Genomic DNA, 144,179 nt, shown 5'->3' with positions numbered 1-144,179 from the left:
ATTAAAGAGGACTATACACTAGTATACAGAACTATACACTATTATACAGGACTATACACTATTATACAGGACTATACACTATTATACAGGACTATACACAATTATACAGGACTATACACCACTATACAGGACTATACACTATTATACAGGACTATACACTATTATACAGGACTATACACTATTATAGAGGACTATACACTAGTATACAGAACTATACACTACTATACAGGACTATACAGGACTATACACTAGTATACAGGACTATACACTAGTATACAGGACTATACACTATTATACAGGACTATACACCACTATACAGGACTATACACAATTATACAGGACTATACACTATTATACAGGACTATACGCTATTATACAGGACTATACACTATTATACAGGACTATACACAATTATACAGGACTATACACCACTATACAGGACTATACACAATTATACAGGACTATACACTATTATACAGGACTATACACTAGTATACAGGACTATACACCACTATACAGGACTATACACTATTATACAGGACTATACACAATTATACAGGACTATACACCACTATACAGGGCTATACACCACTATACATGACTATACAGGACTATACACTATTATACAGGACTATACACTATTATACAGGACTATACACCACTATACAGGACTATACACAATTATACAGGACTATACACTATTATACAGGACTATACACAATTATACAGGACTATACACTATTATACAGGACTATACACTATTATACAGGACTATACACTATTATACAGGACTCTACACTATTATACAGGACTATACACTAGTATACAGAACTATACACTATTATACAGGACTATACACTATTATACAGGACTATACACTATTATACAGGACTATACACCACTATACAGGACTATACACAATTATACAGGACTATACACAATTATACAGGACTATACACTATTATACAGGACTATACAGGACTATACACTATTATACAGGACTATACACTATTATACAGGACTCTACACTATTATACAGGACTATACACTAGTATACAGAACTATACACTATTATACAGGACTATACACTATTATACAGGACTATACACAATTATACAGGACTATACACTATTATACAGGACTATACACAATTATACAGGACTATACACTATTATACAGGACTATACACTATTATACAGGACTATACACTATTATACAGGACTATACACAATTATACAGGACTATACACTAGTATACAGGACTATACACAATTATACAGGACTATACACTATTATACAGGACTATACACAATTATACAGGACTATACACTATTATACAGGACTATACACTAGTATACAGAACTATACACTACTATACAGGACTATACAGGACTATACACTAGTATACAGGACTATACACCACTATACAGGACTATACACTATTATAGAGGACTATACAGGACATTATAGAAACACGCTGAAAGTTATTGATGTGAATAGCGCACCAGCAAAAGACGCAGGAATGGGAATTGCTCATGTGGGTTGACCTTGCTTAAAAGCCACCGTTCTCTTAAGGATGGATCTAATGACAATGGGAATATTAATACATCTTGAGACATTATCACTCGGACTCAGTGTCAGTCATTTCTCTTCATGACTAAGCTCCATTTATTGTAAAGAACATCTATAAGAAGTGCAGTTTCCATTTTACCCTCTAGATGGCGAAATATGATCAGATTTCATTGATTGCGGCCCATGAAAATGTATCAGCCAAAATAAGATTGTTCTTCCATCAGATAATCAAACAATTACTTTTATTAGTTGGCCTGAGCGCCAAAGAATATTTCTCTCTGCGACTGATCACTATCTGAGCCTCCCCTTTAAGACATGAGATTTTTTGCTTTTATTTTTTATATTCAGACGCGCGGTATGAATTGCGTCTGAGCTCTTTTACCATTTCTTCTGTGACTCTGGAATAGTCTTCATTACACAGAGGGGATTATATGGTCGGACTATCTGCTGATTACAACGATCCCCCGGATGCTTTTTGTCTGCGTTTCGCTCCGTTTTTCGAGCTTGTGATAAAACCTTCATTGTGAATTTCACTTTTGTTTTAAAACACTCTGCAGAGCGCGGTCACCGGCTGAATATCTTCCTCAGAGATATGTACTTGTCAATTATGGATGAACACGCAGACAGGAGCCGCTAATGCATTTTTAAAGCGCGCCTTTCATTTCTGCCAGTGCGGCCTAATCCCATTAGATTAGATGGCGAGGTGGTTTGTGCTCTACATTTACCGCCCGGCACTGATTTATTCCAAATAATCCACTAGGAAAAGGATGTGCATTATTCTACATTATATAAAGCGCATAGGCTGAGTACTCTGACAACGCTGACTACACTGACAACACTGACAACGCTGACTACACTGACAATAGTGACAATGCTGACTACACTGACAACGCTGACAACGCTGACTGCACTGACTGCACTGATTACGCTGACCAGGGGCGTAACTACCAGGGTAGCAGCGGTAGATTTCCACAGGGACCAGGACATTAGAGGCCCGGTGACAGCTGCCACCACTGCGTTTTTTTTTTTCTAACAGTCCGTTACCAGCTAGAGTTACTGGCACTATGATACATAATACTGTGTGCAGGGGTCACTATGGGGGATAATACTGTGTGCAGGGGCCACTATGGGACATAATACTGTGTGCAGGGGCCACTATGGGACATAATACTGTGTGCAGGAGCCACTATGGAGGATAATACTGTGTGCAGGGGCCACTATGGGACATAATACTGTGTGCAGGGGCCACTATGGGGGATAATACTGTGTGCAGGGGCCACTATGGGACATAATACTGTGTGCAGGAGCCACTATGGAGGATAATACTGTGTGCAGGGGCCACTATGGGACATAATACTGTGTGCAGGGGCCACTATGGAGGATAATACTGTGTGCAGGGGCCACTATGGGGGATAATACTGTGTGCAGGGGCCACTATGGAGGATAATACTGTGTGCAGGGACCACTATGGGGGATAATACTGTGTGCAGGGGCCACTATGGAGGATAATACTGTGTGCAGGGACCACTATGGGGGATAATACTGTGTGCAGGGGCCACTATGATACATAATACTGTGTGCAGGGGCCACTATGGAGGATAATACTGTGTGCAGGGACCACTATGGGGGATAATACTGTGTTCAGGGGTCACTATGGGACATAATACTGTGTGCAGGGGCCACTATGGGACATAATACTGTGTGCAGGGGCCACTATGGGACATAATACTGTGTGCAGGGACCACTATGGGGGATAATACTGTGTGCAGGGACCACTATGGAGGATAATACTGTGTGCAGGGACCACTATGGGGGATAATACTGTGTGCAGGGGCCACTATGGGGGATAATACTGTGTGCAGGGGCCACTATGGGACATAATACTGTGTGCAGGGGCCACTATGGAGGATAATACTGTGTGCAGGGGCCACTATGGGGGATAATACTGTGTGCAGGGGCCACTATGGGGACATAATACTGTGTGCAGGAGCCACAATGGGACATAATACTGTGTGCAGGGGCCACTATGGGACATAATACTGTGTGCAGGGGCCACTATGGGACATAATACTGTGTGCAGGGGCCACTATGGGGGATAATACTGTGTGCAGGGGTCACTATGGGGCATAATACTGTGTGCAGGGGTCACTATGGGGGATAATACTGTGTGCAGGGGCCACTATGGGGGATAATACTGTGTACAGGGGCCACTATGGGGCATAATACTGTGTGCAGGGGTCACTATGGGGGATAATACTGTGTGCAGGGGCCACTATGGAGGATAATACTGTGTGCAGGGACCACTATGGGGGATAATACTGTGTGCAGGGGTCACTATGGGGGATAATACTGTGTGCAGGGGCCACTATGGGACATAATACTGTGTGCAGGGGTCACTATGGGGGATAATACTGTGTGCAGGGGCCACTATGGAGGATAATACTGTGTGCAGGGACCACTATGGGGGATAATACTGTGTGCAGGGGCCACTGTGGAGGATAATACTGTGTGCAGGGACCACTATGGGGGATAATACTGTGTGCAGGGGTCACTATGGGGGATAATACTGTGTGCAGGGGCCACTATGATACATAATACTGTGTGCAGGGGCCACTATGGGGGATAATACTGTGTGCAGGGACCACTATGATACATAATACTGTGTGCAGGGGCCACTATGGGGGATAATACTGTGTGCAGGGGCCACTATGGGGACATAATACTGTGTGCAGGAGCCACTATGGGACATAATACTGTGTGCAGGGGCCACTATGGGGCATAATACTGTGTGCAGGCGCCACTATGGGGTATAATACTGTGTGCAGGGACCACTATGATACATAATACTGTGTGCAGGGGCCACTATGGGGGATAATACTGTGTGCAGGGACCACTATGATACATAATACTGTGTGCAGGGGCCACTATGGGGGATAATACTGTGTGCAGGGGCCACTATGGGGACATAATACTGTGTGCAGGGGCCACTATGGGACATAATACTGTGTGCAGGGGCCACTATGATACATAATACTGTGTGCAGGGGCCACTATGGGACATAATACTGTGTGCAGGGGCCACTATGGGGGATAATACTGTGTGCAGGGGCCACTATGGAGGATAATACTGTGTGCAGGGGCCACTATGGGGACATAATACTGTATGCAGGGGCCACTATGGGACATAATACTGTGTGCAGGGGCCACTATGGGGGATAATACTGTGTGCAGGGGCCACTATGGGGGATAATACTGTGTGCAGGGGCCACTATGGGGGATAATACTGTGTGCAGGGGCCACTATGGGGGATAATACTGTGTGCAGGGGCCACTATGGGGGATAATACTGTGTGCAGGAGCCACTATGGGACATAATGCTGTGTGCAGGGGCCACTATGGGACATAATACTGTGTGCAGGGGCCACTATGGGACATAATACTGTGTGCAGGGGCCACTATGGGACATAATACAGTGTGCAGGGGCCACTATGGGACATAATACTGTGTGCAGGGGCCACTATGGGACATAATACAGTGTGCAGGGGCCACTATGGGACATAATACAGTGTGCAGGGGCCACTATGGGGGATAATACTGTGTGCAGGGGCCACTATGGGGGATAATACTGTGTGCAGGGGCCACTATGGGGGATAATACTGTGTGCAGGGGCCACTATGGGGGATAATACTGTGTGCAGGGGCCACTATGGGGGATAATACTGTGTGCAGGAGCCACTATGGGACATAATGCTGTGTGCAGGGGCCACTAAGGGACATAATACTGTGTGCAGGGGCCACTAAGGGACATAATACTGTGTGCAGGGGCCACTATGGGACATAATACTGTGTGCAGGGGCCACTATGGGACATAATACTGTGTGCAGGGGCCACTATGGGACATAATACTGTGTGCAGGGGCCACTATGGGGGATAATACTGTGTGCAGGGGCCACTATGGTGTCTATATTTTGGGGGCTACAGTCCCCACAATACCGAGGGACTTGCACTCATCACCGTCATATTGTATTTTCCTAATGTTGTGCACTGTCCCGCTGCGCAGTGAAGGATCTGGTGTCAGACATGGAGACTGATCCCCTTCTGCTCCCTTTGTACTAGAATTACACCCCAGTAACGTCGGTGACATATTTTCGGACCCGTTCCAGCGCCAGATCTCCGTATAAAGCCAGGCCCATCAGAAATAACAACGAAGAAGCGTCTCGGAGAGTTTTTAGCCGGAGCCCCATAAATTCCCGGTTGGAGTGAGCTGGTTATGTCATATTAGCATTGATAAGGGGACGCTGGAAGGTCTTCATCGTATAACGCGGCGGCGGCGCAGTAACAGCGATGCAGAAACCTTCCCAATAACACAAGAGATGAATGCACATCCCGCAGCCGTGCGGCCGCATAATAAATCACACAGAATCAAATTACTATTACCTGATTTCCAGAAAGAAGTTTAGATAGCATTACCCGGCCTTCGATTTTACCCCCCCCCCCCCCGACCCCCACCCGCATGTCTACAAATGATTTGGCTTGGGACAGAGATTGATGAGGCTGAATGCCCTCCGCAGCTCCCTCTGCTATTGATCGCCACAGACTTATGACTTTCCTACTGAGCCCGCTCCTCGGCTTTTCACTCAAAATCATTTTGTGTTTTTGAGTTTTCCTTGCCCAGGTTTCTCCTTGTTAAACATTCAGACGTCTTTGGGATTTATAGTCGGGCTCAGAGGAAGAGGATCGCCAATCCGATCTTTACCGATCCCGATCGCTCAACCCCACTGGAGAGGTGACAAGTTCCAAAAATAGCAAAGCAAGCGAGTACAAGATGGGGGTCTATTAACCCCTGTTGTGAAGATAGGTGCAGGTCCCTGAGATTCTCTTAGCAGTGTTGTTTTGGACCAAACTTGTTCGGTCCAAACTGGAATTGGGATTATTATCCTGTATCTGTATTACTATGCTGCTGTAACACGCTGAAATTTCCCCAAGGTGGGACTATTAAAGGATTATCTTATCTTATCTTATCTTATTATACTTTGGGGTCTCTTCCAACCACAGACTATAATGAGCGCAGGCACAGGGGGGTGAGTAAACTAGAACCTCTTCTCCATGTTGCTGCGCCTCTCCCGGATTATACTCTGAGCCCTGACTATAATATAATAGGGGTCCGGGGGTGGCGAATCCCAACAATTTCAGACAAAATTTGGGAAACTTCATAACAAACTTGACTGTTGCAAACCAGTTTGTTCATCCCTGATCTATTACCAGGCCCATATCACAACCCAGTGACAAAAAACCAGGCGCTATCTACATAAATTAGTAAAAAAACAAGTTTACTAATATTTTGTTACTAAAACAATGATCTATAGATATGGAATATGGAAAAAATGCCACATGTGGGCCATGGTGTAGCAAGCAGATTATTAGTGGAACTCCGAAATATTTTACATTGACAGATCATAACCTGCCCTATCACCTCCTGCCCTTGCTAGGACATCACCCATCCCACCTGCAGGGGGGCCCGGGGTGAGATACTCCCCTATCCTGGTCCTCTGCTCGGGGGACAAGTCCCTTGTTCCTTCCCATTCAGGTGAAGTGAAGCGGCTCCGGCGAGATCTGTGGCAAGTTAGGCAAGTGAGACATGACTTAACATGTGAGCAATGAGGCCAGTGATTGGCTATAGCAGCCGATTCACATCTACCTGCATGGGATATAATAGGGCAGTGGACAAGCGAATGGGATATTGGGAGTGGATGGGCATTGCTTCCTTTTTTTTTTTTTTTAACTTTTTTAACCCCCGTTTCCCCTTCAAGCTTCCCAGTTTGCCTTAATAAAAGGTTGCCTATTATTTTTGCATTGCATGACAGTTCTTTGGCTGGTGCATGGCATTGTATGGTGCTCATACCTGGAGACCAGGGCCCTGCAGAAGGTATTGCACAGGGCACGATGCAATGTTGACTAGGTAAATATAATATACAATAGGGCTCACAGTGTACGGTGACATATAACAGGGAACGTCTCATGAAGATCTGGCTGCATTGTGTGCTTAGTGCCCAGCAGGCAAACAATCATTCACTATACTTAAAGAAGGTACAAAGGTCAGAGTAACAGACGGGTAACAGAGTCCGCCTCCTGCACGTGGCAAACATTACCAAACTCATAGAAGACGGTTTGCAAATATATTTGTATCCAAGTTAAAAATCTAACAATTTGGGTCAAACCTGGCTCGTGCCAATGCGGTTCACCCAGAAGTAAAATCTGCAAGGTTGTCTGAAAAGACCCCGGAGTATAATAGGGATTGGGGGGTCCAAATCTCCAAAAATTTCAGGCTACATGCAAAATTTTGGGAAAATTCATAACTAACCTGACTGGGATTGAGCCGATCTTGAGATTTCAGGATCGATTTTAAAATCCGATTTCCAATCATTTTCCAGCCGATCCCAATCGTGAAATTTACTCGATCGCCGATCGGAATCCGATCTTTTCTGATTCTAAACCTGACTTGTCACAAACCAGTTTGCTCACCCCCCGTGTTGGGAACTATTGGATCTCTTATAGTGTCCTTACCAGGCCCACATTGCAGGATTTACCCTCGACCCCCAGGACACCAAACTACATAAACTATTCGTAAAACAAAGTTATCAGTATTTTGTGTATTAAAAAAAGACATCGTGAATAACAGACATTTCCTTCCATTTTGTTTATCTGGAAATTAAACAAAAAAAACCCAAAAAATAAAAAACATAAAAAATAAAAGTTAGACAAAATAAAGCAAAAAAAAAAAAAAAAAAAGACGAAAATGATTTAAATGACCAGAATGAAAAAAAGTTAGAGACTCTGAAACTTCCTGCACTAAATGTGTGCGGTGATGAAGGGGTTAATAGTACTTAATTAACGTGACTGTTCAGTGTCGGCCGGGCCCCTGAGCAATAACGTATTTTACACTTGTATTTACACATTCAGGTGTGTCTGCGCTGAGCACAAACAATGGCCTGCGCCATAACAGGTGACAGATGAGTCCGACATGTCATATACAATATCCGGTAATGTAGCCGTCACACTGTATGGTGTATGGCAGGGACGTCCGGATCATTATGGGAATCGCCGAATATTTCAGGACACATTTGATCAGATATTTGGTGAGACGGCTGCATTCATGTGATCTCTGTGACCTCATCACGTCCTCCTCCCCGCATACTCAATTGTCAAAACTGTATGACAGACTCCATTACAGTGATAAATAATATACCCTGGTTATGGAGGTCACTTTTGGAGATTTGGAGAAAGATAACTTGCAAATGAGGCAATTGGTGCACTGGGGGTGGGCATTTGGTGCACTAGGGGTGAGGCAGTTGGCACACTGGGGTGGGACAGTTGGTGCACTGGGGGTGGGCATTTGGTGCACTAGGGGTGGACAGTTGGTGCACCGGGGGTGGGCATTTGGTGCACTAGGGGTGGGCAGTTGGTGCACTAGGGGTGAGGCAGTTGGCACACTGGGGTGGGACAGTTGGTGCACTGGGGGTGGGCATTTGGTGCACTAGGGGTGGACAGTTGATGCACCAGGGGTGGGCATTTGGTGCACTAGGGGTGGGCAGTTGGTGCACTGGGGGTGGGCATTTGTTGCACTAGGGGTGGGCAGTTGGTGCACTAGGGGTGGGGCAATTGGTGCACTGGGGGTAGGCAGTTGGTGCACTGGGGGTGGGCATTTGTTGCACTAGGAGTGGGGAAGTTGGTGCACTGGGGGTGGGGCAGTTGGTGCACTTGGGGTAGGCAGTTGGTGCACTAGGGGTGGGGAAGCTGTTGCACTAGGGGTGGGGCAGTTGGTGGACTGGGGTGGGGCAGTTGGTGCACTAGGGGTGGGCAGTTGGTGCACTAGGGGTGGGCAGTTGGTGCACTAGGGGTGGGGCAGTTGGTGCACTAGGGGTAGGGCAGTTGGTGCACTGGGGGTGGGTCCCATCACTGTTTGTATTATTCACTATGTATAATATCCCTCTATATAACTATCACATTTTCATGTTCTGGACTGACACCAATAGTCGTCATCATACTGGAGCGGGGTCCAGTTTCAGAATTTGCTATGGGGCTCTGTAATTACTTGTTACACTTCTGTTTATCTCTGGATGTTTCGTCTTAATCCCCGTGTCAGAATAGATGCAGAAGGAAAACTGAAATAAATCTGCCTCCCTGCACTTTCGGTGCCACTTCCTGTCAATCCTGCGAATGCCCGTGTTAAAGGTTACAGCTCATTGCCATCGGTCATGCAACATTCACAGTTATAAAGGGATGAATAGTTTCACTTGTCAAAACACATCACAGGCTCTTTAGACTGATCAGAATTGGTTATTTCAAGTATAAAATCTCTTGATGTTTGTGAAATTAGAACATTTTTAACATAAGAAAATATAGAGGGAAGTGCAATGTGGCCTCGAAAGTGAGCGAAACGTAGGATCAAAGGGTTAACATGTCAGTTATAATAGATAGATAGTATCAGTCCCTGGGAACAAGGAACATTTAATATATAAGAATTGTCTATTATGTTGTTGAATCTTGGCTGCAGCCTATAAAGCAGAACTCTGACTGCCTGGGGTATTGCAGAAAGCGGAGACTCTGCTCTCTAACTCTCTCACTCAGTCAGGAGCAGCAGCCCCATTATATAGCACATTATAGAGAATAAACTGATGTGGAGCCAGATAGAAACTTTCTAGTTTGCTTATGTTTCTGAATCTCTCTGATTAGGCCCTTCCTCCTTTTTCCATCTACTTCTATAGGTCACATGTAATTTGATACTTCATTGAGCTCACAGTCTGTCTTGGGAGATCAAGACGGATTCAGCAGAAGATTCACAGTAAGTAAAGAGTTAATTTAGACTGCTAAGTTGTAGATACAAGTGTCTCTGTGATGAGATAGAGTAACAGAGTTTCTTGTTCTGCTTGTTCTACTGATTTATGCAAAGTTTGCAGAAAAGTTCGTGATAATTTAGGACTAGATTATTATTATTATAAGATGTAACATCGGGGTCAGCCAGCGCAAGGCCATACAAAGGAAATATGAAAAGCATTAGAAAATAATATTCACGAGGAATCGCAGAAATCTGCAAGTTCAGTCTGCATGAAGAAGAGAAGCGTCTTGATGGTTTCCTGGATTCTACATGTGTTTGATCAGTCGGCTTTTCTCCGTGACCTCTGATACTTTCCTCCATCTCCGCATAAAACACCAATTACCCCTTCTGGGAAATTTCTCTTTATGAAGATATAATTGGGGCTGTGGCTCATCTCTCTCACTGACTCGCCAATAACGTTGATGTTCTAGACGACGGGATGAAACGCTGCCCAATCCGTCTTGGCCTTGTGATTGCATTAATGTCATTGGATCCCACCAGAGACTGTAGGTCTGTATTGTATAGGAATAGACATGGAGGTGGCAGGTAGGAGGTAGGTAGATGGCAAGTAGGAGGCAGGTAGGTGGCAGGTATGAGGCAGGTAGGTGGAGGGTAGGAGGCAGGTAGGTGGCAAGTAGGAGGCAGGTAGGTGGCAGGTAAGAGACAGGTAGGTGTCAGGTAGGAGGCAGGTAGGTGTCAGGTAGGAGGCAGGTAGGTGGCAGGTAGGAGGCAGGTAGGTGGAGGGTAGGTGAGGAGTAGGAGGCAGGTAGGTGGCAGGTAGGAGGCAGGTAGGTGGAGGGTAGGTGAGGAGTAGGTGGCAGGTAGGTGTCAGGTAAGAGACAGGTAGGTGTCAGGTAGGAGGCAGGTAGGTGGCAAGTAGGAGGCAGGTAGGTGGCAGGTAGGAGGCAGGTAGGTGGCAAGTAGGAGGCAGGTAGGTGGCAGGTAAGAGACAGGTAGGTGTCAGGTAGGAGGCAGGTAGGTGTCAGGTAGGAGACAGATAGGAGGCAGGTAGGTGGCAGGTAGGAGGCAGGTAGGTGGCAGGTAGGAGACAGATAGGAGGCAGGTAGGAGGCAGGTAGGTGTCAGGTAGGAGGCAGGTAGGAGGCAGGTAGGTGGCAGGTAGGAGGCAGGTAGGAGGCAGGTAGGTGGCAGGTAGGTGGCAGGTAAGAGACAGGTAGATGGCAGGTAGGAGGCAGGTAGGTGGAGGGTAGGTGGCAGGTAAGGCACAGGTAGGAGGCAGATAGGAGGCAGGTAGGTGGCAGGTAGGAGGCAGATAGGAGGCAGGTAGGTGGCAGGTAGGAGGCAGGTAGGAGGCCGGTAGGTGACAGGTAGGTGGCAGGTAGGTGGCATATAGGAGGCAGGTAGGAGGCAGGTATGTGGCAGGTAGGATGCAGGTAGGTGGCAGGTAGGAGGCAGGTAGGAGGCCGGTAGGTGACAGGTAGGTGGCAGGTAGGTGGCATATAGGAGGCAGGTAGGAGGCAGGTATGTGGCAGGTAGGATGCAGGTAGGTGGCAGGTAGGTGGCAGGTAGGAGGCAGATATGTGGCAGGTAGGATGCAGGTAGGTGGCAGACAGGACGCAGGTAGGTGGCAGGTAGGTGGCCATCCATAGACACCTCCTATCGGTTCCTTCATATCCACCTATTGGAGGTTGGTTCCCTGGAGTAGTTGGGTTATTACATCCAGTAAGATGAGTCTCGCGCTACAGACATTGGTATAAATAGATAAATAACCGGATAGGACGCCGCCTTACGTCGTTCCATTCCCCCGCCGGTACTCGCCTGAGCATTGTCTGGGCAATTCTTCACCCATCAGCAGTTTCGAAAAGCCAATTGAAGCAAGTCATCATCATTCCATCAAAAGATCAAATGCATTAAGCCTCTTCTCAGGTTTGATTGATGTGTATATATATTAAACGCTTTATGGCTCATTTGCCAATTTCCTGCTGATATCACAGCCGCGGAAACTTTTCTAAAGGAAACTTGGAACAAACAAAAGTGGAAAAGGTGACATATCGGATAGCAAAGACGTATATGACACCTAATATCATCCTTCATGGGCTGATCTGCCCCGGGAACTATACAAGGAAGTCTTACACTATGGTCCCTCAGGTATGAGATGATCTTTAGCTCGACGCCACTACCTCCACCTTCATTTCCGAGATTCATAATTTTTTTGCTGTAAAACCTTTTTTGCAGGTTGGTTGCCTCCAGGGAAGAGTAAAATGAAGTCATTGTACGGTGACTGCAGGAAATGGCGTCCATGTCCAAAAAAAAGCCTATTAATCCCCTTCCCCCTCCTTGCAATGATCAGAACACGCGGCATTGAATCTAAGGCTGGAATACAAATATAGCTATCGGCTAAAGGTCTGCCTATTAGTTATTCTATTATATGTAAAGTGTCTTTATCAGCAAAGATTTGACCCAGAAAGCTATTAGAGATGCCATTAGAGCTCCGAATCTCTTCAAGTTATCCCTGGATGACTAGAAGATTTAATGCAATAAGTGGTTTATGGAAGGAAGCGACATCCAGAATACACTCAGAATAGGTATCCGAAATCTGACACTTGGCGAAGACCAAATGATCTGTCCAAGGAGTGGCCAAGAAAGAAGAATCTTTGATTTGGCCAAGTCAAGGTCAACGTGGATGAGGCCCCATATCAAATGAAGCCTGAGGTTGGGACATGAGACTTGGGCTGTCTTGGTGATTATTAGAGGTGAGCGAACACTATTCGGAACAGCCGTTCCGAATAGCACGCTCCCATAGAAATGAATGGAAGTAGCCGACACACAGAATTTGCCAGCGGCCGGTAGCGTAACCCCCCTTACACTCAGATGTAAGGAAAAGGTAGCGCCGCTGTGTCCTTCACAATGTGTTTTTGAAGATTTGCATGAAAATGGTCTCATTAGGATGGAATAAATATAATAGTTTACATTTTTGGGGGTTTTTTTTGTTGATTTTTAAAAATTTTTACAAGAATTAAGATGATAACAGCGTCTTATAATGCAAATATCCGGATCAGCAAAACACTTCTACAAAGTGACATTAGGTAAATGGAAATAATTGAAATTAAATAAATAAAATGTTTATGAAAAAAATGATTTATAAGTATATGTTATATTTATGTAAGTTTATGTAAAAAGCTAAATTAAATTCATCAAAAATTTTTGTGCCTACAGAAGAGAAACTCATGACTTAGATTCTTCTATTGTCAATTCTTCAAAATCAGGTTTTACTTTATAATTTATGAAGCTTTTACAGGGAGAGATCTCTGTAGGGGCAACTTGGAAAACTTTGAGGCCACACACTGAATATAGCAGCTGTCCCTGCTTCTATCTCAGCGGGAAGTCACAGCAGAATCTAAAGTATCAATCAGCAGCTAAATTTATGAATAGCCAAACAGTCTGATATTTTGTAGCATATTCATCATTAGATGTGTCCTTGTGTATAAAATGTTACATATGAGACAATATATAGTGGAGAGGTAGGGACTCCTAGATAGATAGATAGATAGATAGATAGATAGATAGATAGATGATAGATAGATAGATAGATAGATAGATAGATAGATAGATAGATAGGAGATAGATAGATAGGAGATAGATAGATAGATAGATAGATGATAGATAGTAGATAGATAGATAGATAGATAGATAGATAGGAGATAGATAGATAGATAGATAGATAGATAGGAGATAGATAGATAGGAGATAGATAGATAGATAGATAGATGATAGATAGATAGATAGATAGATAGATAGATAGATAGATAGATAGATAGATAGGAGATAGATAGATAGATAGATGATAGATAGATAGATAGATAGATAGGAGATAGATAGACAGATAGATAGATAGGAGATAGATAGATAGATAGATAGATAGATAGATAGATAGATAGATAGATAAGAGATAGATAGATAGATAGATAGATAGGAGATAGATAGATAGATAGATAAGAGATAGATAGATAGATAGATAGATAGATAGGAGATAGATAGATAGATAGATAGATAGATAGATAGATAAGAGATAGATAGATAGATAGATAGGAGATAGATAGATAGATAGATAGATAGATAGACAGACAGACAGATAGATAGATAGATAGGAGATAGATAGATAGATAGATAGATAGATAGGAGATAGATAGATAGGAGATAGATAGATAGATAGATAGATAGATAGATAGATAGATGATAGATAGATAGATAGATAGATAGATAGATAGATAGGAGATAGATAGATAGATAGATAGATAGATGATAGATAGATAGATAGATAGATAGATAGATAGATAGATAGATAGATAGGAGATAGATAGATAGACAGATAGATAGATAGGAGATAGATAGATAGATAGATAGATAGATAGATAGATAGGAGATAGATAGATAGGAGATAGATAGATAGATAGATAGATAGATAGATAGATGATAGATAGATAGATAGATAGATAGATAGATAGATGATAGATAGATAGATAGATAGATAGATAGATAGGAGATAGATAGATAGATAGATAGATAGATAGATGATAGATAGATAGATAGATAGATAGATAGATAGATAGGAGATAGATAGACAGATAGATAGATAGGAGATAGATAGATAGATAGATAGATAGATAGGAGATAGATAGATAGATAGATAGATAGATAGGAGATAGATAGATAGATAGATAGATAGGAGATAGATAGATAGATAGATAGATAGGAGATAGATAGATAGATAGATAGATAGATAGGAGATAGATAGATAGATAGATAGATAGATAGGAGATAGATAGATAGATAGATAGATAGATAGATAGATAGGAGATAGATAGATAGATAGATAGATAGATAGATAGGAGATCCACCATCCATCTGCATTCACCCCAATATGCTCGCCATGTTGTTTTCATTGCAGTCAATGGGAATGGACACAGAAGGCTCAGTGTGATGATGGGTGACAGCAATGGACATTAATAAGGGCAGTGTGACCATATCTATAGACACACATCATACAATACATACATACATACATACATACATACATAGCCCATACAGGTTTACCAGACTTATAACTAGACTGAATCTGAATCACAAACACAAAAAGGAAAATATTCAGTATCCAATGTAACAAGAACAAGTCCTATGTGCCTGACTGAGATCAGAAATGGATAGACAGAGATGTATCCAGTGAAATTAATGTAATTTATCCAATTATACCCAAAGCCCAAAGAGGAATTCTGCTAAACAGGAATATTCCAGAAATCATTCAATCCTGTCCCTTTAATTTGATATCAGCCGTACATTCTGTCTTATTGATCGCTTTCTGACAACAAATCAATGTCGGACTTGATTCTGCCCGGTATTAGTTAGTGTCAGCTGCTTAAACATCTATCAAGTTGTTTTCTTCAGTTACAGTAATACCAAGTCCGGAGGGAGCGGCTATTCACAGGTCCGGAACGCGCGACTGGCAGCTCGGAAGAGGTTAAATGCAACGTGAACTTAAACATTTCCATCATGAAAAATACATTGGGGCTTCACGCCGAGACTTGTTAGGAAATCCGATAATAAATGTCTGCAGAAATAACAGGACAGGCGCGGTGCACGGACTCCAAAATTCCTAATATTCGCCCCGGTCTACGGTATCTTCTGCGATATTTCACACTCCGTCCTACATAAACCTATTCATATTGGCTCTATCCAACAATAAAGGATATCTCCTGTCATTGACATAGCCATGAGTCAGTGACATGTCCAGCCCTAGGCCTTGGAACATGGATAGGACCTAACCCAAACCAGACACTCATCTAAGACGGAGTGATTGAGGTCCTTGTCTGATGATATAATCTAGAATCTGGTACCCTAGTGCTATTTTGGATCTGTTCGGTGATCTCCTCTAAAAGGCCCAATGTTAAGGATTCAGCTGTTATATTTTTGCATAATATTTTTTGCACTATTTTATACTGTTCTATCACTTTCACTTTCCATCCAGGCACTCAGGAGTTAATCTGCCATTTCTGTGCAAACAGCAGTGACTTCTGCTCTGGGTTTCTAGAAGGAGGTTTAGCCAATACGTTCCATTCTGATCTAGAGAGTCTGTAGTTGGCTATAGATGCGGAGACCAGATTGTGGAAGAGAATCGTCAGCTCTTCGGGCTAGATAGTGGCTGATAGGACTTTCCCATGTCACCGGATCCAAGCCTTCTAGAACCTAGAACCAGTGCAGAAATTTAGGAGTCTGTCCATGACCAAAATGTGTCCTGCATTTGAACAAGAGTGGATGACAAGGAGGACAAGGTCCCGGGAGTTGTCCCACATTACTATGATGGAAAGAGTGAAAGGGCAGAGGACGGGGTGAATAGCAATAACCATTCCTGTCTATGTATGTGCAATGCCGCACTTGTGGAATGTCCTACTGGACGTGGACGTGTCTTCATGTTGTCTTGCAACCGGATGAAACTTTACCAAATAAACTGAGTGGCGAGCGTCCCATGTCTGTCATCCAGTATCCTGCGTCTTCATTCTGGAACGCGGCACGCCACCTCGAAACCCTACAGTATCTTCTCCGTGAAACTTCCTTATCGCTGAGGCCACCATGGCCAGCGTAGCCGCCATCTTAGGATATAACTCCTCCATATCCCCAGTGCTGAGCCCTGGACACTGCAATAGAATGGAAGATAAATGAATCAACCAACTGTGCAGGGGCCCTGGCTTGTGATTCCTGCTCATCGCTCATCATAAGGAGGAAGAATGCACCAATAGTCTAAAAGACTGGACTGGATCCTCTGCTGCCGCCATGTTCTATGATAACAATGGGCTGCAAAAAACTTGGATCTTCTTTTGGAGCCAACCATTTGCCCCTATGGCTTTATTACACATACCCTAGCCCTTATGGCTCACAAATATCCTCTGTGAACATGGAATATACTAAATATACATTGATACTGGATGGGGTGATGTGTCCTCAGCGTACGGGTTCACCCATTGAATGTAACAGTTGTCGGCAGGGACACGTATTATAAGGTAGAATAATGAATGTATACATCGTGCTTCGTGTATTGTGACATTTCATTAGTCTTCTAATATAACTTCTGTATACGTATAGAATCAAGCAGCGCAGTCTGAATACATACCTTGTTCATGAGTCATCTCTGCACAACTTCATAATGCCAATATGACAAACACAATAAATTTGCATTTGTTTTTCTGCTCGTCATTATGTGCAGGAAATATTAAATCTTGTCACGAAAGCTTTTCCTCAAGCTCGGAGAACCTTCACCTACAACCTCACACAGCTCATACAGATCTAGGGCTATATATATGGTGGGTGGACCTCCAACCCCCAAAATAACCCTCTAGGACCCTCGTGTAGTATGATCTGTGCAAACACATAGATCTAAGAAGTTCAAGGTTTGATCCTGACTAGACACAAGATGGCCGTACAGGACTTCACCGATTCCAGTCCCCATTGCTGGGCTTACGGTATATCCGGCTACACAGATATCCCCGGGACTTGCAGGAGGGCCAAATAAACAGGAACTATGGAGCGTGTAACAGCAACACCACCAGGGTAATGCAAAGGAATAGGAACTCACCAAGGAACAAGATGGCGATGATACATAACTGATGATGGAACAATCATGACGGTGACCAGATACAAAGTTATGAGAGGTAGAACATGGTGATACAAAGCTGGTTTAACCAGATTGCTAGTTTACTATACACATCCAGGCGGTATTTTCCAAATTCTGCAAGGACGTACATATAAGAGCAGGGGCAACTGTTACAAGCGCTAGACCTCCTAGAGAGAAGGCAGGGATGGTTTTTTTTTTTTTTTTTACCATCCCTGCCTTCCTAGTTATTGTATACACAATGAGCTACGGGAACCACCATGATGGGACACTCCTTTATCTCTGCAATTCATGTGAGGCTGAATCCAACCATAATCATCTCAGCAAAATGGAAGGAGATCCATCAAACATCTCCATCTAAAGAGGTTTATATTCGACATCCACAAAGACTTCATCAATACAACTCCTTCAGATGTTCTGTCCACCTAAATAACCCATGGGTCAGCCATGATATAAAGTCCTACAGTCTACAGAAGAGACTTGCCCACGACTAGGAGACCTCTCAGGCTGAGTCATTACATCACTCATCACATCACTTGTCCGGGTTTTTTAATGTCCTTATTCATTACATTTTACTTGTTGGAGATGATGTTGGTGTCTGATACGTTCTGTGTTTAGTATCACAATATCTGCTATTTCTGTATCAGGGTTACGAGTAGGGTTGAGCGATCATGTTAAGAAAAGATCGGATTCCGATCGGCAATCGAGAAAATTTCATGATTGCAATTGGAATTCCGAACACGATCTTTTTAGGTGGGATCGAGATCGGTGATTATTTCCCACAATGCTTTGCTACTGGCTAAGCATTGTGGGAAAAGCTATCATGTTATCCTTCACACTGAGTATATGCTCCGCTCATTCTGAGCGGAGTGTATACTCAGCGTGAAGGTTCCTCTACGGTTCCATAGGAATGAATGGAAGCAGCTGGCACACAGCCTTAACCTCCTGCGCGCCGGCTGTGTCCATTCATTCTAATGGGAGACTAGCTAACATCTCTAGTAGCTACTTACCTGCAGAGATGGCTGGTCCAGTGCCTGGTGTTCTCGTTCTTCTTCGCCTTGCTGCCCCCACCTCCCAGGTTAGTGTTAAAGAGCTAGGAAGAAGGCGGGGCTTGTGGCTTCGGAGAGTGTGAGCGGGTACAGGGCGGGGAGATGTGACGTTTCCCCTCCCAGTACCCGCCCACACTCTCCTAACCTGGGAGGCAGGGGGCAGCGAGGCGAAAAAGAACGAGAACACCGGGCACCGGAGCAGCCATCTCTGCAGGTAAGTGGACACCAGGGGGGACTAAGTAGCCAGAGGATTAAAAAAAAAATCATTACACTAAATTACACTACATTAAAGCGTTCAATGGTTAGATTCCATGCTGTATAGTGAATAGGATTGCTTTTAAAATCCAATCTCCAATTAGTAAAAAAAATCCCATTGACTTGCATTGGGATCAAGATCGGGTTCAAATGAAAAATGATCGGAAATCGGATTTCAAAATCGATCTTGAAAAGTCAAGATCGGCTCAACCCTAGTTACGAGCTCTTTCCATGAAAACCAAACATATTGTTAAGGATTTGTATTCAGGATTTGCTATTCTATTTCTTTGGCTCTTCTATTGTATATCATACTGGGATCTCTGCATAGTAACTGTAACTGCATAGTAGCCTCCGCGGTATTCACCCCTAACACCCATACGGTGATCTAGACTTCGCTGTGGGGAGATCACCAGATTGCTACCCGAAGTGATCCTGAGATTAGCCAAGCAGGTCAAGACATGCCGATGTGAAGTACCAGGAGTCAGACAGGAGAGTAGGCCAGGTACAGGGCAAACATCCTAATAAAAAATGGAGTGCCAATATTCAGAGGACAATGTATTCATTCATTTTCAGGACTAATAGCAGAGGAAAGTACAATGTAACGTTCTAAGAAAAGATCCATCAGATATGAAGCGCTAACAGAGTTCCTTGCAGCTTTTTATAGGTGCTATCCTCTTTGGCCCTACTCATTAGAAAGGTCTCCCTAAGATAAGTTCATCACAGCGCCCCCCAGTGATGAATTGCAACATGCAGAGCAATTCAGTAGCACCAGCAAGTATTACATTTCCCTGCAGCGCCTCCACAGGTGAAATAAAGCATTACACAGCTTGTATTGAATTCACTGGCCTGTTCTTGTACAGTTGGGTCCTCCATAGACACGTTTTGTTGTATCTCACCACTTTGGTAAAAAGTGACCAGAGAACCTTTAATTATCCACTCGGTAACAGAAAATCTCTTTTCTAAAGTTGAAAACGTCTTTTAAGGAACAGCAATGTGAATGGCACTAAATTAAAAAATAACGTAATAATAAAAAGTGCAGACGAGGACGAGTAAACAAGATGCTATACTGATATTTATTGTGCAATAAGACCATAGTCCGACATAGAAGCCTAAACAAATTAGCAAGAGGAGAACATCATATTCTGGAAATGACAAATTAATGTCCTGCAGTGAAGACAACAGATGTAGCCGTGCGGGGAAATGTCAGGAGGAAAGAAATTTACAGTCCGGCAGCGATGAAACAAATGCCAGAAGTGAAGCAACAAAATACCCCAAAGACACAAAAAAAAAATGCACAAAAAATCCTAATGGTAAATTCTCTTCTATTATCTGAATGATAATAGGAAAAGACTTAGGGCACGGAGGAATTTGGAAGGGAGATATTAGGGAATTGCTAGGACAGCAATTCCCCAGTAGCTGCTGGAAACCCTGGGAAAGGGGCACAAGAGACAGTGAGCCCTAAGCTGAAACCCCCCACTGTCCCTTCCTGCTCCCCTGGTCCTATCCTACGTAATAGGTGGCAATTGGGTGACGGGCCCTTCCTATCTACATGAAAACACAAAACGAGGACAAGACAAACAACAACAAGGGAGGTCAGCTAACCAGGGGTCAGTAACAGTCGAGCAACGCAGTGTCAAAATTGATATCCAAAAGGGAAAGCCAGAGGTCAAGAATCAGAATACAAGAATAAATAGCAAGAGGAAAGCCAGCACGCACAAGGCAATAGCAAGCACCAATTCTAAGCAAGGAACCAATTTGCACACGCCTCCTGTACTGCACCATGCGAGCAGAGGGTGGCGCAGTGACCCGGACAGGCAGAGACATTACAGGAGATTGATGTGGTCTTCTGCCTCAAATTCCTCTCCAAACACCTCCCTGTCCTCTGTGCTTTTCTGTCCGGCGCAAGTTTACCCTCAGATATAATGGGACTCACCAACGCGTTTCTGGCCCCACATTGCAGAAATGCGGCTTTTTTTTGTTTTAGAGCGTTCTGCAATTTTTTGAGGGGTCAGAGATTATTCCCATCTTTGCAATATTTTTAATATCTATTTCCATAACATCTAAAATGTAAAAATGAAGCTACTTTGCACTCTATATATATCTCCAATCCCAGGCAGATCTAATCGTCTCTATGGTTACAGGATACAAGTTTTCTTTTGGATATCTTGGAGCAGTCAAATACAAATAAAAATAGTTTCCAGAGATTTCTATAAACGTGCATTTACCGTTTCAGCCGGTTGTTGAATTGAAAATTGCAACAAATTCTGACATTTTCCGGATTTTCTCAAAAAAAATTACAACTTTTTTGTCACTTTCCAAATTCAAATCGTGACAATAATCATTTGTGTAAATCTCCAAGGTTTGGGCAGGATCTCCATGTATTTCTCCTCCCAAAAAAATGCAGAAAAGGAAGCAAATTTTGGTGAAAGTCTTCCCCAGTGCATAGCAAGCATAGACATGACTATAAGTAAGTCTGCAGAATTATTACCCGGTGCGTGCCCTTTAATAATCCTGGCACAAATCCTCCGTCGTGCGGGTTACATGAGAATAGATATTAGGTAATTTTTTTTGTACAGTCTCATCCCTGGCAGCAATTATTCTAAAAATGTCCATCAGGCTGAGAATCCACTTGCCAGCAGCGACCACAGGCTGTACTTTCATCAGCTATTGCAGCTTGTCCGCCGGATGACAGTGACTTATGAGCGATTCCTTCTATTTTTTTTCATGTGTTATTATATTTTATTTATAGAGCTCCAGCACATCGCGCAGGACCAAGGAAAAAAAAAAACTATACGGCACATACAAAAGACAAATCACACCTTCTATAAAACCTGACATCTTTTACAACAGCCATTGAAGCCAAAGCGCCAAAGCTCTTTCGCTGAATGTTTGCTGGATGTCAGAAACAAATAATAATAGAACTAAATTCTCCCATTTCCTTCTAATATATATATAAAAATATGTCGACAATTTGTGTTGAAAAGAAGATGCGCCTTGGTGGTTTCCGTCTTCCAGACCAGATATTATGTTGACTTGTGTTTGTCTTGTACATAGTTTGGAATTCTTTATATAATTGGGTCCGAGGAGGATGGATACAATGTAACGGCTGTGTATAATCCATCGCCACTTATAGGCTGCACGGTCCACTATGTCTTAGGGTTCGTACACGCAGCTTAGCCATAGATATGCCATATACTGCAGAGATATTCACCTCTGGATACAAGGCTGGGGTTAGCACACCAGGTATTCACTTACAATCTTCACAAATCCGGGGCTTCTTCTGGCGGGGCCGCGTGCTTGGACAGATATGTAGGCAAGCTGACTTAGATATCGGACATCATTTATGTTAACTCGAGTGATCATAAATCTGATAGGTCGTGATAAAGAAAACTAGCAAGAAAATTTAGAAAATTGTGACTTTACATCCCATGGAATAGTTTCCATGGCACGACATATGTTCCCTAAAGGATTTTGGGGTCATTACTGCCATTAAATGTCATCTGCTTGAACTTGGGTTGATCCAGGGTTTTTATACTGACTGCCAGATTGGAGTCGGGAAGGAATTTTTTCCCCTGAAATGGGGCAATTGGCATAAGCCTCATGGGTTTTTATTTTTTTGCCTTTCCCTGGATGAACACTGTAGGGCATGGGTAGGGAACGTACGGCTCTCCAGCTGTTGCAAGACTGCAACTCTCAGCATGCACACTGTCTCTGCTGTTCTTGGAATCCCCATGGAAGTGAATGGAGCATGCTGGGAGTTGTAGTTTCACAGCAGCTGGAGAGCCCAAGGTAGGGGATTGTAGGGTTATAGGTTGGACTTGATGGACTGATGTCTTCATCCAACCTCATCTACTATGGGAAATTTTTTGTAATGTTTGATAGGAAAGTCCGCACCATATAGAGGAACACTATGTCTCAGAGGGGTCTATGAGTGAGACATTACACACACACACAGTAAAGAGCATACGCACCATAACATGCATCTGCCATAGAGTTCTTAAAGAAAATAGGGTCCCATATGGTTGATCCTATTCTTGGCAGTTTCAGGCCAATCTTATTTGGTCTAAATCAGAACTAGTATTATTGTACTCTGGGAACTCCTCAAATCTCCATAATAACCAGAGGCGTATGGGAGGTGCCACATTGGTCAGGTGCGGTGGCCGATGGTGCTCAGACACAAGAGTTATGATATTGATGTGCCCCATGTGACTGCTTAGGCCAATACACATGCTTGGTAACCTCCTGTCATTCTACAAGATGCAGATGGCCCGAAGAGGATGGAGACCCTCACTGGGCGCCATACTGGAGGTGAGTCCCACTCTTTGTTATGTTGTTTGGAACTGCTCATCCCTAATTGGTCCTAAACCCATTACTTCTGGTTGGCAGGACACCCCTCTTCAGAGCAAGCTATTTTTTGGAGGAAAGAGAGAAGTGACCCAAGAAGAGGTCATGGAGGCAAAGCCCTAACCTGAGGCTCCCACTGACCTTTGTACGAAGCCTCAATACAATCACATGCCTGACACCAATGTTTCCTACGTATGTTCTCAGTAACGCGTGCCGCTGCCATTCTCCCTAAGCTAATGGACACTTTCTACATTTTCATGTGATGCCGGTCACTTGGGATTTCTCCATTATGTTACTTATAAAACCTTCTTTTGAGACTCAGATCCGCAGAGTAATATTTCGGAGCTGTGATTTTTTTATTTAGTTATATTTTCAGAGCTTACAATGTAATTTATTATAACCGCTCAAGGGAAAGGGAAACGGAACTCTTCGGAGGCTCGCAGATAGAATAGAAAGAGTCGCTAGCTTTAGGGGGACTTAGTAATTTTGTTTGGATTGACTAGAAAAAAATGAACATGTGTCTAAATGACCCAGTAGTATAGTTCTACAGGAGAAAAATCCATTCCTCTCTGCCCGGAATATAAATGCTACTCTCCAGCCATTCTGATTCATCTTGCCTTTCTTCCTTCTGAAATCCCGCAGTAGTTCTAAGTGTGAATTGTTATTTCATTTCCTTGGTTTATTGTCACAATTAATGTCCACAAATTGTGCAATGGCTGCTTTCTCTCTATATTATGTCTCACTCCCAGAATATATCGACACTCCGCCGCCGTGATACTTATTAAAGTGAAAATTTGGACAAAACTAACAAATGATGTGTTTTTGGATGAGCGACGGTCAATTGTCTTAATACGTGTTCGGGAATGCTGCAAAGACCTTAAAGGTTCATCTCATGTTCTTGATGTTCAACATGACTTAGTTATTGTATGTTTGTCATTGCGCGGTATCTTGCCCCCACTCAAGACTCCAGACTAGGATTGAGCCGATCTTGAGATTTCAGGATTGAATTTAAAATCCGATTTCTGATCATTTTCCAGCCGATCCCGATCGTAAAATTTGCTCGATCGCCGATCGGGATCCGATCTTTCCCGACTCCGATCACTCAAACCTAGTCAATGCTTCTCTATTGGAAGAGTCACTTTTAGGGTTGAGTCGGTCTTGAGATTTCAAAATCCGATTTCCGATCATTTTCCAGCTGATCCCGATCGTGAAATTTGCCCGATTGCCGATCGGGATCCCATCTTTCCCAATCTCGATCGCTCAAACCTAGTCAATGCTTCTCTATTGGAAAATTCACTTGTAGGGTTGAGCCGATCTTGAAATTTCAAAATCCAATTTCCAATCATTTTCCAGCCGATCCCGATCGTGAAATTTGCCCGATCGCCGATCCCATCTTTTCCGATCTCAATCGCTGAACCCTACTCCAGACAAGACTCCAAGCATTTTTATGTAATGCTGGCAGAATCTTGGAGGTTCTTCTTGGCTCCTCAACGTAGATGGGGATATCCTAATTGTAATTTTGTTATTTCCCATAGTATTGGCCCTGGGTATTCTGCCCCACTCAAGACTGATGTCAGCTCCAGGCAATCCTGGGTAATCCCGTATCATTTTAGTCTATATGGTCGTCCACAATGACCACTTGATCCCACAGACCAAACTAGTTCTTCCAAAAAGGGTCTCTAACCTGTGGGCAGCCCAGTGAACACCCATTTATTGGACCCCCATAGTAAGTTACTTCAACATGCTACAATGATGGACCCTCAATATCTAACCCATCTGGTCATTGGCTTGAAGTAGAGATCAATGACCTTCTAGATCAGGGGTAGGGAACCTTGGGCTCTCCAGCTGCTGTGAAACTACAACTCCCATCATGCTCCATTCACTTCCATGGGAGTTCCAAGAACAGCAGAGCAAGTATGCATGCTGGGAGTTGTAGTCTTGTAACAGCTGGAGAGCCGTACGTTCCCTACCCCTGTTCTAGAATCTAGACACAAGACTATTGAACAATTCTCCTTTATACCTGAAATAATACGGATAAGATTCATTAACCACAACGGCAAACTAAAGACAAAACGTAGAATCTTGCAAAATCTTCTTTCTTCCAATGTTTGTTTCATTGTATTTGACTTCCGAAGCAAACATAGATCATCTGGCCGGGTCTTATGCTGACGGGTGGGGAACGTTGTGTCTTCTGGGAAACGCTGATGGCTTCTGAATTACCAGACTAATAGTCATTATATTTCAAAGAGAAGGATCCAGCAGAGAATAGAATATTAATGTCCATGCAACAAAGGTATCACATCTCGGATTTGTTGGGAAACAGAAAAGATGAGCAAATTGAGCCTCGCTGCAACGAAAAGTAGGTCGTTAATAATTAATAAGTAACGTAAGCCATGTCATTCGCCATAGGAAGGACCTACAAGGATAGTCTTAGGTATAGAGATAAGATGGAATATTATAGGCAGGGACATTATTACGGTACATTATTACGGTACATTAATACAGTCTGGCCTCCGGTGCATACTTTGATGATCGTCTCGGTGATCCTACTTCACCCTCATCTTCACCTATGTACTGCAGGTCTATTAACATCACCATGAGCCCTCCAAGTCCATGTTGATCTCCAGACTCTCTCCAGGGCTGCATATAGACCTTTGGCAGGTCGAAGTCAGTCGTTTGTCTACCCCAACCAGGGTCGGACTGGCTCACCGGGAAACTGGGGAATCCCCCGGTGGGCCCCGAGCATAAGTCCACATGTTCCCAATGCAAATGCATTGGTCACGGGCCCGATCAGGCCCCTAACCATGACGATCTGGCCCCTGAGCAATGCATTTGCATTGGGAACATGAGTACTACAAGTGGTGAATGGCCGGATCGCAGCCCTGAAGGTGCATGAAGATCGACGGCTGCCAGCGTCACGCAGCAGCAGAGAACATGCCTACGTTTTTGTGTCTGCCCCCTATTGGCAAGAGCCAATAGAGTTGCAGCTTGTTGCTGGTAGCGTCACTAGTGTGTTGATGGTGTCCGCGGCGGCAGGATTGAGCAGAGGAGAGCAGCAGTAGGAAGGTAAGTTACAGAGACAAATGCACGCATGCACGCACATACACACACACACTTTTGCCCCCAAATGTTTAAATTTCACTGACCCCTTTGAGAACTACAACCCCCAGCAGCTCCAGATGTTCTGCAAGTTCCGTGAAGAACTGATAGAAGGCAAAGGGCAAAGGTCACACCAAATATTGATGGACTTTACATTTCTTCATTCACTTCATTTTGTTAATTGACAACAATAAACCATTAACCCTTCTATTCCTTTAAGCAGTCTTACTTTGCAGCAGTTTTTCCACACCTGCCCAAAAACTTTTGCACAATAATGTGTGTGTCCTTTGGTAATACATTTACAATGATTTTTCGTTCCGCTGCACCCTCAGCAAGATTTTACTTTTGTAAGAGCCATATTTTCTTGGTGCTGACACCAGGGCACTGCCCCCGTACACATATAAATAGACTCCATGGCAGAAGATACATGGCAGACATGGGTGTGAACGTTGCGTATGTGACCAGAGGTTCCGTCAGGCTCAGAAAGCCTTCTCCTTATTTATTCTGCTGTATATACAAGCAGCACCATCTGACCGCAGTCAGACCACAAGACGGACTAAGAGCACTTAAGCTTTCAGCTCTTAATAAAGATAAATCACAGCTTGAAATAGTGGAAGGATATTAATAATAACCTCACTGAAATCATCTGTATCTAAGATGTAGCCGAGCGCTATCACATGGGCTGGGGGTGGGGGATGAGCAGTCACAGGATGAATTATCCATCTGACCGCCGACCAGTGTGAGCATGTATTTAGTGAGCTAAACGACAAGCAAATATCATGTAAATAAAGATAGTACTGCCTTCATGTATCTACCGGTAAATTATGTAACTACAGATAGTACTAGCTTCCCTTCTCTTCCTGTAAATGATATAGGTACAGATAGTACTGCCTTCTTGTCTCTTCCTGTAAATGATGTAGATACAGATAGTACTGCCTTCTTGTCTCTTCCTGTAAATGATGTAGATACAGATAGTACTGCCTTCCTTTCTCTCCCTGTAAATTATGTAGCTACATATAGTACTGCCTTCCTGTCTCTACCTGTAAATGATGTAGATACAGATAGTACTGCCTTCCTGTTTCTTCCTGTAAATTATGTAGATACAGATAGTACTGCCTTCCTGTCTCTCCCTGTACATGATGTAGATACAGATAGTACTGCCTTCCTGTCTCTCCCTGTAAATGATGTAGATACAGATAGTACTGCCTTCCTGTTTCTTCCTGTAAATGATGTAGATACAGATAGTACTGCCTTCCTGTCTCTCCCTGTACATGATGTAGATACAGATAGTACTGCCTTCCTGTTTCTTCTTGTAAATGATGTAGATACAGATAGTACTGCCTTCCTGTCTCTTCCTGTAAATTATGTAGATACAGATAGTACTGCCTTTCTGTCTCTCCCTTTAAATGATGTAGATACAGATAGTACTGCCTTCCTGTCTCTCCCTGTAAATGATGCAGATACAGATAGTACTGCCTTCCTGTTTCTTCCTGTAAATGATGCAGATACAGATAGTACTGCCTTCCTGTTTCTTCCTGTAAATGATGTAGATACAGATAGTACTGCCTTCCTGTTTCTCCCTGTAAATGATGTAGATACAGATAGTACTGCCTTCTTGTCTCTTCCTGTAAATGATGTAGATACAGATAGTACTGCCTTCCTGTCTCTCCCTGTAAATCATGTAGATACATATAGTGCTGCCTTCTTTTCTCTCCCTGTAAATGATGTAGATACATATAGTGCTGCCTTCCAGTCTCTCCCTGTAAATGATGTAGGTACATATAGTGCTGCCTTCCTTTCTCTCCCTGTAAATGATGTAGATACAGATAGTGCTGCCTTCCTGTCTCTCCCTGTAAATGATTTAGATACAGATAGTACTGCCTTCCTGTCTCTTCCTGTAAATGATGTAGATACAGATAGTACTGCCTTCCTGTCTCTCCCTGTAAATCATGTAGATACATATAGTGCTGCCTTCCTGTCTCTCCCTGTAGATGATGTAGATACAGATAGTACTGCCTTCCTGTCTCTCCCTGTAAATGATGTAGATACAGATAGTACTGCCTTCCTGTCTCTCCCTGTAAATGATTTAGATACAGATAGTACTGCCTTCCTGTCTCTCCCTGTAAATGATGTAGATACAGATAGTGCTGCCTTCCTGTCTCTCCCTGTAGATGATGTAGATACAGATAGTACTGCCTTCCTGTCTCTTCCTGTAAATGATGTAGATACAGATAGTGCTGCCTTCCTGTCTCTCCCTGTAAATGATGTAGATACAGATAGTGCTGCCTTCCTGTCTCTCCCTGTAGATGATGTAGATACAGATAGTACTGCCTTCCTGTCTCTCCCTGTAAATGATGTAGATACAGATAGTACTGCCTTCTTGTCTCTTCCTGTAAATGATGTAGATACAGATAGTACTGCCTTCTTGTCTCTTCCTGTAAATGATGTAGATACAGATAGTGCTGCCTTCCAGTCTCTCCCTGTAAATGATGTAGGTACATATAGTGCTGCCTTCCTGTCTCTCCCTGTAAATGATGTAGATACAGATAGTACTGCCTTCCTGTCTCTCCCTGTAAATGATGTAGATACAGATAGTACTGCCTTCCTGTCTCTCCCTGTAAATGATGTAGATACAGATAGTACTGCCTTCCTGTCTCTCCCTGTAAATGATGTAGATACAGATAGTACTGCCTTCCTGTCTCTTTCTGTACATGATGTCGGTACAAATTGCACTAGGGTGCAGGACATGAGACTGGAATATAAAGAGCACTAAAGAGATTTCCTGACTCCCGCCTGCCCCTTTACATCTTACAGTCTACACCACCATGACCTGCTTTATCTTTGTCCATTTTGATGGTCATAAAGACAGACTTACGAATAGACTCATAGACATTCAAGGGTTTGACGATGGTCATTCAGAAAAATCGGCCACGACATTTACTGTCACATCAACGTCTCCGTGTTATGTCTGTAATAATTGGCACCCTGGTGTGAATAAGGCCAAAGACTGGACACGACCACGTCTGACATAATGATCCGACCAACTGAACAATAAACCATGGAGAGATTTTGGATAATTATTTGCTGTATCTTTTATTGCACTTTTACCACGCTGCAAACAAATCACAAAAACGCTGCAAAATGAAGCTCTCAGCTGCAGAATACAGCCGCTATCCATGTAGGTATATACAGTATTTACAGCAGTATCGTAAAGCAAACATGGGAAGGCAGCTACCTGGCTACAAACGACAAGAAAGGTCCAAGGCAAAACGCTGCAGTCCAATTGTTACCCAATAGTCTCTTCCTGCCCATCAGTCAACACGACGAGAGCCTTCAAGGAAGAGCAAGACGTCGCCAGCCTCCCATCTACACAATAAGGCCCGCCATTTTGTTTCAATGATTACGTAGTTCATCCCAATGCTTAACATTCAAGTAAAGCTTCCACCCTTGCAGATTATCGAATCATCCCGAAACCATCTACACTTAAGACTTTGGATTTGTGACCTCCAGAAATACCGAGCGGCAGGAGATACAGTATGCTCAAGTTAAGGGATTGAAGTGATTTTGAAGGCGTCGATGTGGTATAGTCAAGTCAGCATCGCAGGTAAACAAAACTATACGGTCCCTTTTTGTTTCAAAAAGTGGTAGGTAGGTCATCATTTTGTAATATTATTCCATATATATATATTTATATAAATACAAAATTTTTCATTTCTTTTTTTGTTTTTTTTTTTTAAATAAAGGCCTCCTATCTGTACAAAAAGATTGGGATGTGATTAGAACCCAAAACCGAATCTGTAGGTCTTTGACCGTCGTATGGTCTCACGTTCATCCATATATAATATACTTAGGTAATAGACGCATCATCTGAGCTTTCCTTCCTGGTTTTTTTTTTGTCTACCGTGGGAACAACTTCATCTTAAATCTGAATTCACTGAATTCACGGAGGAGCATTCGCAGTCTTCGGCAAGACTATGTCTTCGTGGTTGGGGTTAGTGATTCCGCGTCACTACCTCTTGGTTGTCTTGTTGTTCAGATCAGAGTCCAAATCGTTTTCGACTACGCTGTCGTAGCTAAGTTTTTCTAAGCAGTCACTGACAGCTTTAAGGACAATCCGCAGCCTTCTGTCCAGAGCCTCCAGGTGCGGCTGGTAGAGGATTGGAGCAATTTTGTCCATTTGCAGAGATTCCTCCATCAGCTTGCTCAGCTTGTATTCCTCCTTGGCCAGGAGTTGCAGTCGCAGGTACGTAGACTTCTTAATCCTGTGGAAGGAAAATGTACAGACTGTATCAATCCGGGAAGAGATACATTGTTACAAAAATTCATCAAATAAAAGGAGAATTTTGGTTCTGGCTACAATATGGTTTGCCAGTTGTAATGGAGAGAATCTTCAGGATTTGGTGTGACCTTTGCCCTTAACATTAACCCTACAGTAACACAGTAAATCAAAGACTTGGGAATCGTGAGGTGCTACCCCTGTATGCGTGTGAGGCTGCAAGCTGAAAGAAGTTTCTAAGAATAGAAGTTGGGAGACGGGACGGGGTTGTGCCAACATCCGGTCCGCGCCTGGATCAACTTCCAACGCCAGTGCTATACAGTGGATGGAGCCAAAAGTAGATGTTGCCTAGTGGTCGACCACTGTTATCCCAGCTCAGGTCCCATTGAAGTCAATGGAAACAAAGTTGCAGTAAAGTGGCCAGCCACTATACAAAGACCATTCCCAATTCCTTGTCTATTCTCTGCAAAGTACAGGCATCAGAAGTGGTTCTGAACAGCAGGTCCATGGGGCCAATGATCAGATATTTATAGCTTGTCCAACAATAAAAAATCCTGGACAACCCCTTTAAGGACGCCTTGTTATATATACCAGGAAATGCCACTAAAGTATATACAGAGGATGTTTTCCTAATATTTGCAACAGTTTGTCATCTGATGGCTTATGTTGATCCAGAGACTTTACTCTTTAAAGTCTCTTCCTTCCACGTGTCATATATAATAATGTTACAGAGGGGCTCAGATGAGGGAGATTAACTAATTCTTTGACTTCATTGACAAAGGGTTAAAGGGCATCACCTTGTAAATTGCTCAAAGTATGGGGGGCACTCATTACAGGCTATGGACACATTGGGTCACTCCTTTGCCATACTTTGAGCTCCTTATAGACTATGGACACATGGGGCAAATACATTGGTTGACTCCTTTGGCTTACGTTGAGCTCCTTATAGTCTATGGACACATGAGGCCAATACATTGGGTCACTCCTTTGCCATGTGTTGGGCTCCTTATAGTCTATGGACACATTGGGCCAATACATTGGGTCACTCCTTTGCCATGTGTTGGGCTCCTTATAGTCTATGGACACATTGGGCCAATGCATTGGTTCACTCCTTTGCCATACGTTGGGCTCCTTATAGTCTATGGACACATTGGGCCAATACATTGGGTCACTCCTTTGCCATGTGTTGGGCTCCTTATAGTCTATGGACACATTGGGCCAATGCATTGGTTCACTCCTTTGCCATACGTTGGGCTCCTTATAGTCTATGGACACATTGGGCCAATACATTGGATGACTCCTTTAACATACGTTGGGCTCCTTATAGTCTATGGACACATTGGGCCAATACATTGGGTCACTCCTTTGCCATACGTTGGGCTCCTTATAGTCTATGGACACATTGGGCCAATGCATTGGTTCACTCCTTTGCCATACGTTGGGCTCCTTATAGTCTATGGACACATTGGGCCAATACATTGGATGACTCCTTTAACATACGTTGGGCTCCTTATAGTCTATGGACACATTGGGCCAATGCATTGGGTCACTCCTTTGCCATACGTTGGGCTCCTTATAGTCTATGGACACATTGGGCCAATACATTGGATGACTCCTTTAACATACGTTGGGCTCCTTATAGTCTATGGACACATTGGGCCAATACATTGGATGACTCCTTTAACATACGTTGGGCTCCTTATAGTCTATGGACACATTGGGCCAATACATTGGTTGACTCCTGCTGGTCATTGCACACATGACCTTTTAGATCTACCCTCGGGACAACCTATGATTGTGTAGATAACAATACCTGCAGCACTGGTTCAGCGGCACCAAGATGGACAGCTCATCATGAGAATATTTTCCGAACCTGTTTAAAGAAAAACAAACTATTCACCAAACGGTTTTGCCATTGCGTGTAAATAACATCAAGCTGTCGGAACGATTCCTGAAACCTCTCATCTGTCAGCTTAATATCCGTCTCGAGTCTATTTTGTAGCAAACAATTTACCATAAAACAGTTATTGTAAGAGAATCTTTTATCTTCTGACAACCAGAATCTCCCTGTGAAGTGCGAGCGATGTTTTATTCCGAGAGTTTAGACCTTTTCATCCTATAAGTTGTGTGAAGACACGCACGGAACTCGGAGGCCCAAGAAACCTCCTCAAGACTCATCTCTAGTATTCTCTTTATAGATTGGATAAGATGGATGAGGAGAAAGTGTAACAATAAATAATCCATTATATCCCATATGATCATCATTGCTATGGATTACACCGTCGACGTCTCAATAACAACCAAGACTTTAGAGGGAATCTGTCGGCTTTTTTGCCCTACCAAACTACCCCAAGTATTTGCTTGAGTCCATATTTACAGCCCCTTTGTTCCCAATGTATGCAAATTGTCTGGCAAGGTTCCTGGTAAACCTTTTGTGCTAGCCTGCCAAACTTGCCCCAGTCCTCCAATCAGGGGTATAACTAAAGTGCAAAAGTTCATTTTAGGACCCCCTGCACATCCTCACAATCACCAGCTGTGTCATATCTTAACATGTCAGCAGCATTCACATATCCATTTCCTTCTGTATCCGGCCCAGACCACCATGATGACTTGTACACAACAGGTCAGTGCACACAGGCTTCCCATCATCCCATCCCCCCATTCCTCCTTTTGTTCCACAACCTCCCCCACTGAATCCCTTCTTAACAATATGCTGCTGACCAGCTGCTATTTTTGACATTAAAGGGTTAATTTCCGCCTTTCTGACAGTGGAAGGCTGTGTATCATAAATCTTCTCACTCCGGTGCACCAGAGGGCAGGGCAATCCATTTACAATGCATAAAATCAGGGGATCCAAGAAGTTTATCCAGCTGTAGTGGGATAAGGGTGATCTGGGGTCCCCTGGCTGGAACCCCCTTTAGTTACGACAGTCCAAGTCCTGATTGACAGCCCTCGCTTGTTCCGATTTCTCAGCACCATCATCACATGCGTCTGCCAATCTTTTGCAGCCCTGCACATGCAGTGTAAGCTCCCTGCGGTGCTCATGGGCTGTGGCCATCTTTCCTACACCTGGCCACGACAATTTTGACATCTGAACACGTTATCAATCAAGGCTTAGTTGGAGAATCTCAGCAGATTTGGTTAGACTAGACCTGGAGCACTTCCAAGAAATGGGACCGCCTCCATTGCACTTGCCAGGTAATTAGCATGAAATATATATATTTTTACAGATATTGGCCAAGGCACTTGTACGTAAGCGCCCAGCAAATGCTTGGGGTATTTCAGTAGGGCAAACGATGGAATGCCCCCATGTATAGACTATCCATTGTTCCTTCCCCGCCATCATCCTTGGCCCTACGTAGCACTGAAAAGACGCCAGCTCTTATAACATTAGATATTTTCAAGGTCAAAATAAATCTTTCTTTATCCGCCGACACAAAGTGGTATTATCCCCATGGTAACCACAGGCACAATATAGCAATAAAAGTAAAAATGTAAGAATACCCCGATGGTGGCGGCGGCGGCGGCGTGCAACGATACAAGGTGACCGGGGGACTCGCAGACTTTATTTACTGTGGAGTTGTTATTATTGCACAATTACATCTGAAGACTTGGCCTCAATAGGAAGGTGACAAGACGCCGGCACGCGTTCATGGAATCAATATGGCATTTCTTACAAGCGTCCAGTCCTTTATATGTAAAATCGGCCGTGTCCGTGTCTTATTATTCAGGGCGCTGAATGGTCGATACAAACAGTAAAGGAATCCGGGATCTAGAGAGCAACATTGGATTCCATATGGGACAATCATTTGGGATCGGTCCAATCCCTTCTGCTTTGTGCTGAGCTGCAATATTATCTTGTGTATACAGTATACAGAAGGGTGCTCAAGAAGCAAAAGTGGTCTCCAAGCTATAGCTCGCAAGGTATCGAGAAACTACAACTCCCAGCATGCCTTTACAACACAAGCTTTGAAATATCCGAGGAATAGTAAAGGTTACCGGAGAAATCTCTGCACTAGATCTAGTCCTAGGCCGTATTAGTTACCTGTGCAGAGGGCGGCTCGGAGGACACAACTCTCGCTCCTCTGCCGCCCCTGCTGTCGCGCTGACTCTCAGTCACGTCACCAACTCCACTCTGCTCAATGGACCTGCAGCCCAAGTAAAGACTCATCCCTGAAGGATTCTCACTACACTACTCCCCTCTCCTCGGGCCGCAGGTCCATTGAGTACACTGGGAGCGTCATCAGAGGAACGAGAGTTCTGGCCTCCGAGCCGCCCTGTGCACAGGTAACTAAAGCTCATCCAATGCAGGGAATGCACCAGTAAGCTTTAGTATTCCCCAGATACCCCCTTTAAGACTACATTAAAGGGCCGTAGCTATGGTTAAGTGTGGCAGGTAGGGGGGTCCTTGTCTGCCTTGCCACCCATAGCTATTACTTTGTCTTGGAGATACCCTCATTTGTATAGGTTCGCTGCCATGTTATGATCTCTCCGGCTGACTCTCTAATACGATGCTTTTGCAATGAGTTTTTTACATATACCGTATATACTCCAGTATATAAGGTACACAATCTATGTTGCTATTACTGTAGCCATATTGATGAATATTTACCCTCGTCCATTATCCAAGTGAATTATAAAGGTTTCGTTTCCAAACTTCTCGAAGGTCTCGTAATGGTGGCGATCCATGTTACCTGTGGGCAAATAATAAGGTTTATGAATAAACGATGTGACGTTTAGAAGTCAAGCACCTCCTGTGTAAGAGCTGGTCTGTTATTGACTCTCTCTTTTCGGCATAAGGATTCCCCTACAATAACCAGAGCCCTAATGATCAGCTGGGGAACTAGGCAGCAAGTGTTCAATTTCTCTGCAGCGCCTCCGCAGGGAGAATTAGGTATGACATAGTGTGTTTAGAGAACAATATTAGATATACATATAGAGGTCATTTGGGGCTGCTTATGGTTTAGTAAATCAGATCAGATGTATAAGGCTTGTTACATGTCTCTTACCCATTAGAAAGTCGAACACGGTCATATCGATGACGTCCAGAAGTCTGGTGCCGCTATCATATGGTGGCGTCTGCTTTACGCCTTCACAGTAGTCGCTGTCAACTTCCCACCTAAAACAGGAACAGGAATTGTGATTAGTCAGTCCATGGCTACCAAAATACACACAACAATAGATGATCTGTGATGGATACAAGCTTTACAGCGACGTCATCATTTATGTTACATTTTGTTACTATGTAACTTTCTCCTATTTTATGGATTTATCTAGACACGTAGCTGCGCCTTCTAGATCGCGATTTCGCCCAGATTACCTGCAGAACACAGACATAGATCTATGCGCTGATCTCTAAGAGCCCGGAGAGCCGTTTCCAGAACATCTAGGCAAATATATCCTCAATTAATTACCCTGACAGCGGATTTATAGGCAAACACTAGGCGGCTTTATTAACCCCCTGGATAAGCGCTTAGCGCTTACGGAAGCAGCGTGAATGAATTTTGCATTAGGGCCTAACCTGGAGCTGCACCCAATTCCTAAATAATGAGACCGTCTGCATTTTATTCCGCTTTCTGATGAGGCTTCTCCATATTATTCGGAAAGGCGTAAGTGCGAGATTCTTTTATTAAGCGCAGAACATTTCCAGCACAAAGGCCTGAGCGACGTGTCCTCTCGTATGGGCGCCGCAGTCACAGACCAAAACAGACTGATCTGATATTTTTATACCAGGAATTCATCTTACCCCACGCTGAGGAAATGCACAGCACAAATACATCTTAGAAAATGCAGAGAACAGGACGTACAAAGAGCGGCCATTATCATTCTTCTCCCTCTCGGTGAATACTACAAATCAGGCCCTTCATACAAATGATGTTCATTAATCCTGTCAGCGTGGGCCCTCGTGTGCTGAGCCGCCACTAACCAGACTAGATTTCGGGATGGCGATATATCCATTGCGGTTTAGTACAGGAGGGAATGCAGGATTGGGATCCTCTACATAAGAATGAATGGGGAAATGGGACACAATAGCAGCCAACACACACAACGGTGCAGGGCCCCACAGATCAGGGGGCCTCCGATACCGGCCAAATATCCTGGACTCTCCTTATGTGTAAGGGCGGTCGTGGGAGATATTTGTTGTATTATAATCGACTGACACCTTCTAGATTATTCCCTGCCAAAATTATAATGGTTTCTCCCTATATGTTGGGCTTAAAGGGGTTTTCCAGGACATTAGATATTGATGACCTATCATCACTATGGTGGGTGTCTTTTGTATAGGGCCAGTGCTTAAAGGGGATTTCCAGGATTTAGATACTGATGACCTATCATCACTATGGGATCATTGGTGTCCATTGTATAGGGCCAGTGCTTAAAGGGGTTTTCCAGGATTTAGACATTGATGACCTATCATTACTATAGGGTTAGTGGGTGTCCATTGTATAGGGCCAGTGCTTAAAGGGATTTTCCAGGATTCATATATTGATGACCTATCATCACTATGAGATCGGTGGGTGTCTATTGTATAGGGCCAGTGCTTAAAGGGGTTTTCCAGGATTTAGACATTGATGACCTATCATTACTATAGGGTTAGTGGGTGTCCATTGTATAGGGCCAGTGCTTAAAGGGGTTTTCCAGGATTTAGACATTGATGACCTATCATTACTATAGGGTTAGTGGGTGTCCATTGTATAGGGCCAGTGCTTAAAGGGGTTTTCCAGGATTTATACATTGATGACCTATCATTAATATAGGGTTAGTGGGTGTCCATTGTATAGAGCCAGTGCTTAAAGGGGATTTCCAGGATTTAGATACTGATGACCTATCATCACTATGGGATCATTGGTGTCCATTGTATAGGGCCAGTGCTTAAAGGGGTTTTCCAGGATTTATACATTGATGACCTATCATCACTATGGGATCGGTGGGTGTCCATTGTACACTCACCGGCCACTTTATTAGGTCCACCTGTCCAACTGCTCGTTAACACTTAATTTCTAATCAGCCAATCACATGGCGGCAACTCAGTGCATTTAGGCATGTAGACATGGTCAAGACAATCTCCTGCAGTTCACACCGAGCATCAGTATGGGGAAGAAAGGTGATTTGAGTGCCTTTGAACGTGGCAGGTTGTTGGTGCCAGAAGGGCTGGTCTGAGTATTTCAGAAACTGCTGATCTACTGGGATTTTCACGCACAACCATCTCTAGGGTTTACAGAGAATGGTCCGAAAAAGAAAAAACATCCAGTGAGCGGCAGTTCTGTGGGCGGAAATGCGTTGTTGATGCCAGAGGTCAGAGGAGAATGGCCAGACTGGTTCGAGCTGATAGAAAGGCAACAGTGACTCAAATAGCCACCCGTTACAACCAAGGTAGCCAGAAGAGCATCTCTGAACGCCGCACAGTACGTCCAACTTTGAGGCTACAGATGGGCTACAGCAGCAGAAGACCACACCGGGTGCCACTCCTTTCAGCTAAGAACAGGAAACTGAGGCTACAATTTGCACAAGCTCATCGAAATTGGACAATTGAAGATTGGAAAAACGTTGCCTGGTCTGATGAGTCTCGATTTCTGCTGCGACATTCGGATGGTAGGGTCAGAATTTGGCGTCAACAACATGAAAGCATGGATCCATCCTGCCTTGTATCGGTAACGGTTCAGGCTGGTGGTGGTGGTGTCATGGTGTGGGGAATATTTTCTTGGCACTCTTTGAGCCCCTTGGTACCAATTGAGCATCGTTGCAACGCCAAAGCCTACCTGAGTATTGTTGCTGACCATGTCCATCCCTTTATGACCACAATGTACCCAACATCTGATGGCTACTTTCAGCAGGATAATGCAATGCCATGTCATAAAGCTGGAATCATCTCAGACTGGTTTCTTGAACATGACAATGAGTTCACTGTACTCCAATGGCCTCCACAGTCACCAGATCTCAATCCAATAGAGGAGCATCTTTGGGATGTGGTGGAACGGGAGATTCGCATCATGGATGTGCAGCCGACAAATCTGCGGCAACTGTGTGATGCCATCATGTCAATATGGACCAAAATCTCTGAGGAATGCTTCCAGCACCTTGTTGTATCTATGCCACGAAGAATTGAGGCAGTTCTGAAGGCAAAAGCGGGTCCAACCCGTTACTAGCATGGTGGACCTAATAAAGTGGCCGGTGAGTGTATAGGGCCAGTGCTTAAAGGGGATTTCCAGGATTTATACATTGATGACCATATGGGATCGTTGGTGTCCATTGTATAGGGCCAGTGTTTGGTATTTCAGCTCAGCTCCATTTACTTAAGAGAGCCCAAGCTGCTGACCAATGAATGTGACATCATCATCAGCGCTTGTGCCATGGCCTCTTCATACAGCTGATCGGCAGGAGTCCTTATCCTGGAGAAATCCTTGTAAGATACAGATATAGTGAATGGACTAGGTTGAAACTGGTAAATCTGACCAATGCCCACCTTCCATAGCTGTTTTAAGCCTCCTTTACTATAGAATCTCATTTTTTGCTTCCATCAATTCGACTGGTTTATAAGAAGTTTCCCAATGGATCCGGATCTGGTGGAATAAATAAAATCCCTGGGCAATAGAGATCCCAAAGAATTCAGCTGCTGACATGAAATTCCCCAAACCCCTGACGTTCCCATAAATGCAATGCGCGGTCTTTGGCCGTTTCCTCTTTATAACCCATGTACCGTATATAATATAGTAAAAGCACTTTCGCTTTCGGCCATCCCTGTAAAGCAGAGACCCGGATTCTGTCTCCCGCTGATCTAGATATTTGTGCCACCGAGCGGCTTCCATTCATCCGTACTATCAGTCAATAAAAGCCACATCTGGGACAGACATCCTTGGCCAGTCCTCGGTGCATTAAAGGCCTGCGTCTGTGGCATTAGATCTCTTGTCATTGTATTATTCATCTGCTGCTTTATTTATTCGGAAGCAAAGTGACTAATGCATGGAAGAATTCTCCGCAGCGTATCGTCCCCTCGGAGTTATTTTTACATTCTGTCTAATTAAGGCAGTGATATTTGTAAGCACGGCGGTCGGTCTGTTCCTTTGTTAACAGTTGCTTAAGCATTAGCAGTGCAGGAAGTCATGGACCATACAGTAAGCCTCATCTAGGTGAGAAAGGGAACAAATTGTGACTTGGCTATGCAAAATTAGCTCTTCTGATTTATTCTTAAAGGAGCAGTGACCCTTAAGATGTCGGCCGATATGGAGGCTCCAAAAGCGACTTGGAAATTCTTAAAACTGCAGAATGTGAGTCGTGTCAATGATGAGGACCAGTGGTAGGCAGAGACAGGAGAGGACAATGGTAGGAACAGCATGCACATGCTTTATAGTCCTACCTGGCCAAGAGTGTCTGCAGAAATAAAGCAAATCTTGTCTCCTTGACTGTAATATTCATAGCCTTAACCTACAGACCCCAGCCATCTACTTAGCTGCCCCCTCTCTTCACTAGAATGATCTACGTCAATGGACGTCCCATCTATCGATCTCCAGCCGAATTGTATAAGCAATAAACAAGGGCAAACAAGTCAGTGATATTTCTCTGGGGCACTACAAGAGCAAGCCGACTCCTCATGGAGTAATACACTCAGGGCTCTATAGCCAAATCTTCACCTGGTGGACGGAGGACACCCAAGTTCTTTTCGGAGATCTGGTGGGTTAGTCTGACCCTGACTTGGCAATCCATTAGGTAAAGGACATGCAGGAGCTTAGACCTAGGCAATGGCACAATAGTAAGCCCCTATATGGTCTTAAATGTCCAATATTTGGATCTCCATTGGATGTGACCTTGAAGCCAATCATAGTCAGCCACACAGTCATATCGGCCAACTACCAATGAACCTGCTGGTCCATGCAAGGGCCACCCGTCGACCACCAACTGATCAGATATTATTGCAAATCCTATGGATAGGCCAAAAGTAATGACATTTCTGGGTAACCCTTTTAATGAGAACTTGTCCTCTACCTATATAAAACAAGAAGACTCTTATTTCTACTTGTATTTCATCCAGTAGATGATAAAGTGGACTGAATCTCCATGATGTCAAAGCGTCCTCCTGACTGTCCCAAACCCATGTACAATTGGCTTGGCCCAATCCTTCTCTTCTCCAAGTCTGCCAATGGGGAGAGTAGTCCGAGCCTCCAAATACCACAGATGGTAGAATACTCTTATCTTGTAAAATCAGAAGGTTCATGAATATCTGATCAGTTGATGGCCGACGGGTGGCCCCTGCATGGATCAGCTGTACAGATTCACTTCCTACCCCCATACTATACACTGCACAGAGCCAGAAACCATTGACTCCGGTCCCCGCCTAGTGGCCAAGCACTGGTACTGCAGCTCCGCTCCCACTGACTGCAATGGGCTGAGCTACAGTATTGGGGCCCATCTGATTGTTGCTCTGTATTTTGTACAGGTATCGGAAGTGGCTCTGTATAGCTGATCCATGCGGCGCTGACTGTCACCCTACGGCCTGAGGATCCCTGGCCAAACCCTTTAAGAAACCTCAGTTGAATGCTGAGTCAAACCCAGACAGGAGTTTATTGTTTTAATATGGTATTGGACCTCCTTCCCTATAGGGGGCAGCACATGTTCACCCTTCCTACAGTGCGATTCTCACAATCCTGCAATTGGCTGCTTAAAGGAGACAACTTATAGTCAACGACAGAGGAAACGTAGATAAGAGACTTTGGCTTAGAGTCTCCTTAACAAGCCGGATTAAGCAGAAAAGGGGTTAATGCTATGCAGAGTAAGGGTAATCAAGCAATAATCTGATGACACATCAGCCCCGCCAACCCACCGCTCGGCTCCGTCCTCCCCTCTAATAAGATCTGAAGGGATAAGTCTTCGGAAATCATATCCACATAGCTGCCAGGAATGATAAATGAGCAGAATACAGATGTGTAATGCAATAGACATGGAGCCCCGGCCTGATAAGCTTTCAGATATCCATAAACACAAGCGCATTAGGTGCAATCTATCCAGAAAGGTGGAAATTTATCAATTTCCTCATGGCCGTATCCGCTGCTAATATAAAGGCTGCGTGTAATATCAAGCATTTTCATGGGTTATGTCGACGCGCTGCCTGCTGTACTTCACTTTAAGGCTGCCCAAAGGATTTGCTTTCCAGAGAGCAAATGGGGCTATAAAATACAATCTACACTGCAAATTTAAGAAGAATATAATACATTATGATGCGGTTTATCGCGGTTACACGCATTTATCGCCGTTTACGTCTGCTAGACATCCGGCTATGGTGAAAAGTGGAGGCGGGAGGACACAAAATAGCAATAAATGTAGTAGTTGTGTATGGTGATGATAAGTGACAGCTCTTATTATGCACAATAGGGAAGTGAAGGGAATGTTATAAATAGTATGAGGAGTTATGACAGTCAGTGGAAGCTCCATATATCACGTGTGTCTGTCACCAGAAGCCTGCAGATAGATAGGTTAGAGTCACCTGAATCATATGATGTTTTCCCCTTGTGAATCGCTGCTTTTATTGGCAAGATATTGCTGGTTTTGTCCATATGCAAATTAGTTCTTTAGACCCTAACCTATCTATCTGCAGGGCTGGGGTGATATGCTGGTTCTGGTGACAGTAACCCATCTATCAGCAGGACTGGGGTGACATGCTGGCTCTGGTGACAGTAACCTATCTATCTGCAGGGCTGGGGTGATATGCTGGTTCTGGTGTTACTAACCTATCTATCTGCAGGGCTGGGGTGATATGCTGGTTCTGGTGACAGTAACCCATCTATCTGCAGGGCTGGGGTGATATGCTGGTTCTGGTGACAGTAACCTATCTATCTGCAGGGCTGGGGTGATATGCTGGTTCTGGTGTTACTAACCTATCTATCTGCAGGGCTGGGGTGATATGCTGGTTCTGGTGACAGTAACCCATCTATCAGCAGGACTGGGGTGATATGCTGGCTCTGGTGACAGTAATCTATCTATCTGCAGGGCTGGGGTGATATGCTGGTTCTGGTGTTACTAACCTATCTATCTGCAGGGCTGGGGTGATATGCTGGTTCTTGTGACAATAACCTATCTATCTGCAGGGCTGGGGTGATATGCTGGGTCTGGTGACAGTAACCTATCTATCTGCAGGGCTGGAGTGATATGGTGGTTCTGGTGACAGTAACCTATCTATCTGCAGGGCTGGGGTGATATGCTGGTCTGGTGACAGTAACCTATCTATCTGCAGGGCTGGGGTGATATGCTGGGTCTGGTGACAGTAACCTATCTATCTGCAGGGCTGGGGTGATATGCTGGTTCTGGTGACAGTAACCTATCTATCTGCAGGACTGGGGTGATATGCTGGTTCTGGTGACAGTAACCTATCTATCTGCAGGACTGGGGTGATATGCTGGTTCTGGTGACAGTAACCTATCTATCTGCAGGGCTGGGGTGATATGCTGGGTCTGGTGACAGTAACCTATCTATCTGCAGGGCGGGGGTGATATGCTGGTTCTGGTGACAGTAACCTATCTATCTGCAGGGCTGGGGTGATATGCTGGGTCTGGTGACAGTAACCTATCTATCTGCAGGGCTGGAGTGATATGCTGGTTCTGGTGACAGTAACTTATCTATCTGCAGGGCTGGGGTGATATGCTGGGTCTGGTGACAGTAACCTATCTATCTGCAGGGCTGGGGTGATATGCTGGGTCTGGTGACAGTAACCTATCTATCTGCAGGGCTGGGGTGATATGCTGGTTCTGGTGACAATAACCTATCTATCTGCAGGGCTGGGGTGATATGCTGGTTCTGGTGACAGTAACCTATCTATCTGCAGGGCTGGGGTGATATGCTGGTTCTGGTGACAGTAACCTATCTATCTGCAGGGCTGGGGTGATATGCTGGGTCTGGTGACAGTAACCTATCTATCTGCAGGGCTGGGGTGATATGCTGGGTCTGGTAACAGTAACCTATCTATCTGCAGGGCTGGGGTGATATGCTAGTTCTGGTGACAGTAACCTATCTATCTGCAGGGCTGGGGTGATATGCTGGTTCTGGTGTCAGTAACCTATCTATCTGCAGGGCTGGGCTGATATGCTGGTTCTGGTGACAGTAACCTATCTATCTGCAGGGCTGGGGTGATATGCTGGGTCTGGTGACAGTAACCTATCTATCTGCAGGGCTGGGGTGATATGCTGGTTCTGGTGACAGTAACCTATCTATCTGCAGGGCTGGGGTGATATGCTGGTTCTGATGACAGTAACCTATCTATCTGCAGGGCTGGGGTGATATGCTGGGTATGGTGACAGTAACCTATCTATCTGCAGGGCTGGGGTGATATGCTGGTTCTGGTGACAGTAACCTATCTATCTGCAGGACTGGGGTGATATGCTGGTTCTGGTGACAGTAACCTATCTATCTGCAGGACTGGGGTGATATGCTGGTTCTGGTGACAGTAACCTATCTATCTGCAGGCTGGGGTGATATGCTGGTTCTGGTGATAGTAACCTATCTATCTGCAGGGCTGGGGTGATATGCTGGGTCTGGTGACAGTAACCTATCTATCTGCAGGGCTGGGGTGATATGCTGGTTCTGATGACAGTAACCTATCTATCTGCAGGGCTGGGGTGATATGCTGGTTCTGGTGACAGTAACCTATCTATCTGCAGGGCTGGGGTGATATGCTGGTTCTGGTGACAGTAACCTATCTATCTGCAGGGCTGGGGTGATATGCTGGGTCTGGTGACAGTAACCTATCTATCTGCAGGGCTGGGGTGATATGCTGGGTCTGGTGACAGTAACCTATCTATCTGCAGGGCTGGGGTGATATGCTGGTTCTGGTGACAGTAACCTATCTATCTGCAGGGCTGGGGTGATATGCTGGTCTGGTGACAGTAACCTATCTATCTGCAGGGCTGGGGTGATATGCTGGGTCTGGTGACAGTAACCTATCTATCTGCAGGGCTGGGGTGATATGCTGGTTCTGGTGACAGTAACCTATCTATCTGCAGGACTGGGGTGATATGCTGGTCTGGTGACAGTAACCTATCTATCTGCAGGACTGGGGTGATATGCTGGTCTGGTGACAGTAACCTATCTATCTGCAGGGCTGGGGTGATATGCTGGTCTGGTGACAGTAACCTATCTATCTGCAGGGCTGGGGTGATATGCTGGTTCTGGTGACAGTAACCTATCTATCTGCAGGGCTGGGGTGATATGCTGGTACTGGTGACAGTAACCTATCTATCTGCAGGGCTGGGGTGATATGCTGGTTCTGGTGACAGTAACCTATCTATCTGCAGGGCTGGGGTGATATGCTGGGTCTGGTGACAGTAACCTATCTATCTGCAGGGCTGGGGTGATATGCTGGTTCTGGTGACAGTAACCTATCTAACTGCAGGGCTGGTGTTATATGCACTGATTCGGGTGACTGTAACCTGTCTGTGAAGATGGGTTGCTATGTTGGGTTCTTGTGACAGACTCCCTATAATATACAGGTCATGACCCTTATAATATAGAAGTATCTCGCACTTACTCAGCTTTTTTGCGTTTATGATATGAGCGTCTCCATGGATTCCTCCAAGTCTTCCGTTTTGCTAAAGACAAGTCTGGGAGGAAAGCGGCCAAGGATCCTTCTATCTGATCTGGCTTTCCGCAGAGGGCATGTTCCGTCGAACAGTAGTAAGAACATTCTCCATAGAAACAAATGTTGTTTGCTGTAAGAAAACAAACGATGATGAGTTAGTTTCGGTCGATTACTCTCCGAACTGGAAACTACCAACAGCAAGAAAAGAGAAGATAAAGGATTTCCATATAAAATCATCACAGTCTTCAGAGTAACGTCCAGGCACAGGTCAAGGACAATGTCATCGATTCAGGTAACCAGGCGTTCAGATCATGTTCTTGCAACTTTTAACAAAATGTATCCAAAAATTTTCATTGACCATCGCCCCATTTTAGAACACCACCACCCTTTTTTGGTATAGGTCACCGCCATGTTTGTGACATGGACATATAATCACACCCGATTTTCGTGATGTGTCCGGCACATAAAGTGCCCAAGTATGAGACATGTTTAGGGCCACAGCAATGTTCTCAGAGTCTGCACCACTCCCTATACGGTCCTTATGGTGCAGTACAAAGCCGGAAGCATGGTCCTATGATGCCTCCATATCGCGCCGTATAGCGTCTTGTTCATCCCCACACCTCACTATTCTGACTCTTATTGCTGCATTCATCACATTTTTTGCAACAATTTGTACAAAAAGTTGATTTCGGCCATGCAAGTAATTCTGAGAAGGTTCCTTCCTCCCATCAATAACGATCCCATCGAGAATTATTTCACATTTGCAAGAAAACAGACACAATAATACAATCTCTCGTGTCTCGAGTCTTCGTTCCGTCCAAATATCAGATATCCATATTGAATTCTCCGCGCGTGATGCCGCTGGCTGCTGGATACGGCTGATAAATCTAATTTTATCATTATTTCTGCTCTCCCTGGTCGATTTACAGACACGACAACATGTTTAATTGCCTCCTAATAAATGGCGCTAGTCAAGTTACTAGTCAAAAGAGAAAAAAAATCCTCCTTAAACTCAGGAGATTGGAGATAAGAGCCCGCCGCGCCTCCGCACTGTCGCTAAACAAATTCCCCCAGTCTACAAAACAGACAAATGGGGACGGGTGAAAATAATCCGCCGTTAACGCAATCAAAATGCTGATGCCTCGGAATTATAGAGGGAAGCGAGTCCCAGATTGAATTTGGTGGAGCCGCCTAACCATCTCCATACAGAACATTACTGAATATTGAATAAAAATATTGACAGATTTCACAGGGAGAACTTTATCAGCCAAGGAGAAGTGTTACAGCCGGCGCCGAAACTAAATTGCAAATTATTAAGGCGTTTTGGCAGCGCAGACTCCGAATACGGGAATAAGAGCGCCCTGTGTCATTTTGCTACAAAATAGTGTGTTATTTTGCTTGGTTTTAGATGGAGACTTACATAGAAGGAGAGGCTTTAAGTGGATTGGACTCTGTTATTGTATCGTCTGTGGCAGGAAAGTAAGTAAAACACATCAGGAGCTATTACAGGAACGAAGAGATGCCAAGTCCCTCAGCAGATACAGACGTCTCCTTCTTTACCCTTCTCACCTGCCCGTGTCCAGATAAACAGCTTTAGGAAACAACAGGATTTTCTGATATTCTGTCACAAGATATCTCTTCTATGTGTGGCCACCTACTGGTTGTGTTGTGAACTGCCGCGTCTCAAGCATTTCTGTACATAGGGAATGTGTTTCTAGGTCGCTGACCCCTGACTCTTTTTGGGTGATGGTTCTGGAGGGTTGCGTACTATGTAGATGTTTTATTTCCACCATGACAGGACCTTTCCTTACAAGCTCTGAAGTGAGTGACCCCCCAACACACATTTTCCCCTTATAAGTATATACTGACAACCCTCAGATGGGTTTATACCTTTATATCATGAGTGTAGCTTCCATTATAGTCTATTGGGTTATAGGTTGGACTTGACGGACTGATGTCTTCATCCAACCTCATCTACAATGTAACTATGTAGTAGTGATAATATTCTAAGTATAATGTAGATATAGAAGTCATAACATTCTAAGAGGAGGTGGGATACATAAAGGCTCCGCCCATGAGGAACAAAAGCACATACTATAAGCAGATGGATGAAGCCCTTCCTCCAAAAACTAGGTATGTGTCTCCGAAATGTCTTTGTCAAACCTACATATTATTAATTTATTGGTTTTCCACTATTTGGATGACGCAGCGTCCTTCATCAGGCCTAACCAGTCATAAAGTGATCTGGACTTCAGTCCCAATAAGTGAAGTAGCGAAGGCTTTGAGTGTCCTTGAGGAACAGACTTGAAGTGAACACAATCTAGACCTCCCCTAAAATCAGTGACTACCTCTATTATTGGCTATATGGATAGCAGCTGTAATGGGGCCCAGAAATGAACGGTCTTGCATTAGGTTAGTGGTCAGGGTCTACATTTGTACCTGACAGTGCTACTTATGTCCACAGGCTCGGTCTGGGAGGAATTAACTGCAATACCAGACCTGACCTGTGGACAAGTGGGGCGCTGTTTCTGGAAATTAATAAAAAATCAGACCTTTATTCTAATTAGATTTACCCCCATTCATTGTAACACAAACCTCTTTGTTAACCCTTTCCTTAAGGGCAATGTTTCCCCCCTATGACCTCTATAGGGTAAGTGTTATTTTACATACTTTAAGCTCAAGCTTTGCAATTAGGGTAAATGCAGGAAATCTCCGTTCTGATATACACTCAGATACCGTCCGGAGCTGCTTCTTTTATAAGAATTCCCAATTCTCAAAAAAAAAAAAAGAAACAAAAAAAAAAATCACAAAAAGACAGATAAAAGCAATTTAAAACCTACTTAATAACCAGCAGGACCATCTGCTTTTAAGGCAGGGCACATTCTCCAGCAGCCTCTTTGCTTGGTGTGATAACAATTTTATTTCATTTTCCCAGCAGTGTCCCTTGTGATAAAAATAAATGATTTATAAGGAAATCTTCTAAGGAGAAGACAAGGGAAGGAGTCTCGCTTCCATCTGATTCACATTCCATCTTCCCAGGAACACAATATATTGCATTTGTTAGCAGAAATCTCACACACTCGGCTACTTGCTTATGTGCTTCAGATGAAATCTTGTGTACTGAGCTTCTATGTGTTGTGATGTCTCAACAAAACAATCTGCCTGCAGTGTATACTTAGAATAATGCTATAGATAATTCTATCCCAAACCGAAAATTACATGCTCCGGCGGGCGGCGGTTCTGCTGCTTCATGTGCCGCTGCCTGTCTGCAAAACAGCAGGGTTACTAAGTATCTGTGCCTGCAAAATCCTACTGGGATCCTGTATACCAGATATATGTGTATATAGACTGTGCACTATGTACTAGGTTATATAGATAGTCAGTGCACAGTATGTACTATGTTATATGTGTATATAGACTGCACACACTATGTACTATGTTATATATATAGTCAGTGCACGGTATCTGCTATGTTATATGTATTGTATATATCAGGTATATATATGTAATAGGTGTAATTCCCAGTATCTACTATGTTATATGTATATATGGTCAGTGCACAGGACTATTTGTCTTATTGTATATACAGGGAGTAACTCACAGTAGCTGCTGATATATCTATATACAGTCAGTGCACAGTATCTACTATGAGATATAGCTATATGGTCAGCACACATTATCTACTATGTTATATGTATTGTATATATAAGGGATTTATATGTAATAAGTGTAATTCCCAGTATCTACTATGTTATATATATAGTCAGTGCACAGTATCTGCTAGGTTATATATATATGGTCAGTGCACAGTATCTACTATGAGATATAGCTATATGGTCAGTACACATTATCTACTATGTTATATGTATATACGGTCTGTGCACAGGACTACTTGTCAGTAGGGCTGTGTTCTTACACACTTCAACATTATTAGCACTGACTGAACAGTGTCAAACAATAGGGGCCTAGTTGTCAATTTATTCATACATTTCTAGGAGAAATTAAATAGGAACAGAATAACACAGAAAATATAATCCGAAATTGTTACATAGAAACTCCGAATTATCCTTATCCAAAACAAGGTTTCCATTTTTTGATGCAGGATAAATAATAAGATTCTGGTTTCCTGCAGCCACCACTAGATGGAGCTGACTCCACTGTACTCAGTTTGTATGCGGTGATCGCCCTCTAGTGGCTGTTACGGCAGCTACACGTAGGCAGAACTATATAAGGCCATTCAGTGAGTCTGTCGAAAGGAATAGCCTGAGCGCTCAGACCTTGGTCCCTCCTGCTGACCACTGGCACTATAGACAAGGAATCTCCGATTTTACCATCCAACCATCCCGGGTAGAGCTAGTTCACCCTTCAGTGTCCCCTCTATTAGCTAAATTTGAGCTCCTGCTATTCAATCCAGTAAAAAGATCAGAAACTCAACAAAAGGCACATTCATTACCCCAATACCCTGTGATCTGTGTACACGCGAGACAAAGGACAATGATCATAACTGTGCGGACTCAATAGGATCTTTCACAGGATATTTATCAGTTCTGCCTTCTTAGACGGTATTACAAAGCTGAGAGAACGAAACCTTAATAGCACTAATTTCATGCAAATTTACACCATAAAATTAAAGGGGTTTCCCCATGAACATAAACCAGATTAAAATGTGTAGACAACTCAAAACTAAACAATTTGGCAAATGGAAATAATTAAACAGTTTGCAGAGTTTTAAAGATTTTCTCATTCTTCAATTTGCAAAGACCAAGAATTCAGGAACTTTCTATGGTTTGGACTGGTCAGAAACGAGCCAGGATGTTCTTATTGTGGTCGGGTTATTACTAGGGACATTACATGTATGAGAAGATATCCCGACCACAATAAGGACATCATGGCTGGTTATCAGGAGGACACTACATGTATGAGAAGATATCCCGACCACAATAAGGACATCATGGCTGGCTATCAGGAGGACACTACATGTATGAGAAGATAACCTGACCACAATAAGGACATCATGGCTGGTTATCAGGAGGACACTACATGTATGAGAAGATATCCCGACCACAATAAGGACATCATTGCTGGTTATCAGGAGGACACTACATGTATGAGAAAACCCGACCACAATAAGGACATCATGGCTGGTTATCAGGAGAACACTACATGTATGAGAAGATAACCTGACCACAATAAGGACATCATGGCTGGTTATCAGGAGGACGCTACATGTATGAGAAGATAACCCGACCACAATAAGGACATCATGGCTGGTTATCAGGAGGACACTACATGTATGAGAAGATAACCCGACCACAATAAGGACATCATGGCTGGTTATCAGGAGGACACTACATGTATGAGAAGATAACCAGCCATGATGTCCTTATTGTGGTCGGGTTATCAGGAGGACACTACATGTATGAGAAGATAACCCGACCACAATAAGGACATCATGGCTGGTTATCAGGAGAGGACACTACATGTATGAGAAGATAACCCGACCACAATAAGGACATCATGGCTGGTTATCAGGAGGACACTACATGTAAGAGAAGATAACCTGACCACAATAAGGACATCATGGCTGGTTATCAGGAGGACACTACATGTAAGAGAAGATAACCTGACCACAATAAGGACATCATGGCTGGTTATCAGGAGAGGACACTACATGTATGAGAAGATAACCCGACCACAATAAGGACATCATGGCTGGTTATCAGGAGGGGACACTACATGTATGAGAAGATAACCCGACCACAATAAGGACATCATGGCTGGTTATCAGGAGGACACTACATGTATGAGAAGATAACCCGACCACAATAAGGACATCATGGCTGGTTATCAGGAGAGGACACTACATGTATGAGAAGATAACCCGACCACAATAAGGACATCATGGCTGGTTATCAGGAGGACACTACATGTAAGAGAAGATAACCTGACCACAATAAGGACATCATGGCTGGTTATCAGGAGAGGACACTACATGTATGAGAAGATAACCCGACCACAATAAGGACATCATGGCTGGTTATCAGGAGGGGACACTACATGTATGAGAAGATAACCCGACCACAATAAGGACATCATGGCTGGTTATCAGGAGGACACTACATGTATGAGAAGATAACCCGACCACAATAAGGACATCATGGCCGGTTATCAGGAGGACACTACATGTAAGAGAAGATAACCTGACCACAATAAGGACATCATGGCTGGTTATCAGGAGGACACTACATGTATGAGAAGATAACCTGACCACAATAAGGACATCATGGCTGGTTATCAGGAGGACACTACATGTATGAGAAGATAACCCGACCACAATAAGGACATCATGGCTGGTTATCAGGAGGACACTACATGTATGAGAAGATAACCTGACCACAATAAGGACATCATGGCTGGTTATCAGGAGGGAGTTTTGCCCATTTTCGTTGCACTTGATGCACTGGCTATAGTGACAGCAGATGGACTCATTCTGGGTGGGGGTTGATGGTTTCTTGGTGGGAAATCTTCGCGGTTTTGCTTTTTATAAATGGAATGGCGGCGTTTTCATAAAAAAAAAAACTGATTTAAAGAAAAAAAAAAGTTGGTTTTCTCGGCAGTAAGATGGCTCTTTGAAACAAAAAACTGTACGTTCACTATGTCGATGTGTCTCTATAAGGGTATACGAGGGTTCAGAAGAGATTTTGGTGTCGGTAGACTCTAATCCGGTGACTTTCTGGGACTCTTTAGGAAGCCGAATGCCCTGCAAACATCATTATGGCTTCCTTGTGGAGCGTCGGTACGTTTCATCTCTGCGGCGGCGGCGGCTCCTCTTGGTCGGCAGGACACCAGAGGCTTCCTTGTGTCTTCCTCCGTCTCCTCTGAAGTCATGCATGTGCAGAAAGGGCCTAATTAAATATATGAGAAATGATGAGACGCCCACCGGTCTATGTACCGAGATAAAAACTTGTTAGGAATGGAGGATTTATAACAAGCCCCACAGGAGGCAGAGCCGGCGCCACTTCTCAAATGTCAAGATTCCTTATTTCTCTGTTCAGTTAGAGGCTGCCGCGCTCGGTCCTGCGCCCGCATTGTTGTGTCGCGCTTTGTGTCCTTTAGACCTCCGCAGGACGGACTCATCTCTAGTATTTACAGCTATGGTCACATTTCACGAGATGTTCTTTGTGATGTGTCCATCAAGTGCCATTGTAAGGGGCTCAGTGACCGCGGCCACGGTATAAGGCTATAGCTATATACAGGTAACAAGCGAACAGCGGGCACACAGGCGGAGCAGCTGCGAGCAACGGGAGGAAACCTGCATTTCCCATCCTTCACCAATTCTTGCATTTTATTTGTGGAACCTGCTAGTCCTCTGCTGTTCCTCCTGGAATGATGGCAGGGTGTTAAAGGGGGTTTCCAGGTTTTCTTAAAAGATGCCATCATCAATGGTCCAAAACCCAAGACCCTGCACTGATCACCTGTGAGAAGTGGTAGTGGTGCAATCTCAGCTATGTTGCTCTGCGATGTCATGTTCTTTGGTCAGATAGACCGTTTGCAGCTCAGTCCCATTCAAGTGAGCTGTGATACCAAGCACAATTGCTGCACAAATCTAAAGCGTTCTGCTTGGTTTTCTGTGAAGAGGCCACAGCGTTCACACAAATACAGCAATAGCTGATCAGTGAGGATCCCGGGCGTTGGAGCCCACCAATCTTCTGTTGGTAGTGAGGAGTTGTGCAGGGGTCCAGGCTGAGCCTCAGAGCCTTTAGTTGTTCCCTGTTCACACCCCTGTCTATAACACCTAGCCGTATTTATAATGAGTGAAGATGTAGTCACGTAGCGAACGGCTCCTTGAAGACACAATGGACGCATTTCGAAGGCTGCAAATTGATAAGTGGTCAAATTAAAGGTCAGGGCGCTGCAGATGAGTGGAGTATAAGCTGAGCATTCATAGAGCGGCAGGGTCTCTGAGGACTCCGACCGCCTCGGGATTTTACTGTCTGAATTACATGTGATTAGATCTTGGGCTAAGACATAGAAACGGAAGAGTGACGCACAAACGACCACGTGGCCCATCCAGTCTGCCGGCCATGTTCCTATTGCTTATTATAACCTGGCATTTTGCTTATTTGCACCATTTTCGGGTTAAGAACTGCAATCATTTAACTCTTTAGCTTGCACTACCTCTCGTCTTGTAGGTGCAGCAGAGCTGAGGTTGTCACTTGATATAACTAATTGCCCCTCTTATTCCTGTGCCCGCCCCCAGTGGGGAGTCAGTGACACCTGACAATTATTGGGACATTGTAGTTTTGCTCGGTGACAATGAACAACCACATAACAAGGTTCGGTCGAGTCTGACAACGTGATTCTGTGCCGTGGTTGTTTCATCTACGACACCGAGAGACTCGTATATAATACTCTGCTTAGTACTGTGTTCACCTCTGTACTGTAATATAGTGTAGCTCCCAGTTGTGCAAAAGTTTCAGGCAGGTGCAAACTAAGAATGCTTCCAGAAATGGAAGGGTTAATAGTTTATTTTGGACACATTACGGGTCTACGATTGCATTATTTGCAGCCGAATTCCCAGGGATAGACTCGCCAGTAATAATCTATATAAACATAAAAGGGGATAATGTATCTAAAATGTATTTCGGAGTAACACAATTTTTCTTTACCAATTTCTCGACTACCAGCTATTAATAGATGAAGCCCCCCTCGGTCCCTGATATTGATTTCCCTAAATGGCGTCTCCAATTACCGCGGGCGCTCCTGAATATACAGTAGCCGTGTTTATAGGATGAAGCATATTGCAGCTGCAGCAGATTATTCTGACGTATCTTTGTGTTTCCAGCACGGCCTTCATTAGTCTCATTGACTGCATCCCCTATAATGAATGGCCCCGTCTTCTGCTATTTAATAGTAAGCCCGTAGACTGCGGGGTCTTAATCCTCATTTAGTCTTGCCGAGTGCACAGCGGCCGCAGACTCCTACACAAAGCAGGTAAACCACAAACACAAACAGAAACCAGAAGCCAAACACAGAATATCGGCTCCGTCTCTGCTGCAATGTGGTCGCCGAGCCTCAGGTCATAGATCGCTCGTAATGGAAAATAAATCTTGTCCCTTAAAGAGGATGTGCCAGTAGAGACCCTATAGAGGTCCTACAGCGATGAGGAGAACAGGGGACCCCACACTCCCCCTGTAAATGCAGCGTCTGCAGCTCAGGAAGTGACATCACATCCACTGGTCACATGGCCGTGCTGCAGCTCAGTCCCATCCACTTGTCATGTGATGTCACTTCCTGAGAAGTTTTATGATCCTGGATTACCCCTTTAATGTTACTAATAAATTTGTAGAATTAAAGGGGCCACATTCTCCCTTGGACGCTGTTCTGTCTAATGTGGTTTTCTGGGACCTAACCTATAAGTCATCAGTATTAGTAAGGATCTGAATATAGTCGCCCCCATGCGGATCAGCTGTGTGGGGCCTGGTCTGAGGACCCTATATACTGTGTGGGGCCTGGGGGCACTATATACTGTGTGGGGCCTGGTCTGGGGGCACTATATACTGTGCGGGGCCTGGCATTGTGGCACTATATACAGTGCAGGGCCTGGCATTGTGGCACTATATACTTGTGGGGCCTGGGGGCACTATATACTGTGTGGGGCCTGGTCTGGGGGCACTATATACTGTGTGGGGTCTGGGGGCACTATATACTGTGCAGGGCCTGGTCTGGGGGCCCTATATACTGTGTGGGGTCTGGGGGCACTATATACTGTGTGGGTCCTGGGGGCACTATATACTGTGCAGGGCCTGGTCTGGGGGCCCTATATACTGTGTGGGGTCTGGGGGCACTATATACTGTGTGGGTCCTGGGGGCACTATATACTGTGCAGGGCCTGGTCTGGGGGCCCTATATACTGTGTGGGGCCTGGGGGCACTATATACTGTGTGGGGCCTGGGGGCACTATATACTGTGTGGGGCCTGGGGACACTATATACTGTGTGCGGCCTGGTCTGGGGGCACTATATACTGTGTGCGGCCTGGTCTGGGGGCACTATATACTGTGTGGGGCCTGGGGGCACTATATACTGTGTGCGGCCTGGTCTGGGGGCACTATATACTGTGTGGGGCCTGGTCTGGGGGCACTATATACTGTGTGCGGCCTGGTCTGGGGGCACTATATACTGTGTGCGGCCTGGTCTGGGGGCACTATATACTGTGTGGGACCTGGGGGCACTATATACTGTGTGCGGCCTGGTCTGGGGGCACTATATACTGTGTGGGACCTGGGGGCACTATATACTGTGTGCGGCCTGGTCTGGGGGCACTATATACTGTGTGGGGCCTGGTCTGGGGGCACTATATACTGTGTGCGGCCTGGTCTGGGGGCACTATATACTGTGTGCGGCCTGGTCTGGGGGCACTATATACTGTGTGGGACCTGGGGGCACTATATACTGTGTGGGGCCTGGAGGCCCTGTATACTGTGTGGGATCTGGGGACACTATATACTGTGTGGGACCTGTGGGCCCTATATACTGTGTTTGACCTTGCAGCATTGTATACTTTGTGCGAGAGGTTGGAATGATATACAATATACTGTGGCGTGGTCCTAACGTGGCATTATAGTATGTGGGCCCCGGGGACATTATACTGCCAGGTCATTACACTGTGGGAGTCTTATATTACATGGGGCACATAATGGACAATATACTGTGTGTGTAGCGGCTCCTGCACTGATATACCGCTCTGTAGGACATGAGAATCGGGAAGCTTCATCCATGTCCAATTATAGTCCCGTCCTTAGATCCAGCCGTCAAACTCCTCTCGCCGCTTCTTCTGACCTCAGCTTTCGACTGATGTAATAGATTTCAGCGTCTCCCTGCCAAAATGATGACACCGGCCCAACATGTGCGGTAAATTATTTATGAATCTGATTCATGGGCCTTGTCATCTTTGTATGTGTCCATGTTTTATGGACTGTGTCTACTTACAGCCCATCAAATCCTGATCGCGTTCCATTTACAGATGAAGCAAATTTCAGGTCCAATAAATAAGCGAGCTCGCTGGGAGCGCAAGGACGGTCGGCTGCATGCTAATGGCGGTATAATTAACAAGTGCTAGGCGAATGCATTACATGTCATTAGTGGCTGCACGCTCAAGAATCAGCGCAGGAGCTCAGGAAAGTGCTTCACCAATACTGTAACATCTTCAATCATTACTCAAGGGGCGAGAATGCTATTAGCCCGCTCCTTCAGTAAGACAATAGCGAGAGGATCTGACCTGCAAACACGGCTCCGGCGTCCCCGGAGTGAACACAGCTCCCAAATGAGTAACTGTGATAAATGGAAGGAATATGCCGCATGCCTGATATTACCGGGCACAAAGAGCCGGCCCTATTATTTATCATACTCAGAAATGGGGCCTCACACGCTCCGGACGTGATTTTCCAGCAGACGTATTATTAACACGATGCTGGATATTAAAGGAGCACTCCAATCCCAAACGTGGAGTCCAAATCAGCTCTGCGCTCCCCGAATGGTAACACTTAGTGCATACCTCCCAACTGTCCCTATTTCCGCGGGACATTCACGATTTCGGTGTCCTGTTTCCATCATCTGCAATCGGTGTCCCGGTCCCGGTTGGAGGGAGGTATGTCCCGATTTCAACTCAGATCTGCATCTGGAGGACGCAGATCTGAGTTGAATACATACGCGACTAAAGCAAGGAGCTGTCACAGCTCAGTTCCTTGCTTTGCCTCTGCGCTCCAGCTAGTGGATGTATAGATGCAATGTGATGACGTCACATCGCACCTACAACTGTGTTAGCGAGACTGCGGAGAGAGCGGCGGGGGAGCGAGGAAAAGGTGAGTTTAATGTGTGTAGACATTGAGGTGGAACATGAAACTGGGGGCAGATGAAGGAGAGGATGGCATGACACTGGGGGCAGAGTTGGGGGGACATGATTCTGGGGCAGAGACAGGGGGACATGAATCTGGGGGCAGAGATGGGGGAACAATAATCTGGGAGAAGAGATGGGGGACATGAATCTGGAAGCAGAGATGGGGGACATGAATCTGGGGGCAGAGATGGGGGGACATGAATCTGGGGGCAGAGATGGGGGGACATGAATCTGGGGGCAGAGATGGGGGGACATGAATCTGGGGAAAGAGAAGGGGGGACATGAATCTGGGGGAAGAGAAGGGGGGACATGAATCTGGGGAAGAGATGGGGGACATGAATCGGGGGGCAGAGATGGGGTGGCATTAATCTGGGGGCAGAGATGGAGGACATGAATCTGGGGCAGAGATGGAAGGACATGAATCTGGGGGCAGAGATGGGGGGACATGAAACTGGGGGCAGAGATGGGGGGACATGAAACTGGGGGCAGAGATGGGGGGACATGAATCTGGGGGCAGAGATGGGGGGACATGAAACTGGGGGCTGAGATGGGGGACATGAAACTGGGGGCAGAGATGGGGGGACATGAATCTGGGGGCAGAGATGGGGGGACATGAAACTGGGGGCAGAGATGGGGGGACATGAAACTGGGGGCAGAGATGGAGGGGGGACATGAAACTGGGGGCAGAGATGGAGGGGGGACATGAATCTGGGGGGACATGAATCTGGGGGCCAGAGATGGAGGGACATGAATCTGGGGGCAGAGATGGAGGGACATGAATCTGGGGGCAGAGATGGGTTGACATGAAACTGGGACAGAGATGGGGGACATGAATCTGGGGGCAGAGATGGGGGGACATGAATCTGGGGGCAGAGATGGAGGGACATGAATCTGGGGGCAGAGATGGAGGGGACATGAATCTGGGGACAGAGATGGGGGGACATGAAACTGGGGGCATATGAAGGGTGTATATGAAACTGGGGGAGAGATAGAGGGGGGGCATATAATTTACGGGTGACTGTAGGAGGATTATACTGCGTGGGGGCACATGAAAAATGAATGAGAATCGGCAGAGTCAACATAAAAGTGGGTGGAGCTCAATTTGCCACACATTTTGTCCCTCTTTCAGTTCTTCAAAAGTTGGGAGGTATGCTTAGTGGTCATTAACTCCACAACACGGAGAGAGAAAGTGGGGCGGGTTTAGTAATACTATCTAATACAGGGTAAAGCACAACTATACAGTTTTATCACAGTGCCTAATACTACATGAATCCTTAGACTGTCTAGTTTAGTTTTGCATTACCTTTTGGTTGGCCTAGTAACACGGAAAATTGTGCATTTTTGGCAGACAATGTCATAACTGATTCCATGTTCCTTTTCACACTAAATCCCTCCCCTTTTGAATAAGCCACACCCCCATGTTAGATAAAGTGCACCAAGTGTATGACAATTAATAAATGTGGCGTAAGACGTGTAGTCATTTGTGGCACAAGTTATACAGAATCCTGGCACAGATCATTAGTAAGTCTGTAACGATGGCCACATTTCCCATCAGACTGTGTAATCGTAGACAGACAGTATTAGAATACCCCAGATTTATCACAGTGACTGATGCTCAATGATATGTCTGGTGCAGTTATAGAAGTTTATACCAAAATTTGATCTTAGATGTGCCACATTTTGCATCAGGGTCAAGTCACAACCACTAGGATAAACCTTCCCCAATTGGCCAAACTCTTATCTTATTTCCCTATCCAAAGGATTACAAATTTGGGAGTTGAACATACGAGTCATGGGCTGCAGGTATCCAAGCGTTTATTGTGTAACTGTAGGTCAATCCAAAGGTTTCAGAGCACTAGAATAGGAAACTAAAGCTCCAACGTTGTCCTAATACAAATCTCTTAAAGGGAATGTATCACCTATACATGTTTTCTTTTTACTCATTTAACCAGAGACTATTTTTGAAACTTTGTTTCACTTTCTGATTGTAGATTTTTTTTTTTTTTTTAAATACTGTATTTTCTGTAACAATTTATGGGGTCGGCCATCTTGTCTGAGCCATTAAAGATTTGCTTTACAGCAGCCACATAGACCATAGACACAACAGCCTGGAGACGTTCAATCCAGTCTATGGGAGGAGACTTTTCTAGATGTGACCTGTGCAGAGGTCATTGTGCAGGGAGGGGAAGTAGAAAAGTTGTAACCGTCACTTATTGTGAATCCTCTATGGGAAGTGTCAGACTATTATTAGGCTTTGTTGCCAGAGTGAAAACTGCAGATTTTTTTTTAAATCACCAAAAACTCATAGAAAATATGATAGTATTCCCTTAAAGGTGCATTAACATCTCAGACATCTATGACACGTCCACAGGCTATCCATGTTTGGCCGGACCTATGTGATGACAAGGCTCCTTATGAAGCAGCTGACAATACAAATGCACAAGTAAAATCCAATATATTCCTGACATGAGTCAGACATGAAGCTTCTGTTACCTGGAGAAATGAAAAACGTCCTCCAGAGTTTCTTATCCCTCGTCACATCTCTTATTTCTTTGGTCATGTTCACCAATCTACCAGCGACAGGTGGAACACGTCGAAAATCCAGAATCCTGCAAGGAGTAATAGGAAAGCGTAATATATTGTATTATGGGGAGACGGCGAGCCGATATTGCTGGAGATGACCACAGGCCATTATTCTCAAGGCTTTCTCCTACACTGACAATGTCACAATTTCAAGGACATAAAAGTTGATGGCTTGTATCGAGGGATGTCTAATCCTTTAAGAGCTACAGCCATAGCTTCATCACAAGCAGATAAGGAGGCGGCAAATAACGGCAAGGAGAGGAAGAAGACAAGGAAGATCCCGACAAAGGTCTACAAGGTTTATTGCTAAGTTACCTTCCAAGTAGAGTTTGTGTTCTCGGCCCTATACAACATCCCACAATATCAGGGCACAATATTTGTTAGACTACAACTCCCTACAATTCTTGGGATTCTTACAGCTTGCTGGAGTTGTAGTTCCCCGATGTTATTTGGTTACAAACTCTTTTGTTTCTCTATTGTCCCTCCACTAGCTCCAGCGGTCCCAATGAAATGAATGGCGCGGTGTGCGGTCATCGGTACGGATTCCAGTGGTCTGACCCACGCCGATCAGCAAGATACCCCCTATATTTTACTCTACTAAACAATAAAAGCGAATGAAAACCCAAAGAAATGAGTTAACCCTCTGTGCCATGGTGTTGTTAACATGTTATGTGTCAAGTTAAAGTTGGCTACATCTGTACATTACATCTAAATTTTATTATGTGACTATCCTTCCAAAGTCTGTTCCCTGGATAGAACAAAATATCCTGAAATAATATACTACAACCCCCCGGAATCAAAATGTTCATTGCTATAAACCTGTTTCAATGGCAAAAAAAATTCCATAAAATCTTCCCCCTTCATCTCTGAATAGCTGAGAATACACAGACCCGGATCCGCCTCGTGCCCAGGACTGCAGACACCCCCTCCCTATAGGAATAGCATATGGCCAGTCTCGCATATGGCGCCCTAATTAGCATTACATGGGTCGCCTAATGCACTCTGCAGTTCTCCGTGTATCTGTGTCTGTTGACGTCTGATTTCAGATTACACGGACAAGATTACCATGTAGTCCCCTTTAAGTCGGCGGCCCAATAAGCGCTGGATGAGGCCGCTCCATCTGCTCGGGTTTGGCTCACTGAGGCCGTATTAAATGTGTCCCTTCGTAGCGGCGCAGTCTGTAAATCACTGACATTGCTCAGCGCTGAATCGCTTGTTGTCTCGCTTGTTATGGGTTTATGATTCCCGGCTATGATTTAGGGGATGTAGAAATGGTTCGGACTAGAGAAAGGTCTTAATGGAGAATATAGGACAAGAAAAGTATAGGAGAAGTAATATATACTGTAGGACAAGGAAAGTATAGGACAAGGAGAGTATAGGACAAGGAAAGTATAGGACAAGGAATATATAGGACAAGGAATATATAGGTTAAGGAAAGTATAGGACAAGGAAAGTATAGGACAAGGAGAGTATAGGACAAGGAAAGTATAGGACAAGGAGAGTATAGGACAAGGAAAGTATAGGACAAGGAATATATAGGACAAGGAATATATAGGTTAAGGAAAGTATAGGACAACGAGAGTATAGGACAAGGAAAGTATAGGACAAGGAATATATAGGACAAGGAATATATAGGTTAAGGAAAGTATAGGACAAGGAGAGTATAGGACAAGGAAAGTATAGGACAAGGAATATATAGGACAAGGAAAGTATAGGACAAGGAGAGTATAGGACAAGGAAAGTATAGGACAAGGAATATATAGGACAAGGAATATATAGGTTAAGGAAAGTATAGGACAAGGAGAGTATAGGACAAGGAAAGTATAGGACAAGGAATATATAGGACAAGGAAAGTATAGGACAAGGAAAGTATAGGACAAGGAATATATAGGACAAGGAAAGTATAGGACAAGGAAAGTATAGGACAAGGAATATATAGGACAAGGAAAGTATAGGACAAGGAAAGTATAGGAGAAGGAGAGTATAGGACAAAAGGAATATATAGGACACATGGAAAGTATAGGACAAGGAAAGTATAGGACAAGGAGAGTATAGGACAAGGAATATATAGGACAAGGAATATATAGGACACATGGAAAGTATAGGACACATGGAAAGTATAGGACAAGGAAAGTATAGGACAAGGAAAGTATAGGACAAGGAGAGTATAGGACAAAGAGAGTATAGGACAAGGAAAGTATAGGACAAGGAATATATAGGACAAGGAAAGTATAGGACAAGGAAAGTATAGGACAAGGAGAGTATAGGACAAAGAGAGTATAGGACAAGGAAAGTATAGGACAAGGAAAGTATAGGAGAAGGAAAGCATAGGACAAGGAATATATAGGACAAGGAGAGTATAGGACAAGGAGAGTATAGGACAAGGAAAGCATAGGACAAGGAATATATAGGACAAGGAGAGTATAGGACAAGGAGAGTATAGGACAAGGAAAGTATAGGACAAGGAAAGTATAGGACAAGGAAAGTATAGGACAAGGAAAGTATAGGACAAGGAAAGTATAGGACAAGGAAAGCATAGGACAAGGAATATATAGGACAAGGAGAGTATAGGACAAGGAATATATAGGACAAGGAGAGTATAGGACAAGGAATATATAGGACAAGGAGAGTATAGGACAAGGAATATATAGGACACGGCTATTAGTTTTTTTTTAACCTTTTTACAACAAAAATGAAAAATTACAGATGTAGCAAATTGTATCCTGACATTTATCATGTAACAAACAGTGACACAAACTTTAGCTTATCACTGACACCAAGTGTGAGAATCCCAATGACCTCCATCATCTGATCGGCGTGGACTCCCTCAGCATGGAGGGGTTTAGCCAGATCTGTTCAGCTATTCCAGAGATATAAGCCCTTTTATTGCTGCTGTAAATGAGGGTCTACTAGCCAAGTGGGTGGTAACAATGTATGATATACAGCACACAGAGACCCCTCCCAGGGGAAACCACAATTTTACCACCCACTTGGCTAGTGGTTCTGCTCTACGTGGTTTCTGTAAGTCCTATAGAGGTTATTGGGTGCTACAGAAGCTGAATAGCACATGGAGCTACTCTGTTTCCCTAACTGTGACTATAGAAACAGTGTAGCTCCGCCATAGAGCGGCGCTCTGGTGACTGAGACTTATAGACTGTTATTATTGTGTTGGCATTTGCTGAGATGGAATCCGTACATTCCCATGACCCATAAATATCTATATAAAGTTAAAGTTTACTATATTTGTGTATAAAAAAATATTCCTATACGGTGGATTAAAGAGCAGCGATTCCCTCTCCTGATAGGTCTACTATAAATACTTCTATTCCTGATGAAATGAGAATTCTGCAGCTTTCCTCGGAGCTCTGCAATCTGTCCTTCCTTTATTCCTCTTTCAGACCAATATTAAGAGACAAATGTTATTGTTTGTATAAAAGTTGCACAATTCTCCTATGTACTTTCTGCTGCCTAGTACATAATACCGCCTAGTACATAATACCGCCTAGTACATAATATCTCCTAGTATATAATACCGCCCAGTACATAATACCTCCGAATACATAATAGCACCTAGTACATAATGCCGCCTAGTACATAATACTGCTCATTACATAATACCGCCTAGTACATAATACTGCTTAGTATATAATATCTCCTAGTATATAATACCGCTCAGTACATAATATCTCCTAATACATAATAGCGCCTTGTACATAATACCGCCTAGTACATAATACTGTTCATTACATAATACCGCCTAGTACATAATACCACCTAGCACATATCTTCTAGTATATAATACTGCCCAGTACATAATACCTCCTAATACATAATAGCGCCTAGTACATAATACTGCCTAGTACAAAATATCTCCTAGTATATAATACCACCCAGTACATAATACCTCCTAATACATAATACTGCTCATTACATAATACCGCCTAGTACAAAATATCTCCTAGTATATAATACCAACCAGTACATAATACCTCCTAATACATAATAGCGCCTAGTACATAATACCGCCCAGTACATAATGCCACCTAGTACATAAAACTGCCTAGTAAATAATACCTCCTAATACATAATACTGCCCAGTACATAATACTTCCTAATACATAATATTGCATAGTACATAATATTGCCTAGTACATAATATCGCCTAGTACATAATACCGCGTAGTACATATTACTGTCTAGTCCATAATATTGCCTAGTATATAATATTGTCCAGTACATAATTTTGCCTAGTACATAATATCGCTTAGTATATAATATTGCCTAGTACATAATACCGTCTAGTACATAATACCGCTTAGTACATAATACCGCCTAGTACATAATACCGCCTAGTACATAATACTGCTTAGTATATAATATTGCCTAGTACATAATACTGCCTAGTACATAATACCGCCCAGTATATAATACCGCTTAGTACATAATACCGCCTAGTACATAATACCGCCTGGTACATAATACCACCTTGTACATAATACCGCCTAGTACATAATACCGCCCAGTATATAATACCGCCTAGTACATAATACCGCCTAGTACATAATACTGCCCAGTATATAATACCGCCTAGTACATAATACTGCTTAGTATATAATACCGCCTAGTACATAATACCGCCTAGTACATAATACCGCCTGGTACATAATACTGCTTAGTATATAATATTGCCTAGTACATAATACCGCCTAGTACATAATACCGCTTAGTACATAATACCGCCTAGTACATAATACCGCCTGGTACATAATACCACCTTGTACATAATACCGCCTAGTACATAATACCGCCCAGTATATAATACCGCCTAGTACATAATACCGCCTAGTACATAATACTGCCCAGTATATAATACCGCCTAGTACATAATACTGCTTAGTATATAATACCGCCTAGTACATAATACCGCCTAGTACATAATACCGCCTGGTACATAATACTGCTTAGTATATAATATTGCCTAGTACATAATACCGCCTAGTACATAATACCGCTTAGTACATAATACCGCCTAGTACATAATACCGCCTGGTACATAATACCACCTTGTACATAATACCGCCTAGTACATAATACCGCCCAGTATATAATACCGCCTAGTACATAATACCGCCTAGTACATAATACTGCCCAGTATATAATACCGCCTAGTACATAATACTGCTTAGTATATAATACCGCCTAGTACATAATACCGCCTAGTACATAATACCGCCTGGTACATAATACTGCTTAGTATATAATATTGCCTAGTACATAATACCGCCTAGTACATAATACCGCTTAGTATATAATACCGCCTAGTACATAATACCGCCTAGTACATAATACCGCCTAGTACATAATACCGCTTAGTATATAATACCGCCTAGTACATAATACCGCCTAGTACATAATACCTCCTAGTACATAATACTGCTTAGTATATAATATTGCCTAGTACATAATACCGCCTAGTACATAATACCGCCTAGTACATAATACCGCCCAGTATATAATACCGCCTAGTACATAATACCGCCTAGTACATAATACCTCCTAGTACATAATACTGCTTAGAACATAATACTGCTTAGTACATAATACCGCCTAGTACATAATACCGCCTAGTACATAATACCGCCCAGTATATAATACCGCCTGGTACATAATACCACACACTGTAATGTTGACATGATGAACAAAGATGGTGTCAGAGAAATTTCTGGATCATCAGAAGACCTTATAAAATCTCATATCGTATATTGCATCGGTCTCACCTGTCCAAGTGAAAAGCCGAAATCTCAGCGTTATGTCGCTCATAATCCGAAAAGTAGAAGAAGTCCGGCGGGGTCTCCTGTTCTCTCGTCTGCCTAAAAAATAGAGGAGATAAGGAATAAACACAAGTTGAAGGCTGAGCCGGTGTATAATAAATGGTGAATATCAGATATACCGTATATACAGCCTGCACAACACGGGGGGCCCAGGAAGTGGTAGCCAATACGGCCACCGTAAAGTAAACCAGCCATGTAGTACATATAGTCCTATCTGCAGGCGGCATGTTATAGAACTGAATATAGAGCAGAGCCATATAGAGGATTGTATGAGAGGATTCAGTATATCTCGTGCTTCATATATGCTTAGGAGTCCAGTGGGCGGTCCTACTCAGTGATTGACAGCTATCTCTGTACTCACAGACACACAGGGAAGGATGTCAACGCCCAAGACCGCCCACTTGACTACTAAGACTAGATGGATACATTATAATTACCTTTAATAAGTTATATATCAGCCTGCTCAGCTTGTCTGGCTCTATTATACAGTATATACTGTATAATACGCTGCTTGAGCTGTAATACCAGGTGCAGCCGCTATACATCGCACGGCGCTGTGTTTGGAGGTCGCAGCAATCAATATCTTAGTCCCAGACAAACCCCTTTAAACTCTCTCCACAATTCACAGACACAGAAGAGAACTATGGCCGTCTAGAAAGGCTGGCGCATACATTGGGATCTATCCCGGGATGGGGTCACTATATATCCTGTGCTCACGCTATATAACAGTCCTCTATATACTAAGTACACGTAGCATCATACACACATGATACATCCGGCTGAGGAATCATTAAGGCAATGACATCATGTCGCTTCTATACTGACGAGTCTCATCCATTAATTACAATGTAACATTTAAAGGGAAGCCCCTTCTTCATCCTGACAGTGTAGCCGGCTGCACGAGCTGTCATTGTATCTTCCGTCTCCATAAGTGACATATGGGCCGATCATTAAGTCTCTGCAGGATCGGCGCGTCCTCACATATTCCACTTGTCTATTAGCTGCCTGCAGCTCCTCGTACTAGAGACATCATTAACTTCGGAGCAAAACTTTCCTTCCTGTCTTATCATCCTTCCTAGTTTCTCATCTTATCTTCTTCAGCTTGTTTGTATAAATCTACCCGAGACATCAAAACAAGAAGTTTTCCAAGTGATGTCCACAATGCGTTTATTGCCGGTGCGTTGCAGAATGTCTTCAAACCTCTAGTCATTATATCATCGGCATCAGGCGCCAGAAGACGTCTATTTCGCAACAGCGGAGGAGCCCCGAGTAGAATGTTGATATAAGAGGGATAGAAATGTTACATTTACTGCCGATGACAACCACCTGGCGCACGCGCCTCTCCACTGGAGATTGGGTTTTATCTTTGGCCTCCACTGGGATAGTTCAAGATCTTTTATGGGTTTTTTTTCACCATTTTCCACCAATTAGCCGACTGTCTAAGGTTTGACAAATATCTCGGCATCCCGCTGTGCTGGCGAATTATGTCAAACTATTGAGCTAACCTTGTAGACGTCTATGTTTTATCGTTGTACGTATAGAAGAACTTAGAGATGATCTAGAGCCCACTAGCTTGGTGGTCTTCAGTATACAAAGGGTGCATTGATACACTGTAACGTGGCACTGATGCTGGCACGATGACTCGCGTAAGAATCAGCGCTGCAAAACAGAATCCCATTGAGTTTAATGGCTTCCGTTGAACACGCGTAACACATTGAACTCAATGGGATTCTGTTTTGCAGCGCTGATTCTTACGCGAGTTTTCATGGCAGAATCAGCGCCGCGTTACATCGTGTGACTGCCCCCCAAATAGCGACACATATTATTCTGATCAGATAGGAAAGGTGAAGGTTAGAGGACCTCAGGGTATACAGTACCATATAGAGGGACCACCCTTACCTGCTCTATGGGACTCTATACAATGCAATATAATATCACAACGTGCTAGCAAAACCCTCCACAGGATGTAAGGCTTATCCAAACCTCATTGGCCACATATAGACACATATTCCAACAGAGTACAGCAAAATCATGCTTTTTTGCAGAGCTGATCATTTCACTACTTATCCTGGGATATGTCCAGCAAACGGGGAAAGAAACTCCAGGAACTAATTGCTTATGGATAATAAATGATCGAGATAATAATTCAATACAATATAACAACATACTAGGAAAACCCATAAGAGGATACAATGTATACAACCAGAAGGAGGCCGCACAGAGCACCAACTCCCAAAACTGAGAAATCTAATTTTTTTTCAAACTCTTCACTTTGTGCCATTCATTGGGATACATTGAGATAAGAGCGAAGATCAGGAAAGACACATATACTAGAGACGACATATAAGTTACATGCAGACATTGTCCTGAGGAGCGTCGCCGCCTGGGGAGAGTTGGAAGTCCTGGGTGCGGAGGCGAGAAGCTCATCTAAGGCTTTGCCTGAACTCTTGAGTCATTGAAGACGACTCTGTGGCGGTAATATGGCTGCTGGAGCCGTTCTGTTGGATGATTGAGCAGTAAGTAGTACGTGAGCGCTAGACATTTACATTTTTATTTGGAAACTGTCTCTTTGTTTAGTGGCCTCTGTCTCGGAATAGGTAGAATGAACGACACCCTCTCTAATCTTCGAGCTTTTCCTCGGCTTCCCAATTCCAATGGCCTTAACTCGTCGAAGATTCAGCCACATTAATGCAATGAGTTTTTTCGCGGCTCTCATTTCCATAAGCGCTTTAGTTCTCTACTTTGTTTCCATGCAATGAGGCATTTTACAGCGGAGAACATTATCAAGATAAATCCTCCTCACACTTACTATTCCTGCCTTTAATAAATATTAGGCGTCCACGAGGTGGAAAAGCAATGTTTAGTTTATTTCTAACAGAATAAGCGCCGCGATCGGAACAAAAACAGTCATGCTTTGCCTCATTCCCATCATTTAGACAATGAACAAAGCAGACGCCATTACCCATCTATTCTGGTGTTGAGAAGGAAGAAATAGAAAACGGGAGAGGAGACGACTATCGGTACGGCTCAGAGAGACAACAGACAGCCGGCCCAAACCTTCCTACAATCGGCCTGAACCTTCCATTTTACAATGGTGAGAATTGTAACCAGCGACAACATGGAGGTTTCATATTTCTCCAGTGACATCACTGAGGTTTCCTGTTTCTATGATGACATCACTGAGGTTTCCTGTTTCTATGATGACATCACTGAGGTTTCCTGTTTCTATGATGACATCACTGAGGTTTCCTGTTTCTATGATGACATCACTGAGGTTTCCTGTTTCTATGATGACATCACTGAGGTTTCCTATTCCTATGATGACATCACTGAGGTTTCCTATTCCTATGATGACATCACTGAGGTTTCCTGTTTCTATGATGACATCACTGAGGTTTCCTGTTTCTATGATGACATCACTGAGGTTTCCTGTTTCTATGATGACATCACTGATGTTTCCTGTTTCTATGATGACATCACTGAGGTTTCCTGTTTCTATGATGACATCACTGAGGTTTCCTGTTTCTATGATGACATCACTGAGGTTTCCTGTTTCTATGATGACATCACTGAGGTTTCCTGTTTCTATGATGACCTCACTGAGGTTTCCTATTCCTATGATGACATCACTGAGGTTTCCTGTTTCTATGATGACATTATTGAGGTTTCATGTTTCTATGATGACATCACTGAGGTTTCCTGTATGATGACATCACTGAGGTTTCCTGTTTCTATTCAGGCTTCTTGCCTTAGTGATCTCATATGATGAATTATTAGGCAATTTTTATTATGACTGTATCCAAAACTTCTGCAATTTTAATCTGTAAATGTTATGCTGATTGTTTTGGGTCTGGCAGCAAATCCCTGATCAATCTGTTTGTACTGACCAAAAGGCAAGTTTGCATATTTCAAGTTGCAATCAGCTCAATGCGCATGCGCGTACATGTGTGTTTGAGCCTCTACTGTTCTATGAAAATCCAGAAGAAATCATGTTTTTATACAAATGTTCACTGGGTGCACTGTGGGGTACAAAACAGTTACTTGATTTTCACCAAAACATTTGCTTTGTTTGTCTTCTGTATTCTCATACATTGCAGGCTGCGCAGTTCCCTCCATTGTTAGATCCCGCTCAGCGTGCAGCCCCCATCTCCTGACTGATCTTCTAAGCTGACATCTTTACAACCAAATAAAATAAACTTCAGCTTCATGGTCATTCAGGAGAACAGGGATAAGGGCAAAGGACAAACCATGACAGATCGCTGGATCCCACACAGAACGGCACTGAGCAGCCTGCAATGTATGAGAATGCATACTGGCAGCAAAAGACAAACTGAGCAAATATTTTCCTAAAAAACCGCCAACAAACTCATATGGTTTATGGGGGAGGGGATGTAATGCCCATTATATACCAGCAGACAAGATTCCATCTAAATATTGTAATTATATGTATTGTTCATACAATAATTGTTGCAGCCATGAGCGCTGACATGACGGATACCGGCAGGCCTCGGGACATTTTCCGAGCGTCACGGCGGTTTTGGTCTGATTATTTTGTTAAAAGAAAGCAGAGCATGAATAATTAAATATGTGAAGCATGTTCCTTGGTAGAAGACGTGGACTTTCATCGGGTAGACGAAGCCGAGACACTCAGCGTCAATGTTCTCTGTTAAAGCTCAGAAACGTAAAGCAAAAGGACACAAAGTGTCACAAGTTTAGTTTACGTAAGAAGTAGAGTCACTTTGCAAATACTTTGTTTTACTGCATTTTTTTGTAACTTTGTAACTTCTGTACTTTCAATACTTGAGGATCATAGAATCACTATGCAGAGACCTGGATGGGAAAACAGAGCGAGTGTCCTCCATTCCCGCGATCAATAGATGGACGTACACACTGTTATACTCTTTGAACACCAGGGGGCGCCATACTATACCGGTGAATTCCATAACTCTTCATTATTTACTGTTGTTTTTTTAATGTAGATTGTTACATTATAACATCATTATATTCAATCCCAAGTGTTTGTTTATTTTGCATAATGTATCCACAGCCTCCTATAGATCACATAGTAGCGACAGACAGTCACTACAATAAATCCTTCTCCATCTGCGGATCATCCCATTACTTTGAGTCCTTAATAATACACGAGACTTGCAGTAAGATCGGAACAAATTCCGAGCACAAGAGACAGAATATTTGGCGCCCAAACTGCAGAACACATTGGACGTAGCAGGTGGAAGAATTGGCTTTATAGCAATCTTGTGTTCTAGAAGAATGGAGTTTCCTGTTTATTCTATTTAGGGATCGTCTCTGCCAAGTAACAATATGAAACGGAGGGGTAAAGTCTATTACAGATGGCACGGGACAGCCCCGGATCAATGGCGACACAATCTCCGTATACTGCAGGTCTCCAATATAAAGGGCAAAATAATCTGAGGTCAGAATGTAGGAGGCGACCGATTATATAAGAGCGGAGGGTGGAGGGATCGGACCCAAAAAATGGACAAACCTCTAGCGAAGGGAGTAAATAAGGCAAAAAGTTGCTTCCGATGATGGAATTTACTACAGTATGGCTCTGTGGGGGCGGGATCGTCACTCCCAGGACTCCTCCTCCAAAGGGCAAAGGTCACACCAAATATTGATTGGATTTACATTTTACTTTTCTTAATTGAGAAAAATAAACCATTAACCCTTCTATGTCTGAAAGCATTCTTACATTGCAGCATTTTCACACCCACCTAAAAAATTTTGCAGCCCTGCATAGGTGTAGGGAGTTAGATAGGACCCTGGAGCCCAAAGGAGGGAATACGCCCCCGTCACTAGGCAATGGTTCCAGAGATGATATTTATGGGTAAGGTAGGGAGACCCCTTACGTTTCCTTTGGTTAAGGCTGTATTCACACAGAGTAACGCCAGGCGTTTTTTGTGTGTTTTTTGCACATAGCGCCGCGTTTACGCCGCGTAGCGCCGCGTTAACGCCGCGTATACGCAGCGTTAACGCCGCGCTATTTAGCGGTGGCGTTGCCCGGCGTTAACGCGGCGTTAACACGGCGCTATGTGCAAAAAACACACAAAAAACGCCTGGCGTTACTCTGTGTGAATACAGCCTAATCCTCCATGAACTTCATTCTGCCTTTTACATCTGTTCTTCTAACACTGCCTGACCCAGTTTGAACTTCTTTGTAGTTTAGGAAACATTGTCTATTGAGTGAGCAATGAAAGATGGGAAACCGTGATGTCATCCTAGAATCTGGGTCAGCGCTTTTTGACCAAGACTGGACCCTCTCCAAGACGAAAACCACATGAAATCCTTATCTAACCATCTACATCTAGAGAAGATAAAGACCGGGAGAAGAGAACAGATCCTTCTGAAATTCTCATCTATTTCAGCTTTGCGTGTTCCACTTCCATCGTGAAATGTGTCATTCTTAATCATAGTCCTCGTCTTGTGCATTTACCCAAAAAAAGCAACTTAGTCTATGAAATGATGAAACTGTAATACTGAGCGTAGACTGATAACGTGACATAGTAGCAGAGCCGAGCCTCATTACACTACACAACATAGAGAACTTTCCGCAGATATCTTGGTATACATATACAATAATCAATCTTGAACATGCTGATTTCCAATATGCAAACCGTTTTTCTCTATCACCCTCCGTTCTTGAAATCTCCACGATCTTAATTTTTATATTTCAATGAATTACTTCAAAAGAAATGGAATTTTTGCACAAAAACTTGTATTTTAAAAGTTATTGCCACGTGAATTTTAAACATAAACACGAAGCTGGCGATAGCTACTGAGATTCTATAGAACGTACAGAATTATATCATAAACATATCATAAAAATTCAGTTTGAAGTTGAATATCGGTAAAATATCTGCAAAAATTTGTTAAACATGTTCATGGTTAAAGTTTCTTGGCTGTGACTTCCGCTTATTACGGATGAGCTGACAAATCACGTTGAAGAGTCCAACAGTAGTCTGCCAACATGGCTGCACTCCACCGACCCTAATAGCACGACTCCATCACCGAAGTGTCCCGGTAGTGGAATTGCTCGCCATGTTCACCGCTGACTGCGCCGAGGTTTGCTGGGAAGTACTCCAGATGCGAGTCGAGTAAATGAATTTTGGTGCCCACGACTGACCACAATCCACCTTCGAATTAAAGTACAGTTTGTAGGCTTTCTTTAGTAACGGCATGAACGTCTTCCGATGTGACTTGAAATCGGCATAAAAAACTGCTTAAGAAACACTTGATGACATTTAAGATATCCGTGGCGTGTTTTCCAGTGCTACATCCCATGTCCGATACTGGTGTCTCAACATTGTAAAGAGGACAGACGGCCCCTTATTGTCTCAGTGCTGGGGTGTAACGTCAACCTCAGCACCCCAATTCAAGAAGCTTTTGGATGTCATTGCAGAGTTCAAAAGACTCTGAGTATTAGTCAACTAACAATGGTGCAATACAGAAGCCTATGCAAAAAGTACTAGTCGATTATTAAAAATACAAAAGTTAGAAAACATCGCCAATATTGACGAAGCAATTGTATCATTTTGTTTCCAAGTCTCCATAAGAGTTGTATCAGAGTGTTGGCAGTCACCTGGAAATGTGGATTGTAGGACATATAGGTGACCTGTAGATATGTTAGATATTACTCTATCGCATAACCTGGTACAGCGACACATTGTATACATAGAATATTCTTTGTTCCATTCCATAATTGCTAAATATCCAGAGTTCTGCTCATTTCCAGAACCCTGAGCTGTTACTAGCAACAAGTCCTGCATTATTAATTAATTGTGATATATTTTTGACAGTCTCATCTACTGGACAGCGTCAAATACACAATATCGTTACACTGTTTCAGGAACACCAATGCGCGCCATTCCATATCACCATCATCTCATGTTATCTGGCAGCCCAACATCCATTAAACCATCAATTGTGAATCCCACCAGCTGTGACATGATCTGGCCCTTTCCTTGCCAAGTTTGTCTTCCACCTGCTTCCCACTTATCTTTCTCCTCCCCTGACTGGCAGCCATGAAGAGCTTTAGTCATGTAAATCTCAATGTCCAAAAGAATCCCATCTGCTATAGATCAACTCATGAGTTTAGAAATTTTTGATGGACCTTTAGTGGTCCCCAGTCTGGTCTCCTGGGTTGGCTCCATTCTTGGCACAATGCTCCTTCTGGATTGCCTTCTTCTGAATCAACAGACAGTATGAGACTTTCTTTAGGTTTAGTAAGGGTCCTAGATTTCAAGGTTCAAGATTAAGGAAATTTTACAGTATGTACGAAATCTTGCTTTTGGGTTTCCACCGCTATACTGTATGTTCCCACTGAAGATGCCGAATAATAACTGCAATTGTTGGAATTGATGGTTTCGAGTTGAAGCCCTGACATTACGGCATCTTCTAGAGTGAAGAAGCACTTTGGGATTGTGATGTTGCACGGACTGTCCGGTCTCTCTTTGCTTTTTCTTGAATTTTCGCTAATTCCCTTGTTTGTACAGCTGCACTGCGCTGACAACGTACTAAGGACTGCGCCATTTTTAGCCACGAGCTTTATTTGTATGGACTGTAACCTTCTCCAGTTCATCGCTTAATTACAGGGTGAGATGCGAAGTCGTTTTTGTAGCCAAGGAGACAGGAAGAAGAGGCATCTTCCCACCTTTCCTTTCCAATTACAGAAATGGGAATCTGTTATAGTCTTCTTTTAGCTGTAATATTGTGATCTCATCTTATGTCTGCATTAAAACACATACAATGAGATCATAAGACAGACGTGGCATTTCGGAAAAAAGTCATCGCTCATGATGGTTTTGGGTTATTCATAGTAATAGGCTCCTCTGCATTGGAGCAAAGATTCAGATTCGGCGTATTAACCCTGCAGATGGATATATTGGGGTCACCAGATCCAAGATGATGTTTTTGTTAATATGTAACTTATCTCTTTGAAGCAATGGCAACATCCTTGTTACTCCAAAGAGCTCATTTGCATATTACCAATAACAGCAATATCTCGTCAACAGATTCACAAGGGGAAATCTCCATTTGATTCAGTTGATCCAATCTGTGGGGCTGGGGCGATATTCTGGGTTATTATGAGCACCTTAATAGTCCACGGTAAGAGGGTTATCTGAGGCACATACCCTGTTTCCCCAAAAATAAGACAGTGTCTTATATTAAATTCTCTTATGAAATAAAGGGGACAATGGGGACAAGGGTAATGGGGGACAATCGGCAGTCAGGCCGGCACTTCCTTAGCATGACTGCTGGTTGTAGGTGGTCCAGGAGGTGAAGGGGGGTGTCTTATTTTGATGGAAACAGGGTATATAGGCACATATATAGGTATACATAGGCTGTTTTTCTGTCTTATATAATGTCCTCTATTGACTGAAAGTAAGAAAAACATGGCTGGCTTGTTCCAATAACAGCACTAAATTTGTCTTGAAAGGGCTGAGCTGCAATTCTATAGACAACCTGTGGACAGGAGTGGCGCTATTTTTGGGTATTAGTGAATGGGTGTCCTACAGTTACAGAGGACCTCCGAACCCCTCCAGTTTTTGCTCATACTTGGAATTTTTTCTCTACCCTGCCACTGTTCCTGATAGGTTAATTAGTCTCTGTACGGTCAAGTGGGCGGTGTCAGGCAGGAAACAATGTCAGTGAGCTTAGGATCATGCCCCCATGGCGGATCCTGCCAGGCAACGCCCACTTGACATTAGAGATCCTAATTAGCATATTGGGAACAAAAACTAATATCAGTGCTCAGGAACGGTGGGGACTATAAAAGAATGAGCACAGTGCCGGAGTCAGTGGAGGGGCCTCGGGGTCATCTGCACCACATCAGGTCACCTTGGGCCCGGCTGCCACCCATCTTACCATTCCATATACCAGGCTGTGATGTGCCCTATAACACATGAATACAAATCCAGTTATTCGCTGTGACATAAAAATTATTCAATCTTTATAGCAGAATGAACTTCCAATATGGAAACAAAGCTCGCTGTCATCCATTAGTCAGTGCGAGGCCAAGAACAATGGCGGTATTCACGTGTGTAATGACCGCACTTTCATGTCCCTCAGACCTCTGTAATTACATCAAGCTCCATTACAAGAGACCGCTTACAAAAATGTTTGCACTGTGACAGTAACACTTTAATATGACCTGGCTGATAACACAATGGCGGTATATTGTGTGGGATGATGGCGGGAGGAATCCGAGGCAGCTGCATTGTTGTCTAAATCATCGGGGGTGTAAATGAGAAAGCAGCTGCACGGGGGTCCGGTCAGGAAGGGGCCACTGACACCCCCAACTAGTGGCTGCCTATGGGCTATTAGACCATAGATCACAGTAAGGTATAAGAGGGGCGCTCTAATGGAACTACTCACAGGTATATACCATATACCTCCATATACCTAGTAGGCAGTAAGGTATAAGAGGGGCGCTCTAATGGAACTACCCATAGGTATATACCATATACCTCCATATACCTAGTAGGCAGTAAGGTATAAGAGGGGCGCTCTAATGGAACTACCCATAGGTATATACCATATACCTCCATATACCTAGTAGGCAGTAAGGTATAAGAGGGGCGCTCTAATGGAACTACCCATAGGTATATACCATATACCTCCATATACCTAGTAGGCAGTAAGGTGTAAGAGGGGCGCTCTAATGGAAATATTCATAGGTATATACCATATACCTCTATATACCTAGTAGGCAGTAAGGTATAAGAGGGGCGCTCTAATGGAACTACTCATAGGTATATACCATATACCTCTATATACCTAGTAGGCAGTAAGGTGTAAGAGGGGCGCTCTAATGGAAATATTCATAGGTATATACCATATACCTCTATATACCTAGTAGGCAGTAAGGTGTAAGAGGGGCGCTCTAATGGAACTACTCATAGGTATATACCATATACCTCTATATACCTAGTAGACATCAGGGTCATGTGATTGGAATCATCACTTAGCCCACAAGTTGCTCGGCCTCTTTCCTCCTCTTCCGTGTTCACCGCTATTATTATATTATAAAAGTGATGGATTTCACTGGTTTAATAACAAATTAAAAATTGCCGATACATTTTCTATTAAAGAGTTAACCAAAAAGTCTGTCACCATCCTGCCCATTACAATCTACAGTAAGGCCATCAATATATTGATCAGCGGTCCATATAGTGCACAGTGGGATAGATGGCACATAGATAGGATCGGCCTCGCGTCCCCGCCTGCCTACAATCTCCTCTTGCTCCGGCGCGTTTCGTCTCTGCGGTGCATTAACATTCTGTTATTGACCTCATTTTGTTTGGAGTTTAAGCACCATCTTTTGGGAAAAGTTCTACTATTAATTGTCGGCCAAGGCTCGGCGCTTCCTCAGCACGACCACATACCTGATTCTCATTTAATTCTTTGCAATAACTTTCAGCCATTACACAACTTACATTGCAACTTAATATGCAGAGTAAGAACCTTCCTAATAGGAAAGCTAATCGGAAGCAAAAACACACGGCCAAAAAAGTCATTGTCTAATGGAAAAAAACAGACTTTATGGTTGTAGATTCGAGAAGTCCGTAATGGAAGAGCCAAGAATCCCTCCATAGAATGGAAACCAACTTGTAATGTAACAGTGTAACAATGTAAACAATGTAACCTAACAATGTATCCAGCTGGTGAACAAAAGAGATGGAAGAGGAGCAGAAGGTCCTTGGTGGGTACTGGCAAAATATACAGACCCACCATGAATCTTAAGACATGTCAGAAGAAGACCACTTGTAGTATAGGGCAGTCCAGGGTCCCAAGAAAATCAAGAGTTGAAATTAGGGTTGATTGGAAAAAATTGGATCCCGATTGGCGAACAAGCAAATTTCACGATCAGGATCGGCTGGAAAGTGGTCGGAAATCGGATTTTAAAATCTCAAGATCGTCCCAACCCTAACAGTGACTTTTCCCATGGAGAAGCATTGACTAGGGTTGAGCGATTTGGGATCAGGATTGGTGATCGAACAAATTTCACGATTGGGATCGGCTGGAAAATGATCGGAAATTGGATTTTAAAATCGATCCTGAAATCTCAAGATCAGTTCAACCCTAGATGACATTAAACTTGCCAAAAACTACCCATGAAGGAGAGTTAGGGATTTATGGTGTTTCTATGGGTTCCCAAGTAGGCTAGATTAAAGGGATTGCGCAGTCACCCGCACTAAAAAAAAATTCTTAAGATATTAACAGTCACCAAACTAATGACCAAGTATTCATTTCCCAGTACTTTTTGGGTTCCCTGATGGTTTTTACTGTTCCGGTGTTTAAAATGCCAACAAATCCATGTGGTCACTTTGGGTATTGACTTGTCAACTCTACCACGGTCAATGCTGTGGTTGGTGATTGGCTGCAGTGGTCACATGTCCATGTTAATGCGTCAACAATGGAATAGGACAGAGATTAGATATTAGATCAAAGTTGGACCAGATCCTTAATTTTGTATATAGGGCCTCCCAACTCTGGGTCACGACAGATGATCCTGGGGACAAAAAGGTCAGGATTGTTGAATTTCAATGGCCAGCACTTTTGTTCTCAGGGAGAAGAGCCGCCCATCAGGGGTGGACGCAACGGCTCGTGTCCCTCTCCCCATTCACGTGCATATGGGTGGGTTGGAAATAATAGCCATCAGCCAATCAAGCATTCATCCATTCAGCCAATAGGTTGCGACAGTATACAGGCAGCGTATAGTGGGTACCTCTACCCCTCCATATCTACCCTGATACCCTCCTGTATTAGTAAAATTAACGCTTTCTGCATCTCATTGTACTCACGTTGGGCTTATTCATGGAGTAATAAAGCTTCCCGATACATTCCCTGCACTGGTTAGGCTTTATTACTAATATACACCCCAAAGATACCTACATCAGGGGCAGAAGGGAATTCTGGGGAAGTTATTTATTGCCTCTATTGAAGCCACAGCCCTATTATGTAGAATGGAGTTGGACACATGACCGAGACTCGTAACGTCAGTGGGGAGGTAAAGGAACTGAGTTAATTGCCCTCCGCACAGATAACGTTGGGGCTCAGGGGGGCTGTGGTGTATATTAGTAATAAAGCCAGTGCAGGGAAGGTACTAGAACATTTTATTACTCCCCAGATAACCCCTTTAATTATGAAGTATGTGCCAATTTACCGGCAACTCTGACATCTCGGGACGTAAATAAACTCCTTGAGAACATCATCGGTGACACCAGAGATGTCAGATTGACGCTTCTACTAAGAGATGTAAAGAACCAGGGATCAGTGCTTGAGAAATGTGCGCCTTCTTGTGCCGAGGCCTCCCAGGAGATGTGTAAACAGCAGAGGTAGTTAAGGGAAGCCATGCGTGTGAAAGAAAACTTCTCCGCTATGTGCCGGAGTCTGTATCCTGGAATACTGCAAGAGAATCTCTAACCCCTGAATGGCTACAATGTATCATCACCTGCTAATATAAAGGAAGCGGAATTGGGGGAGACGCTTCCTAAAACGACGCAATGACTTGTCTTCAAGTGTTGGAGAACATTGGCTTTGAAGTAGGTCTTGGTAGACACCAATCTGGTAGAAGACTTCACGCTATGGCTTAGAACAGAATCTTCTCCTTGTCTTATTTTTCATCTTTGAAGTTGAGGAAGACGAAGCATCGAATCCTCTGAAGATTGAGGGAGAAGGATGACACCTCTCGCCATGAAAAAGAAGGGGGGGAAAAAGGCGAAGAACATCTCTCAATGTTCAAGTGAAAATGTCTAAAACAAATTCTCTATTCAATTAGATTGATAAAATGAACTTCTAATGGCACGGCCGCCTTTAATGAAGACAAATGGATCAAGTAAATGTCACCGTGCGCAGGGCAGAGACTTCAGCCGCACAAAGTGGAAGAAATTGCCGCATCACCTGGAAAATCAATCTAAGAGGATATCATTAAATGTGGAAGACAAACGAGGTAGAGATATTTATAAGCAGCTCCACATCGATGGATTCATCCAGGCCTTGGATTGTGTCCTCAGAACAGGGGGATGGGATCTTGGCGTCACGAGCAAGAAATAGCAAATACGCCCCAATTATTAGATTTACTCCATGATGTTTGTATCATAGGCTGAACGGGGGGAAAAATGCTCGTAGTACTGGATAGATATCATGGGAGCAACTTTGGATGCTGTTAAAATGTATTAAGTTGTCCTCCAATTACGAATTTATGGGGGGGGCAGAATGTTAAAAAAACAAAGCTGAGTTGAAGTTAACCAATGCCTGGACTTGGTGACTTGTGCATTAGGTTCTTGCATTTGTTGGTTTTTGGACAGTACAAATACTGTCAGACCCTCAGGCGTACGGCTATAGAAAGTGCAGTGTTATCACCCCGGGCCCCAAACCTTCTGCAACAGACACCCATATTATAAATAGGTTGGATCCTGGTTACAGGTTTTGCATCAGAGCCAAAAACCGAGATAGAAACCGAAAGGTCCCATTAAAAACATTGACATAGCATGTGGCTCTTCCCTATAAGAGTGATCAGATAGTAGAGGAATCCTATATACTGAGAAGTCGGACGCTTTCTATTTTCTCCTCTTTTATGACACCATTCAGATTTTACAGCCTTCTCAATCACAAGACAGAATAGGAGCGCAGGTCATTGCCGAAGAAGAGATGTGACGACAAGTATGTGGCGGGAAAGAACTACAGAAGATACATTGTATAATCCCAAGTGCAACTCAGTGCTACAGTACAAGGCGGAGTATTAGGCCTGCAACAAAGGGGTTAAAGGTATATTGTTGGGGGGAAAATTTTGCACTTTACAAACAAGATTGAAAATGGAAGGAGCACAAAATATTTTGTAACAGTCAGGAGGGGTCAGCGGTGGAAGGATACAACTTATCATAAGGTCAGAAGATCAGTTTTCACTTTCAGTATTCAGGTGGTCGGGTTTATACAAACGGGCCCCAAAATGGGTGTTTTTGAGGGGTTTTGTGGCTGTTCATGGAGTTTTACCATTTATGGCTCACTTACAATTTTGCTGAAGAACACTCTCATGAATAAAGAATAATAACTAAACATCCTCCAAGAAGAACGTCTCCCAACTATCCTGGAGATGTGCTGATGAACAACCACCATGATGGACGCCACGTGAGAACTAAGCGGCTCGGTGAACAAAGCATTGACATGTTGGATGCATGGCCAGGAAACTGCCGACATCGTAATCCCATTGAGAAGCAGAAGAAGTGAATTGACAAACAAAAATACAGAAAAACTCCAAGAACTTATGAAGAAAGAATGGGTTGTCAGTAGTCAGGATTTGGCCTGGAAGCTGATACCCAACAGGCCAGGATGAATGCCAGACGTCTAGAACAATTCGGGACAAGACTAAGAATGTTGAGCTTTTGTATAAATTTAATATATGTCAATAACAGTGTACAAACGTATGTAATGATTACAACCATAGAAAGAGCTGACTACAACAGGGGTAGGGAACCTTCGACTCTCCAGCTATACAGTGTATAGCATTCGGCCAATCAGCGCTGGTTCTGCAGCAGGCTCGTCCTTGCTAGTTGGGAGAGCTGGCAGCTTGCGGTTATGCGGGAGCTGACTTTTTCTCATAGGAATGCATTGACCAGCATTGATTGGCTGAATGCTATACAGTGTACAGCATTCGGCCAATCAACGCTGGTTCTGCCGGAGGCTTGTCTGTGAGGAGGTGGAGTCTAAGATCAGACCACAATGGAGACTGCTGTGTTCCAATCTTAGACTCCGCCTCCTCACAGACGAGCGTTGATTGACCGAATGCTGTACACTGTATAGCATTCGGCCAATCAATGCTGGTTCTGCAGGATGAGTAAGTTCACATTAGCACTTGCCTCCCGTCTGGAAGGAGTCCGCAGGAGGAACCCCCAATGGAATATCAGTGCAACTGCAAGCGTTGTGCAGTTAAAGCGCACAGTCCCCATAGACTATAATGGGGTCCGTGCGCTTTAACTGCACTTTGCTCCTCCTAAACACTCTCCTCCTGCTACTCGTGGACTTGGTGACTCTCCTTTAGCTGAATAGTGGTTTCCCCTGAAACAAGCATTTTTTCCCATAGACTGTAATGGAATTTGATATTCAATCGAGTAGTCAAATATTGAGGCTCTACTGGAAACGAATCTCGAATCTCAAATATTTCACTGTTCGCTCATCTCTAGTCACGATCGTAGGGCAGCAGACCAAATCTTCACTTTGCTTTTCCCCTATATGTGATATAAAATAACATAAGGTCGGACTGTGGCGCAAAAAGTCCTGGCACCGGAGCCGTCTAATTGCAGATCCTGGCGCCACGTACAATGCACCAAATGTCTATTTATTTCCACTCATGGGTAGAATTCGGCATAAAATCCAAAGTGATTTAGAAAGTCACTTGGCCGGAGCTGACGGCGTAAAGAAGGGCCACAAGCTAATAAACTTAAGTGAATATTTTCATCTACGGGAAAGTGGTCATGGCCCATTCTCAATAAGTAATAAAAGAGTAATGAGGTTTTCATTTGCCTGTTGGCTTGGAATTTAGGAGAGCAGAGAAAGGCAGGTGTTCCTATAACGTTCCGCACTATAATGCTAGAATACATTGGTAATTATCAATTATAGTAAAGTGGGCACAGGTCAAACAAGCGGGAGTCTATTTAAGCAGCGGCATTAAATCTTACACATTGTAGCTGATAAGAGGGTGTTCTCTGTAACAGCCCGCAGAATTTTATGATCTACACAAAATCAATTTAGTATAACACACCAGAGCAATTTCATTCCATCATTTCAGGGAGCGCGAGGATCCTGGCACCGGATCACATGGGAGGAGTAGAATATTTTTGCAAGTATAAAAATGTGAAATGAGACTAAATGTGAAGGTCTACAAGAAAATATAGTTCTCATTGGAATAGCTGGCTGGGGAATGTCACCTTCAGGATTATTTTTTTATACCTTGTAGAGCATTCGCCATCTCCGAGCCAAGGAGGGCAAAAACTGAACTAATGGGAGAGATTGCAAAATAAACAAGGCGCGCGCCCTTTACGACCGGACGTCACGGGAAGGGAAAAAGAAAATTCATCTTAAGGATCCTAAAAATTTTTTAGTGATGAGCGACCATGTAGGTTTTCATTGATTTATTATACTAGTTAACCAGGTTGGGTGACAGAAGTGGATGATGCAGAAGATATCTCAAAATTTCACATACTGCAATGAGCCCCGTGTTGTGGACAATTCCCTTCTGCGCATATACCAGTCACATTCCCATCCCATGCCTGCAATATAGTTAGAGACCGGCGGCATGCGCAGGAGAGAATTGAAGTCTCTGCCCATAACAGGTACTTGCTGATGCACTTGCCCTGGTTTACTATAATGCCTGCCTGGAACAGAGATGGAGACTGGCACATGCGCAAGAGGGAGCTGCACTGGTTCACCATAGTGCCTGTCTGGAACTGAGATGGAGACTGGCGCATGTGCAGGAGGAAGCTGCACTGGTTCACCATGGTGCCTGCCTGGAACAGAGATGGAGACTGGCGCATGTGCAGGAGGGAGCTGCACTGGTTCACCATAGTGCCTGTCTGGAACTGAGATGGAGACTGGCGCATGTGCAGGAGGGAGCTGCACTGGTTCACCATGGTGCCTGCCTGGAACAGAGATGGAGACTGGCGCATGTGCAGGAAGGAGCTGCAATGATTTACCATAGTGCCTGCCTGGAACAGAGATGGAGACTGGCGCATGTGCAGGAGGGAGCTGCACTGGTTCACCATAGTGCCTGTCTGGAACTGAGATGGAGACTGGCGCATGTGCAGGAGGAAGCTGCACTGGTTCACCATGGTGCCTGCCTGGAACAGAGATGGAGACTGGCGCATGTGCAGGAGGGAGCTGCACTGGTTCACCATGGTGCCTGCCTGGAACAGAGATGGAGACTGGCGCATGTGCAGGAGGGAGCTGCACTGGTTCACCATAGTGCCTGTCTGGAACTGAGATGGAGACTGGCGCATGTGCAGGAGGAAGCTGCACTGGTTCACCATGGTGCCTGCCTGGAACAGAGATGGAGACTGGCGCATGTGCAGGAAGGAGCTGCAATGATTTACCATAGTGCCTGCCTGGAACAGAGATGGAGACTGGCACATGCGCAGGAGGGAGCTGCACTGGTTCACCATGGTGCTTGCCTGGAACAGAGATGGAGACTGGCGCATGTGCAGGAAGGAGCTGCAATGATTTACCATAGTGCCTGTCTGGAACTGAGATGGAGACTGGCGCATGTGCAGGAAGGAGCTGCAATGATTTACCATAGTGCCTGCCTGGAACAGAGATGGAGACTGGCACATGCGCAGGAGGGAGCTGCACTGGTTCACCATGGTGCCTGCCTGGAACAGAGATGGAGACTGGCGCATGTGCAGGAAGGAGCTGCAATGATTTACCATAGTGCCTGCCTGGAACAGAGATGGAGACTGGCGCATGTGCAGGAAGGAGCTGCACTGGTTCACCATGGTGCCTGCCTGGAACAGAGATGGAGACTGGCACATGCGCAGGAGGGAGCTGCACTGGTTCACCATGGTGCCTGCCTGGAACAGAGATGGAGACTGGCGCATGTGCAGGAAGGAGCTGCACTGGTTCACCATGGTGCCTGCCTGGAACAGAGATGGAGACTGGCGCATGTGCAGGAAGGAGCTGCAATGATTTACCATAGTGCCTGCCTGGAACAGAGATGGAGACTGGCGCATGTGCAGGAAGGAGCTGCACTGGTTCACCATGGTGCCTGCCTGGAACAGAGATGGAGACTGGCACATGCGCAGGAGGGAGCTGCACTGGTTCACCATGGTGCCTGCCTGGAACAGAGATGGAGACTGGCGCATGTGCAGGAAGGAGCTGCAATGATTTACCATAGTGCCTGCCTGGAACAGAGATGGAGACTGGCGCATGTGCAGGAAGGAGCTGCACTGGTTCACCATGGTGCCTGCCTGGAACAGAGATGGAGACTGGCACATGTGCAGGAAGGAGCTGCACTGGTTCACCATAGTGCCTGCCTGGAACAGAGATGGAGACTGGCGCATGTGCAGGAAGGAGCTGCACTGGTTCACCATGGTGCCTGCCTGGAACAGAGATGGAGACTGGCACATGTGCAGGAGGGAGCTGCACTGGTTCACCATGGTGCCTGCCTGGAACAGAGATGGAGACTGGCGCATGTGCAGGAGGAAGCTGCACTGGTTCACCATGGTGCCTGCCTGGAACAGAGATGGAGACTGGCGCATGTGCAGGAGGGATTTGAAGCATTCAGTAGATCAGGGAGTTCCCAATGCTTGTGCTTTGGTTTACTGCAATACTGCATAAGCACGAAATTTAGGAAGACTGTGGAGAGGAGACATCATTCAGGTCTATCAAGGACAGAGGGATTGGGTTACAGATCACAAACTGATATATTTAGTTAGTTCTTTACATAGAGATGTATCCAATAGGGTTTGGTTACTGTGTCACAAAACTAATTCAACACAATATCATGGCATGGTAACCAAGGCCTTGGACGGTTGCAATTAAATCTCTACGGAATATGTTGGTGCTATATAAGCAAACTAACTACATAAATAGTTAATTCGTACCTTCCCATCCCCCTCAGGGTGGACACTAACAGACACAAATAGGCATCAGGATCAGCAAATGGTGGACAAGGAGCTAACAAACCAATCTGACTGTCACCTTTAAGGGTGTTGTCTAAGCCTTCCTGGTATTCACCCTAAACAGGGATTTGGACAGGTCACTACCCCCTGAAATGAACTTGGTATTGGTAGTTGCTGGCCCAGCGTCCCCAGAGACACCAGTGTGAAGGATTAGGGACCAGGCAAGAAAATTATATAGGCAAGTGGTCAGGACAGGCGGCAAATGTGCAGAAGTCAGAATCGGGACGAGGTAGGACAGGAACAGAAAACAGGTGGAGGGTCAGGGCTCAAATCACAGGTCAGGTAACAAACACATTACAGTAGGTCTAACATGCTAGGAACCTTATTGCTCAGGCACCAAGCAAAAGATTGAGCACAATTCTATATATAAGGACAGCAGATATTGGCTGGGGACACAGTTACCGCTGAATATCCTGGCCCTTTAAGAAAGATAGAACCAGCGTGCACATGTTAAGGGGGCAGCATCAGAGGTCACACAGAAACATGCAACCAAGATGAGCTGGCAGGCATGAAACAGAGCAATGGCGGCAGTGCACGGTCATTGTTACAAGACGTTACTTAGCTTATCATAAAATCATGTTATTAATAGGGGAGCGAGCTAACTTGTAATACACATCTCAGGACACGTCCAGCCACGAGCCCTGGCCCGAGAGGACACCTCTATCCTACAGCATGGCTCCCTATACAGACCTTAGTCTGCGGTTCCTCCATAAGGCAGCGGCTCACACACCAGCACATGCCTATACCATGAATGCAGCATTTGGCTCTTTGATGTCGGATTACTACTTTTACGGCCTCTATAACACTCCGCGCAGTATATTGCAACGTGAAATGAAGGAAGTGATTTTCCTGGCACTCGAGAACAGGGAATGTATGTTTGTTGCTAGACTTCCATAGTGACAATAGGTATCTATAATTTCCCCCAGCGTGTTACTAGAACGTTCCCACACATGGCCCTTCTCACTTACGCTTTGTATTACTTTGGCGAGCCCGAGTGTAAATATTATAGATGCAGAAGTTTGGAAATCGAGTCTATTTTATGTCTGGAGAAAGTAGAAGAGCGATGGTCTGCTTGGCTGCAGAGTAAATATATATATCGAGCTGTGCCAATCTCTTGTAGATTTCCGTGCTGTGCTATAAAGCAGAATGGGTCGACATGACATGACGCACTATAGTGTTACATTGGGGATCTAGTCTGGAAATTCAGGAATAATCCCATTGCACTTGTAAAATGAATAAACTTAGTCATAGTATAGATTTTATGATGTGGTTTTAGCCGCCTGCACTGTTATCACCCCTGGGAGGTCCCATAGATTCCCTTAAATTTGCAAAATCGTGTTGCCTAGTAGTCTTTGCATTCAGTTTTGATACAATGAAGCGACATATGAAGAATCCATTGGGATATTATGATATATCATGAAAAGTAACCATAGAATTGTAAGAAAGTTACTGTCACCAGGTCTGCCATAGTGAACCCCAATGTAGCAGAGCCTAAAGGGTTTAAAAACGGATAATGGGAGGGAGATATTGCAAATAAACAGGGGTCCCCTTTAAAAACAATAAACGGGACCGAAATTTTGAGCAATTCTCTTCTATTATCCGATGGAAACCCTGCAAGGCTACGGGAGATTTCAATGACCCCTTTGCAGCCCTGCAGGTATTGTCGGCAGTATTCGGCATTGTCCCCCCGTCACAAGGAGGGGGGATGGGGTGACGCTTCTTATTTTTTTAAAAGTCCTAGATTTCAGAAGTGTGAACAAAAAAATTCTAATATTAATAACTAAGAAGCAAAAAAAAAAAAAAAGACAAAGAAATGGAAAAATAATAAGCGTCGCGAAGAAGCCGTTGATTCCGAACGTGAGAAGTTATTAGACGCTGGCTGGAAAAATCTAAAATTGAAATGAGAAAAAAAAAAATTAAAGGAAAAAAAATTGGAAAATAATAGCAGTTCTATTAGAGAGGATCGGCTCTTTGTGGTCCCTGATGGGAAAAAATATTACTCGTGAAGCCGGATGGATAGGAGACGTTTGCAAAGGCGTCTTTTTCCTTTCCTTGAGATGAAATACATGAGATGTATTGTGTTATAATGCGAGGCCATATCCGCAACTCCTAATTCATCCGATACCTGATCTGCTCAAACAGAGGATAAGTCAACATTAGACCTGGTGGGAAAGGTCAGCGCGTGCGGTAATGGAGGAGAACCAGTATATAGTATATAGCTATTGTGTCGCTGCCAACAATGGCGCCTGTAGAAGAGGCGCAAAAACAGCAATGTCAAGTCCAACTATTCTTTTCAGACATGGACTTCGCAACCAGGACCCTTCACCAGAGGAACGAAGGAGAGAAGGAATTGTGGAGACCAATGGACATCTCCTGACATAATATCACAACATCAGGTTATCTCCAGCCCGGCATCTTAGGATATGTCAAGCCAAGAGAGAAGATAAGGAAAGACCCATCTGTATATATCTGCATTGTATGGAGGCGCCATACTGTATAGCGGTTATAATTAGACGAAACACTGAAGAGAAGGCGGCACGTATACAACAAATAGCCAACCCTGTATATGCCTATATGTTTGTATAGGGGATGACTGTATGGTCTACACCAGTGCTCAGCACATTAGCTGTTGTGACACTACAACCCCCAGCATGCTTTATTCACTTCTATGGGAGTTTCGAGAATAGCACAGCACAGAGGCATGCTGGGAGTTGTAGTTACACAACAGCTGGAGCGCTGATGGTTGCTGATCCCAGTCTACACCAATGTGACCTGTATACTACATAGATAAATGTGATATTGGGTACCAGTTCCCTTATATTGGAAGAATTGAAGCTTGTTCCGTAAAAAGTATTAGATTAAAGAAACGAATTCCAGTGATCGGTCATACAGGACGCAGACCGCTCCATAGGATACAAGCACATAGAGGACGCAGACCGCTCTATAGGATACAAGCACATACAGGACAAGTCTCTTGTCTCATCTTAGAGGACTGAAGGATTCATCTCTGCAAACAAATGCAAGTTCTGGTCTAATCCCAGGAGAGGAGAATCATGGCCGCCGAACCTCTCAGGGGATGGAGCTCGCTGACAGCTTCATTATACAGCATTCAATATCTCAGACATAGGACTGCCATTAAGGACGCTGTTATCCAGGCAGACGGCCAGTCTATGGGTATTATTTTATTACTATTATTTATGGGAACTTGGCGGATCTGATAACAGATGTAGCAGAGCTGGACATGTTTGGGATCTGGGATGTTTGGGATGAGAACGCTGGTAATATTACAGCACGTGGCGCCAGATAAGACATTATTATGGAGCGAGTCCTATTCCTGTCCGTTTAGCAGCTCAGTCTCATCTACTCATCCATAGGTTCAGGGGACAGCACAGACTAGACCTAAATGCCGTCCATTCCATTTCTCACAGACCCGCGCATGACTACGAGCATATACATGGGGCTTAGGTGTATCCATAGGGTTTCACTTACCCAAAAGTCTTCTTGTTTTTGGCCTCTGTCAGACCATTATATGTCAGTAACACCAAAGGTGTAGAATAACATTGTGCCAGGCCATACAAATCTATACTGTAAAAATGTATACAGTGTGATGTATTTTTCTATTAATATGGGATCCAATGAATGACAATTTCTACTATAAGCCTTATATATCACAGATAATGGAAGCTTTTCCCAGGGCACATGTCCACCAGAGGCTGAATGTGTGATGTGAATGGGGCCCGTATACACCCAGCAGTGCCCCTCTATGGTGCACCTATGGCATACTCTACCATGGAGGAATTCTGCTACTCTATGGAGAATATGTTTGTTGTAAGATTTGCAATGCAAAATGTAACCTCAGTATGTCCAGGAGGTATACAGAGTGTACATAGACAGAAATGCAGTTATATGTGGTGCATAGGCAGCAGACATAGCCGGAATTTGCTGAATACAATACCCCTGGGTTATAGACTCAGCATTATAGACCCAGCATTATAGACCCCTGAATTACAGACCCCAGCATTATAGACCCTGCATTATAGACCCAGCATTATAGACCCCTGCATTACAGACCCCAGCATTACAGACCCCTGCATTACAGACCCCAGCATTATAGACCCCAGCATTATAGACCCTGCATTACAGACCCCAGCATTATAGACCTCATGCATTATAGATCCCTGCAATTCAGACCCCTGCATTATAGACCCCAGCATTATAGACCCTGCATTACAGACCCCAGCATTATAGACCTCATGCATTATAGATCCCTGCAATTCAGACCCCTGCATTATAGACCCCAGCATTATAAACCCTGCATTATAGACCTTGCATTATAGACCTTGCATTATAGTCCCTGCATTATAGACCCTGCATTATAGACCCCTGCATTATAGACCCCTGCATTATAGACCCCTGAATTATAGACCCTGCATTATAGACCCCTGCATTATAGACTCCTGCATTATAGACCCAGGATTATAGACCCTGCATTATAGAACTTGCATTATAGACCTTTCATTATAGACCCTGCATTACAGACCCTGCATTATAGACCCCTGCATTATAGAACCCAGCATTATAGACCTTGCATTATAGACCTTGCATTATAGACCCTGCATTATAGACCCTGCATTATAGACCTTGCATTATAGACCCTGCATTATGGACTCCTGCATTATAGACCCCAGCATTATGGACTCCTGCATTATAGACCTTGCATTACAGACCTTGCATTACAGACCCTGCATTATAGACTCTGGCTAAAGCTTAATTATATTGGATAAAATAATAAGGAAACTCATCCCATAGCATTACCGTAGACCTAAGCCCTGCACGCACCAGTCTAATGTACGCTTTACCGCCGGTCCATTAGTGTTTCTAAGACTATTAGACGTTCCAAATTTTAGCAAGTTAAATCTTTCTAAGTGCTAAGGTTGCGCTCCTTAAATCTTTATTAGAATCACCTTTGAGCTCCAGAACTGAAGTATTCTGAATGGGGACATAAATTTGACTCTGCACACAGAGTTCTGCCATTGGCACCCATTGGGATATGTTAGTCTGGTTTGGGCAATTTGCCTGACACTAATTATTGGCAATCATTGTGTATAATCCCATTGTTTAATAAATAATCGTGACACCGACGCGTTCCTGGTGCCAAAGATCTGCACACATTGGCTGGTGTTACAGGACGCAGGTGCATCAGTAAAAGTAGAAAAACATGGCCGCTTTCTTCCAAAAGCAGCACCCCTTCCAGCTTGGCCCTGTTTACTTTAATGGAGTTGAGGTGTAATACCAGACACAACCTATGGAAGGGGGGGCACTGTTACTAGAAGAAAGCCCCTATACAGAATATAGAGAGTGAGGATTCTTCCTTCTGTAGAAGAGCCATTTCCATATGGTTTCCCATATGGCTCCCTCCTTGTTGTGTCTCCACATGGATATGAGTAAGGTGTCGTGTACGGAGTTATATCACATCTGTGTTATATGTACGGGATATAAGGGGGCCCCAAGGGCACGTTGTAGGACAAACAAATCTGTTATAATAGGAAAGTCAATTCCATTATATTGATCTTCTGACACATCATTGACTTATAAGTAAAGGCTGCGATTGATTAGAGTGCCCCCCTCCCCCAAATCCCAGAAGTCGCCCTCTAATGTACTCTATAGACCCTCTAAACCGCTTTGATTTTGCTTAAACAGGTCAATGTAAAGCAACCTATAGACAACCATTCAGATCAGTCATTGGGAATCGATCCTAACACAAGGTAGAGCCTTGAAATCAATGTGCACTATAATGGAAGCTCATGCGCGGGGCCTTCATACGGTCCAGGCCCCTTCTAGCACCAGGGTCCATGTGTGACTACTATTTACGCACCCCCTATAGTTACCGCACTGCCCCTATGCAGCTCCTACCTACCAACTCTCTTGGAAGAAGAAGGGAGTCCTGGAAGACTGGACAAATCCACCATGACTCGATGAGTGCCCCAACATCTACTGACCCCCTGTTATTGTTGACTTGGGTACTTTATGCCCTATTCACATCCCAAAAAGGGTTACGACCATCACATTATCTTGGCCATTTCACAAAAACTGGATATTTCATGGCCACAGCAAAGGAAGGCGGCATAGACCAAAAAAAATTGCAGCTCGTCGTGCAGACTCCCTATGGACAGAATCAGAATGTTGACAAATACGATGTAGCCAGTGGCGTAACTACCACCATAGCAGCGGTAGCAGCTGCCACAGGGCCCGGGACATTAGGGGCCCGGTGACAGCTGCTATCATTATTCTCAGAGGTCTTTTCGGACCCCCGAGTATAATGATCGGGGCCCCCTGTTGGTGGAATACTTTCCACCAACAGGGGGCCCCGAAGCTGCAGCAACGGCTGAGACACAGGAGCTGCAGGTCTGTCTCCTGTCAGCGCTGCAGGACGTTCCCCCCCTCTCCCCCCTCCCTTTCTCTGTCTGTCCTCTGCCCGCCAATGAGAGGAGGAGGCGGGGCTTATCCCTGCCGTCCTGCACAGAAGAGAAGAGGAAGAAGCTGCTCCAGGAAAATGAAGCTGAAGCTACACAGGTACGTACTGGGGTTACTATACTTATTACTATCAGGCATTTGGGGGGATTACTTGTGTTTTAGTAACTCCATGTGCCTCATAGTAATAGCAGTTATCCCCATCATCTCCCTCACATTAACCCCTGTTTGCCTCACCATAAGAGTTACTGATATGTGAGACATATGGGGGTAATAGTAATGAAGATACTTTATTATTACCTCCATGTCTCTCACATATCAGTAACTCTTATGGTGAGGCAGACAGGGGTTAATGTGAGGGAGATGATGGGGTTAACTGTTATTAATATGAGGCACATGGAGTTACTAAATTGTAATGCACAGGACCAGATTTTTTTTTATCCACAATTTGTCCTGGTATAGCGGTCAGCGGTGACAGTATTTAGTCCTGTAGGGGCCACTAAGGGACATAATACTGTGTGCAGGGGCCACTAAGGGACATAATACTGTGTGCAGGGGCCACTATTGGGTATAATACTGTGTGCAGGGGCCACTATGGGACATAATACTGTGTGCAGGGGCCACTATGGGACATAATACTGTGTGCAGGGGCCACTAAGGGACATAATACTGTGTGCAGGGGCCACTATTGGGTATAATACTGTGTGCAGGGGCCACTAAGGGACATAATACTGTGTGCAGGGGCCACTAAGGGACATAATACTGTGTGCAGGGGCCTCTAAGGGACATAATACTGTGTGCAGGGGCCACTAAGGGACATAATACTGTGTGCAGGGGCCACTATTGGGTATAATACTGTGTGCAGGGGCCACTAAGGGACATAATACAGTGTGCAGGGGCCACTATGGGGGATAATACTGTGTGCAGGGGCCACTATGGGACATAATACTGTGTGCAGGGGCCACTATGGGGGATAATACTGTGTGCAGGGGCCACTATGGGACATAATACTGTGTGCAGGGGCCACTAAGGGACATAATACTGTGTGCAGGGGCCACTAAGGGACATAATACTGTGTGCAGGGGCCACTATTGGGTATAATACTGTGTGCAGGGGCCACTAAGGGACATAATACTGTGTGCAGGGGCCACTAAGGGACATAATACTGTGTGCAGGGGCCTCTAAGGGACATAATACTGTGTGCAGGGGCCACTATGGGGGATAATACTGTGTGCAGGGGCCACTAAGGGACATAATACTGTGTGCAGGGGCCACTATGGGACATAATACTGTGTGCAGGGGCCACTATGGGGTATAATACTATGTGCAGGGGCCTCTAAGGGACATAATACTGTGTGCAGGGGCCACTAAGGGACATAATACTGTGTACAGGGGACACTATGGGACATAATACTGTGTGCAGGGGCCACTATGGGGGATAATACTGTGTGCAGGGGCCACTATGGGACATAATACTGTGTGCAGGGGCCACTATTGGGTATAATACTGTGTGCAGGGGCCACTAAGGGACATAATACTGTGTGCAGGGGCCTCTAAGGGACATAATACTGTGTGCAGGAGTCACTATGGGGGATAATACTGTGTGCAGGGGCCACTATGGGACATAATACTGTGTGCAGGGGCCACTATGGGGGATAATACTGTGTGCAGGGGCCACTATGGGACATAATACTGTGTGCAGGGGCCACTATGGGACATAATACTGTGTGCAGGGGCCTCTAAGGGACATAATACTGTGTGCAGGGGCCTCTAAGGGACATAATACTGTGTGCAGGGGCCACTAAGGGACATAATACTGTGTGCAGGGGCCTCTAAGGGACATAATACTGTGTGCAGGGGCCACTAAGGGACATAATACTGTGTGCAGGGGCCACTATTGGGTATAATACTGTGTGCAGGGGCCACTAAGGGACATAATACAGTGTGCAGGGGCCACTATGGGGGATAATACTGTGTGCAGGGGCCACTATGGGGGATAATACTGTGTGCAGGGGCCACTATGGGACATAATACTGTGTGCAGGGGCCACTATGGGGGATAATACTGTGTGCAGGGGCCACTATGGGACATAATACTGTGTGCAGGGGCCACTAAGGGACATAATACTGTGTGCAGGGGCCACTAAGGGACATAATACTGTGTGCAGGGGCCTCTAAGGGACATAATACTGTGTGCAGGGGCCACTATGGGACATAATACTGTGTGCAGGGGCCACTAAGGGACATAATACTGTGTGCAGGGGCCACTATGGGACATAATACTGTGTGCAGGGGCCACTATGGGGTATAATACTGTGTGCAGGGGCCTCTAAGGGACATAATACTGTGTGCAGGGGCCACTAAGGGACATAATACTGTGTACAGGGGACACTATGGGACATAATACTGTGTGCAGGGGCCACTATGGGGGATAATACTGTGTGCAGGGGCCACTATGGGACATAATACTGTGTGCAGGGGCCACTATTGGGTATAATACTGTGTGCAGGGGCCACTAAGGGACATAATACTGTGTGCAGGGGCCTCTAAGGGACATAATACTGTGTGCAGGAGTCACTATGGGGGATAATACTGTGTGCAGGAGCCACTATGGGACATAATACTGTGTGCAGGGGCCACTATGGGACATAATACTGTGTGCAGGGGCCACTATGGGACATAATACTGTGTGCAGGGGCCACTATGGGACATAATACTGTGTGCAGGGGCCTCTAAGGGACATAATACTGTGTGCAGGGGCCTCTAAGGGACATAATACTGTGTGCAGGGGCCACTATGGGGGATAATACTGTGTGCAGGGGCCACTATGGGACATAATACTGTGTGCAGGGGCCTCTAAGGGACATAATACTGTGTGCAGGGGCCTCTAAGGGACATAATACTGTGTGCAGGGGCCACTATGGGACATAATACTGTGTGCAGGGGCCACTATGGGACATAATACTGTGTGCAGGGGCCACTATGGGACATAATACTGTGTGCAGGGGCCACTATGGGGGATAATACTGTGTGCAGGGGCCACTATGGGGGATAATACTGTGTGCAGGGGCCACTATGGGACATAATACTGTGTGCAGGGGCTACTATGGGACATAATACTGTGTGCAGGGGCCACTATGGGACATAATACTGTGTGCAGGGGCCACTATGGGGGATAATACTGTGTGCAGGGGCCACTATGGGACATAATACTGTGTGCAGGGGCCACTATGGGACATAATACTGTGTGCAGGGGCCACTATGGGACATAATACTGTGTGCAGGGGCCACTATGGGACATTATACTGTGTGCAGGGGCCACTATGGGACATAATACTGTGTGCAGGGTCCACTATGGGACATAATACTGTGTGCAGGGGCCACTATGGGACATAATACTGTGTGCAGGAGCCACTATGGGACATAATACTGTGTGCAGGGGCCACTATGGGACATAATACTGTGTGCAGGGGCCACTATGGGGGATAATACTGTGTGCAGGGGCCACTATGGGGGATAATACTGTGTGCAGGGGCCATTATGGGACATTATACTGTGTGCAGGGGCCACTATGGGACATAATACTGTGTGCAGGGGCCACTATGGGACATAATACTGTGTGCAGGGGCCACTATGGGGGATAATACTGTGTGCAGGGGCCACTAAGGGACATTATACTGTGTGCAGGGGCCACTATGGGACATAATACTGTGTGCAGGGGCCACTATGGGACATAATACTGTGTGCAGGGGCCACTATGGGACATAATAGAGCGCGCAGGAATGCGTAGGAGGGACTCGGTCGAGATCTTCGGTGTCGGGGGGGCCCCATGTCAAAAGTTCGCCACGGGGCCCTGCCATTCCTAGTTACGCCACTGGATGTAGCCAAGTGTTATTTATATTAGCGGGGACCTTTGGGGTCCCTCGTAATTCCAGGGGCCAGGTGTAACCTAGTATAGCAGGGACAGGTGTAACCTCATATACCAGGGGCCAGGTGTAGCCTCGTATAGCAGGGACAGGTGTAACCTAGTATAGCAGGGACAGGTGTAGCTTCGTATAGCAGGGGTCAGGTGTAGCCTCGTATAGCAGGGGTCAGGTGTAGCCTCGTATAGCAGGGACAGGTGTAGCCTCGTATAGCAGGGACAGGTGTAGCTTCATATAGTAGGGGCCAGGTGTAGCCTCATATACCAGGGGCCAGGTGTAGCTTCGTATAGCAGGGGTCAGGTATAGCTTCATATAGCAGGGGTCAGGTGTAGCCTCATATACAAGGGGCCAGGTGTATCCTCATATACCAGTGGCCAGGTGTAGCCTCGTATATCTGGGCCAGGAGTAGCCTCATATACTAGGGGCCAGGTGTAGCCTCATATACCAGTGGGCAGGTGTGGCCTCGTATACCAAGGGCCAGGTTCCTCCCCGCCTGAACCCACATGCTACCACAGTACGACTCCTTGTGGGACATTTCCGGCCGCCGCTTTTGACTTGTAACTCTTGTTTGGTAGGAATATTCACAAGTTGCGCGCCTGTGATTGATATGTCGGTGGTAGAAGCCGAGTGTTATTAAACAATGCATGTAATAGTCGGCATTGTTAATGACTTGTTTGCCTACTGCCTGATCTTGTTATCACAGAGTCTGTGTTTGTGCAGCACTTCAAAGAGGCCTGATCTCCGAGAATGCTGCTCTTGCAAAATCTGGTAAAAGTATTCACAGCAGCCGCCAATACCAGCCCAGGTTACAGAAAAAGGAAGCCTGCTGCCAGAAAGCAGGGAGAAAGAGGGGGTTATTCTGCCTGCCAAAAACTGCACAGCCAATAAAAGAAGGCAATAACTGAATGCAAGCCCAGCTCTTACAGGACTTGCACAGACTTAAAGAAACATGCTTACTTTTTGCAAAAATAAAACATCCCCATGATTGTCTGCAGGTTGGAGATGGTACTACAGCTGGGGACAATTTACTGCAATACCAAAACCTACCAATGGACAGGTGTGGCGCTGTCTTTGGAAAATAGTGAGATTTAAGTTTTGCCCTAAAATTGTCCACAAACAACTCGGGGGGTTCCTTTCAAACCTAGTGATGTCGCCCATGTTTGGAAGATTTTTTCCTGTTTTTTGCACCAGGACTCACCTGGATTTTCCAGGATCGTTTCCAAAAATGTAAATCTTCAGTAAAGGACAATGTAGTGATGTGACTACAGGGACATGACGTTACGAGCTCGACGAGTCCTGGTTGTTGCTTACATAGGTCACAGCGTTAGGTCACTGCAGGCTGGGACAGAATGGGTTTTGTATTTCGTGGAGGTGAATGGTCACAGACGTAGCGACATAGGCAGAGACTTGTAACGTCAAGAAAGTTCCGAACATGATCGCTAAATACAATGCTCAGGATTATAAACGTTCTTCAAGGTGGCCGAACCCCTTACGTAGAGCTATTCCCTCTAACCCCCCATATACATGCACACTCGGCTCAGTGTCTGTCTTTGGAACGATGTGTAGTAAATGGCTGGAGATGAAAGCTTTTCCCCTCCTCCGTCATTATACGCCATGCTATAGATGATTATCTTTACCTTCCACTATCTCTTACTTACATACAGAATGGTAGGGAATATGTTTTAATACATCGATGCGTCTCGAGCCTTTTGGTTTCTATACTTTGAAATTTTGCTTCTTTGCTTTAGAACCTCAAAGGCTCTTTGATCTAATTCCTTATTTAACATTCTGTTCTGTTCCTGTAGCTGAGGAGTCTTGACTCATATTCTCCTGGCTGTTCTTCCATATTTCCACCATGCTATATGGAATATTCCTCCGCTGCTGCCTTCCTGTAGGGGACGTACACTATTGATGTTATAGTCTCTCTGTCCTGCCTGAGATTCTTATGATTTTTGTTGCAGAGACAGTGGTGATGAATGGTTACTATTAGAGTGAATTCGAATAGTATTCGAAACATAGTTTCAAATACCTCAACCCCATAGGAATGAATGGAAGCGGCCGAACAGCAAGGGGTTAAGTGCCGGCCGCGCGCCGGCAGCTTCCATTCATTCCTATGGAGCGAGGTATTTGAAACTAGAGTTTCGAATACTATTTGCTCATCTCTAGTTACTATATGTCGGTATTATATGTCGGTATTATCTCAGCACTATATGGCCGTATTTATTATAGGGATTGTACCTTTAGGTCAGTAGTATAGGGCAACTTCATGATCGGTGCGGACCTGACCACTGAGATTCCTACTATTTTTATTGCACAGACAGATGAGTGGTTACTATATGTCAGTAATATATGTTGGTATTATCTCAGCACTATATGGCCGTATTTATTATAGGGATTGTACCTTTAGGTCGGTGATCGGTGCGGGTCCGACCTCTGAGACTCCTGCCTATCCAGTTGTGCAATCCTGATGACGCGGCAGACTGAGCATGCACCCTGCTGCTCCATTCATTCCCTACGAGAGATGTATAGCAACCTATGGCAGAATCTGCGCGCCATGCTTTATTTAGAATCACTCGGTGCGGGTTAGAGAAAAATCCAACTGTGGCAAAATCGGTGGAGCATAATGGATGTCCAGAGTTGGGGTTGGAGGTGAAAGGTTCCCTTTATGGGTCGGGTATCGACCTACAGCATAGCTACCTATATATGGAGATTTGGAGAGGTTTTTTTGCCTTTTGCAGGGAGCTAATTTGCACATTTTATCACAAATCTGACATCTTACACCAGTGGTATACATGTCAGATGCACATTGGAAAGGCTGCTAGCCAGTGGTATATGCACTTGAGAAAGGGCCCCTGCCCGAAACGCGCCGTGATTGGTTACAAATAAAATCTTGAAGGCTATTGGTCCACTTGTTGGTTCGTGCACGCTCTACTCCACTCCTCCGCACCCTGTTGGTTCCAGACCCTGAGGGACTTCTGTCCACCATGAGAACCCGCACGTCTATGAGATTCGAGCAGGTGGGGTGTCCGGTCCTGACAACACTTTTGCCTTACTCATACCCCCCAAGGACTTCACCTATCCGACGAAACATTCGCGCACCGTCCTCTGCCTACAATATTGGCTGCAATTGTTTTCCTGTTTGTAATAAAAGTCATTACGGAATAAGATTATCACATCTCCCGCACACAATATACCTAATTCCTTCCATTATCTGCATAGCTAACAGCCCGGCGTCCTATCCGGTATTATCATCCCCATTATCACATACTGAAACCTATTGTAGCACAAAAATGCAGCAAGGTAATGGTGGCAACTGGAAAAAACGGCTCATTTTCAGTTATTTGATCCTATTTAATTCCTGCTGATGTAAAACTGCGCCTTTCTCTCCTTCCAGAGCCGCACAGAAGGAAGAACATTAGAATACAGGTTTGCTTAGAGATTCCCCAGCCAAATGGCGCATTCATTATTTTTCTGTGTTGCAGCCGGCACAGTCTGCTCAATGTGGAAACTTGTATTTCAGATATTTTAGCCATATGGTGACATTTCAGTAATTAAATATACGACCTCTAGCCCGCTCGGCAAATGGAAATACGGAAATAAGAGCGTAAGACAAGCGAAAGGGAAGATCAGGTCATAAATAGAGGGTTTGCTTGGAATAGGAACAATGAAACCCCCAAAACCCTAAATCTTATAGGTTCTCCTGGCTTGCTTCTTCTGTTGTATGACTCATTTTGTACACATGGGGTGAGACTGAAGACTATGGGGTGAGACTCGGGACTATGGGGTGAGCCTGAAGACTATGGGGTGAGACTCGGGACTATGGAGTTAGACTGAAGACTATGGGGTGAGACTGAAGTCTATGGGGTGAGACTGAAGTCCATGGGGTGAGACTGAAGTCCATGGGGTGAGACTCAGGACTATGGGGTGAGACAGAGCTATGGGGTGAGATTTGTGACTACGGGGTGAAACTCTGGACTACGGGGTGAGACTCAGGACTATGGGATGAGACTCGGGACTATGGAGTAAGACTCAGGGCTATGGGGTGAGACAGAGATATGGGATGAGACTCAGGACTATGGGGTGAGACTCAGGACTACAGGGTTAGACTCGGGACTATGGGGTGAGACTCGGAACTATGGGGTGAGACTCAGGACTATGGGGTGAGACTTGCGTCCTTGGGTGAAGGAGATGTTGTCACTGGCATCAGCGCAAGGATAAAGGGGTTGTCAATAGAGAATCCTTCTTTGTTAGAAGGGTCCACTAACAAAAAAATATATAGATGGCAGGGTTGCAGGTATTAGGTCACAGATGTCAGTTATATTCAGTCAGGGAAGCTAACAAATATGATAAATTTCTCTACAGTGCCTCCACAGGACACATGAAGCATTACATGGTGCTCATTAAAATGAATGGCCTGTCCATGTGATGTCTGGGCTTTCTGGGTCCTCCAAAGAAAGGGACACTCTTTGTAGTTGCCCCCCACCTGTCAGGGGATCTAAAGCAAGTATTTAATTTCTCTTCGATGCCCCCTGCAGGACAAATTAAGAATTACACAGTGCCCATTAAAAATGATTGGGTTGTCCATGTGATGTATGGTCACGCTGGGTCCTCCAGAAAAAGGGACAAACAAGCACAAAAACGGTAACGTTACATCAGACAGACCAGCTATAGGGGACTCAGGATACTGCCAACATGTTTTATACCATGCCTGAGGGTGGTACATTAGCCCCGCCCACTTCCCTGATGACATCATAGGTGATATGGGAGTGACATCATGCAGAGAATGGGGAACAAAACTGAATTTTTGCTTGGATAAAGAAAATGGCCTAGGTTTGTTCGGGCCTCAGGACTATACATATAGAGTTCTAGAGCATGAGATCAATCATAACACGATCTGCTAGAGGCGAGGAGTCTTCCAGAAAGGTCTCCCCCATTCTCAGTCTCTTCTCTTTCCTCCTTGGCTACTAAATTACACGCGACCCCTAGAAAGCAGCGCTTGGATGTCTCAGCCCTATAGTTATGCGCAGTTCCATAGAGTGTAATACCGATCCCGGCCTCTAGGTGTCCCCGCCTCCATTGACCCCTTACATTACAGAATCTGGCACATCGATGAGACGTCTTTGTTAATGAATCTACTTTCTAAGATTCACAGTTTGAGTCCAAGATGAATTATTTTTAGTCTGTTGACATTTCTCCACCGAATGTTGGGAATGTTATTTTACTCCCTCGGTGAGTGCAGATGTTGGATTAGTAAGTGAAAACCTCAGAATAGACGGATTTGTGGAGAAAAACAGCAGATTTATAAATAATGCAGCGGCTCGGCGGAACAGACTGCAGATTTACATATAGACATTTAGCGGAGATTGCTGCAGCGAGGGGCCGACTCATTACCAGACGCAACAAGTGCGAAAATGAGATAAACAAAGAGGAGGGTCGGGGCGGCCGCGGCCTCATCATCCCGTCTAGGCCGATCTGCACCGCTGGGTATTAACATGGCGAGGTAGAGACAGACGCTGCATTCACTGCCCACCGGTGAGGAGCCCTGTGTTTTGCATCATAAGACCTAATGTTGAAGAAACGCTGATTTTTTTGTTGCAGATTTTGCTACATTTTTTGGCTACTACTTCTCCCTTCTGCTCAATCCATTCTTGGCTATGTCTCCAAAAACTGCAACAAAATTTGCAACAAAAGAAGCAACGTGGGGAAAATATTCCAAAATATAGACATTACATCTTTAAATGAATTTTTCTTTAAACCATTCCTTAAAAATAAAAGGAGTTTTCCAGGACTTACATATTGATGAGGATAGGTCATTAATATCGGATTGGTGGGGGTCCAATACCTGGAACCCCTACAGATCAGCTGGCTGAATAGGCTGCAGCATTTAGGAGAGCGCTGCGTCCACCTCACTGAATACCAAGCACAGCGCTGTACACATCATAGGGGCTGCACTTGGTATTGCAGCTCAGTCCCATTTACTTGAATGGGACTGAGCTGCACCATGTGACATCAAAGGGAATAGACTGAAGCTGATCCCAACACCTGTCCGCCCAATATATTCCAGAGATGACATATGGAAGGAGAGGGGTCCTTTCTGAGACAGAACTCTCCAAGAGCAGCCCCAAGTGCCTATTTGCAAGGGGTAATGGGAATTAACAGAATAAATGTCTCCGGGGAAAAAAAAAATCTGATATCACCAATTTTTTACATTTCTATATTAAAACCATCTCTTGAATTATTTGACTATTTTCTAATCTGTTTTATTATTTTCAGATTGTTAATTTGTTGCCTTTTCTATACGTGATTTTGGGGGCGGCCGTCATTGAGGTCTATGGGAGAGTTTTCTAGACCGTGCTCAGTGCAGGAAGGGGGGAGGAGATAAGTTGTGACATCGTCTATTATCAGTAGTGATGTCATGATGGGTCAATGGTGTCATCTACAGAGGTGTTATCGTCTATTGTAAACCTACCTGTCTTGTCTGTGATGTAAATGAGGGGACTGCTGCAAAGAAAACTCCTAGAGAATTGGCAAGTGCTAGTCTATTATTAGGCTTAGTGGTCTGAGTGATAAATGCAGTACTTTTTAAAATATAGATAGTGAAAATTAAAAAATAACCCAACAACTATGTTTAACATAAAACCTTGGTTAAAGAGTAGGTGATTTTTGGTGACACATTCCTATTAAACCGGCCATGTGTGGTTTATAATGGCGGGCTGTAACACCAATGAATTAGGACCAGGGTGCTTATTATTTCCTTCCCATGTGAGATGTGGTCAGACGACTCTGGCGCCTTTATCTCGGGGGTCATACAGGTTTTCCACCCTCTGCCTCTAATCCTAGAAATAACAGATATTTATAACTATCAGATTTCTTCTCGTAAATTCGCAGATTCGGCGCAGGTTAATCTCATTGATTTGGTGCATAGAAGCGTCTCACGCGAGCAGCCAGTGTTTGCATCACCTATTGTTAGTATGAATACGCCCGGCACAGGGCTCCGGATATCATCTCATGTAGGTGCAACACAAGATATTTACACGTTCTGCGATAACCGCGCCACTGTAATTAACGTACAAAGACTCGCCAGCCTAGAAAACAAGCACAGATCACTGTTGTCCTCAGATATCTGATGCAATCGCCGGCTATCTGCTTGCACCTAGCAGCCATGGCGAAACGCTCAGACAATACTTCCAAATTTTCGGCAAATAAAATTCAACATAAAAAATATAAAGTGACAATAAGAACCTGGGTGCGAATAATCTGCACGCACTTTATATCCTGGGGGAAGTAAAACTGGAAGAGTCACATGAAGAGGAGGAATTAAACGTGCTTGTGAATCATTGCCTCTGGATAACAGCGTAAGGTGTCAATCTGCTGCTTGTAAAGCCTGCAGGATAATGTTATGAATCAAGGGAGACGCAAAAGAGGCGTGGACTTGTCAGACAGGCGGAGAAGATCACAGCTTTACAACACGTTAGGGTGGCCCGGTGCCCGGATATCAGCATCACATGAGAAGAACAAGGTGCTTTGCTGGGAGAGATGCACATAAAACCATGCACAGGTCCGTATAGAACGGGGGTTTAGTCCAAATCGTCCTGTTATATTACAACCCGTGGCCACATAAAAATAAAAAAATATTATACTCCCCTATGGCTTGTACTCCCTGCTAAGGTGCAGAGCAGAGTAGTATACCTTGGATTCAGTGCACATGTCCTGCACATCTCTGACCTCACTGAAGAATCGCGCAGGCACCAGGAGCACCAGAGAGGAGTCCGAAGAGACTCTGCAGACTCATCTCTAGGGAAGTATAAGGGTTCTCTAGGTTTTAATGCGGCCACAGATTGCAATATAACCAGACAATTTGGAACACTAAACCCCTCGGTCTATACGGACCCATTTCTGATTCAGTGTTCAAGATAGCCCTGACGGACCCCACCACCTTACATGGGCCAACCTAGCCCTTCCTTAGGGGTGAGAAGGAAAAAGGGTATTTGACCCGCACATCGAAGAACAACCCTGAACCTTCACCTACAGGAAGTCTAGACTAAATCTAGGAGCTTAATGGCCTTTGTTCATCTTCGTCTTCTCGAGCAGGATAAACTGGCTGATCCAGTATCAAAAGAAAAGAGAAACTCTAAGAAATGAGGTTGTTCCTGTTACCTGTGATACCAACGATAAGTCCACATGGTCTGTGATCACGTGTCAGGCGGTGGCCTCCGTACAGGTATGTCCTGCCGAAGGAGAAAATCCAGAAATGATAGAACTACACCCATATAGTGCTAAGGTATGACGGCGGGTTCAACAGGTCAATCCTACACCTTAAAGGGGTATTCCGACCTCAGCAATCTATGTGGATGGGCCGGGAGTATCCAATAGATAAAGGTCCCAGCCCTTGGACCCTGTTTTATGAAAGGGGGGTCAATGCCATGGCTTCAAGAGGAGAACGCAAAGGAGCCCAAAAACAGATTATCAATAGCAACATTGTTAATGATCTAATTTGCATAAACTATAAATTGCAACAATACAATATCTGAATAAGATCTTCTATGGGAAGAATTCAAGTGTTTCAAAAATTCTGTTTTTGTCTATAAAATGTTTCCATGTGACTGGATGTTGTCTCCAGACTGCTGCCCGCACGCCAACCACCACCGGCTCACATCAAAGCAAGATCATGCCCAAGTCACAGAGGGCGAGCGCGCCGCTCCAGGGAAGGGCACCATCAAACTAGCAGACTTAGCTCAGATTGATCCCCACAGAACTGACAGCCCACTGGGTAAGGCGCACAGCTGAGCGAACAAATGTCATCCGAAGGGGGTCGGAGACAGAAATCACTGCAAGGTACGGCAACTCAAAGACTCAGATTCCTTACACGTTATACGTTTTATTTTTTGCATCCTCCTATAGAGATATTTAGTAGGACGGGTCCTTTAAGAAATTCATCAAAAATGGATTTAATGAGGTCTGAAAAGAGGTTTTCCAAAGGGATGAAATGTTGTAGCTAAGGGACAGATTGGCATGAAAAAATGAGCTGAGACCATCACCGATACTGGAGGAACCTGTGTTATCTACATGTAGGTGTTATCTGTTATTGTAATCCTGCCTGTGCTGATAGTGATCTCTACAAAACAGGAAGTGTTAGTCTATTATTAGGCTTAGTGGTCAGTGTAAACTTACAAGAATTCTTTTATTTATTTAATATGGGTAGTGACATGTTAAATGGAAATAAAAACACTAAGCGTATTTGTTCTGTATGCCACCTTAATGAATTCATTAACTGGAATTATCAGCAGGCTCCGCCCCTTTAATAATTTAGGCGCACTCCATAATAAGCTCCACTAATCAAGACCTGCCAATTTTCTGACACGAGTAATAATAAATTTGTCAACACCCTCCCCCTTCCCCCGGACCTGCCTTGTTCTCCGCCAGGCTCCACCCACTTTTGCAAAAAAAAGTAGCATGCAGGCACAGACAGAGGGAAATGTTGCAAACGATGCAACACAAGTATCCCCAGTGTTCCGGCATAGGGTGAATAGTAACCCCCCAATGTGTTTGCCATATAACAACAGGCCCTTTTGTGCTGACATTGCCTTTAAGCCTCCATACACTACTCCTGATTTACAAGGGCTGTGCAATTGTGATGGTAATGGAAGTCTGCATTCATTAAAGCATCGCTTGTGAGTAATTAGGAGAACATTAGATGAATGTTCTTAATGGAAACCTAATAAGAAGTATTTTACAACACAAAATCCATTAAAACCGCTGCAAATAACAAAGCAATAAAATCAAATCTAATGCAGAAGCGAAGTCTATCCACGAGGCAGCGGCGGCGGCGGCGACTCGCAGGGGCATTGCTTTTCCAGCCACGTTTTCGTCACATTACTTGATGCCTCTTGTTGGATGGCTCGGTTCCTGTTTGGCTCGAGGTTTTGCCGGCACTAGTCTGTGTAATGATGAGTTGATATTTCCTGATCCTTCCTCCCCCATCTGAGGTCACATGTACCAGTCACCGGCCCCGCACTGCCGATTTATCCCAACCACACGAGACAGAGTCAGATTGAGAGCTCGAAACGTCACATCCATTTGTAAGTGGAAAGTGATGGCTGGCCCAGGACTGGGGCGATGCTGACACCATGAATTACTGTATCGCGGGCTGCGAGCCTCAGCACTGAACAAAGGGACCTGACAGGAGCTGAACACGTAAAATACCGCCACACCATGCAGCACAATGCCTACAGTCAGAGGCCACAGAATGATGTGTGTATTTATAGGTGTGCAGAGACATCTATATATGTGATCAAGTGATTTTACCCTACAGCTAACGCTGCTCGGAGAACTCGGAGAACAATAGGTTGCCTTCAACGACACGGAAAGACAAAGGCCTATACGGGACAGACACGTGACAGATGGGCTTATCCAAGATTAATAAACACGATGACATTATTGTGTGACATCACCGCGGTCAGGCTGTATAGTCAACATCAAGCCAAGCGAAGATCACTCCGCACAGAGAACTAAATGATCCTGAGCCTTTCTTTCTTCTAGTTGCTCTGACTCCCGGTATCTTCTATCTGCTCTGTCTGTGTCCTGTCCTGTAATATATTATTGTATTATCCAGGCTGAATATCTCCATGGTGGGACTATTAAAGGATTATCTTATCTTATCTTTGTTTTTTACCCACTTCCGTCCCTTTTCTGCTGCAATAATGGAAGGTGCGAGTCGCTGTAAACCATATGTGATGGCCGCGGGCTATGGAGGGCCTGGTGTAAGTTGTATACAGAGATTTAGATATTGTCCCTTCGGTAATAATCTCCTGTTTACTATATCTGGGACTATCAATTATCAGCTTATCTCTCTAGTGCGGGAGCGGCCGATAATAGCGCATGCGCGCAGCTGTATAAAGGGAGCAAAAAAACACATAAACCGCAGGTTGTGTTTCCTAATCCTTTCCCATGTTATCTTAGCACTTTCTGCACAGCCAGATTTCTCCAATTTCAACACCAAAGTACAGACTTATAAGCCGAGGCCGACGTGTCTTGTATATAGGTCACTTGTATATAGAAGTATTACAGATACACAAACCCCTGACCGCCATTATTACATTAGTGGGCGCCGCCATGTCGTCTGGTTCACCCTCAAGGACCTCGCGATTTCACCTCTGCCTTGGACTTAAAGGGGTTTTCCAGTTAGAATAAAATCTATGGGTACAATAAAATTGTGGGGCGCTCACTTACCCCCGGCCCTCTGAGGTGGCAGAGTTACCCGTTCAGTCCCAAACCTGCACCTCTAAGGCAACAAGAGGGAAGGGGGGTCTCCGACTCCACAGCAGAACCGCGAGGGTAGGCGGATAGCCCATCTTTTTTAATTTTACCCCAATCCCAGACCTCTTGGGTTTATGGAAAAACCCTCCAAAATTCCATAGGCAAAAAAAGTTCTTATTATTGAAGCTTCATTTTTTCTGATACAGAACTCCCAAAAAGAGGTTTTCCTGCCTTATAGGATTGAGGTCCTATCATCAGTGGGAGATCAGCAGGGGTCTGACACCCGGGACCCCCTGTGGATCAGCAGTCAGCAGGGGTCTGACACCCGGGACCCCCTGTGGATCAGCAGTCAGCAGGGGTCTGACACCCGGGACCCCCTGTGGATCAGCAGTTTGAAGTGATGTCGTGTCCATCTATCACGTGGCCTGTTTGCAGCTTAGCCCCATTGGCGCTCATTCGATACTTTATTACATCAAGTAGCAAAATTAAGGAATAAATAACTAAATATTATACAAATATGCAAAAATATGAAACCCATTTAGACATTCGAAGGGTGAGAATTTTTAGTTTTGGGATGTGTATATGTGTAACGCCTCATACCCCCCCCCCCCCCCCCCCCATGTTGTGCAGGACCAGTCTGGGATAGGAAATGACACCCAGTTCACACTGATACTGTCGCTGGTTTTCTGACCTGACGACCGTCCAAGTACATAGTTGTGCCTGCGCCATGTGAGGTGAGGGGGGAGGGCTCGGCTTGGATCACTCTTACATATCGGTGACTCATCTCACTGGTGGCCGAGTTACTTTACATCCAAGACATCTGCAGAAAACCTAATATGTGCAACCTCCAAATCCTTCTTGTTTGCAGCCGGGCCTTGTGGTCACCTGGTTACACACGCATGGCCCGGGGTTTGTGGGCCTAATATTTGTAGACTATTTTCTGGCTTTCTTGGCTTTGCTATTCATAAGTCTCTAATTCGAGATTCATTTGTGCGCCTGCGGTATCTACTAATAGAGACTATTGTGGATCGCTGCCTAGGAAAACCATTTCAATCAGCCATGCAGAATGGAGTTGAAAAACAAGATAATGGAATGTGATTTTCAGAAGAAAAAAAAAACACAACAAATCAGTAACATTTGGAAAGAGGCCCAGGGAGAATCGCTTATCTCTCCTGTCCTGGGCTGGCAATGGAAATGCGCTTGCAAATTATCTTCCATCCACAATAGATTGAAATACTTTCCACCAGTCAATCATTTGGTCGAAAACTGAGGCCTAGGTTTTATATAATTGGAAATAATCTTGGAGGGAGTGTAGGATTGTAGTTGGAACTAAATCTCCATGTCTGCAAGTGCCTTTCTAGTAGTTAAGAAAAGCTGGGTGGTCTTGGGCCGATCAGGTCTCAGTATTTGGCATTGCTGCCATGTCTTGTCAAGGGAACTGGTTTCTGAGTCGTCAGCCAAGGCCCAGGAGAAGCCAACATGGAAGTGTCTTGGGACGTTGGAATGATCCACCAGAGAGGAGCGGAGAAGTGGTCGGGTGCTCAGGATGGTTCCACATCTATGTAATTGTTAGGCCTGGGATTGTCCATTGTTTATTGCAAAAGAGAGTCAGGAGATATGAGGATGCAGAGATACTAGACATTGAACCCCGGTTTGGGGACGCATAGGTGAGAGAGGCCATCATGGCATTGCCCAACCGACCAAGAAACATCACTAAGGGCCGACAGAGAACTCGCCACCCCAACCATAAACGTTTTTACCTACTGTCTCCCCATCATGCTTCATAGCAATGTCCATGGCCGAAATGCAAAACCGCAAAATCCCATTGAACCCATCTATAGTAAAACTCTGAAGAACCTGGGTGTGTGTTTATGGGATCATACGCTGAGGTTGATCTACACCAGAGCTGACTACATGGTCTCTCCAGTAAAGTAATTGGTCCCTGTGAGAAATAACCTCACAAGAAAACACAGGCGATGACTGGAGGAAGGATCGAGGACTACAGCGAGCGGCAGCCATCATCGGGACGGGGAATAGCTGTGCAAACTGTCATAGGAACCAATGACAAGGCTTCTAAAGGTCGGATCGCCATAGATGGACAGCGCCATTATGGAGGAGGTCATGGGGGTGAAGGGGTTACAAACACCATTAGAGAGATATGAAGAGACTCTAAAAGAAACACTGTCTTATCAGGAAGAGGAAGGGGCTTGGCATCAGTTAGAACATGTCACCCCCAGATTTTTCTGACTACGCACATTACTATACACTAATACAGGACTCGAGTCAATAGAGGATATGACAAGCCCTGAAAGAGTTAAAAATACCAAATTATTCCGTATTATCAGATCCATTCAGATGCTATAGAACAGCCGGGGCTCAGTATATCCAAACAATGCAGCCGAGGAGCTGACATCAAGTTGCGAGGAGCCGCAGTTACGTAACGTTCCAGGATATTGAAATACGCTAAGACAAGACCCTCGAGCTCAGGATTTGTGGAACGAAAGCTTAAAAAATATTCAGTGAACTTCCTGTGAACCAGTAATCTAGGAAGTTAGAGTCTAAATATATCTGAGCGCACCCTCCCCGGTACCCAATGGCACTAATATCACTCAATGAGAAAGGAAGGACTTTAACGTGTCAATTGTAACATTCACGAGTTGTCTTAAAGGGGCAGTGTTATCCAGAATGCCCCATTACATATGGGGGGCCCTCAACTCAGTCCCCCCATCTATTAGCCATCCATCTGTAGGGCAGCGGGATCATCCTATAACAGGATCGATACAATACATAATCAGGATACAATAAATCTACATTTTTTCAGCTAAGTCTGTGTTTCAATTTACTATTAATATTAATTAATATTAATATTCCGATACAAGTAGATATAAAATCCAGCAGAAATAGTCATGGGTGGGGAAATATTAATACTAAGCTCCACCCCCAAGGATCTTACTCGTAACAAAAGCCATAGTAGACACCAACATGAAGATTACTGTTAACATTGAGAACTCTATCAATGGCGATGACCGGACCAGACCCTGGCTACACGATATATAAACAGCGGAGCATTAGCCACATAATCTATGCAAACAATGAGAATCACTTGCAATCCAGATTTTCCATTTCTAGAGTCCGATATATCCGATTAGTTGCCATCGTGGCCGAACTTACAAATGTAAAGCATTACAGCCAAAGGTTTTCTACTTACTTCATAGGTTTGAACAGGGCTTGTCCGTAATTTTGGAAGGTCATGATGAGCTTGAGTTGGGTTCCTCCAGATTTCATTGCTAGAGAAGACGAAAAGGAAAATCATTAGGATGAATGATAAAATGAATTGTGGTAAATCAGAGAACGGATGAGGGCCCGTGAGGGTCCAGATCATAGAGTTAGGATATACACCCCAAATGCTAAATAAATGCAGCCTTATATATACAGTTTATGGTATAATATGAGGGGGGCATTAATAGGAGGTACTGATGGGGAATCATCAGAGGGGCAAATTGGAGCTCCTGGACCTCAGTGCAAAATTGGGGGCCTCCAATTACCATGTTCTGTCTATATTACTGGTGTCGTCTTAGGTTGTAGAGCATAGATGCCAAATCCGGCCCCCAGTATAATTATACCTGGCCAGCGAGAACATACTAAATATCTCAAGAGTCTCCACTATAGTAAATCAGAATGTAGCAAATTGTATGGAGCGTCTATGTTTAATCTTTAAAGTTTCTTTCCATATGAGAAGGTTCATTGTTACATTTGATCAGAAGGAAAAACTTCAATTGTAGACATTTTTCCAATATATATTAAGGTTTTTCACTTTGACCCTCTGTGTATTTGTGTTTGATACCTTTATAGGGAGTCCTTTGTGTCCTCTCATGCTGCAGGGCCCAGTAGCAGATGTGACCTCTGTATCCCCTATAGTTATACCTCTGGGAATCGTGGCCTCCTGATTTAAAATCATGGAGTAGGATGTCATGACCGATTTAGATGTTTGTCATGGATCACCCCACAGGTCTTTATCCACTCCCCCATCTTTCAGTCTGTCCTCTCCACCCCAGGGCTCTGGATCAGGGTAGACCTTGGATTGGGGCAGACCTTGGATTGGGGCAGACCTTGGATCGGGGCAGACCTTGGATCAGGGCAGACCTTGGATCAGGGTAGACCTTGGATCAGGGTAGACCTTGGATCGGGATAGACCTTGGATTGGGGCAGACCTTGGATCAGGGTAGACCTTGGATCAGGGCAGACCTTGGATCGGGATAGACCTTGGATCGGGATAGACCTTGGATCAGGGCAAACCTTGGATCGGGGCAGACCTTGGATCGGGATAGACCTTGGATCGGGATAGACCTTGGATTGGGGCAGACCTTGGATCAGGGTAGACCTTGGATCAGGGCAGACCTTGGATCGGGATAGACCTTGGATCGGGATAGACCTTGGATCAGGGCAAACCTTGGATCGGGGCAGACCTTGGATCAGGGTAGACCTTGGATCGGGGCAGACCTTGGATCAGGGTAGACCTTGGATCAGGGCAGACCTTGGATCAGGGTAGACCTTGGATCAGGGCAGACCTTGGATCAGGGCAGACCTTGGATCAGGGTAGACCTTGGATTGGGGCAGACCTTGGATCAGGGTAGACCTTGGATCGGGGCAGACCTTGGATCAGGGCAGACCTTGGATCGGGGTAGACCTTGGATCAGGGTAGACCTTGGATCAGGGCAGACCTTGGATCAGGGCAGACCTTGGATCAGGGCAGACCTTGGATTGGGGCAGACCTTGGATCAGGGCAGACCTTGGATCAGGGCAGACCTTGGATCAGGGCAGACCTTGGATTGGGGCAGACCTTGGATCAGGGTAGACCTTGGATCGGGGCAGACCTTGGATCGGGGCAGACCTTGGATCAGGGCAGACCTTGGATCGGGGTAGACCTTGGATCGGGGAAGATCCTGGATCGGTGCACACCTCCATCCCTTGCGGCTGATTATAAGCTTCCCATAATGTTTCCAGACACGTCTTGTGCTGAATTACCTAGGCCACGTTACACATGAAAAGCTGACTTTGATTTCCAGCTAAAACATGTCTTCCACTAAGTCTAACCTGCTGACACCCCCAGCTGATTTTCTTGAAAAGTGGTGTTTATTCTCACAAAAACTATCATTACGGATGATTGCGTAGCTTAAAACATAATTATCTGGTTTCATATGCAGAACACGTTCCTTAACCAAGCGTGGTTCCAGCAATCCTTGTCTCTCCCAGGTCTGTTGGGTCTAGTGATACACAGGTAAGCCCAAATTATAGACAGAGTTCTGGGGAAATAAGTAGGACTATATGGTAACAGTTCCCTTTAACTCTTAAAGGGGAAGTGATGACATAATGAAGTAAATGACCATGATCTTCTATATAGAGCAGATGTAACGGAACAGTTAGAATTTAGAATGTTCCTTTTTTCCAAATTTGTTTGAATTTCTATTTAAGTTTGGTTACGTAATATCTGGGGAAGCCGAGTGACAACAACAAACCTCCCCCATCAGTGTAACCTTCTGGGCCCCAGTGCAGATTGTAAATGGATCCCCACCTACGACAGACATATCATTATGCAGAGGCGGAACTTGAAGCTTTATGTGTAATGGGCCCGACCCATTTACACTAGAGGTTTATGTGACCTTTGGGGTCCAAGTAACGACCACTACCTCTGCACCTCCTATGGTTACGAATATAGTCGGTGACGTTTTATGTGTCTATAAGATTCAATATCGTACATTATCACAAAACTTTTGGCAAGTCTCGACTCACATGACAACCATTGGGTGTTCACATATAGCACAAGCAACTCCCAACAAGAACACCCTAAAATTATGTTTCTTAAAGTTGGTCATATGGTACGAAACATCTTGCTACACATTGAAGAGGACCGGTGAGGAAGTACAAGACTGTCTGTCTACCCCATCATTGGCTTGACAAGGATCAAAGAACTTTATCAGCTTTCCCAACTGGGCCTTGACCTCTTCCCAGGACTGAGTGGTCTTGGGACCGACCATGAATTTTCTAGCGTCAATGGTTTATATAAGGAATCTATTCTTAAAGAGAATCCGTCAGACTAGAACAACTTCCTTTAATCTTGACATATGTTCTCCCGTGAGTCAGAAGCTCCTGGCGTTGCTCACTTTTGGCACCAACATGGAGAAAGCAATCACTAGACGTTTGGCACCGGGTATATCGCGTGTATTTGGGTAGTGCAAGTATTTCTCCTTCGCAGGGCACCTTGAGCATAAACTAAATGTTTGCCTTACGGGATTTACACAAGAAGTCACGCTGGTGCCAAAAGATCAGAAGACATTCTATGGACCGGGCCAATTTTGGTAACAAGACCTTGAGCGTCTGGATTATGGAGAACATACATGGTGTCATTGTTATTACAGGGGCAAGAGAACGTTCCTCTACATCCCTGGCACAAGAGGACTGGTGGAAAAAAAATCCATAGTAATAGATCCATGAAATCGAACCTAAAGGTCCGCACATATATTAGAGAGAAGTCACCACCAGAGGTGGATCATAGCTGAAATGAGTCGGGAGTCATAGCTCTTGTGTAAGACTGATCAGGGACCCCGCGCCCCATTACATTATAGGAGACCTTGTGCTACAATGTTACATGTGGTTAATTTGGGAAATCCTGAAGACAATCAAGCAAATTATAAGTTCAACATAAGAAGACATGGAAGATGTCCACCTGATGTTCTCAAGAAGAACACATTATGGAATTATCTAGGAGAATTGGAAGGGTCTGTGATTAGATTAGATGTCCTACCAAGCATCACAGACATCATAGCCCTCACCCAGCAAGCTGATGCAATGCCTAGTATATTGGGTTAAAGCTTTCTGTCATATGATTGACTGCCTCAAGCGAGGAACCAAACCTTTGGCACGTCAGCTGCTGTTGACCTCAATCTCCCACAAAGCTCAACCAGCTATGGAGTCCTGAGCTAAGTGACGTTCTTCTGCAGCACATAGTCGCCAGAATTATTCTGTTTTCCTATTTAGTCTCCTAGTAAACTCATTTATCAAGATGTCTAATGCAAGGATTAGGTATATCATTTCTCTCTGGCCTTCTGTTCCAAGGACAACGGTGCCGCAGACCTGGGACGTGTAATACGGTTTTCTCCCCTTCGTTATATAAGTCTGGCCACTTTAATTACTGATTCATTACGGGCCGATCTCCTGTGGTTCGCTGCGTCTATTGACCCGTGTTTTCTATTACATTACCACAATCTCCCCATAGGAAAAGTAGAAATAATTAGAAAATGAAGGCCACTTAGGTGCCTTGTAGGAGAGGTAAGTGCGGCGGGGAGAGGCTTGTACGCCGTGATCTTGCTTATTTGCAGACTTCCCAGTCGAGTGAACCTGATAATGAGTGACCCTTAGGCCAACTGCAAAAACAGCAAATACTAGAGATGTTGTAACCTGCACGACAGCGGGAGGACAAGGCGCAGACATCTCACAAGGAATTAAAACGTGTGTTATTCCATATACCGGAGCAGCAAATAGACCAAATACACAACATAGACTGCAATATGGCGGCATTATTAATATGGACAATGATGATGGACATGATAGTGATGATATTAAGTGATGGCGAGGACATTTCATTGTATGAAGATAAGATTTTGATACATTTAAGGGGCCATTTGATACAATAAGGGGCCGTTCACACAGAGGAGATTGGAGGTGGACTCTGACTCTCATTGATTTCATTTTGGGGTAGTGATGGCCACTTCATTTGATCAAAGGGCTGAAAAACGAAAGCGTCCTGCTCGATCTTCCCGCAGATTTGGTGGCTGATTCAGTCTCAGAACCCACCGTGCAGGACAACAGCAGCTAACCCCATTGTGTCTGCTCTTCTTTGGCTCTGCACTACAGGGTGCACAGAGGAAGACTGCAGCAAATTCATCTCAAAATTCTCTTGTGTGAACATGATCTAATGATAATGCGCAGAAGAGATCGTTATCCTGAATGATGATGAGGATGGATAGCAGATAATGAGGCTGATGAGGAAGAACTGAGGAGTATAATGATGAAAAGACGGATGATGAGGATGAGGATGAAGATGCAGTATGGATAGTTATAATGATGATGAGAATGCTAATTATGGCGATATCTTTATTATTATTATATGTTTATCATCAATTATTTATCACAATCCTGATAATCATCTAATCGAGGACGATGATGATGATGACGATGATGAGCAGTAGAATCACTTTATCATAGTCAACATAAATAATGCATTTGATGAATCATTGATAAGAATAATGGGAAATGTGATGATGATGATGATGATATGCAGCTAAATATCATATGATAATGGTGCTGAGAGTGATGGTAGTAGTGAAGATGATGATGATATTCCATTCGATATGATGATGATGATGATGATGAGTTAGAATTCTGATCAATGATACAAGCTTTATCCCTACGATGTCACTTTATACAATGTGTCCGATCTGCGGCTTTCTACAGAATCTCCCAGTTTGCCTCCCATAGACTTCTAAGGTTCTAATGGTTCAGTAGGATCTTTAGTAGGATCTTCAGTATGTCTTCTTACATGCCTGCACGCTTCTCATACTACTTTCCTGTCTTCGCAGATGTCTGCTGTAACTTTTGAACATTTTGAAGTATGTGGCTCGGCTTTCGCAATCCAAAGCACAGAAACCTATTTTCTACTTTCCATGGAAGTCATTGGGAAATTTTCAGCCACCGTCATGCAGAATACCGATTTCCACCGTGTGACATTGACGTTTATGAAGCGTGACATTGAAGCTGTGAAAGGTCAGTGTTAGCTGGAGGCTGAAGATGCATAATGTGATGTCTATAGGTGTGTGAATGGTCACCAACAGTGGTCATGCGTTAAATTACAGGAGGTGCAACTAAGAGGCCCAAACACTGGTCGCCCTATGGAATATAACTGGTGCAAGATGGACCCTGCCGGATACCAACAAAGGGGGGAAAGCCATTTCACTTTCTTAGTTTTTGCATAATTATAAGAGGAAGTGCCTGAGCTAAGCAAGTACCTGAATGAATGCCAGAGTGCGTGTCTGAATGAGTGCCTAAGGCGAGGTTCACACCTGTGCCGGAGTCCTCCAAAAAGCATTGGAGGTCCTCCAGTCCTGAGATGTTTTTTTCTCTGCCAGTTTCAGTATACATTGGAAACCCTCCAGACCCTCGGTGGACCCCATTACTGTCTATGTGGTCCATGGTTGTCCATAGCTATCCTCTGTTTTAGCAGTCTGGTTATTCGTCATTCAGTCCCCAAGCAGACCGGAACGATGGAGAACCCAACGCAAGTGTGAACGAAAGTGAGTGCCGAATTACTGCTTAAAGGGATTATCCAGTTTCTAATACTGATGCTCATTAATATTAGATTTGGGAGGGTCCAACACCCAGGACCCCAGTGGATCTGCTGTTCAGGGTCTTCTCGTAACATTTGCATCACTAGTTCCTGGTACTGAAGTCTATGAGGCAGTTCTGCAGGACCAAAACCCACTGGCGCAGATCCTACAATGAGTGAGCGGTGCGGCTCCGGCATGTAAACAGTACAAGGAGACATGCTGTCCGCAAACAGCTGATCTTCTGGGGTCTCAGCCATCGGACCCTCCCATATCTAATATCAATGACCTGTCCATCACTATAAGAAACTGGATAACCCCTCGAAGTAAGTTCCTAAGTCAGCGCTTTAATACAACAAATAATTATAATCAGAATTTGACACCATTTTTAGGACTTCTCATAGACAAGAATTTCTCCGAGACAGGGCATGAGACTTTCTTAAAAGCGACGTCTTACTTTACATGACATTTTCTGAGGGTTATTATGTAGAGTCACAAGATTACTGAGACTCCCGGGATCATTGATTTCTGTGGTGTCTGAAGCAGCTGCTGTAAAACCCATCACAACCATCCAAATGCAGTTTTCTGTCCCTTTGACAAGACTCCCCCTGCGGTGGATGTGAAGAGTCTGCCGGGCCTTGGGGTCTGGATTGGGTGCTGGAGCGAGAGCAATACAATAGAATTGTATGCCCTGAACCGTATAGGGAAAGGGCTCTGGACTTGCTGGCCGGGTTTTTGAAGTTTGTTTGTAAATATTTTTGGAAAGGTGACGAATGAACGAAAGGTAGAGGAGGAGTTGTTTTTAAGGGTCTATTTAAGAAAGGGGCACGTAGGTGGGTGCTAACCTTCTGCCGAGCCTAGGCTAGTGAGAGGAACACCCGCCCACCCTGCCCTTCTGGTTTTGGTCCTGACCCGTTGTTTTCTAGTTTCTTTTCTTTGCTAGGATTTCATTGTCACAGCATGGCGGGTCACCAGGCCCAAGAAGATTACAGTAAGTACTACATGCCTGCTGATAGAGCAGGGCATTCAGGTTAAAGGTGATCCGGAATCGAAGGTTGGGCATGGTTGGTCTATTTTTGGTCTTTTGAGTTTGCAATGTTTACTAATTAAATAAAGCTGTGGCCTTCCCACATACACCACGTAATGGATGGTTAAGTGTTTTCTTTGATAGGGTTAATATTCTAGTCACCTAATTTCTACAGGGTATACATATATATACATGCGTCCAGCAAGTCTATAAAGGGAATATAAACAGGAGGCAACAAGAGACGTCGCCGAATCAGAAACTGGGTAAGAAACTATTAGCATGTAGGTAAATGGGAATTTTTGCAAAACTGGCACTGCGGTGATAAAAGGGATTTTCTTGGGCTCCCAAAAGAGTGTCCTAGTGAGTCCCTGAGTAAGTCCCTTAGTGAGTTTCCCTTGACATGAGATCTGGACTTGCTACATGATGGTTCATCTGCAGAGCAGGAGGGCGACTCTTCTCGCCCGAGTCCTGATAGACTGGAATAACTCACTGAGATTCTGATTTATCACGTTACAGAGACAGGACATAAAATTCATCCTGATGAAAAATACACGCAGCGACAATCTGTGACATGGAGGTGACAGCTAGACACGCTCAGCACCCCTGACATCAGGTTTCTCAGCTGCACAGAGGATCAAGCTCCAGCTTTTTAGGAGACACTTTGTTCAGCTGGCAGGGCTTGTAACGTGTCGGACCTGCGACATCTTACTACTCCGAGAACCCTGGAAACGTTTTCTGCACGGCCAGAAGAGCAAGAACCTTACTTGTCAGACATTCACATGACTGATGGACCCTGAAGATGGGTAACAAGAAATCTACCTGTCATTAAAGCTCCTTGAGCAGTGACACTCATCTTTCCTAAGATTCTGATCAGAAAAGTGTCTATTACGTCTCATTCTCTCTTCTATATGAAAACATCAAGGTCTAATTTTGTATCATTTACTTGGTGGTCTCAGTTGTTTTTCCTCCATATTGGTTCATTTTATTTTTTATTTTTGAGATTTACTTATTGATGATCTACATAAATCTTATACTTAATAGCCGAGGGGTAAATGCTGCGGTTTCTTTTTCGACGCCAGGTCACGTTCATCGGTCACATTGCAGTTCAGTTCTATTCAAGTGCAACTTTCCAAGAGCTGTATCAGGTACAACCGGCTGCTTGGTGGGGCTTCAGGGGTCTGAACCCACCCATCTGGCATATCTTAAGGTCATCAATATACAAATTTTGGGAAACCCCTTTTAGGTTAAATGTCACGTTGTGGAAACGCAGTTTTTTTTTGTTGCAGATTTTGTTGCAGTTTTTTAAGTCAAAGGCAACAGTGGATACAAAAAGACTCAGAAGTATCCAGCAAGTTCTTATACTTCCACTCCTGGAACTACTTCCAAACCTCTCAGGATATGGAGCAGCTGCACTTGTTCGTAATTCTCGCGCACTCAGAATATTTTCCAGCTTCCCATTACATTATACGGAATATCAAATCCTGACATTAGGAGGATGGAAAAAGTCAGGAGGAAAAAAAACAACAGGAAAAAATGGCAATGAAATGCAGCGGGAAAGGGTTAATATAGATTAATATTAGATAGGACCATTGTACAATACAGAGACAGTATATAATATACACAGGGGACGGGTTCTGACTATGGGCCATAGTCTTGTTCGCCTTGATGGTCAGTAAGACACAGGCCCACCTTGGAGACTCTGCACTCAGCTGAAATACTGAATCCAGGCCCCGCTGTAGCCCCAACCGAAAGCAAGTCTAAGCAAACAGAAATACAAGGCTCTATGGGGCGAACTTAAAGGGAAACTTTAAAAATTGCTTTCCTGTTACCTGGCAACAATCCATGAATGTATCTGGTGACAACTGCAAAGTTCAGCCTTTCAGCGATGTGTTTGCTCTGTATCCGTCAGCAGACACAGGTGACATTAGTAATGCCGCCACAATGTGCCTGGGTATGACACACCGCAGAACGTCCAGGAAGTCCAGGAAGCCACTCAGGCCGGTTATTATTTCAGCGCTGGGCGGAATTTTTATCTGTTTATGGCATTCAGTTATTCTAGAAGTATTTCACGGCAGTAATAAGTGGGCTCGCTTTGGCGGCATTATGTCAGGATTAGACCGCGGTTCTCTTAGAATGTTTAACCATTTCCTCCCTTTGACCACAAAATAGAAGTAGCTGCCATAGACTTTGCTCATGGCCTAGTAAATAACCACTGACATGTCGCCTTCTCCCTTCTCTGGCTGAGCAGTTGGGCTAGTCCGGTTATATGGATTGTCTGTGTCCTGGTCTGATTGCTATGGATTGACTGTCTGTGTCCTCGTCTGTCTCAGATTGTTTGGACTTCAGTCTCATTTCAATTGCATACAGATAAAGGGGATACGGTGAAACCAAACCATCTCTGGCACTAGTCCTCTGCAAAACCAAAAATGGTGAATTATTGCTTTAATATATTATTTATTTGCCGCTGATGGACTTCCTGAGGTCGATGTCCTTGACGGTTGTTCACATAGTCTTAGTAATGATCCCGATGAGACCTTTTAATAGAGTGTTTTCTGCACATCTAATGACATTGTAACCCTTGTAACGTATCATTACAGTCTCTTATTAGATCTGTTCCAGCATCACGCAACACAAGGCAAGGCCCCAAGAGCAAGACAATGAAAAACGGGCCCCTAACTGATCCACATCCATTTGTAGAACAACAGGGGTCAATGGTACATACACATGTCCGTATTATAACATCAGCTGAGAAATAGCGCATGTCCCATCTTTATCCGTTTTTCTAGCCTGGCGGATCCACCAGAAAGCTGGTGAAAAATAAGTGTCTGATAGAAAATGCAGCAAAAAAATCCTCCGCGTCACAGCTGCATTAAAATCCAGTCATGTGAACTTCGTAATGGACCTTCAAAAAAATTTTAACATGTTTTGGCAAAAAGGGGGAGGGTTTATATAAAATTCGTCCAAACATGGGGAATGCTGGTAGTTTGGGGGCGGCCGGAGGCAGTGGAACGTAAATGCAACAATGTAACTGTGGCCTGGGATTCCGCTACATGGACAGTGCTATTGGTGCACTTTGGAGCAATGATACTTGTGCACTATTTGAGTATTATTTGGGCACCATTGGGGAGTGGCTATAGGGAATGCAGCAGTAACAGTCTCTACCAGGCCCCGGACCTGTTTCCAAGTCGAACATAGGTCCGGGGCCTGAATCCTTCGCCCCACACCATCTGTCAGGTGAGACTCAGCACATCACTATCCACATAAGGGGTCATCGGGAGCTGCCAAAATCAGTGGCTTCAGCTAACCTTGGTGTATGGACACGTTCATGTACGAGGAGTAGGGATATCTCTACAGGACATGTAGCCACTCCGAGTCCTTTACCTTGGAGGTACAGATCCTTCTTTCTATGATCCTCAAGTATTAGAATGAGATTAGGATTAGACAAGACGACATTTGGACTCGGTCAGACATACTGAAGTCAGGTTTGGAGATTTGCACTGACCTCATACAAGTATCACACGACCCATCCCTTCTCCCAGTCCGCGGCAAGTTCAGCCAGAACATGGAAAGTGTGACGTGATTATATAACCAGCAAATAATTATAATCATAATTTGTCACCATTTTTATGACTTCTCATAGACAAGAATTTCTCCGAGACAGCGCATGAGACTTTCTTAAAAGCGACGTCTTACTTTACATGACATTTTCTGAGGGTTATTATGTAGAGTCAGCAGATTACTGAGACTCCCGGGATCATTGATTTCTGTGGTGTCTGAAGCAGCTGCTGTAAAACCCATCGCAACCATCCAAATGCAGTTTTCTCTCCCTTTGACAAGACTCCCCCTGCGGTGGCCGTGAAGAGACTGCCGGGCCTTGGGGTCTGGATTGGGTGCCGGGAGCAATACAGTATAATACAGGCTGGAGGAATATCACCAAGAAATATTGTTTTTGCATCATGGCATAAAAATTGTCCAAAAAAACATCCCTGTGCAGTTTTTTATTGTTTCTTTCCTGGTTTCCTGGGCTCTGGTTACCACTCAGGCATTGATGAACGGTTATCTTATGGTCTGACTACTGGCGGCCTCGCTGGTCATCTGACTAAAGTAGTAGATGTGCCCGGTATTGTAGCTCTATCCCATTGGGGTTCAGCTGCAATACCAGGCATGGCCACCACTACCAGTATGGCGCTGTGCCAGGTAAACAATAAGGGGCATCCAGTGCTCGAGGCTCCTTGGGCACCATATCGTTGGGAATGCTTGCTGTAAGACAGATCTGAAATTGATGGCCGATCCTAAACCTAGACCATCAATAATGTAAGACCCAGCCCTATAAGTGTATGATGTCTAAGTGCTACAATGACAGGACTATGATTTCAATACTATGTCTGTACCTGCTCTATGACCACTTGCCCGTAGAGGGCACAACATTGGCAATGGTCTACCAATCCATCTTCAGGATGAAGGTTGGCACTAGGGTCACTAGGACCGGTCAGTCTTGTTTTCAGGGGGGTCAAGGATTACACAGTTACACAGTAGATGACGTTATATGAAGACCCCGGTCCATCAAGCCCAATTTATAACCCTACAATTTGGCAACCCCCCCCCCATAAGGCAGAAATAAAAAAGAGTCTGTCTATGTGCCAAGAAACTTCTTGACCTTTGTCTCCTTAAGTTTCATTATATCGATTTAATTCTTTCGAAGACACAAAACCAGTTCTTAGAATTTCCTATTTGCGGAGGCCCGAGGCCCTGACATACCTGTGTACCTACAATATATACACAAGACAGACAAGGCCGCAACACGGAACAGAAGGAGCCACTGCCGAGCTCCCCGAGAGGAGACGACTTCTTAATCCAACAGCAAGAAACATTACGGGATCTAAACCACTTTTGTTCATTGCTTTGAAAGGCCCCTCTTGTTCATTCATCACGGCAATGGCCATCAATCCGCCGGATCGGGCAGCTTTACGGCCTCTTTTCTCCATAAACAAATCAATGATACCATATTTCACCAAGTTTTACAACAAGTTTGGAAGCGGCACTTTCCCCACCTTTCAATAGGATAACAATGTTGTGTTCTCGATAAAGAAGCTGCTGGTTGTGGTGAGACGCCAAGTCCCCGCCTGCCCCATGGGGCTCCGGCATCGCACACTATGAAGATGGAGCTCTTCTTATTATTCTGCTATAGGTTATAGTATCTGCCCCTAAATGCAGCAAGCACGCTCTGAATAGTCATTGTTCTAAATATCAGGGCTGCTGCTATGTGTATGTGGCCCTTACTTGGTACAGGGGGCCCCTGACTACCCTATGTCCAGCATAGAGACTGCTTACACTGATCACTATGGACACCCCCATCTCCCAGGTCTTGAGGGCCCCGACATCTTCTAGGGTTCTTCTGCCAATGGTCACAGACAGCCATACACATTGCCCTTATATACCAGGATATCGACCCAGACAAAGGTCCTTCTTGACCACCAGAGTCCGACCTTGTGAACATCTGGGACAATTCTTAAACTAGCCACACACCTTAGATGAATGTTGACCGAACCAACCAAATTGACCATCTAATGTATAGGGGGGTCGTTCATCTCTCCCTTCATAACAGATGTCGAGGCAGAGGAGGATCGGGGTGTTGGATTTAAACATGCCTGATCGTTTTTTTCTCAGGTGAGATAAACCACCAGCAGATGTGTCGGCTTTCACCCCTATCAGCACCAGGAACGTCCTTTCCTTCTCAGTATGGTCTCAGACCATGAAGACCACAACTCGTCCGGGCCCACAAGCCTCCTATCATTCCCATCCGCTGTCAGTGCCCCCCATACAATAATGGTGCTCAGTTTTGTGTCTCCCCCACAGAATCCCTCCTTCACCATATTCTGCTGACCTGCTGCTACTTTTTCCATTAAACTGTTAATGTTCTCCTTTTTGACAGAGGAAGGCTGTGTATGATGAATCCTCATGGGTCCCGGGCACAGGAGTAATGCATGTGTATGATGTACAGACTGCACCATCAAAGGAAATGAGGAAGAGATCAAAGGGGTTCAATCAGTCTTAGCATGGAGAGGGTTAACTGCGCCCCCCCCCCCCCTCCCGGTTTATGGGCCCAGTCGCACCTCAATCACTGCAACTCTTACAGATTCACCTTGTACTACCATGTAATGCTGCAATCACCTTGTACCGGCATGTCAGGAAAACAAACCATTTGCCGCCAAGGTTCACATCAATCTGATCTCGGACAATCTCTGACCAATTTATTTGCAGAAGTCTTCATACGAAATGGGATAGAAATAAATTGGACAACCCCTTAAAGCGAAGATTATCCGTGGCCCCCACAAAGTGAGACACATGACCCCCCCCCCCCCCCCCCTCTGTATGGTAACATTACACCCGGGTCCCGTCTCTGCAGGGCTGATCCACTTTTTGACCTTGTTTTCGCCGTCTTCTGCTTTTTTGCTGCCAGGCCCCGGCTCGCTGCGTCTTCTGACTTTCCCTCCCTCCTCGCTGAGGTTTTTAAGACACTAAGTCATTGACTAAACCACAAAGCGGGAATGTATTTAAATAGACAGGACTCTTCTAAAACATGTGCTTTACATTTATAAATAGCCCCGCTCCCAGGAGCAAGACACAAAAATTCGCTGAACTAAGTGAACCGCCGCAGTTACGAAAGAAAAACTACAGGAATAATATACATAGGGTGACGTAGCAGCGACGCTGACCGATTGGCCGTCCTGTATATTGTAGGGCTGACGGTCTATTCCGATAATTCCATCCTCTAGATCACAACCTGCTGGAGAACTACAACTCTAAGCATGCCTTAGGAGCCTGCAGTGTCAGGACATGCTGGGAGTTGTGGTTTCCCAACAAGAGACTGTAATGGGGGAGGGGAGTGACAACCAAGCCAAGTCTCCCGAACCGTCCAGGGGTTTGCTGTAATAAGGGGGGACCCTGCTGTTCGGCTGTATGAAGCCCCAGTAATGCACCCTAAGAGCCGCTTCAGCTTCACAGGCCCTGTGACATCACGTTCATTGGTCACATGACCTATTCGTAGTTCAGTCCCATTCAAGGGACTGGGCTGAGCTGTGACCCCGTGTACAACCGCTATACCAATATACAGCAGTGTGCTTGGTAAGTAGTGCAGAGACTGCAGCGATCACCTGAACACCGAGCACTCCTCAAACAGCTGATCGGCGGGGGCGCCGCCTGCTGGACCTGTCACTCTCTAATTTATGACCCATTATTAAAGGTCAGTTGTTAAAGGGAATGTGTGGCTAGGAAATGACCTACTGCTTAAATCACATTTTTATGCCAAACATATTCTTGATAATTTCTGATGATGTGGTTTCATTTTCCATGTTATTTTCTAGATTTACAAGCCTGCAGTTCCAACTCTTGCCACTAAGCCTAAAATAATTAGCGACTTCCTGTCTCCTGGAGATGGGCCATATTCACAATGTTCTGGGGGAGGCTCTATTGACTTGTATGAGTCTGGGCATGCTCTGTGACCTGGGCATAGGTCATTATGTAGAGGGAAGGGGGGAGGGGTAGATGTGAAGCCACCTACTGTGATTGGTAGAATGTATGTCTTATCTACATATACATGATACCTGTGACTTCTGCAAATAAATCTCTTACAGAAAAACTAAAGTCTCAGCACATTATTTGGCTTAGTAGACAGAGTTGGAACTGCAGGATTTTTAGGAATTTTTCTTAAATACACTTAATAACAGATTTTTTTTAACTAATCAAAAATTCTTTAAAAATATGCCATGATATAAGACACCAAATGAACGACGGCCGCCTCTACTGCATACAACCCTCCGGGCTCTGCTGCATTGCTTTTTCCTCTCCAGTGTTTTTGCAGTAGGTGTACAGTATATAGCAAAGTATTGTTTTCCCGAATAAGTCAGCCCCGTGTTCAGTGACTCATGGTGGAAAGTCTTTTGTGGCCGCCTCTCCTCAAGCAGATGTTTGATATTAACATTTTATTGAGCAAGATGTTTATTTATGATATTGGAGCGAAGAAGAAGACGACGATAACCAGAGAGAGGAAGCCGCAGAGCCGGCGATAAGGAGGACGTTGGTGAGGACCTCATGTGACTGTCAGCTCTGACTGATCACATTCTGGCCCCAAAAATAACGGTCGGCAACCAAAAACTCCCTTTCTGGTCAGAGGAAGCCTCAGATCCAAACTGAACATTATACATATACATTGTATCACCTGCCCTGACAACTTACACTATGTAACAATTCCGCAGAATCTTCTCTTATAGCTCTGTGTTGTGCCGTTCTGTTATTTCACCAGGAAATGTATGAATTTATGACATCACCAGTTGGGGGCGCCACCCTACACACTATGACATCATCCTATCAGTGCTGACAGGTCAGATTGTATAGGGACAAAGGGAAAGGTAACAGCCAGTGCTCAATTGATTCATAAATTTCAAGGAGGAATAACTGAGTTATAAGAAAGCTACTCCTGAGTTATTATTACAGGGAGAGGACAAGAATTTACTAAAACTGACAAGGAAAGGTCGTCTTGAACGTGATCCCTGTTCTGTATATTCTGCACCATGTAGCAGAGCCGAGCTTGTCACATCCATTCGGTTCACTACATTGGGATGCGACTATGGGTAAGACTTCTAGGTTATTTTTAAAGTAAATATTTGCTCAGGAGATTTTAGACCAAGTTTTGAGACTTTTTAAATTTTATGTTTCATTTTCCTTGTCAATATTTACATTATGTTTTTTTTTGTTTTTTTTTTTAAAGAAAGTATCACATCCTGCAATTTTCACTCTAGCCACTATACCTAATAATAAACTGCCACATGCCAATACTGTAAGGGGTCTTCTTTGCATTTACATCACAGACAGGATTACAATAGAAGATAACACCTCTATAGATAACACCACTGACCCATCATTACATCACTACTGACAGTACATGATGTCACAGCTTAACTCCTCCCCCTCCCTGTACTGAGCATGTCTAGACAATCTCCCATAGACCTCAATGAGTCGCTGCAGACTATCGCTCCCTATGGCCATGACTGTGCTGTAAAGCAGGTCACTAAATGCTGTTAACAGAGCAGAGGAAATGCTTTGGCAAGATGGCCGACCCCATAATCATGGGGTACCCCGTACATTGCACATCTCTACTAGTTGTCTGTACGATACCCACTTAGGCCATAGAGTCCGACACTGTAAACAAAGAGTTAACTCACTCGTTAATAATCACTTTGTGTAAATTGAATTTAAAGGAATTGTCCAAGATTTTTAAAAAATTTCCTGCAGTACCTGACACAGTCTGTAGACGGGGTGGCGCTGTTGGTGGAATAAGACCAGGCTTACACGGTGGCTCCTGTATAACCAAAGATCGCCATGACACTGCGACGCCTTCTTTATGTAAGGGAATGGAGCGTCATTGTGACCCTGAGGGTGGACACACAAAGATCGAGTATGGCTGGATTTTTTGTGCCTAGAATTTGCAGTCACAACATCCTCAGGGTGACCTTAGTGAAGGGGTCACAGCGTGTACAGCCATCGTGAGCTTTAGTCACATGATGGGGGTTGTGGTCAAAAGTCGACACTAAAACGGATTTTTACTTTTTTTGTTTTTGCTTTAAGGGGTGTCTGGGATGAGCCCTTTAAGGCTGGGTCCACATGCTGACATGAATGGAGTCACATTTCCCTAAGGTAGGCCATTAATACTAGATCTGCGGGGGTGCTGACATCCAAGAACCCTATAGATCAGCTGTGTCAAAACAGCGCAGCTCCCAGTACTGCTGACACGCCAGGAGTTGCGCCATACAAACTGTAGTGGTGGGTTTTGGTATTGCAGCGTCGCCCCCTTTTAAGTCTATAAGTAACCCCTTTAACGCCCCAATAAGGGAAAAAAACGGCACCGCAGCCCTGTATGTAAACAGATCTCCGTGCGCGCCCGATCTCGAGCTGAGGCTAGAAGCTTTTTAATGGAAGTCAGGTGAATTTATACAAATTGGAAGTTTTGCCTGCTGGGAAACATCACGGCTAAATGTGAGGTTTATTCAAGCAGCATCATTAACAGCGAGAGGCAGACGGATCCGAGCGCAGGCGGCTTCCAAGATCGCGGCTTCCCTTTCACACTCCGTGTCAATAAATGACAATATCCAGCGAGGAGGGACATTAAGAGGGGGAGCGCTCGGCCCCGACAGGTACAAAGGGTGAGGTGACGTGTAGCCTCGCACACAGCATTCCACAAAGGCCGTCACGACATGCTTAGGCCCAGCCAGGGCCGAATATTTTCTGCAGAGATATGACAAATAGCAGAAGACGAGCAAATGACAACACCTGCCAGAACGCCGAGCGTCTGCTATCAGCACTTCAAAGATTATTTAATCATATAACAGCATGGTGCTCCAAACCATGGCAACAAAACATATATCTCATCAGAGCGCTGCAAGTGAGACTAATGAAAGTAATTGCCTGATTGGCTGCTGCGGAATCCAGGCGCCTACAAGTCAGGAAAAAAGGGATTTTGCATACTGGACGATAAGCTGATGATGGCGTGCCCTATAGAAAGCTTCTGTAATCTATGGGGGAGACTGGGCAGTAACAGGTTCATTTCCCTACAGCGCCCCCGAAGGCAAAATGAACCATTACACCATTCTCACTAGGACCAGGGGGCTGTCTATGTAATGTACAGCTATGCCGGATCTGCTGGGGTGGGAGGTGTCTACTCTGGCTAATAAATTATAGAGGTTTTCTCATGAACACAACCAGATGTAAATTTGTAGACAATTAAAACATTTAATTGGATACAACCATGACTAGAGGAACTTTCTGTGGTCTGGGACTTCTCAGAAACCCAGCCATGATGTCCTTATTTTGGACATTTTACCAGGAGGACACTACATGTACGAGAGCATAACCCAACCACAATAAGGACATCATGGAGAGGACACTACATGTATGAGAAGATAACCTGACCACAATAAGGACATCATGGCTGGTTATCAGGAGGGGACACTACATGTATGAGAAGATAACCTGACCACAATAAGGACATCATGGCTGGTTATCAGGAGGACACTACATGTATGAGAAGATAACCCGACCACAATAAGGACATCATGGCTGGTTATCAGGAGGGGACACTACATGTATGAGAAGATAACCTGACCACAATAAGGACATCATGGCTGGTTATCAGGAGGACACTACATGTATGAGAAGATAACCTGACCACAATAAGGACATCATGGCTGGTTATCAGGAGGACACTACATGTATGAGAAGATAACCTGACCACAATAAGGACATCATGGCTGGTTATCAGGAGGACACTACATGTATGAGAAGATAACCTGACCACAATAAGGACATCATGGCTGGTTATCAGGAGGACACTACATGTATGAGAAGATAACCTGACCACAATAAGGACATCATGGCTGGTTATCAGGAGGACATTACATGTATGAGAAGATAACCCGACCACAATAAGGACATCATGGCTGGTTATCAGGAGGACACTACATGTATGAGAAGATAACCCCACCACAATAAGGACATCATGGCTGGTTATCAGGAGGACACTACATGTATGAGAAGATAGCCTGACCACAATAAGGACATCATGGCTGGTTATCAGGAGGACACTACATGTATGAGGAGATAACCCGACCACAATAAGGACATCATGGCTGGTTATCAGGAGGGGACACTACATGTATGAGAAGATAACCTGACCACAATAAGGACATCATGGCTGGTTATCAGGAGGACACTACATGTATGAGAAGATAACCCCACCACAATAAGGACATCATGGCTGGTTATCAGGAGGACACTACATGTATGAGAAGATAACCTCACCACAATAAGGACATCATGGCTGGTTATCAGGGGGACACTACATGTATGAGAAGATAACCTGACCACAATAAGGACATCATGGCTGGTTATCAGGAGGACACTACATGTATGAGAAGATAACCCGACCACAATAAGGACATCATGGCTGGTTATCAGGAGGACACTACATGTATGAGAAGATAACCTGACCACAATAAGGACATCATGGCTGGTTATCAGGAGGACACTACATGTATGAGAAGATAACCTCACCACAATAAGGACATCATGGCTGGTTATCAGGAGGACACTACATGTATGAGAAGATAACCCGACCACAATAAGGACATCATGGCTGGTTATCAGGAGGACACTACATGTATGAGAAGATAACCCGACCACAATAAGGACATCATGGCTGGTTATCAGGAGGACACTACATGTATGAGAAGATAACCTGACCACAATAAGGACATCATGGCTGGTTATCAGAAGAGGACATGACGTGAAAATCAAGACAACAGATATTATCACCAAGATGGTTAAAGAAAATCTTAGTTATCTATGTTTGTGAATATGGTTCTGTTCTTAATTCCTTTTAACATGACGATTGACAACTGGGTGTTACCATTTACCATGTTGATAGAATGGACAGTGTACAAGATATAAAGGGATCTGCAGCCAATCTTATATTACATCAAAACCATATGAAATGGGTTGATAAGAATGAATATTGGTCAGTTGAGCCATAGAGATCTCAAGCACCCATGGGGAAAGGAAAAGATGATCTTATTTCCTTTGCATGTTTCTTTGTTACATATTATTGCAAAAAGTGACAGCAGTATGTATCAGGCCCTGGACCCTGACGGTGCCCCCAAAGTCCCTCTGCACATTCATATCCCATTCTTCTATTTGGCACCGGGTAGATAGGGGTCCATAACAGATTTTGCATTTGGGTCCAGGAGCTTCCAGTTACACCTCTGTGGACACTGCCTTGGATGTTTTGGGGACCACATTGGTGGAGACCCCAGGTAGTTACCTGAGATGTAAGACCTTTTGATATACAGCAGTGTAATAACCATGTCATATAATAGGGGTCACTTACCGACACTGGTGATTTTCTGGCTGCTGAGGTCCTGCAGTAAGGCTCCTATCGCTGGGTTCTGTCTGGAATATAACTCGTACCGATTGATTCCAATATGAAACTTTAACCAGTTTGGGTAGGAGTCCACGTGAGCTTCACCTGTAGGTAAGAATTCTTCCTCCTCATTTGGTTCATTCCCCACATTTTGCCTAAAAAGGTGATAAACATAATGTAATATCATGGAGGAAACTCAATGACTGCATTCTATAGGCAAGACTGAATCAAGATGGGTATTGTGCAAAAGTTTTAGGCAAGGATGGAAAAATACTGTGGAGTAAGAATGCTTTCAGAAATAGAAGGGTTAATAGTTTAATTTTGTGAATGAATAAATTAATAAAATGTATTAACCCTTCTATTACTGAAAGAAGTTTCACTTTATCAAAGTATTGTATATGTAAGTTGGGGACACTAAGGTCTTAAAGGGCTGTTGTAGAGAAGGTTTTGTTATAGAAATATTGTTCTTCTTGTCCACTGGCCGTATGTGGTGTTATATGTCAAGTGAATGGGACTGAACTGCAATACCAGATGCCGCCAGAGGACAGGAGTGGCACTGTATGCTTGGTAAGTGGAGGCTTGGTGAGAACATTGGGTTCATGAAGATTATGTAATGGATACAATGTAACATTTTACATATTGCTCCATTATTTGTCCATATAATATCCCATAAGCCTTTGCATTTCTTACACTTTCCTACCCACCTAACACATACCCTAGAATAACAGCAGGCAGTTCTATAGTCCAGGGGACAGTGCTGGCCGTATACCTCCGGTACATCTCCTGTATACACCTTTAGTAAGATCCAAGTTTTCACTAAATGTCGTGTTTTGACTTTAAATTCCATTAGGAAATGTAGAAACGCAGGAGACAAGGTGTCAAAATAAGCAGAACATCGGGAGCTATTCCTGGGCTCGCAAACAGAATATTCTCTGTAAATTCAGAAATACAAGAGCAAAGTACAACCACCCAAGTAGCCGGGGGTGTAATAGGGGGTACAGAGGATACCCCGGGGTCTGAGGGGGGCGCCACTGGGCACATAATATAGCAGCAGCTAGAGGTAGAGGTTATATCTATTTATTACATAGTTTATTTACATTGTATTTGTATATATTATATAGTCATTATATTATACATGAATTATATCTATAGCAATATTGTATTATATAAGTAATCGGGGCCCTACTATAGGTTTGCAGCGCGGCCCAGGAACTTGACATAATGTCTATGCAGAAGCAGAATATATACTGTCTATAGCACCAACATATTCTGCAGTGTTGTACACAAACTGAAGGAAGTAAATAAGATCAGTCTTTAACCTGTAAGAATACCTATGAGGCTACTATGGGGCTACTATGGGGCCCATGGAGGGAAAGGCTGCCCAATTGACCTCTCCCCCCGTCTCATGCTCATTATTCCTCCATTTTATCAGCCTCAAATGAGGGCTAGGGTTGAGTGATCGGGATCGGGAAAGGTCAGATCCCGATCGGTGATCGAGCAAATTTCACAATCAGTATCGTCTGGAAAATGATCAGAAGTCGGATTTTAAAATCAATCCTGAAATCTCAAGATTGGCTCAACCTTACTGCCTATACAATATACAATTAGGGTTGAGTGATCCGGATTGGGAAAGAGCGGATCCCGATCGGCAATCGAGCAAATTTCACGATCGGGATCGGCTCAAAAACCATTGGAAATCAGATTTTAAAATCAATCCTGAAATCTCAAGATCGCTCAACCCTAATGAGGGCCCAACGTTCATACCAGATGCTATTTCCCCCCAAATATAGATTTCCCATAGCAACCAATCACAGCACAGCTTTCATTTTCAAGAGCCAGGTAATTAATATAAGACAAGAATCGCCTCTTTAGGACCTCGACCTATTGGTCATTGATATAAGTGAGAACTGTGTAATGCCTCATTTTACCTGTGGGGGTGCTGCAGGGAAATTGAACACTTTACAGGCGATAGTTACAGGTACAACAAGCAGATCTAGCAGTCATCACATTATTGTCAGAAGATCCTCCTAGCAAATGGTATTGTCCAGTATATCCCTTTAAATCACAATACCACACCAATAACCGGTTCTATACAGATCTGATGACTACGGACATGAGAAGGCGATATACAGCCGCAATATCATTGGACTAGTAATATTACATCACATTCAGCTGCACTTTATCTGTGGGTTATTCTAGATTTGTCTTTTAGGATTTACAAAGTCCATTATTAGCTTTAATAGAAGATAATAAAGTGATCATTACATATATACACCCTGCAAATCATTCCCCTCCATACAGGACTATGCACAGAGGGAAAGGGCCCACTTTGGGGGCTGGTTAACACTACCACACCCTTGTTTGCCCCATCCTTAATTCCACGACTCCTTGGTTACACTCTCCCACCCAGGCTAAGATTTCCCAGTCCTGTAGGGTAAATGGCACGCTACCCAGCTTGGTACCCAGGGCATATAACCCTGCACTTATTGGTACATACATTTGGTCCAGGTGGCCAGGGGTAACACCACTCCCCTAACCCCCAACCATCTGGGACAAAGGGACTTGTTTGCTGCCATCTCCAATTTTATGATCCTTCATTGTTTTCTGGACCCAGGTGTTCTTATTTGGAGCACCAATCCTGCAGATCAGTCACCAGTATCTGGTTGGTGGGGTGCAACTTCCAGACCTTGCACCAATCCATTCCAGTTCCGTAAGTTGCTGCACAGTTTTGGCCGGAAGCAGCTCTGCTCCTGCTCAAGTAATGCAGTACCTGGGTATCACCGCTATACAGTGGACGGGGCTGCAGCTCTGAGGTTACTACTGGGATATGAGCAGAGCCCGGGATATGGATGCATCAGATACCGACACCTGGTCATCAGTATAAAAAAAACCACCTGAGGTTCAGAAAACCTTCTTAATTCCCCACCCAGGCCAGGCTTTATTTCACCCGGGGCAAAGATTCAGTTTGCAGCCCCAGCGCTGTACCCTGGTCAAGGCAAACTGGCTAGTTGGTTTTCCCTGGCCATACGGGTATCCCTGCACTAGTTATTGCAGCCAATCTCACCATGGCCCCTTGTCTCCAGAGTCCCAATGTCAGGCACATCTGACTTTATGGGTACATACTGTATGTCCTTGGCTTTATATTGAGCAATCTGTGAACTATCTCAGTTTTACTACAGTACCTAGAACAATGAGTGACTGAATTAACCTTGGGGGCATGGTAGGTAAAAGCAATTAAAGGCTAACAGCTGAGATTTTATTTTCAATTACTAGACATCTATAATCTAAAAGCCATTAGCAGGGTGCAGAAAAGAGCCAGCGAGAAGTGGCAGCTGCAAATATTGAATTAATGTCTCCATATGACAAGGTAGGAATGGGTCATATCAGTAGATAACAGGGCTGGGGGACATCAAAGCCCATGGAGGCGGCCAGGCTAGTCCCATTGCTAGGGCAGTACCTGTCATGGGATAAACGGCTTATTGTATGTGCTGGATCTGCCCATGGCTCTAATTAAGACTTGGATCCTTCAATTATCTCCTTCCTCCATAGAGAAGTACAATGCAGCTGCTCCAGACAATACGATGTCAGTGTGCTGGGGAGAGGGAGCTGTTGTTCTACCGTCAGGCGGCTTGATGTTGGATTATTACATCTTGTCTTACTAGAATTGTTCGTCCAGTGAAGGGTTAAACGAGCCAAGGCAGTGATGCCCCTGGGTTAAAAATTAAAAAAAGACTGGCAAAATCCTGGACTATTATCAGTCTGGACTCTAGCGCAGGGACAATAAAGGTTAAAGGTAACTGATGTTGCACAAGTGGTCAGTGGAGAGTCTTGGAGGACTGAATGATTGTGCTGGATTAATCCACTCTCTGTTCTCTCTTCAGGGCCCCGCACCGACCCCCCTTTGAGATTGACCTACTTACCTTTTCTGAATGAGACAAATACAATCCCATAATGCAAAGTGTGAACATTAAATTGCATGGGAGGGGGCCTGATGTCAGTGGTGATGGGAGAGAGGACAAGTCTACAGTCAGATATAGATACAATGTATCACTACAATCATTGATAAGGATCAGGCTGGAGATGTCAATCCAGCAAAATCACAAAAGTCAGGGGTGACTGCGGTTAACCTCGATGCCCCTTCCCCACCCCCATATAGTACACATGGGGGTCTAAGCTGAGATAGATAAAGTATATATATATATATATATATATATATTACACATCAGGGATCTGAGTCTGGAGATTTTCTCTGCCCACTGACAAAGCAGGTTTGTGGTGTTAAGAATAAAATAACCACCTGCTTTTCCATTTTGAGGACATTGCCCAACATCTCCCCATATCTCAGCTTCCAGACCCCTGTGAGATTGGCATGGGGGATATTGGGGGATATTGGGCAGTCAGAGCAGGTGAATGGTCACCTATCATAGTCTCTGACTATTCCAATGTTGGGTCTATTTAGACGGTTTTGACATCTCCCCATATTTCAGCTTCCAAATCCCTATGAGCCTGGCATGGGGGATGGGAGGGGATTTCAGGGTTAACTTCAGTCAGAGCAGGTGGGGATTTACCTATGAAGTTCCTACTGAACTAAGTAAATCATTTATTAACCCTTTAAAGTGGCTATTTTATTTGGGAACAAATCTCCAACATGAGAACCTGCCAAACATCTCCCTACATCTCAGATTCCAAAATTCCAAAGATATTGGGGTCAGTTACTAATAAAGCTGGGGCTCCATTGTAAAGTATTCACCCTTCAATAGGTAAGGAACAGCACCGGCATACAGCTATGGGTATAACATCTGGATATTGGAGTTACTTGGTAATAATCTATAAAATAATGGGATTTTATTAACCCTTTAGAGCTTCTAAAGAAAATCATCACTATTAGACTCATGCCATATAGCGCCCCATATCTCAGCTTCCCGACGCCTATGGGTATAACCTCTGGATATTGGAGTTAGTTGCTAATGATATGCAAAATAGTGAAACACGTTTAACCCTTTAAAGCTTCAATGGGACAAGAACATGACCAATGTGACAAGCCAAACATCTTCCAGGAAGAGCTGCACCTGCTCTGGCTTTGGATGGACACCACTCTATGGGCGCATTACATCCCAATATACAGGTAGACTAGATAGTAAATGGAATTCACCATAAAGCTCAGCACTTACCATTCCTGGTTTTCAGCAGCTTTGGGGTTAAACCGGATGTCGCTGTTCACATTAAACAAGACATCATCTTCAGTGAGCTCAGGAATAGCACTTTTATAGAGAGGATGCTGGAAGAGGGCGGCCAGCCTCGAGTACCCAAGCCCAGGCTGGGGCTTCCTTATACTTCCATCTTGGATTAACTGTTTACTGTTCAGGTCTTTGACCATTTCACGCCCCTCCAGTTTTTTAAAGGAGTCGTTTTTGTCCATTATTCCAGTGATTTTCTCTAGCGAGTGCGAGGTGAGATTGGAGCTGGGGTCACTGCTGAAGTCTTGTAGGATCCTCAGCGTGTGCTTATTAGGCCACCCTGATTCAGCGGTATTCTTGGGTCTCTGCTTCGCCCAGTCCTCATTGAGGTTGTGTGAACAGGAGCATCCCACCTCCCCATCGCTCCTGGTCGCTCTCTTCTCCAGCTTTGGTAGTAGATCTATCATAATATGCATTGTGCAAGCAATCAAGAACACCATCAATATCAACACCCTGAACTTGCGAACTAAAATCATCTTCATCTTCTTTATTAAATTAGAATTTTTTTTGTAAATATTATTATTATTTTTTGCAATAAACTTAGAAAAAGCTTTTTCACAGAAAAAGCAATTTAACCTATAGAAAATAATTAGCAGATTACCGCGTAACCTGAGCTGAATCTACACCACAATATAATAAGAAGAATAATCTAAATATAAATTAAAGTCTTCCTCTAGGTCACATAAAATAAGAATAAAATCGAAGGAGTCTGGAGTTTCGGTGCAGCCTTATTGCAATGGGATGGATGGGGGTTTTTGTAAGGGGATGGGGATAGACAGTGGAATGTATAGGGAAGGCGAGGGGGATATTAGCAGGGGAGAAGCATGGGCTTATGAGATGAATAAAACAATCCGGAATGTTTGGCTGGATAAGACACAGCTCCGCTTCCCATCCTCGGCCAGCTGACCCCTTGCAAGGACCATCCAGTTCTTCAGAACCATTTGCGTAGGGTAAGTTCTAGTAAAGATCCAGATCTCTTTAGGCAGCGGGATCCAGTGCGCTGTCACAAATCAGGTCTGTTTGATCCTGCATCCAAGCAGCCTTGGCTGCCTGTGGACATTTCTGCAACACAAGCTGGAATAATATGACACAAAGAAGGGAGTGCAAGCCGGGATTGTGCTGCTGGCTTCTTGGCAGTCATTTGATTCCTTGGTTCATGTCAGCTTGAGCACCGGGGAAGGGGGGAGAGAAAAGAAAAAAGGACAGAATGGAGGTGAAAAGGAGAAGGGAAGGTCTTTGGCAGGTGCAGACTGAAATCCTCTTTCAGCTGAAGCGGTAGACTGGTAGAACTAGCAATGCTGCAGCTCCAGCCTTCTGTGGGTGTGTTAAATATTCTGAGCAAGCCATGGAGCCGGCCTTCTACACGTCACACAGAGGAGATTGGCTAAATAAATGCTACAGTGATAGTAACAGGACAGAGCCAGACCAAAAGTAAATCTTTTTCTCTTCTTTTTTTTTTCCCCGTGATAGATATTTTTTTCCTCTGCAGCTCCACTTAGGGCAAGGAGAGGGCGTCAGATTCTCAAAGGTTTGCAAAGAAGAAGAGGAAGAAGAAGAAGAGATCCATCCATGCTAATCATTCCTATAACAATGGGACAGGCTGGGGCTCAGACACATTAAAGAGCACTGACGGATGGTAGTGGGAGCACCAGGAACACAGGACGGTGCAATGGGGGGGGGGGACTCTAAGATGCAGCACTACATGGATAGATAGATAGATAGATAGATAGATAGATAGATAGATGATAGATAGATAGATAGATGATAGATAGATAGGAGATAGATAGATAGATAGATAGATAGATAGATAGGAGATAGATAGATAGATAGATAGATAGATAGATAGATAGATAGATAGATAGGAGATAGATAGATAGATAGATAGATAGATAGATAGATAGATAGGAGATAGATAGGAGATAGATAGATAGATAGATAGATAGATAGGAGATAGATAGATAGATAAATAGATAGGAGATAGATAGATAGATAGATAGATAGATAGATAGATAGGAGATAGATAGATAGATAGATAGATGATAGATAGATCTCTCCTATCTATCTATATCCTATCTATCTATCTATCTATCTATCTATCTCCTATCTATCTATCTATCTATCTATCTCCTATCTCCTATCTATCTATCTATCTATCTATCTGTCTATCTATCTATCATCTATCTATCTATCTATCTATCTATCTATCATCTATCTATCTATCTATCTATCTATCTATCTTCTATCTATCTATCTATCTATCTATCTCCTATCTATCTATCTATCTATCTATCTATCTATCTATCTATCTCCTATCTATCTATCTATCTATCTATCTATCTATCTATCTTCTATCTATCTATCTATCTATCTATCTATCTATCTGTCTATCTATCTATCATCTATCTATCTATCTATCTATCTATCTATCTATCTATCTATCATCTATCTATCTATCTATCTATCTATCTTCTATCTATCTATCTATCTATCTATCTATCTCCTATCTATCTATCTATCTATCTCCTATCTATCTATCTATCTATCTATCTATCTATCTATCTATCTATCAATCTTCTATGTACCACACTCTATATATTATTGTTACATGTATCACATTGTTAATATTAGTAACAATTACAAGAGCAAAACAAAACATTAATCATAATAAATTAGCAGAATATGGAGGACCAAAGTACCATAAAAAATAATGAAAATAAAAATCGTGGGGAGTTTCCAGGCCATCCCAATGCCTGAGAGGTGCAGGAGATCACATGACTGGGCACCATACACATCCTTAGAAAAGTATTGGGTGTAAGCCCTGGTCAGGAGTCAGGACACGGCCTATGTGTGAGCCACAGAAAGCCGAGATATTGTAGAGTAATAATAATAATACAGATAATAACACTGTAAGGGAAATACAAATAGATTTTGGAGCGGCTTCTAATAACCTGTTCAGTATTCTCTCAGTGATATATATTCTAAGTATACTGGATAAGTATAAAGCTCCAGCTACAGACAACACCCAGCTTTCCCAGACTCCTGACAGTATCAACTAGCACAAAATGCAGACATGTGGACCAATAAATCTGACAGGTGTCTGTGTTTTTGTTTTTCTGCAACAGCATCACCAGGGTTAGATCCCCCTGAGAAGATTCACAGCGGGGCCCGACAATGCACAGCAGGGATGCAGGAGAACGGGAAAGTAGAATTCCCTACTGAATGACACGTAACATCTGGATGATATGTGGTGTATTACATGGAGAACAATGCACAATGCAGATGACACACAGATGTCATGTATGAACACAGCCTATGGGGGACCCTAAATAATTAACAAGCCGATCTATTATCTATCATCTGTTTATTATGAATTATCTATCTATCTATCTATCTATCTATCTATCTATCTCCTATCTATCTATCTATCTCCTATCTATCTATCTATCTATCTATCTATCTCCTATCTATCTATCTATCTATCTATCTATCTATCTATCTATCTATCATCTATCTATCATCTATCTATCTATCTATCTATCTATCTATCTCCTATCTATCTATCTATCTATCTATCTATCTATCTATCTCCTATCTATCTATCTATCTATCTATCTATCTATCTCCTATCTATCTATCTATCTATCTATCTATCTATCTATCTATCTCCTATCTATCTATCTATCTATCTATCTATCTATCTATCTATCTCCTATCTATCTATCTATCTATCTATCTATCTATCTCCTATCTATCTATCTATCTATCTATCTATCTATCTATCTATCTATCATCTATCTATCTATCTATCTATCTATCTATCTATCATCTATCTATTTATTATCTATCTATCTATCTATCTATCATCTATCTATCTCCTATCTATCTATCTATCTATCTATCTATCTATCTATCTATCTATCTATCTATCTATCTCCTATCTATCTATTATCTATCTATCTATCTATCTATCTATCTATCTATCTCCTATCTATCTATCTATCTATCTATCTATCTATCTATCTATCTATCTATCTCCTATCTATCTATCTATCTATCTATCTATCTATCTATCTATCTCCTATCTATCTATCTCCTATCTATCTCCTATCTATCTATCTATCTATCTATCTATCTATCTATCTATCTATCTCCTATCTATCTATCTATCTATCTATCTATCTATCTATTATCATTGCTCATCTTGTCGATGTTTTTTCTCCTCTCACCTTGCACAATTCTTCCTGACAAACTCTTCAATAGAGACGCCAAGCAGAGCCTTGAATTCCAATATGAACACAGCCTTAGCGCTTTCTATTCCTTCACATTTCAGGATCTGATACATTTTAGGTATTTTAGGCCTCCAGCAAATTCAGACACTTTTCCCATTCTCAATGACTGACATAAATGGACATGTTTTCCACAGCAGCCTCAGTACTTATCATATGTCACAGAAGCTTCTCACATTCAGTCTAATGACCTGGCCCACATCTCCTCCATGTTGGCAGGACTTGTGGCCTTCATGTTTGTACACACAATGTATCAATGGCATAAAAGATAATTGTTATGATTTTTATCCAGATGTAGCGCCACTCCTGTTCATAGGTTGTGTCTGGTATTGCAGTTATACTAGGGGAGGGGCTAAGGTGCAAAGGTGGGGCTAGCCAGACAGCTGAAGTCAAAGTCAGGGTAAATATAGTAAAACATGTTTCTAAGACTATGATAAGCTTCTAGATGGAGCTCAGTCTACACGTCATTATCCCCAGTCACAAAATGGAATCAGATCAGCAACAAAATAGACAAAGTCATCAGAAGCGTCAGTCATAAGGTCACCAGAGCCCATGGAGTCCTCACCATGTAATGTGTCCCTATGACCTGCTAGTCCAGGGCATTAGATGTGGCTCGGACAGTCCGTATTACGGCCACTTCTGGTCACATGTTATGATTGATGTCCATAGTACGACAGGTCCTTGCCCGCTGCCAGCCCACAGAATGACATGACCACAGACCTTACAGAGCTAATAGCGATGACGAATGGGATTTCTTTGACTCAGCTTAAGAACGGAAAAGCTAATTCCAACAGTTCCTTTTTTTTCCGCAAGGTCAATAAGACAAATGTTCAGTTCACCACAAGATGAGTTTGACATTTGGGCGACGTGTTCCTTGGAAGTCTTGAGTGGGCTGGTTAAAGAGTAATTGTCATTTCATTTGTCTTATCCGTGAATCCAAAGCACAAGCATAGAAAATAAATGACTATATAATAATATTAGCAGTAATGCTCCTCCTCTCACTCCTCAGACCCCTCTCCTTCACCTCTGTCTCCTGCACTCACCGCACACTCTCCAAGAGTGAAACTTGTCTTCAGAGAGACAGAGATAAGACGGATTATAAGCTTACTGAGGGATCTGGCTATACCTGCTGCCCAGTGGAGGGGGAGGAGGGGGGAGAAGCTGCAGAGAGACACACAAAGACATTTCTGCTGCTTCTAGTAAGTGTCCTACTATCTGATCCTACTCACAGCCACATTGCTCATTGCTGCTCTATAATGGCCTCTATGCTGCTGCTTCTAGTAAGTGCTCTTCTATCTGATCCTACTCACAGGTACACTGCTCATTACTTCTTTATAATGTCCTCTATGCTGCTGCTTCTGTGTAGCAGAGAGTTAGGGGAGCAGGATCTCCATTTCCTTGTGTCTGCAGCCTATGGGAGATATCACAGCAGTTAGTCTGTAGCAGAAGTATACAGATGAACGTCACCTCCAATTATAAACAACTTCTTATAAATGAATAGTACAGGATAAAATAAGAAACTCTGTCATATATCTTATTAAGGAGATCTTCTTCCTTCTCTACTTACTAAGTTGTTCTGCTCCTTATCTTCAGTCTCACCCCTTGTTTACATTACATTTGTCTTTGTTTCGAGCCTCATACACAGAGGGACAGGTGGAGTAAGATTCTTGGGGTTGAGCTCTAACTCATATTCTGACCTATATATACTAATTTCATATGACACCCCATATTGCCGAACTGTAGACCACTCTCCTTTACTTTGGGCCATGTAACTTGGGACTGCACTAAGACCCCCTGCGCCCACTATAGAGAATTGTTTCTCATCCCCTGTAATATTATTCTACCCTCCACCGCAGTCATTACACTCACACGCCTCACAACTGCTACGTCCTCAGTAAAATAACAAAAGTGGAAATTCCCAGGGGCGTTTGTTCCACCTCAATGTTTGTGTGTGTATGGCTGACTGCTGCTGAATCTCATGGTCATTGTCGTAGATCAGTCACCTTAGAATCTCCTATATGTGTGTCACACAAGGATGTGAACGATCGCGAACCCTCAATGAATAGAGAAGGGTCCTCACAATTCATAGCCCTGCAAACTGGCGGCCTGTCTGTGACCCTGGCATCAACCTAAGCTGCCGCTCATCCATTGCTCAGGGCTTAACCTACCAAGATGGTGACAGCGAATGAAGTTGGTGCACTTAAAGGGATTGTCCACGACTGTGATATAGATTTCTGCAGCCTCTTCACTACTTATCAAGTACAGCGCCATACGTTGTATAGTGGCTGTGCTTGGTATTGCAGCTCAATCATTGATTTGAATGGTCATATCTACATGTAATTCACGCAGGTCTGCAAAGCACATGTTCAGAATCCCTGCAGCGCCTCCACTGGAGAAATGTAGCATTACACAGATCTTGCTGCGACCTCGTGTAGCATTTCTACCCAATAGCGACTCTTTTTCTGATACTAATTAGCATACATATTAACGGAGATATTAATCCATAGCACAGTGTAATAGATGTCGGTGCCATCACTGGTCCGTCATAGTCTAGAATTATGGGAATTCCACAGACAATTATTTTATCTCCTTTAATATTTGTAATTCGGTAATTTCCTTTCTATGACATTATTTTATATAATTTACTTCATTTATTTACAATAGTCAGCGGTGACATCATCAGGTCTCTCTTCCTTCTGTGACATCACTATCCCTGCTGAGATAACACTGCCACTCACTCTGTGACATCATCAGCCATTCCATGCCTGTATGAATCTGTTACATTGTTACTCTTCCCATGTAACCTTAGCCCCTCCCTTTGTGACATCATCATCTCTATACAGGTAACGCTTTCACAATTCTATAAATCTGCCCTGTGACATCATCATCCCTAACCCAATGACCCTGTCCTCACTTTGTGACATCCCTTTTGTCCCCCTATGACATCACTAGTCTGCCCCATCTCTCAGTTCTGCACTTGTTGTCTACACTGTTCCTTTGCGTTATTTGTATACGTCACCCGGTATAATATTAGCCCCCGGCTACCAGTAATGATGCAGTAACTGTTGCCTGTGACATGAGATGTCTGTCCCTTGGACCAGTCTGCAGTTTAGCCAGTTTGGCCACTAGATGTCAGCACATTGGACACTGCAATATTTCATCCTGGATTTCACAAAGTGGAGCTGAACGTAGCAAACGCATCGGATTGTGGGTCCTGCCGAGCGCCCAGACTGGATCTGTAACTATACAAGAAAATATAACAAGAATCAGCATCAATGACATAAATTCAGTATTACAATGGTCGGGGTGTTTTTGCCAGAAGTTTCTGTAATGGTCAGATATTTGCTATCGGTCCTATGGATAATATCGGGTTCTGGACATACAATGGGGCAGATTTATCAGGATCTGATTCGTATGATGCAGCACAGTCTGCCTCCCAACCCTCCGGGATCCAGTGGGACAGTTTGAGATTTTGGGTGCTGTCCCCCTTATATTGTGTGGCCACTAGGGGTCATTATACCTTATAGGGTCACAAGAGAGCCATGGGGGCACAGTAATGTGTGGTGGGCACGGTGGCATGGTAATGTAGGGGGCATTATATTATGTGGACGGGCATAGAGGCTGGGTGTTATTGGGCCCTGTAAATACATACATTTTCTGCCAGCCGCACGGAGTTGGATATGTGGTACAGTACAGGAGCACGGTATGGTGCCATAGAGACATATGGGCGCCATATTGCCGCTCCGCAAACTGTGACAATGACCGGTTATTGATCTGAAAGTTCTTTCCCCAATTTAATTGATCCCCAAAGGAGAAACGCAGTCTCTTACTCTGTAACCTGAACATTGCGGTGGCGATATTCCCTCTGCAGTGTGGCGCAGCACTGGTTAATGTTTTATGTTCCGTTTTTTTACGGCGGCTTGTGGCTAGTTTCTATTTATCCAGACGCTCCAGCACCACAGGGGTTAATGCATTCCCCGCTCC

The 144,179-nt window shown here is 44.2% G+C and overlaps 1 protein-coding gene across 1 annotated transcript; it reads right to left on the bottom strand.

Annotated features, from left to right (window-relative positions):
• Positions 1 to 29,877: 29,877 nt before the first annotated feature.
• On the bottom strand, positions 29,878 to 137,232 carry FAM20C (FAM20C golgi associated secretory pathway kinase). Its single transcript, XM_075285078.1, has 10 exons — positions 135,844 to 137,232; positions 130,640 to 130,827; positions 110,507 to 110,585; positions 65,905 to 65,997; positions 60,038 to 60,153; positions 45,596 to 45,776; positions 36,096 to 36,205; positions 35,699 to 35,780; positions 32,900 to 32,959; positions 29,878 to 31,072 (listed from the first exon to the last, which is right to left on the bottom strand). Exons 1-10 carry the CDS (start codon positions 136,389 to 136,391, stop codon positions 30,820 to 30,822), a joined length of 1,710 nt encoding a protein of 569 aa, XP_075141179.1. The 5' UTR covers positions 136,392 to 137,232; the 3' UTR covers positions 29,878 to 30,819.
• Positions 137,233 to 144,179: the final 6,947 nt, after the last annotated feature.

Source organism: Leptodactylus fuscus, chromosome 8 (genome assembly GCF_031893055.1).
Source record: "Leptodactylus fuscus isolate aLepFus1 chromosome 8, aLepFus1.hap2, whole genome shotgun sequence".
Lineage (NCBI taxonomy): Eukaryota > Metazoa > Chordata > Amphibia > Anura > Leptodactylidae > Leptodactylus > Leptodactylus fuscus.
The sequence above is the reverse complement of the archived record's forward strand: the minus strand, read 5'-3'. Positions and strand labels throughout refer to the sequence as shown.

What these genes read in the sequence shown, in the direction of transcription:
- FAM20C (XM_075285078.1), bottom strand. Translation starts at nt 136,391, where the DNA reads ATGAAGATGATTTTAGTTCGCAAGTTCAGGGTGTTGATATTGATGGTG. An exon ending in CCAGAAAATCACCAGTGTCG is followed by an intron (nt 110,586 to 130,639) that starts GTAAGTGACCCC and finishes CGTCTTCTCTAG; the next exon opens with CAATGAAATCTGGAGGAACC. An exon ending in GACGTTTTTCATTTCTCCAG is followed by an intron (nt 45,777 to 60,037) that starts GTAACAGAAGCT and finishes GTTTTCTTACAG; the next exon opens with CAAACAACATTTGTTTCTAT.